At 44.3% G+C, this 144,179-nt stretch overlaps 2 protein-coding genes across 4 annotated transcripts; both read left to right on the top strand.

The window, feature by feature from the left end:
• The first annotated feature begins 29,185 nt into the window (after positions 1-29,185).
• ARGLU1 (arginine and glutamate rich 1) lies at positions 29,186-55,081 on the top strand. Of its 3 annotated transcripts, none has more exons than XM_049647202.1 (5): positions 29,186-29,794; positions 37,793-38,018; positions 40,316-40,399; positions 42,662-42,810; positions 54,263-54,439. In XM_049647202.1, the coding sequence occupies exons 1-5, from the start codon at positions 29,448-29,450 to the stop codon at positions 54,276-54,278; spliced, it is 822 nt and encodes a 273-aa protein (XP_049503159.1). In that variant the 5' UTR covers positions 29,186-29,447; the 3' UTR covers positions 54,279-54,439. The 3 variants fall into 3 exon arrangements, with proteins under 3 accessions (XP_049503159.1, XP_049503157.1, XP_049503158.1); XM_049647200.1 differs by lacking the exon at positions 54,263-54,439 and adding an exon at positions 42,930-47,235; XM_049647201.1 differs by lacking the exon at positions 42,662-42,810 and having other exon boundaries at positions 29,187-29,794; positions 54,263-55,081.
• A 6,877-nt stretch (positions 55,082-61,958) lies between these two features.
• Positions 61,959-107,854, top strand: EFNB2 (ephrin B2). The gene is made up of 6 exons (XM_049647199.1): positions 61,959-62,733; positions 84,717-85,000; positions 101,961-102,053; positions 102,805-102,918; positions 104,260-105,361; positions 105,789-107,854. Exons 1-5 carry the CDS (start codon positions 62,612-62,614, stop codon positions 104,646-104,648), a joined length of 1,002 nt encoding a protein of 333 aa, XP_049503156.1. The 5' UTR covers positions 61,959-62,611; the 3' UTR covers positions 104,649-105,361; positions 105,789-107,854.
• Positions 107,855-144,179: the final 36,325 nt, after the last annotated feature.

Below are 144,179 nucleotides of genomic sequence, written 5' to 3'. Positions count from 1 at the left end.
TAGGGATACGGTCTGAAAATAATGACTTCTCATATTCTTTCTGTGTCATAGCATGAGCTTGATTTCTTTTCGTCCTCATCCTCTGGCCAGAACTTCCAAAACGCAGACCTGTGTTGAGTTTTGTCTCCTAGATATCTCTGGTTCTACTTCGTTCTCTTCATCTCGACTCCCGGCACCTTAGGACAAGCTGGCGTTCCTTGCCTGGACACTACAGTAGCCTCTTAATTAGTCTCCTGACCTCTCATCTGGGCTCCTTCCACTCTATTCTCTCTTCCAAAAGCCAAAAGAGTTTCTCCATACACAGATCTGATCCTCTCACCGTCGCTGTAAACCCTCCAGTGGTTCTCACTGCTTTTTGGCTACAGACCCTGAACAACCTGTCCCCGCCCATGTCTCTGCTTCATCTCGCACCTGCCCCTTCACTCTGAGCATGGGCCACGCAAGCCTCCTCTTGGCTTTGCTGGAGTAACCACATACTCTTCGTTCTGAAACACTCTTATACCTTGCCACTTTGCTCCATCTATGCCTGTTACCATTTCCTGTAAAATATGAAAGAGAAGTAAAGAGAAGAAAGAGAAATATATATATATTAATATACATACTAACATATATTAAATATATATACAAATATATATTTACATATATATATATATGTAAATATATATTTGTATATATATATACACACACACACACACACACACAGGAATATTTAGTACATATAAACCCCATAAATAAAAAGACATCTATACCTGGCCATATTGTAGAAAAACTAAAGGACATCAATGACAGAGAGAAAAGAGAGGAACTGGAAGAAAACAGATTGTCCTTAATAAAAGATGCAAAAGCCTAAAGTTAGGGTTTCAATGGTTTCTCAACAGGAACCATGGAGGCCAGAGGACAACAGAATGGTACCGTCACAAAACGACCGTCGCCGTAAAATTGTAGACCAGCGAAAATACCTTTTAAGAACAAGGTTAAAGTAGAAATATTTTTTTTTAATTTTTTTTAACGTTTATTTATTTTTCAGACAGAGAGAGACACAGCATGAACGGGGGAGGGGCAGAGAGAGAGGGAAACACAGAATCGGAAGCAGGCTCCAGGCTCTGAGCCATCAGCCCAGAGCCCGACGTGGGGCTCGAACCCGCGGACCGCGAGATCGTGACCTGAGCCGAAGTCGGACGCTTAACCGACTGAGCTACCCAGGCGCCCCTAAAGTAGAAATATTTTCAAGGACTGAGAAGTTGCCACTGACGGTCCACTCCTACAGAAATGCGTAAAGGCAGAAAAAAGCGATCCAGATGGAACATTTGAGAGGAAAGAAGAAATGAAGAGCAAAATGGTAGTAAATAAGCTAATAGAAGAACTGGTACTGTGAGACGACAGTCACAGTGCAGTGGGGAAGAGATGCAGTCTTCTGAGTCCTTGCACTTTCTAGCTGTACAATCAAGTTACTGATTAATTGTAGACCTTGACCATTTCAGCACCTAACGGAAATTCTAAAAGCCCAATCTTTGCATTGCAACTGGACCATTCGCCTCCTTTGTATTTGAGAAATCTCAGCTTAATTGTAAAAGGCACAATTTTGAAACACTAAGAGAAATATGGAAGGTATTTATGACCCTGAGGTAAGCAACGATTTTTTTTTTCTTAAACAAGACACGAGGGGCGTCTGGGTGTCTCAGTCGGTTGAGTGTCTGACTTCAGCTCAGGTCATGATCTCACAGTTCATGGGTTGGAGCCCCACGTAGGGCTGTGTGCTGACAGCTCAGAGCCTGGAGCCTGCTTCGGATTCTGCGTCTCCCTCTCTCTATGCTCCTCCCTCGCTCATGCTCTGTCTCTCTCTCTCCCTCTCAAATATTAACAAATGTAAAAAAAAAACAAAAAACAAAAAACATTTTTAAACAAGACACAAAAAGCATTTATCATAAAATATAAGATCGATAAATCGGACTATATTTAAATCAATGACAACTTGCTCATAAAAAGATGCCACAAAGAATGTAAAAATATAAGACATAAAGTGGCTCAGGGTATATACAATATATATAATATTATGGATACTATTGGATAAAAAGAACTCGCATTATTCAATAAGAAAAGACAAACAACCAAGAAGATGCAAACAGGGAATTTTACAAAAGAACAAACTTAGATGGTCAATAAACATTTGAAAAGATGATTAACCTTGGGGCACGTGCGGTTAAGCATCTGACTCTGGATTTGGGTTCAAGTCATGATCTCAGGGGTGTGAGATCAAGTGCCCACACCTCGGGCTCGGGCTTGTTGCTGAGTGTGGAGCCTGCTTGGGGTTCCTTCCCTTTCTGTCTCTGCCCCTCCTCTGAGCACACTCATTCTCTCTCTCTCTCTCTCTCTCTCTCTCTCTCTCAATAAATAAACATTTTTTAGAAAGACGATTAACCTTGTTAGCAATATGGGAAATACACATTAGAACCATAGTGAATCAGCATTTCATATCGAACAGCTGGAAAATTAAGAAGCCTGCTGCTGCTAAGGTTGCCAAGAGTATAGAGCAGTGCAAATACTCACAGAATGCTTTGGGCAACATACTTTGTGTAACGACCTTCAAGAAAAATTGGCCATATCCAGTTAGCCTGAGAATGTACAAACTTACTACCCACCACTTAAATCTCTAGATAATCTCTTGTAGTAAGTTGCCTGCAACACTATTCACAGCAGCGTGTTTCGTGTTGACAAAAGAGAGAAAGACTGGAAACAACATCAGTGTCCTTCAAGTGTACAAAAGATAAATAGTCTGGATATATCCATGTAATGTCATACTCTACTTTGAACATAATTCAGCTACCCACATCAACACAATAGAAATTCAATAATGTTGAGCAAAAACAAAACCAAACCAAAAGAAAAGGTCCCAAAACAAAAAACAAACCAGTTTAGGATGCATACAATGATATGTCCCATATAACAGACAAACTAGAAAATATATAACGTAGTTTAGGGAGACATACAAAGCTGGGAAAACCATAAAGAAAGAGATGATTAGCCCAAGGCTCAAAAAAGTGGTTATTTCCATGGGGGCAAGGATGTGCGACTCAGGAATTTCTAAGGGGGTTTCTAAGGTGCGGGTGATGTTGTAGTCTAGACATCAATCTCTAAACGCATATTTATATAACTAGCACATACATTTATATATAAACAAATACAGTTGTGTTTTATGCACTCTTACATGCCTGTTATATTTTACATTATAGCTCACATTTTATTTCTTTATTTTTTTACATTATACCTCACATTTTAAAAAGCGATGGAGAAGACTACAGTAACACATGTAGACATGTTTCAGGAAGCTTTGCCTGGAAACAGCAGAGAAATGGTATTGTAGCTACAAGAGTGTTTTTTTAGTATTTTTTTATAGAACGTTTTAAAATTTTTATTTAAATCCAAGTTAGTTAACATATAGCATAATAATGATTTCAGGAGTAGAACCCAGGGATTCACCACTTTCATATAACACCCAGTGCTCATCCCAACAAGTGCCCTCCTTAATGCCCATCACCCATCTGATCCACCCACCCACCTGCTGTCCAGCAGCCCTCAGTTTGTTCTCTGTATTTAAGAGTGTCTTATGGTTTGCCTCCTTCTCTGTTTTTACCATATTTTTCCTTCCCTTCCCCTATGGTCATCCGTTTTGTTTCTTCAGTTCCACAAATGAGTGAAATCGTATGATATTCCTCTTTCTCTGGCTGACTTATTTCACTTAGCATAATACCCTCCACTTCATCCACATTGTTGCAAATGGCAAGATTTCATTCTTTTTCATCATCGAGTAGTATCCATATCTTCTTTATCCATTCGTCAGTCAATGGACATTTGGGCTCTTTCCCTAATTTGGCTATTGTTGATAGGGCTGCTATAAACATTGGGGTGCCCGTGCCCCTTAGAATCGGCATTTTTATATCTTTTGGATGAATACCCAGCAGTGCAACTCCTGGGTCGTAGGGCAGCTCTATTTTTAATTTTTTGATGACAAATCTCTCCCACCTGCTTACTAGCCTAAAAGGTCCTTTTAAAGGTGGGAAACAAAACAGCCTGTTTGGGTGCCCTTGGGAATGAGGCCATAAAGTAGAAGAAATAGATGATGCAAAGCAGGGGGAGAGACTAACTTCAGAAGCAGCCCCCTGCAGCAGGCAGGAGCAGGCAGATAGTGCAGACGGAAAGGAAGCAGCTTGCCCTTGAGGAAGAGCAGCGATGTCTCACTCCTACAACAGGCTGTAGGGCCAGACGGGTGTGGGACTCGGGAGAAGGAGAGATGAGGGTTTGCCCGTCTGGTTGCTTGGAAGTCAAGGTTGACAGCTAAAAGAGAGGGACGTGGAGAGGAAGAGATCTAAGAATTTCGAGGGGCACCTGGGTGGCACAGTTGGTTGAGCTCTTGATTTCGGCACAGGTCAGGATCTCGCAGTCTGCAGGATGGAGCCCATCAGGCTCTGCACTGGCAGTGCTTGGGGTTCTCCCTCTCTTTCTCTCTCTGCCCCTTCTGTGCTTGTGCTCTGTCTCTCTCTCTCTCTCAAAATAAATAAACACACACGCACAAATTTTGTAATGAATTTCAAGAAGAGTTGAAAAAGTGGGAACCATTTCGGAGAGTATAGTGGAACCATGAGTACAGAGTCGCCCAGATGGGGCTTGTGGTCATGAATTTTCACTGAAACCCTCTCATCTGGTATACAATTTTCCCAGATGACACATATTGTCAGGTGAAGGGGCAGAATTGCTGGAGAGCTGGTCAACCAGGGTCAGAGGGAGTATCAAACTGCCCCCGAAAACCTGCATCCACGTGTCCTCTGAGCACCTCAAGCTCAGGCTGGCCCGGAAGGAGGCTCTTCATTTTTAATGTTTCCCAAAGTCTGCTCATGCATTTTTCTACTCTTGCTTCTTGAGATCCCATTTGCCAGAGCCCCAGGCTTCCCACTGCCCTGCAGGTCATTCTGTGACACTTTCTACACCTAGCATTCTGTCACTCACCAAGGTTTGAGGGTTTCATTTACTTAACATCTGATAGGAAGTTACTGAACATTCACAAAAAAACCAAAACCAAACAAAACAAAAAGTGTTCACTCTCACTAGTCACCAAATATACACAAATCAGTGTAAAAGGAAAAACACAGTTTTTGGCAACCAGTGTGAAAGCATGAAAAAGATAATGTCCAATGTGGTCAGGAGTCAAATGAAACAAACACTTTCATGTGCAGCTGGTGTAAAGACAAAAGCTTTGCGGGGTGACCTGGCAAGGGCGTGGGAAGTCTTTAAAAATGCTTTACCCCTCAACTCGGTAACTCCTAGAAATCGTCACCAAGAAAATGCACAGGGAAATATACAAATTATTTAACGACATTAGCATCACTACGTTTCATTAAATAGGAAAAAAATTATAAATAGCATACATGTCTACACAGTTTAAATAAGGAATCTGTTATACAAATTATGGTCCATTTGTAATTTCTCTGCAGACATTAAGAATTATCATAGAGGGGCACCTGGGTGGCTCAGTCGATTGAGAGTCCAACTTTGGCTCAGGTCATGATCTCACGGTTTGTGAGTTCGAGCCCTGCATCCGGCTCTGTGCTGACAGCTCGGAGCCTGGAGCCTGCTTCGGATTCTGTCTCCCTCTCTCTCTGCCCCTCCCCTGCTCACAGCCCGTCTCTCTCTGTCTCTCAAAAATGAATAAAAATGTTTAAAAATCTTTAAAAAAAAAAGAATTATCATATAGGTATGTACTTCCTGACGTAACAATATCCACATATATTTTAGAATAAAGGAAGGAAACTTGCAAAACAATTTTGTTCTATTTTAGTTAAAAATATATTTATGTATTGTTGAGGTCTATCCCGATGGAGCTTTTCCTCGTAGAGGAAACACCTCGTAGAGTATTTGTGTGGTTTCCTTTACTCACAGGACTGTGTGTTGGATCCAAGCGAAGAACTGCAGGACACCGATCTGCTAAAAAAAACTATGTGAAACACCTAACAGTCACATTGTGTAAATCTCAGGTACTGGCATACCCCAACAATCTGTGCAGTTCTAGGGCATGATCGCTCAGGGGTGAGTATGATCTGAACTCATTCACGTTAAGAGGGTGTCTGAAGTTGAGAACCAGGCACATCCATCTACTCTGACCCTACACGTGGTCCTAAAGTTAAGAAAGTGTAGTCCCGAAGACTACAGGTGGGGAATTTCCGAAGTATGCCCGTATTCAAGTGGAGATCAAAAGAATTGTGGACTGATAGTGACAACTGTGGGCTGAACAAAAATTCTTTTGTAAAGGGCTATTTCGAAGATTTTGATTCTGACTTGGGAGGAACTAAGGTGATTGGCAGCGGAAGGAATCAGATGTAAAATTCATTGACTTTAAATGTATTGACTTTAAATCAAAAACACATATATTTATGTATTACCTAAAAAGATACTTCAGTACTCTCTGCGCAACTTTTAGGTACATCTAAAATTATGTTAAAATAAAACCACTGCAGGGGCGCCTGGGTGGCTCAGTCGGTTGAGCGTCCGACTTCGGCTCAGGTCATGATCTCACAGTTTGTGGGTTCGAGCCCCGCATCGGGCTCTGTGCTGACCGCTTGCTCAGAGCCTGGAGCCTGCTTCAGAGTCTATGTGTCCTCTCTCTGCCCCTCCCCCGCTCACGCTTTGTCTCGATCAATACACGCATATGCAGGGCTACACTCTGAGTCCACGAAAGCAAACTGCAATCTATGATCTGGGTCAGCCTCTGCCGGCTAAAAACTACGGCCGCCCCCCTGTTCTACAGTCATGCTGTTATAGAATGAGGTAAAGTACATATGCCTCACCTTTCAACATGGAAGTGAGAGAAAATAAAACAAAACTTTTATGGTAGGACGCTAGTGCTAGTTGAACAGAAAACAATTGAGAGTAAAACAACAATCCGAGACCACCCACTCTAAATGCCAGGGCAGTTCGGGCCACAGGGGCAGAGGACAAAGGACTGATAAGGTCAAGGTGGATGGGCGTCGCAGAGACGGCAGGAGTGAGCCTGACTTCCACGGCAGGGAAGTTAGAGGAAGAAAGAGCGGAAACGTGGATCTTGTGTTTATTTGTTTATTTTTTTTAATATGAAATTTATTGTCAAATTGGTTTCCATACAACACCCAGTGCTCATCCCAAAAGGTACCCTCCTCAAAATTTAGAAGAGAAGAAAGAATGCCCTTGGAGAAGAGCTGTGAGGGGTTAAGGGTGGCAACGTTTAGATGCTACATCCCCCGCCCCCAACACGCACACAACACACACTACGCACGCCATAAGCAACACACACACCATACATATCACACACTCACCCCACACAGTACACACACCACATACACACCACACACAACATGCACAATACACGCACAACACACACTACACACAACACTCACACCATACATACACACACTCACCCCACACAATATACACAACACACATACACTACACACAACATACACACCACACACTTACACACAATCTACACAACACATACAACATACATATACCACACACCACACACACAGTATATACAACACTCACCCCACGCACAATATACACATACCACATACACAACGCACAAGCCATCCACACCACATGCCCCACACGCAATACACACGACACACTCACCCCACACACCACACACATCACGTACAACACACACACAACATACCCCCCCACAATACACAACAAACACCAAACATAACACACACACAAGTACACGCAATAGACACAACACACGCAACATACAACATGCACAACACATACACTCACATAAACCACACACCACACCACACACACAACACACACACACGCAACACCAATCATATGCATAAAGTAATTCCTTGATCCAAAGTAAGTTATCTTGTGGACAAAATTACATTGGTTTGTAATGTAACCTAATTTATTTGTATTTCTGTCATAAGCTATGTGTCTGCATCTGTCATGTTTCCACGTCCCCACCTCCTGCTGGGCTGTGTCTCCTGGAGAGTCTGCGGCAACAGAAGAAACCAGAAGGGTGACTGTTCCTAGGGTCAACTATTCCTCCTCTCTCAGCCCGGACCAGTCTCGGCCACACCTGCTGCTTCCACTGGCTGGCTGCTTCTTGACGTCCCCTGCTAGAAATTCTAAGACTCCAGATTCTGTCCCTTCTCCTAATTCAACTAGTTACCATTTCGCTTCCATTTTCCCACTTGTAAAAATGCTCCCAATTGATCCCTCACCTGACACAGTCCCTCCTCCTTTCCTTTTTGTTTCCGTGTTTATTGTTTATGCCTTTGCACTAAAGTGACTTTTCTGCCGTTCTGTTGGACTTTGGGAAAGCGGGGATTGTTAATTACCTATGCCAACTCCTGCGCACCCAAACGCAAGTCTCTAAAATAAGTTCTAATTGTGGAAATGACAAAGGGGTCCAGGTAACAGTAATAAGAACCTTATTCCCTCTCATCTGAGATAAAGTTTTGTTTTTATTCCAATGTCTAAGTTTTTCACAATAGATGCACACAAAAACATGGACGGGCACATCTCCCCCCCACCCCCACCCCAATGCCCTGCAGAGCTTCTGAGACCAACCAAGGAGAATCACATCTCAAATAAAATGATCTCAGATTCTTGGCAGTAGGAGTGCCCAGCATGATATATAGCCTGTTTAGGCAAAAATAATAATAACTTTCCACACAGATATAAATTGACTCTAAGCACGCATGACTTTGCATTTTAATCCCGCCACTACCAGGTGGAACCAACTTTTATTAAATAAACTTAAGCAATGGAAAGGAGAGTCAAGTTATTTAAAACTGAGCTGAGTCCCTACTCATCCGAACGAATAAGAAAACCATAGACTTAAATTTCTGATAGCATCCGGTTTTGCACCAGCCTTCAGACACCATGCAGGTGTTATCTTTAAAGCAGTATTTCCTGCAGGTGAATCTTTAAAGTAGTATTTTCTGCCATATGTCAGGCTCTCAAAGGGTGAGGCGAATGACTGTCAGCATTCCAAAGCTGCTGGGGCCACCACTCTTACTGAGACACCTCATGCCTTCCTTCCCCCTGTCCCCCACTCCCTCTGCGAACGCACACCCCACTCAGCGACACAGAAAGTGGAGGTGAGCCCACAGCACTGGTTTGGGGGTGGGGAGGGCAGAAACGTCAATTTTTTTTTTTTTTAAAGATGATGGACTTGAACAAGGACTCTGGGCTCCTCCAACTCTAGCCCCAGAATGGAACTCTGCGAGGCATATACATTGTCATTGGGTGAATAAATAGACAAGTAAAGGGAAAAGAGCTCAGTCACAAGCCTGTGTATATACTCTGAAATAGTGCGTAGCATTGAAAAAAATGGGTTAAATCTAGATGCACTGACAGGCAAAGACTCTAAGACATATGGTTAAGTTAAAAAGTTAAACAAAATAATATATTTAATACATACGAGAAAAAGCCTAGAGACTATGCATCAAGTATAATAGATGTTACCTCTGGGAGACAGAATGACCAAGGGGACCGTGTTTCATCAATACTTCCTGAATATTTCCAACAAGAGCTCATTCATGTATAACTTGTGTAGATAAAAAATAAAGCAAATGTTGGGGCGCCTGGATAGTTCAGTCGGTTAAGCGTCTGACTCTCCATTTCAGTTCAGTCATGATCCTGGGGTTCATTTGAGCCCCGTGTTAAGCTCTGTGCTGACAGTGTGGAGCCTGCTTGGGATTGTCTCTCCCTCTCTGCCCTTCTCTCTCTCTCTCTCTCCCACTCAAAATAAATAAACCTTAAAATAAATTAAAGCAAATGTTTCCAATTGCCAACTGATGTTTTTATGTTTTATGTACTTGTGGTAAGTTTTCATATTTTTATTCATCTTTTCAATTTCCTGCTTGCTCTTCATATTTTTTTACTTTACCTTTTTAATATTAATTTTTAGTAATTCCCATTTGTTCTTGATAACGTATTTTTACTGTAACAAGTAACATGTCTAATTTTTACCTTTTGATCTCACGTAATAAACACATCCTTATTAACAAAAGTTGAACTTACTATTTTCAATCTGCATACTTTTTAATTAACTGTTAGATTTTTCCATGTAAGTATTTTACCTCTGTATCAGTATTCATAAGGACTTGATTCTATTCTTTTGCGTGGGTATATTAAAATCCTACAACCCCCTATTTTTAGATATGTATGTTATATTCCAATTTTAAAAATAACAATTTTAAGACGTATAAATTTGGGTTTGATTAGTTCACGTTTTTAAAAGAGCTGTAGTAGTGCCAGCTACTATCCAGAAAAATTGCGCTAATTTAAATTTGTAGTATACAGGAATTCATTTCCCCCTGCCAATACAAGGAATCATTTTAGTATTTAAAAAAAAATCTTTGCTATACAATAAGAGAGAAATAGAATCACGTTGTTTTAAGTATCATTCTTTAACTATAAGTAAAAAATGTTAATGTTTGTCTTTAATTCTGTAGTGCAGTACCTGTTCATGGGTATTCATTTTACCTACTGGGTATTCATCTTTCTTATTGATTTATAAGCTCTCTTTATATACTAAGGTTATTAGGTCTTTGCAACATATATTGAAATATTTTTTACCAGCCCATTATACACATTGTCTCTAAACTTTTTTTTGTCATAAGTGTGAGAAGAGACATGATTCATTTTCAGAAATACTAAATAAAAGCTGTGCTGTCCAGTTAACAGTAGGTTTACAACCTACTGGAAATATGTACAAAGCCCCCCCCCCCCACACACACACATACACAATGGAGTCCCAAACCTTTAGACACTTCACTTCCTTGTTCTTCTTCCCCTCTCCATTTGGTGGGCTTATTTTCTCAGGCTTTGCAATGAGCATGTGCCATAGAATAAAGGGAGGAGGGAATGAAAGTCTCTGCATCACCTCGAGGAATGTACACTCCTTCAGTCAGACTACTTTTTGCCTTCCATGGGCATAGGCGACATCTGGGCCAGGCTGTAACCTCTGTAGCACTCAGCCAATGAGGAACCAGGGGAGGGACTTGCACGCTAGGAGATAAATTGTCTGCTGTTACTGCCCCCAGAGTGCCTGTTCGTCAGACACCTGCTCTTCCAAGAACATTAATGAAGGCACTCCACTGTGTTCGGAGTCTCCTTGTCCCTCCCTTGATTGGGTCAGTGGGCTTATTTCTCACACTAAGAAGCTTTAAGCTCGTGGAGTGCCTGGGTGGCTCGGTTGGTTAAGCTTCCGACTTCAGCTCAGGTCATGATCTCTTGGTTCGTGGGTTGGAGCCCCATGTTGGGCTCTGTGCCCATAGCTCAGAGCCTGGAGTCTGCTTCGGGTTTGGTGTCTCCCTCTCTCTGCCCCTCCCCCCCCTCAAAAATAGGTGAACACTAAAATAAATTTAAAAAAAAAAGATGAAGCTTTAAGTTCTTACTTATTAAAATTAACATGTTCCCATATTGGTTTTTGCTTAGGGTCATGACTAAACAATCACCTAAAATACACATGTAATAAAATATAAATTCTTAAAGCACGAGCATAGTTTTGATTTTTACCTTTAAATATTTAAAATATAAATTAAAAAAGAGGAAAATGTATACCAGGATGCATAAAACATAAAAACATGAATTTTAAACATAAATTTAAAACTTTAATTCTCCTAGAATCATACATAATTTATATGCACACAGGTAAGACATGAGATTTATTTATTCCTCATATGGTTAGTTAATTATCCTGGTATTAATAAATAGCAATGCTCTATCTACTGTTTTGTACTGCTACTTTCATTATATACTAATTTTTTACATAAACAAGTTCACATCTGAGTATTCATTCACTCATTCTTTCCCGTATTCATTCAACTAATCTTTATTGAGCAAATACTATATTCTAGGCTCTGTTTTAGGCACAAGTGATACATCGCTGCATGAAATGGATGAGATCCCTGCCTTTTCTGGCTTCTGTTCAAGTAATAGGCACAGGCCATGAACAAATTGTGATAAGTAAGAAGAAGAGGAACAATGCCAAATAATGCAGTAGAGCAACCGCGTGGAGAAGACAGGACAGCTTTCTCAGCAAAAGTGGTCAGAGCAGGCCTGTGTGAAGAATGATAATTGAGCAGACACCTGAAAGATGCAAAAGGAACATGAATAATGCAAGGGGTGCCCACAGGTAGTACAGAAAAGAACCTGTGAAAGTCTGGGGGTAGAACACAGCAAACGCAAAGGCACTGGGGCAGGAATAGGCTTGGTATTTGGGTGGGGGGAGCAGAAAGGCCAAAGCAGCTGGACAGAAATAAGTGAGCAGAAGTTCAGAGATTTAGATGGCGGTCTGTGCAGGCCACGGAATGAAGATTTGTAGCTAGGGAGGGTGGTCGGATTTCCATTGCTTGTGGAGCAGTGTGTGGAGGACTGAAACAGGCCAGTGAGGAGTCATCCAAGAGAGAGGGAGGCGGCCGTTCCCAGGAGGATCGGAAGGGATCAGACTCAAGGCGTGTAGCCACGTTCAAGCTTACAGGACTTGGTGATTCACCGGCCACAAGAGAAGAGAGATGGTAACTGAGGTGGTAAAAACTGGTGATGCGCAAAGTTCCAGGTAGGAACAGCCAGAGCCTTGTTTTAAATATGTTTGTTTTAAATAAGAAATTCTTTTTACCTGTCAAGTGGTGGCATTAAGTGGGCGTAGGACCTCCCTCAGGAGGAAAGTTCCAGCTGGAAATACAAGTTTGGGAGGGTCATTAGCATTCATGCGGTCTGCAGGGCCTCCAGGGGAGAAAGTGTAAATGAGAAGTTAGCTCAGAGGGTGGGGAAGGGAAGGGAAAGGCAGAGGACAGGCCAGTGCCGGAGGCCCGGGTGCAGTGCCCTGAAGCCCAGAAGGGAGAGTGTTTTAGGAAGGAGGGGAGGTCAGCTCTTTCAAAGCTGCTGCAGAAGGGTTCGAGTCAGTGACAGCATGGAGGAGGTGTTGCTGTGGAGGAGTTCTCAGTTGAAGAGAATAGGGGTGAAGACACCAGAAATAGTAAAAACAGGCATCTGCAGAAGTGCCTGGAGAAGTACATCCCTAGAGTCAGGAGCTTTGTTTGTCTTGAATGGGGGCTAATTCATCATGTTTGTACACTGATGAACTAACCCGGGAGAAAGAAGAAATTAACCAAGTGGATGACAGGGGATGAGGCAGGAATGAGAGAATGGGATCTGGGCCCATCTGGGGCTGAGCTCTGTGCAGGGCAAGGACACGTCTTCCTTTTCTATTCTACCCCATTCACCTGTGGCTCTCACGTTGGCCTAAACCCACTTAGTTCTAGAATTCGATGGAACATTTGAATGTCTGGTAGAGCAGGGGACATCTTGCTAATGTTATTTTTAGTCCTTATTTTATTAAAAAAAATTTTTTTGCTGTTTATTTATTTTGAGTGAGAGAGAGAAAGCATGAGTTTCCCAGCACGTTGCCCAGGGGAGGGGCAGGGAGAGAGGAAGAGAATCCCAAGCAGACTCCACACAGCGCAGAGCCCAACGTAGGGCTCAAACTCATGAGCCGTGAGATCATGACCTGAGCTGAACCAAGAGTCAGACACTTAACTGACTGAGCCACCCAGGTGCCCCTTTAGTCCTTATTTTAAAAACTAACACATACAGGGGCGCCTGGGTGGCTCAGTCGGTTGAGCATCCAACTTCAGCTCATGCATGTCACGTTCTCACAGTTCGTGAGGTCGAACCCCGTGTGGGGCTCTGTGCTGACAGCTTGGAGCCTGGAGCCTGCTTACAATTCTCTGTCTCCCTCTCTCTCTGCCCTTCCCCTGATTGCACTCTGTTACTGTCACTCTCAAAAATAACATTTTGAAAATTTTTAAAAAACACTTTAAAGACAAACACATGTATTTCCAGCTGACCTCAGTTTCATTTTTATTTGTATCAAGTTCATTTCATCTGAAGTGATCATACATTCATATGGTTCAAACTACAAACGTTACAAGAGGCATACCGATGACAAAAAGTCTCCCTTTTGCCAAAGGCCCACAATGTCACCATCTCTCGAATGTTATTTCAGAAATATGTTATATACATACACAAACACATTTACATTTCTTCTTTCCTTTTTCCCTTTTTTATACAATCAGTGACATAGAGCTCCGCCTGTTGGCTTTTTTTTTTTTTCACTGAAAATATATCAGAGATTATTTAATACCAGTAACTAAGAAACATTCTCATTCTTAAACAAAGGGAAAAGTCTCTATGAAGAAAGACCCCATAAGAGAAACACAAGACTGTAAGTAATGGCAAGACTAAACAAAAACACAAATAAATGAATCATACAGAAATGAAGATCACTTGAAAGGCAAACAAGGGACAAGAGATAATAAAAACATAGAGAAACAGAGATAGGAAGGAGAAAAGTGAACAAAGAATGGAAATTAAAAGTTTAGAAGGATCAGAGAGAAGATAAGAGATGAAAAACTACAACAGAAAACAACATCTGAGCGGCTAGAATCTCCCTATTCATAATGACAATAATAACAGCAACCGTAAAATGAGACATATATTTCAATACATAATAAAAAAAAATTTTCCAACGTAAAAGAATGCACAATTCCAAATGAGAAAAGCATCCACTACGTCTGAGAAATTGATGAGAATCTTCAAGGAACATACACATCCTAGTGAGGTGACTCGGCCTTAAGGATGAAGTCAGATTCCTTGGGCGGCGGGTTGGTAAAACGATCAGTGTGGCTTTTGATTTCTTTCCAGCAATGGTCAACCCCAGAAAACAATGTGGAAGTAACTCTGAGATTAAAAATAGAGGAACAACAAAAACAGCCCAGGACACAAGGATTTTATCTCCAACCAAGCTGTCTTTCAAAGACATAAGCGACAGGCATTTTTGAAGTACACAGACTCAGAGACCATGAGTCCCACGAGACGTTCTGAGGAACTCTCAGAGGATGAACTTCAGTCCACCCAAAGCACTGCCACAAGGCTGGCTCTGTAGGCAGCCACGGTGATAAAGGGTGAGGACAGGAATGTGCATGCCTTGCACACGGATGGGGAGGTCACAGGACCACAGGCCAGGCGGGATCAGAAGTGGAAGGAGAGGGAATCCCAGGACGATCACTGGGAGTCTGCATAAGCAGACCATACTGCTCAAATCTAAATACTGAAAAATACATAATGATTGCCACAATCAGATTATAGAAAAAAAAGGGGGAGGGGGAAGATTCTAATGTCATCTATGCCGCCTAAAAAATGAAGGAGTAAAAGTATAGGTAACGTTATATTTATAAAAGTAGCCAATAAAATGGGACTATATACCTTAAATACAAAGACTCTATATACAAAAAGCAAAGAAAACAAATCACATAGTGAAAGACTTTTAAAAAATACACTAGAAACTGGAGTACAACATCAAGTAAAGGGACAGAGATAATACCAAACGTATCTGTTAATCATTAAATGAAAATAGGATTAAATCACTTATTAAAAGAGAAAGATCTTCATATTTTATCACAAAGCAAAATCCAACTCTATGCTGTGCACAAAAGGCACACCCCATAAAAGTGATTCAGTTCAGGTAAAGAGATAAGCAAAGTACAACGAAGCAAATCCAGAAAAAACAACAACAACAACAAAAAAAAAACACAAAAAAACCCCTGAGCTCTTGATATGTAACACAGAGTAGAATCCTGCCCCCAAACCATTAGAAATAACATGAAGGACATTAAATACCCAGCAGCAATATTCACAGGGAGAGATTTTAATTCACCTGTAAGCAGATAACAGATTCAGGAGACAACAATAGCCATCAATAAACAAAAGACACAGTAGTGTCAATAAACTGGGAGGAAGTATTTTCAGTCAGTCTGGGATGAAGGAAGGACCGAGTTTTCTGATATGAAAGAGTTCCTAGAAATTGAGGGAAGAAACAAAAACTTGATTTACACACACACACACACACACACACACACACACACACACACACAGGATATAGACTGCTCACAGACTGCTCATCATATGCGAACAACCCTTACACATACGAAAGAATGCTCACCCTCACCCATGAGAACAAGAACTATGAAAATTATACCGAGATGTACATTTTCCCACCAAACAGCAAACAGATTCCCGACTTTTGCCATATGCCATGCGGGAAAGGGATTGTCTTGCAGAGCTGGTGGGATGATCCCAATGTCCCAGGCGGAGGAGGCCACTTTGGCAAATCCAAACGGATTTCTGTGCTGTCCCTAAAGTATAATCAGGAGGCCCCCACAGTTCAGGGCTGTGGCAAGAACTACCTTGGCGTGCAAGAAAAACAGGAAGGCTATGTCGTTAGTGTTAGGAGATTTAGGAAATAAAAATACAGGTCATCCTGTTAAATCTGAATTTCAGATAAACAACGTATTTTTTTAGCATAGTAAAACCCTGGTTTGCAAGCCTAATTCATTCCAGAAGCATGCTTGTAATACAAAGCATTTGTATATCAAAGCAGATTTCCCTATAAGAAATAATGGAACACTCAGATGATTCATTCCACAACCCAAAAATATTCATGTAAAAATGATTACAATACTAGGGCTGGTGGCTTAGTCCATTAAGTGTCCGACTTCGGCTCAGGTCATGATCTCACAGTTCCTGAGTTCGAGGCCCACTTCAGGCTCTGTGCTGACAGCTTGGAGCCTGGAGCCTGCTACAGATTCTGTGTCTCCCTCTCTCTGTGCCCCTCTCCCACTCGCTCTCTCTCTGTCTCAAAAATAAATAAACATTAAAAATTTTTTTTAAAATGATTACAATACTGTAATATACAATAATAAAGAGAATACAAAATATAAAGAAAAATAAACAAATTAAGCGGCACTTCCCTTTCAAAACCCTTACGGCTGGTGCGAGGGAGACAAGAGAGAGGAGGGTTATTGTGTAGAGAGGCTTTCACTATCACTAATGGAATCACTGCTGTCGATTGGCCCATGGAATCTTTTTCTGCATGGGGGCCATTGTATATGCTACGGTACGGTATTCACAAACCATTGTCATGTACTGTATTTAATATAAGTGGCAATAAGGCAGCAGAGGAAAGGGCAGCCTGACCTAGAACAGAGCAAAGCATTCCTAAGCTCATTCTTGCACGGAAAAGCAAAGGACTGTCCCTAGGTGCTCTGAAGTGACCAAAAATACACCAGTGCCAGGTGTGGACACCTTCGAACATCCTGAAAAATCACTGATTTCTGCCAAACGCTGTGGCCTGAGACCAAGCATGAGAGACGATCACCCACAATCCCAGAGAGAGAGAGAGAGAGAGAGAGAGAGAGAGAGAGAGAGAAGAACCACGGGCTGAGTTGTGATCATGTGACTTTCGACGTCACGTATGACTCCTATTGCAAGACATCCCTCGTTTATCAAGTTAAAATGTATTAGAAATGTTTGCTCGTCTTGTGGAACCCTCGCAGAACAAGTTACTCGCGATCCCAGGTCTTACTGTATTTGTGACATCCTCCCAGCTTGTCCGGTTGGAGGTCTGTCTGTGCCAATATGCTTCATGTAGCACTTCGGTGAGCCAGGCCTCCCCCCCAGCCCTGACCGCTTTCTAGTTTGATAACCACACCAACTCTGCTTCACGGGCTCACAGCCTTAGATCTCTGGCAGAAAGAGGCCTCCACGGTGAGGGGTGGGCCTGAGCAGACCCCTCAAAGGGAGTCTAAGGAGATTCCGTGGCTACGGTTGCTGCATGAAGAGCAAAGGAGGCCAAGAAGCGGCCTCCAGCACTCGCAGTACCCGGCAGCTTTGTCTGCTAGTAATCACAATAGGAAAGAAGTGGGTAGAAGGACTGAGATCAGATCAGACGTGTTTTCTGCCTCTTTCTGCCCTGGACAGCTCTAGGCGGCAGAACAACAGCCTCCTCCCAGAGGAACGTCTGAGGAATTCAAACCACGACCTCTAAGGTTTCGATGGTGAAGCTGTAGGAAGAAGCAGAAAATCGCAGCTCTGCGAAGGGGTGGTGGCCTCTGGGGCGCTTCCTTGCGGAGTTGAGGAGGGAGGAACGCGAGTGCCAGGCAGGCGCGGTGTCTTGGCACCGCTCAGGCAGAAACTGTGCTTAACGTCCTCAGCTAAAATGCAGGGCCAATTTCATTGCACGTTGTGTGAAACGTGGGTTACTCGTAAAGGGTATTGCGACAATTTGTATGAGATACCTGCCCACTCCTCAGACCCTGGTCAAGAGGGGGAGAATCGTCTCCTCACCTTACATCTGGGCTGCCCTGGGTGACTTGTAACCAACAGCATGTGGCATTTGGTGTGCAGCACAGCTCATGAAGGCAGGAGAGAAAAGGCTGGCTGGTTTCGCCCTTCATTCTTGGGTCGTTCCCATTGGGGCACCGAGCTGGCATGAGGCCGCCATGTTGTGAGGAAGCCTGGGCCACACGAAGAGGCCACATGTAGGTGATACAGCCGACAGCTTCCAGGCAGCCACCAGCACCCACATTTTTTTTCCTACTACTAACAATTTTTAGAGGGGAGTGAAGAAGGAAAACTCATTCCCGGTCTCCTTGATCTTCGCTAGAGGCCAGATAAAGCCAAAATGCTGTACTTGTTTTGGGAAGATCATGAAATAAAACCTGGCGTTGAATTTTAACTTCCTGCAGCTCAGACTCTTTGGGGGAACAAATAGAAACAAACCCGAAGATTTGTCTTTTTTAACTGTCACAACGTCGTCAGATGATAAACACTTGATCCAGTTCTCAAGTAAATATCTAGGCAATTAACTACACGTGGACAAGACTTTTCCTGTGGAGAAGATTTTGTCGGGCTTGGAAAATACAGCTTTGCTTCAAAAAGTATTTGAGGAGAAAAGCAAACCAGGGGCTTCTCTGCTCTAACATACAATATAGCTGATTTACTTTCATGATGTAAACGCCATTATTTTTTTTCGGATTCTCTCAAGCAAAATGAACAGCAAAGTAGGACAAGGGCTGGGGAAGGTCTAAAGTGTTCTCAGCATGGGGTGCCTGGGTGGCTCAGTCAGGTGAGCATCCGACTTCAGCTCGGGACCGCGATCTTGATCTCGCGGTCTGTGAGTTCGAGCCCCGCATCGGGCTCTGTGCTGACAGCTCAGAGCCTGGAGCCTGTTTCAGATTCTGTGTCTCCCTCTCTCTCTGACCATCCCCCATTCATGTTCTGTCTCTCTCTGTCTCAAAAATAAGTAAACTTTAGAAAAAAAATTTTTTAAGTGTTCTCAGCAACCACCAAACCTTCCCGACGACCATCCATTCAGAAACATGGAACACCGAGGTGTTGTATTGTTTCTACTAGTTTCTAGGATTACTCCAGCAAATGACCTCAAGCTTGGAAGCTTAACCAATGGAGCCACCAAGGTGCCCTGAACAATATTTTCTTCAATTAAAAAAAATTTTTTTGAGATATTCAATGTGCCCTAAGAGTTAACATTTTACTACCAGCCTATTGCTAGTTAACCAGTTTCTTTTGGGGTAGTTTAAAAATGGCCTACTCTTGTCCCTTCTCTCTTGTTTCCATCTAAAGTTGTGAAATTAAATGTAAACTCAGCTGTTTTACTGAAGGGCCTTTATAGTGTCGGGGGCGGGGGGCGGTTAGCATTTATTGGCAGATTATTATGCCCCAAGGACCGTGCTAAGTGCCCCTCACACTTCACTGTGCTTCTGAGTCATCTAGAGATTTGGTTTAAATGCAAACTCCAGCTCAAGTGGTCTGGGCTGGGGCTTGACTTTAGCATTTTTCATGAGGTGATGCCCAGGCTGCTTGTATGGGGCCACACTTGTCCCAGTTAATGTCCACTTACAGATAAGTACTCTGAGACTGAGGGGTGACAGAGCTCTTGTACACCTTTGCAGCCAGTCAGTATTTGAATCCAAGTTCTTCAGACGACAAAAGAGGTAGCAAAGGGATGTCTCACGGTTAATTATCTTGCCATCCCCACAACCACAGCCCTCTGTTTAGATCCCTGTTTAGGACACTGCTGTGAGGTGAACTGTGTTTCCCAAAGACGTGCTCAAGTCCTGACCCCTGGTACCCATGAATGTGACCTTATTTGGAAATAGGGTCCTGGGGCACCTGCGTGGCTCAGTTGGTTAAGCGTCCGGGTCTTGGTTTTGGCTCGTGTCATGATGTCATCATAGTTCGTGAGTTCGAGCCCCACATGGGTACCTGGGTGGCTCCATTGGTTAAGTTTCCAACTCTTAATCTCAGCCCAGGTCATGATTTCATGGGTTCGTGAACCCTGTGTCACGCTCTGTGCTAACAGTGTGTAGCCTGCTTGAGATTCTCTCTCCCTCTCTCTCTGTCCCTCCCCCACTCACACTCATTTTCTCTCTCTCTGAAAAATAAACATAAAAAATATATTGTTCACATTAAATGGGAGAAAGAAATCCAGAGAGGGGAGAGAGTGCAGATACATTTCTAAGATTGTGTTATCTGAAAGAAACAGTGAATTTGGAGAATACTGGTATGCAATTCTTGTGAGAATTTAAAAAATTATTTAAATGTGTAAACAAACAAAAAAAAAACAAAAGCTTGGAAGTCATGTCTCTCTCCCTCAGAACAATGACTTTTCTTACATTTACCAGAGAAACGAGGTCACGGGATAAACCACTACCCTGAAAACTAGAGGGACAGGTGAAGACAGAGACCGCAAAACAGCTGACCTGAACCAGAAGCCGCTGAAGCCAGAACAGGCAGGGACATGCCCGTGCCTCAGAAACTGCTGGAAGCTGAGGATGGATTAACCTGAAAGTTAAGAGCTCCTGAAGGCCCAGCGTAAGTAAGGATCCCCCACATTTTCACAGAGTTCTACCTTCGGGACCTCCAGTAGGTTCTTACGGTGAAGATAGGAGAAAAATCCCTTCCTGTCTGGCTGGGGGTGGGGGGTGGGGAGAGCAGCCATTTTGAAATACGTCACAACAAACACCTACGCAGCAAGAGAAAAAACTTCCCTAGAGCCTTCCAGGGGAAAGGAATGTTAGCCAACTCCAGCCCCCTCTAGCCTTCCTGCCTTACCTCAGGGTTAGGAAAATAAGCTGAGAAACTCTTACGAAGGTCATGGCCCAGGGGTAGGACTCACTAAAACACTAAGGACCTAATTACAGGATTATACAATGATTCCCCTCCCACTCCCTTACCACCAAATCAATAGGCTCCTTGTATAATAAGGGGGTTACAGCTAAAAGAACTGCAAGACTTTACCCAGGAAGGAGCTCTTAGGGAAACCCAAAGAAAATGGAGAGACAAAAACCAGGACACTCAAGTAAACTGAAGTCTCTGATACCCAAGCACAGTAAACACAGCCTGACTCTCAGCCACAAAAAAATAACCTTCACACCAAAGGCCGATCTACTCAACTCCTATCACCCAATACAACACATCTAACTTTACTTATTTTTATTATTTTTTTAAATATTTACTTATTTTTGAGAGAGAGAAAGAGCACAAGCTAGGAAGAAGCAGAGAGAGAGGGAGACACAGAATCTGAAGCAGGCTCCAGACTCTGAACTGTCAGCACAGGGCCTGATACAGAGCTCGAACTCACAAACTGCAAGATCATGACCTGAGCCAAAGTTGGACACTTAACCAACTGAGGCACCTAGGTGCCCCATATCTACATTTTAACAAAATATTACAAGGCCTGCCAAAAGGCAAGAAAAGCCCAAAATCTGAAGAGACAAGGCAAGTATCAGAACCAGAATCAGATATGGCAGAGATGTTGGAATTATCATATTGAGAATTTAAAATAATCACAATAAAGATGCTAAACATTCTGATAAAAAAAAAGTAGATAACATTCAAGAACAGATGAGTAATGGAAGCAGAGAGATGGAACTTGAAAACCTCAAAGGTAACCTGAAAAATCAAAACAAGTGCAACAAATGAAAAATGCTTTTTAAAAAATATTTTCTTTTATTTTTTGAGAGAGAGACACAAAGCACAAGCAAGAGAGGGACAGAGAGAGACAGAGACAGGCTCCAGGCTCCGAGCTGTCAGCACAGAGCCCGACACAGGGCTTAAACCCACAAGCTGTGATATCATGACCTGAGTGGAAGTCAGATGCTTAACCAACTGAGCCACCCAGGTACCCTAAAAATGTTTCTAATAGGCTCAGAAGTAGACTAGGTACAGGTGAAGAAGAATCAGTGAGCTTGAAGATCTGTCAATAGAAACTTCCCAGTGAAATGAAAGAGAAAAAAGAATGAAAAAAAAATTGAACAGAATATTTAATAACTGTGGGACAATTACAACAGATGTAACGTAAGTTAATGGGAATTCCAGAAGGAGAAGCATGAGAGGGAAAGCAGAAAAAATATTTGAAATAACATTGACTTAGAATTTTCCAATATTACTGAAAGAAATTAAACCATGGATTCTAGAAGCTCAAAAAAATACCAAGTCTGATAAATACCAAAAAATCTACACCTAGGCACATTGTACTCACACTGCAGAAAACCAAAGACTAAGACAAAAATTTGAAAGAAGAGAGGGGAAAAAAAAAAGATACCTTACATACAGGACAAGTATTACATCAGATTTCTCATCAGTAACCATGTAAGCAAGAGAGTGGAAAGAAATATTCAGAATTTTGAAAGGAAAAAAACAAAACAAAACAAAAACACCAACCCAGAATTTTGTACCCAGCAAAGTTATCCTTCCAAGTTACATAAAGGAAAAATAAAGACTTTCTCAGATAAAACCTGAGGGCAGTTGTCACTGGTAGACCCCACACTGAAAGAAATGGGAAAAGTTCTTCCAAAGAGAAGGATAAAAAGGATAAAGGGATCAGAAACTCAGATCTATGTAAAGAAAGAGTCAGAGAAGGAATAAATGAAGACTCTGAGGTTGTCCTCGGAAGCTCTTCCTGCCAACAGTGTTGAATTTGAACTGAACCCCATGCTCCTGGAAAACAGCAAAGAATAAGAGATACCCCACCCGTACTTTGACTTCTGGAAGATGACACTGCAAAGAACCCCTCCTCCATGTATGACTTAGGTAAGACTCACAGGAACTCCCTTTTGATTACCCAGGACGACTCCAGACACAGACCCTCCAAATTCCCATTCTTTGCCTCATAAATGAGCTGAATTATTTTGTCCCCACTGATCAACGGGAACAAAATGCTTGTTTATCAAACTTTGGTTGAGCTTCTCTCCTGCCCCCAGGTGCTTGAACATCGGCCCACCCTCAGCCTGAGCCCGTTGACAACCCCTCCTGAGAACCAGGCTGACCTCAGAGGAAAACATTCCCTGATGTACTATCCTATCATGCTCCCCCTTTCATTCACTCCCCCACACCTGGATCTTTCTCACCTTGTTTACCCCTCTTTATCAAAGACAACCCCTGTTTGCCTAATTCTGGAGACACTTGCAGATGTTATGGTCATGACAGTGTCCCCATTTCCATAGTCTCCATCCCCCTATTGCAACAGCTTCATCCCCCTCATGCTACACCCTACCCCTTGTAATAATCGTTTTGAATAAAGTCTCTCTTAAGTCCAGACTTGTTTCTAATTCGACATGAAATTTGGCTTCTGCTTTGCACTGGCTCCACATCAGAGCCTGCCAAGCTCACTCTCCCATCCCTAAGAGATCAGCTCTAGTCCCGTCCAGTCTGAGCAAGTTTCTGGAAGAGGCTCCCTTTGCTCTTCTGTGCTTACAACACCAAGAGCTTTGGCTGTCTTGCTCTTCACGCATTTGAACCAAAAGACACAGATCTCTGCATCTGTTGCTGTGCTCTATCTGTATGTACTCTAACAGTCTGAAGGGTTTTTTTTCTTTCTTTCTTTCTGAGTAAAAAATTCCTTACCTGTTTCTTAGGCAAACATTGGACTTTCTTTTTTTCACAGAAGCACGCTTAAAATTTTACAATTAACCTTGCCTAGCATAGGGCATCCTGGCAATTCTTTGAGGTGGAGAATGAGAGTAACATTTGCTAGGGAAAAAAACAGGCTGTATGTTTTGTAGAGAACTGAACATATTTAATTAAATCAAAAAATAGTTTTTGGAAGTGAGTGTTGCTGATTTTATTATCAGGGCTGTGATGAAATCGGCTTGCTCTACATTCAAATTATGGAATATCCTGTAATTTTGGATGTCTCAAGCAGTTTTAAAAGAGGCCATGTTTTCAGGTTGCCAGGAAAACCAGACAATGCATATCCCATGTTTATTTAGTCATTCAGATTATGTTTTGTTAAATGCCTCCCATACGACAGGTAGTATGGCCACAACGAGAAAACAGCAGCAGACAAATCAGACATGGTTCCCTCCTGAGAAGCTCACTAAATCACTTTTTATATTACAAATCTGACAAGTTCTGTCAAGGAGGACTAACCCGCCAAGGGGTAAGGAGTTGAGTGGGGCAGGGAGGGATGAGTATGGCTGGGGTGTCAGACAGCTCCAGGCAAAGAAAACCACTCTGTTGTTAAGTGAGCGATGGAGAGATTCGCACCTGGTGCCCAAGGGCTCCACCTATACGGTGAGCATAGGTATGAATCTATGAGCAACTAGTACAGTATTTGGCGTGAACTAAACACTCGATATTTAGGGCGGGAATAAATGATCGTCATCAGCACATTACAGGATACACCTCAAATTTTAAAAGCTGTCCAAAGAAATTGAGGATTACTCATTTAAGAATTAGGGAACCTGGGTAGTTTAGTCGGTTAAGCGTCTGACTTCGGCTCAGGTGTTATCTCACTGTTTGTGGGTTCGAGCCCTGCGTTGGGCTCTATGCTGACAGCTCAGAGCCAGAAGTCTGCTTCGGATTCTATGTCTCCCTCCCTCTCTATCCCTTCCCTCCTTTCTCTCTCTCTCCCTCTTCTCTCTCTCTCTCTCAAAAATAAACATTAAACAGGGGCGCCTGGGTGGTGCAGTCGGTCACGCGTCCGACTTCAGCCAGGTCACGATCTCGCGGTCGGTGAGTTCGGGCCCCGCGTCAGGCTCTGGGCTGATGGCTCGGAGCCTGGAGCCTGTTTCCGATTCTGTGTCTCCCTCTCTCTCTGTCCCTCCCCCATTCATGCTCTGTCTCTCTCTGTCCCAAAAATAAATAAAAAAGCGTTGAAAAAAAAAATTAAAAAAAAAAATAAACATTAAACAAAATAAGAATAAAAGAATTAGGAGGAGAGATATATTCAGGCATCTCCTTGGTATTTTTTGTTTAAACTAGGAGATTGTGCTTCAGAATGATCTGTTTTTGAAGGATCTGTTATTTACATTTGGCTATTTTAATTATTCCAAGATGAACTGAGGAAACATTTTGGGAGAAGGGAATGGAGAAGGTGGGCATCTGGAAATTTAAACAGAATGTGAAAGCAAAACACATAAAACCAAAATCACACTCAAAGTAAAAACCACTCAAATCTTCGTCATTCAACATGTATTTGGTGTACATTTATTGCGGTTAGCATGCTAACCCGTGGGTGTCACTGAACACAAAATGGCAAACGGCCCTAGAATTTGGATTCCAGTGCAGGAGAGAATCAGTAAATAAGTAAGTATATAAGAAAACAAAGTAAGTTCTGGGAGCTTGAAATACTGCGACTTTGATAATTATACTATAAAGTGAGGGGTGAAATATATGTGTCCCTCATTTCTTTTCTGCATCCTCAGAGAAAATCCCTAGTGATTTGGGGCAGGGAGGGCGGTCTTGGATGCACTTTTGTTTCTAGGGGTTTTTTTTTTTTTGCTCCCCCAGGGGCAGCAAAAAGACATGGCTTGAGTGGGATATATATCATCTTCCTTTAACAGTTCCAGAAGTTACCTTTAAGCCAACCCCAGAATACATGTCATCTAAACAAAATAGATAATGTGCTTTGCAAGCAACCAGCCTAAATTCCCAGATTACTCCTCCAATTCCAGACCCTTCTATGTAATTTGTAGCTATCATTCACACAGAGAAATATAAGCACACAACTGTGTTTGGGAAAAAAAAAAATGAGATGGCAACCTGCACATTCTTCTACAACTTTCCTTTTTACCCACCAGCCGTAAGTATACCGAGAACACAATATGCAAGTCAGTCCACATAAATCTGTGTTGTGCTACGTTTGTGGATGTACTACAGACTTTTCAACCTTTAATATTTGATTGTTGTCAATTGTCTGACATCCAAACAATGCCCCAGTGAGTATTCTTATACATCATCATACCATATATACTGTGCTGTTGTATCTGTGAGACAAATTCTCGGAAGTGAGATTGCCAGCTTACGGGATGTAAAAACTTAAAATGCTGATAGGCAAGGCCAAATCAACCCTTTGCCGTAACACTTTATTAGTAATTTTTTAAATAATTGTTAATCTAAAAGGAAAATACACACACAAATGATTATTATTTAAATATGCATTTCCTAGTTTATTAGTGAGGTTTAGATTCTTTTTTCCGTTTTTTTTTTTTTTCAATCAGTTGTATTTCCTTTGTGAATTGCAGATGTATATTCTTTGCTCATTTTTCTATTGGGTTGTCTTTCTCTTATTGATGATTAGAAACCCCCTTTTTTTTAGAAACTCTTTCTATAGTAGAGATATTAATGCCTTGCATGCTAAATATTGCAAATATTTTCCCCCAAAGTTTTGTCTTTTATTTACATAGACAAATATATTAACCTGCTCGTTTGTACCAGTGCTTCTCAAACTGTGGTTGGTGGAACACCTACAAGAGAATCACATGGAGTTCTAGTTAAAAATGGGGGTACTGGGGCCCAAGCACTGTACGAGAATTTCTGGCATGACACAGGATTTTGTGTGTCTTATCAAATCTCCAAGTGGTATAACCACTGGCTCGGGGTCTCTTATTTTTATGTCTTACATGATTATAAAAAAAGCATATGCTTTTGAATATAGATTTCAATCCATCTTAAATTTACTTTTGTTCCTGTTATGATGCCACAAATTTTTTAATTAACTGTCTCTATTTTTTTTAATGTTCATTTATTTATTTTTTGAGAGAGAGAGAGCATGCACAGAAGCAGAGTAGGGGTAGAAAGAGAGAGACACAGAATCCAAAGCGAGCTCCAGGCTCTGAGCTGTCAGCACAAAACCTGAGGCGGGCCTTGAACTCACAAACTGTGAGATCGTGACCTAAGCCAAAGTCAGATGTTCAACTGACTGAGCCACCCAGGTGCCCCAACTGTATATTATTTTTAAGTGTCTCTACTTTCATCATAGGAACAGCATTTAATAAACCATTCTTTTTCCACTAAAACATCGTCTTTATCATTTACTGTAGAGTTTCTCACATTCCTGTAGTTTTTGAAAGAAACATCTTACATTTTTTTCTAAAATATTATGTATTTATAAAGAATTCACAACATGTAGAAAAACACTTAGGAGAAGTTTTTAAAAATCCAACCTGTAGTACGTTGACTAGTGTCCCCCAAAATTCATGTCCACCCCAGACACAGGGTCTTACTTGGAAATAGGGTCTTTGTAGTTATAATTAAGATGAGGTCATACTGGATTAGGATGGGTCCAAACTCAATCATTGGTGCCCTTATAGAAGACAGACACACAGTCAATACCATGTGAAGACAGCAACAATGATCGGAAGCCAAGGCATGCCACGTTTTGCCAGTAACCACTGGAAGTTGAGAAGCACAGAACAGATTCTCCTCCAGAGATCTCAAAAGAACCAAGCTTGCCAAATACCTTGATTTTGGACTTTTGGACCCCAGCACTGTTAAGTGAATAAGTTTCTTTTGTTTCATGCCATGAGTTTGTGGTGCTCTACAAAACCAATGTATCAATGAATCAGAAATAACTATCTTTGGGGCACCTGGGTGGCTCACTCCGTTGGGCGACCAACTTCACCTCAGGCCATGATCTCGAGGTTTGTGAGTTCAAGCCCCGCCTCAGGCTCTGTACTGACAGATCAGGCCATGATCTCACGGTTTGTGAGTTCGAGCCCTGCCTCAGGCTCTGTGCTGACAGAGTCTGGAGCCTGCTTCCGATTCTTGTGCCCCTCCCCCACTTGTGCTCTGTCTCTCTATCAAAAATAAATAAATGTAAAAAAAAAAATTTTAAAAAAGAAATAACTATCTTTAGCATTAGATGGGCATCATCTCAGGCGTGTGTGTACAGACTAGATTGACAGGAATATCTACATTATAACAGGGGTAATTCTATACAATCTAGATTATTAAGTGTTTTTACTCGAATGTATCTCAAGAAAAATAATACATCTTCCCTTCTATTCTGATTATTTTCCTATTGCTGTGCCAATACCTTGGCGTTCCGTTTATTTTAATCTTTTATAGGGCAAATGCTTACTACTCTTTTTTTAAAGGGCTTCCTGATAACTCACAACTAGGTGATCTTCCGTATAAAATTTGAAATTATTTAGTTAGTTCTAACACATTCCCAAGAGTACTTGGGACTCTGACGGGAATTGCGCTAATTTTGTAATTTAACTTGGAAAGAATTGGCATGCTTTTGAGACTGACCTGTCATCCAAAGATATGGCATATGTTGTTCATTTACTCAGGTCTTGTTTCTGCCTTTCAGCAAAGGTTGAGGGATTTCAGCAGGAGGATCTTGTAACTTCTTAATGTTTATTCTTAAGTACTTTTTGTTGTTGTTGCCACCGTGGGTCTTACCCGTGATGTGCAAGGGCTTCGCACCACACACACACACACACACACACACACACACACACACACCTGCTCTGCCACCTGCTAGCTGTGCCGTCTGGGCAGCTAAGGTCTTTACCTGATGGACATCAGCGTCCCCACCCCCAAAATGAGAATGGACCACCAGTTCACAAAACGCATATCAAGCACTGGCTTCCACGCATCAAAGCCCACGTCATCTCCCGTAAGCCTCACAACCACTTGGTGAAGTGTGGTACATTCACTGTACAAACGAGGAAGCTAAGCTCAGAGAAGCAAGGCATTTGCTCAGAGTCACTCTGATACAATCTAGGGCTGCCTGACAAAACCAGCTCCTAGAAAATAATGCAATCAGTGGTTTCTGCTGAGGCACGACTTCATGCTCACCAAAACGCGACAGGTTCATTCTTATGGCATTGGCCTCTTACCGGAAAGCAGAAGGGCACTAAAGCGAGCTGGGGGACGACGGCTCCCGAGAGCGTCGGGCCGGCGCGGGGCAGGCGGAAGGAGCCGAGTGAGCTCGGAAGCGCTCGCTACGCCTTCGGCAACAATCGTCAGGGGGCGGGGCTCGCGCAGCGGCGCGTTCCGCGCGGGGCATTGTGGGAAGGGCGGCCGGTGCAGCCGCGGCTGCCATCTTAGCAACTCCTGGCGTTGCGGCCTGGTCGTCGGAGGCGGCCTTCGTGGCGGCCGTTCACCTCAGAGAGCGGTATAAAGTCAGCTGGCCGACGGCCTTCCTTCCTCCGGCCTCGATAGGACGGCCAGCCCGCGTCCAGAGGCGGAAGCGAGGGCAGTGGGAGGCGTGCGGGGCCCCAGGCCAGCGGTTAGTCACAGCGTCGCCCGGAAGGATGGGCCGGTCTCGGAGCCGGAGCTCGTCCCGCTCCAAACACACCAAGAGCAGCAAACACAACAAGAAGCGGAGCCGGTCGCGGTCGCGGTCCCGGGACAAGGAGCGCGTGCGGAAGCGCTCCAAGTCCCGGGAGAGTAAACGGAACCGGCGGCGGGAGTCGCGGTCCCGCTCGCGCTCCACCAACACGGCCGTGTCCCGGCGCGAGCGGGACCGGGAGCGCGCCTCGTCCCCGCCCGACCGCATCGACATCTTCGGGCGCACGGTGAGCAAGCGCAGCAGCCTGGACGAGAAGCAGAAGCGAGAGGAGGAGGAGAAGAAAGCGGAGTTCGAGCGGCAGCGAAAAATGTGAGCGGCCACGGGGGGAGGGGCGGGGAGCCTGGCGGGTGGGGGCCGGCGGGGCTGGGTGGGCCGAGTGGGGGCGTGAGGGGAGCGGGGGGGGGCGGGGGTCGAGGGGTCGCAGGAACCCGCCCGAGAGGCTGCAGCCCGCGCGAGTGGAGAGCCTGGGGCCGGACGGACCCACGAGTTGGCTGGGCTGGGAAATACCGGGGCTTGCGCAGGAAGGGCTTGGAGCAGAGAAAGCGATTTTGGCGCGAGAGCGGAGCGGAGTGCCGGAAGTAGGGGGTGGAGTTCAGAGTGGGGTAGAGGCGCTGCCTCGGCCAGTGAGGGCGTGGGATAAGGGAGCCCGTAGAAGGGATGGAGAGCGTTTGGGGCCCACTGGTGGGGAGGGGGGAGTGGAGCCGGAAAGAATTAACCCTTGGGATGCAAATTGCAGCTGGCCAGGGCATTCTAGTACCGGGGCTTCGATTTGGCAGGGCTTCTCGGGAAATGAGACCCTGTTGGTGGTCCCAACAGTACAGCCAAAGATGCATTTTATGTTAGTGAGTTCCTTTTGTTAAAGATGTCGCGGTTGCTTTTCTTTTTTTTTCGAACCCCTTCGGGTTTTGATTGTTTGTTATTTTTTTGAGCTGCAAAAATAAAGTGCACAAACCTTGAGCCTGCAGTACGATGAATTTTGACACTTGAATTCACCTGCATAACTATCATCCCTATCAAAGTTGCTCCGTCCTTATACTTCTCATTTATATGGCTTTATATTCCTCTGTAGCAAAAGTAGGTACAATCCTGCGTTTTGTTTTCCCTTGTGGTAGAGGACACTTGAATATTTGCTTTTATTTTTGCATTGCTCACGTATGGAACTTAATGTAGGGAAAATCAGGATCACAGTGAGGTCCCCAACTTGAAATACTGTTGGGGTAAAAGTATCTCTGAGAGTCACCTCTCATGTATCTTTAGATCCAAGAGTAGGTACAAATAATTCCAAATTGATCATCTTTTGTTTTTAAAATGTAGGGTTTGGGTTTCGTTTTGGTTTAAGACCATAGTACCCTGATGCTCTGGGTATTCATTTCTCAAAGCCAGTTGGAAAGGTAGTGTTAGATGTGAACTGTCTGTGTTTAACCGGCCATCTTCCTCAGCCCGTCGGTGTTTAGAAAGTGCACACGAGGTAGGAGAATTACCTGAATTTTCTGAGACAGATATATGTACTGATTGTTTAAGGGCTTGAAATTTTTCTGCAGTTGGTTTTGCGTTATGTAGATTTTTCCAGCAGAGTGTGTTTCTAAGGAGCAAAGTTTTTAAGATTTATGGGACTGGGGCACTGACTAATATTACAGAGGAAGCAGTACCTGGAGAGCTATTTGCTGTGTCTTTATTTTTCCTTTATGTAGAGCTGTCGGTGATACATATATTAACATCAGATACATACAAGTAATTGTTTTGCAACAAACCTTGATTATATAGAATCCGGGTTTTTCTGGTATAGAACAAGATCCTTAACTGTAAAAATGAACTCTCAAATAAATGTCAACAGATGAACATTTTAAAAATTAAGTCATGTCTCAGATAATTTTCCCACGTGAAAACAGGTGTCCAAAGAGAAGTTATTTGCCATTCTCTAAAAAGCTATGACTTGTAGGAAAAATAAAAGGGAACTTGGTATGCAGAGAATAATTAGAGGTGGTTAGCAAGCTGCACATGAATAGCAGGGACAGAAACCAGGGATTAAAAGAGAAAATAGGAGAGCTATATAGTTCCAAGTTGGCAGAAGCAGCAGATAACCATTAGCATTTATGAAGGGAAGAGGGGCAAAGCGAGCAGCCACCTGTACACTGAATTCTGTGTGCCGTGCAGTAGGTACTCCTCAGTACGGTGTAATGTCTTAGATAGAACACAAAGGAAACCATGGAAAGACCTAGGTTTTAGAGCCTTGGAAATGGGCCTAAGTAGTTGTGTGTCTACAGGTCTCATTCAGCTAATACGGTTCGAGCAATTAATAGTGCCAGGCACTGTGCTAGGTGCTGCTGAGATACAGATAATTGACCCCTCTCCAAGAAGCTTAAAGACTGCTAAGTGGGTACGTAATAATAGTGTGGTAAATTCAGTGATAGTGATGTGACTGTAAGAAGGAAGCATCTCAGATGGGTAAACCCCTTCGTCCTCCTAAGGAATGGGTGGTAGATAGAAATGAGATTGTCCGGCAAGGCATAGGAAGGTACATGTGGACCAAAACAGAGTCCCTTCAGCCCTTGCCAGAGTAAAAGGAGGGAGGGGGGCTGAATGCCCTACAAGTGAGGTAAAACACGGGAAGTTCTATAAGTACTAACATCATGGAGTCTTTTCAGTCAGGGGAGGTAAACAGAGGCTGAGAATCTTATAAAGGAGTCATGTTAAGGAGCTTGGATTTCATCCTAGAAACAGGAAACGTTTTGAGGAGGTAAATGGGATGAGCTCTTTTTTTTCTGTCTCTCCCCGCCCCCCCAAAACAGCACTGAATGCTGTGTAGGATAGATAACTAGTTACAGTAAGACCACACAGGAGTAGTGAGGGGGCGGTTGCTGGAATGGGAAAGGACAGATTTAGGAAACAGTGCAAATAAAACTGGATTGGAACATAAGGGAAATAAAGCATTAATATTGGTTCTCATGTTTATATTGTGGCTATTGCACGTTGGGCACCAAATGTTTAAGGAACTATTTGTGTGGCAGACGGTGATTAAAACGGCAGAAACCTGATAGATAGCAGACAGGAACGGTCAAGGGGAGTTTCAACTGGCACTTCCACTGTAGGCACTTTAACACTTGGGTATAGTGAGTTTATGCGAGTTTGATATGGGAGACTGAAGCCTTGAGGAGGAAACCTTGAGAGTAGATAGAACGACCCAGGTAGCGTGTGAAGGCAAAAAAGCAGTTGGCTTACGGGACTGAGAGGACCTTAGGCAATGTTTGTTGGAAGAAACCAGTGCTTGCTGGAAGCAGAGAAGACAACAGAGAGCGTAGTGTCCCTGTACCTGGAAAAGGGTCCATGGGAGGGGAGAGACTGCAAAATTTGAATACTCTGTTGGGCTTAACTAATTTTGTGGTAATAATGGAAACCAGATTGCTTTGCTGTTTACAATTGTGAAGCCTTGAATAAATCACGTACCTGTAAGCTTGATTTCTTATTTGTGAAATGAAGATACTGGTCTTCGTTATGAAGATTAGAAATCACACATTTATGAGGCGCCTGGGTGGCTCAGTCGTTAAGCGTCCGACTTCGGCTCAGGTCATGATCTCGCAGTTCATGGGTTTGAGCCCTGCATCCAGCTCTGTGCTGACAGCTCCGGGCCCGAAGCCTGCTTCAGAGTCTGTGTCTCCCTGTCTCTCTGCCTCTCCCCCGCTCACACTCTCTCTTTCTCCGTCTCTCTCTCTCTCTCTCTCTCTCTCAAAAATGAAACATTAAAAAAAAAAATGGCACATTTAAAGTATCTAGACACTTGGCATATGATGGGCCTCCGTACATAATGTAATATAATTTACGAAATGCAGCCAGATTGAGCCTGGTGAGTTTATGAAGTGCTCTTACGAGTTATATTAATATAGTAGAAGGTAGACCTTAGCATTAATTTTTTTTTCTCATTTCTGAATAGCTAGTTCACATGTTTCAAAATTGAATTCAGAAGTTCTACCTCTTCCCTGTGTCCCAGCCATTTAGTGTGGTTCTCTCTCCTTATTTTCATATGTATTCTTTTGAAATGGCTTTGTGCATGTTGTATTCACTGTGCATGTTGAAAAAATAGGCAGTTGTAAAATAACTTGCAGCAAATCCGGAAAATGTTAATGCTATAATAATTTACTGTAGCCTGTTATAATCTAGGTTTCAATATGCTTAGTGTTCAATTGCATGACAGGTTGAGAGCCTTCTGAATTAAAGTATCTAAGCTGAACTGGGATCTATATGAGTGATCCTTAGAGTACTTGATGAGCTCATTGTGAGAGTAGAGAACAGCTTTTATGAGCAAATTCAGTATGTGGAACTGTATTTCGGGGACACTTACGGCTTTAAGACAAAGGATAAGGGCATAAGATCTAGCTGATGTTGATAAGAAATTTATAAAATTTTTAAATGATTTGGGTAAATATTATTGCATGCCTTTGCCTTTGTAGGGTACTATAGGGCTTAGATCATGAGCTTTGGAGTCTACCTAGGTTAGGAGTCCTCTCTTAGCAAAATGCAGTGACCTGGAGCCCAGCTAGTAAAGTATTCCTATGCCTTGGGAATCATCAGAGGTGTAACTGATGACATGGTGTATAAAGCTGTTGGCACAGTATTTGGTGCCTATTCAGTACTGAATTAATGCTGTTTGCTGTGATGTTATGAAGCACTTAGAAGGAAACTCCTAGGGTTGAGTTCATACACGTTAAAATATTTCTGTATAATATTTTAAATAATATTGCCATTTGCCATGTTCAGAGTCATACTCTGGTTTAACAGTGCTGTATTGCTGGGCCCTTACTGTTTTAATAGTTACCATTTTAAAGTTGGTGGTGACTGGAGTTTTTAAAATACCTGAAAGCATGGAGGCATGGAGAAAATGGGGACCTAGTGTTATACATACTACCATCGAAATCTTGAAGATTGTGATTCAGCCCTTTCAACATTGGCACAAATTCTTGGCAAGGGAATACATTGAGCAGAGGAGCCTGAGGAAGAGATTAGAGTCAGTCACTAAAGAACATCAGGAAAGTGACAACTCCTATGGCAAAAGTTTTAAGAAGTAGGGCACCTGGGTAGCTCAGTCAGTTAAGCATCTGACTCTTGATTTCGGCCCAGGTCATGGTTCTTGGGTTCAGGCCCCACGATGGGCTTTGTTCTGGCAGCGCAGAGTTTGCTTGGGATTTGGGATTCTCTCTCTCTTCTCTCTCTCTCTCTCTCTCTCTCTCTCTCTCTCTCTGCCCCTCCCCTGCTCACACACCCATATTCTCTCTCTCCCTCCCTCCCTCCCTCCCTCCCTCTCTCTCTCTCAAATAAATAAAAACTTAAAGTTTTAAGGAGTATATAGGCAGTGACATGAAATGTTTTTTATAAGATACTAATGAGCAAAAGTATTTGGGTTTTTTTTCCCCAAGAAAGTTTCAGTGCCCCTGGTGAAAGTTAGCCTTCTACCTCTTTATCATTGATAATGATAATAAACTTGTCAGTAAAGATGAACTGCTTAATTCAATTGTACATGTGCCCATTGTTTTTCGGAATTCAATATGGGGAGAGGGGAATTGAAGCGTCACTGAGAGTAACTTTTTCAGTGCTAAATCTGAAAAATCACTTAAAATTTTTTTTTCTGATTGTTGCTACTAAGAATAGCAGCAACAACAAAAAATTATATTGTTGATAATACTTGTAGGGAACAGTTCTGCTGTGGTGCCCTGACCTTGCCTGTCTCCACGTGGAACACAGCAGCAAGGCTTAATTACAGTCACAGTGGTGTGTCCTGTGCTTCCTCCAGGAACAAAGGGAGATAAGCAGCCTTGTGAGAAACTCCACGAGGCCTTTTCTCATCCTCTCCGTTTCATTTGAGCTTGGGACTTTCCACTTGCCCTCCCCTCTGGGCTATAAAACCGCTGAGCTGCCCTTAGAATTGACTCCTTAGCAGCAAAACAGCCCACTGCCTATGCCTGTATTGCATGTCACCTGTCCCCTCTGGTTTGGTGTCCGTGAGTGGGACCAGAAACAGCTGACACTGTGCTGATCTGGCTTTTGCTGTAAGTAATAAACTGAATTTATTTAGGCTTATTTTCTCTGTACTAAATCCAGAAATGTGACCCCATTAGCCATTGTGCTATTGCTATTACTTACAGACTGCTTGACAAAAAACCCTGAATATGTATCAGGTCTCTTCCATCTTTCCAAAATTCCTAAGTTATTTGGCGACTTTGCTAGTGATGAGCTAACCTAAAGCCTTATTCCATTCTTCTCTCTGCTTTTTACTTTGGACTGTTTTAATTGAAACTGTTTTACGTTGTCCTTAGAGTTGAATTGCACCATTTTTGACATCTTAAAAGAGAACTTCTTCTTAGGCTCCTTTACATTTACTAGCAAAAGTTTGTTTGTGGTGAATGGTGTATACTTTTAAAACTTTGCATTGTGTAAACTTTCCAACTTCTGCAAAAGTGGAAAGAATATTATGACGTTAATACACCCATCATCTAGGTTTGACAGTTATCAGGCTTATTTCAGCCTAATATTTTTCTCTTTGGATGAGGTAAAGAAACAATTTTTATATTTGAAATGTAGTTTAATTTCCACTTAAAATCCCTGCCTGGTTTCCTTGAGGTATGTCTGGCAATTCATTTTAGTGTTGGGATAGATAACTATTCTCTTTTATTGAGCTGCTATAGGTAAAAGCTTATTGAAACTACCTTAAACTGTATTTTATTGGAAGTTACTGAATAGGAAAAGGAGCATTATTTAGATTATATGCTAGGCTTTTGTATCTTTTTAAATAAAAATCAATAATCAATAATTTAGTGTTGGGAGGAAATATTTAAGAAACAGGCAACAGTCTTCAGAATGGGATGCATATGTCTGGAACCTCGAATAAATAATTGTGCTTTTTCAAGTAGTTACTATCTCCTTGTCAGAAAAGCATAAGAGGTTATAAATGCAGAAACTGAAATGAATCAGAATGTTAAAGATACATTGGTGTTAGTATGGTATCACTGTGAATAAGTAACAGGAGTTGAGAATAAAAGCACTTGAGTGGGAATTGAATTACCCCCCCACCCCCAAAATACAGTTTAGTTGAAGTGGATTGGGGTGTTTAAAGGTCACTTAGACACTATAAAGTCTTTACTAAACACGTAAATTGAATGACTGGCTCATACATATTTATGAGTCATCAAAAGATACAAAGGTTACAGGTTGTATTTAATTTTATGGGCTGTGAGAAAGTTGAAGCATTAATAATAATAAATTGGCCTCTTAGGATTTAGATATACTTCCAAAGCCTCTGAATTTATTATTAATTCAGTACAAATTATTGTCTCAGAATACAATGAGCTACATATGTACAATGAAATTTTCCAGTAGCCATGTTAAAGAAACGAGTGAAATTTTAATACATTCCCAGTCTTTCTTAAAATATTGTCATTTTAACATGTAATCAAAGATATTTGTAAGAGCTTTTATGTCTTTTCTTTATACTGTACTGATCTTCAACTCAGACTAGATACGTGACCATATTGGATGTCATTGGTATAAAATGTACATGGTGTCCACTACAGTGCCTTGATAAATGTCAGTATTTTCAGTGCAGAATTTGATTTTGAGTAAATAAGTTGGCTTATAATATCTAGATGGGATTAAAATAATTTAAACCGTATCATGCGTCATTAAACTTTTTATTAGAATTGTCAATATATTTTCATCTACCCTCCCACATCTTGAAGAGCTTTTAATTAAGAGTTAACCAAAGAAAGAAGGTACGCTGAAAGGTATTAGGTTCAGAACCTGAATTAAGTTGGTCTGTATTTTCAGAAAAAGCTTCATTGCCTTCACAGTCTGAATCTCTTTGAGTCTGCATTTCTTCTGATTTTGCTAGTGGGGGGGCAGGGGATGAACTTAGTCTGAATTGCTTGCTACATAGTATTTTCTGCTGACTTCTCTTGAAGCTCAACCCTTAGACTGAGTGCATTGGCAAATGAGTAAATGCATGCACTTTGTCCTTTCGTTATAAAGTTGGTAACAAAAAGTAGACTTCTTGTTTCAGATTTCTTAACAGTTCTTAAAACTAATGAATTAAGCTCTTTGTTGAGTCATTTTGGATTTAGAAAGTGAAAGCTAACCAAAACATGATTTCATATTTGTTGGAGTTTCTGTATCCCTGAACATCTTGGTATTTCCTTGAGTGTTGCACCCAGATGAATTATAAAATCATAGAATCGGGCTGAATGTTTTACAGACGTATAACTAGTTTTAATTCTTACGTTTACTTCTGACATCTAAGTCACTTTTTTCTACTTTGTGTGCTAGTCGGCAGCAGGAAATAGAAGAAAAACTCATCGAGGAAGAAACAGCACGAAGAGTGGAAGAATTAGTGGCCAAAAGGGTAGAGGAAGAATTGGAGAAAAGGAAGGATGAAATTGAGCGAGAAGTTCTCCGAAGGGTGGAGGAAGCCAAGCGCATCATGGAAAAGCAGTTGCTCGAAGAACTCGAGCGACAGAGACAAGCTGAGCTTGCAGCACAAAAAGCCAGAGAGGTAACGCTCGGTCGTTTGGAAAGTAGAGACAGTCCATGGCAAAACTTTCAGTGTTGGGTGTGCCTCCTGCTCAGTTCAGAAAGAGATGGAATACAGACTAATTCCTTTCTCATCTAAACTTAACATTGCTGCGAAAGTTAATTTTTTAGCCTGTTCAGAAGTGCTGACTGACATCTAAAAGTTACTTTTCATAAAACGTATTCAAGGATACTTTTTGATTTAACGGAACTGGCTTACATATTTGAGAAGTGTTTGAAACTTTTGCCATGGCTGCAGGACTTACATTCTTTTTTGGGAGGGTGGCGGGAGACAGGGAGTGGTAAAGGGAAAAGGTTAAAAATCCACCTGTGGTTACGTATTCTTCTTTTCTGTTTATCATTCTTACTGCCTAGACTGTGAGAGGCTTTTTGCCTTCAGTCAGATTACAAAGAGCAGGGCCTAACATTGAGTGACAGCACCTGCTTTTGATAAATAGGTTTTCTTGCTCTTCTTTTTTTCCTTCTTTTATTCCTCACCCCCTCCCCCAAATCCTGCTTCAACACAATGGACTAATTCTGGCATTCTGATCATAAGGCCCTCCCTCCATTTTCCTAATGTGTTTCAAAGAATCTTTTTAGGAAAAATGTCCAGAGTATTCATCCACTTTTTTTAGTATCTACTAACAACTCCTTTTTTTCTCTAGAGAGTTATGAAGGAACAGGTTGTCCTTGTCTGGAGTCAAGCTAAACACATGATTTGTTTTATCAGCAGCTGGAGCAGAAGTTGAAAATGTCTTTCTGTGAGACAGTAATTTGCTACTGAAGCTTTATGGCTTATTTGCACTGATTACTCCAGGTTCCTAAAACTTGTCGAAAGTCACTGAAACACTCAAGGCAAATTACTTTACAGTGCTGAGTGTCCCTTGACATAGTTTGTGTAATGAATACGAATTCCATTGGTGCGTGCCATAGAAAATCCTGTGGTTCTATTTTCTCGAACTTAAATATTCGACTCAAAATATATGTCTCCTATCATTGTTAATCTTGGCATTAGTATGGGCAAGTTGGCATCATACTAAATCTCTCTTGTTTTCCAGTAAGCTTAGCTTTTCAAGTGCATTCTCCCTTGTGCTGTCTTTAGATACACGTGTCTATATTTGGTAGCTATCACAGACTGTGCAATTGAATGTATGAAATTTTACTTATATCAGTGCTTTTAATAATGGAGATAATTTTGGAGTAATGGTGCTGTCTTGTAGCGAGTTATTAATCATAGGAAGATTTTTTTCTCTTCATTTGCTTTTTGTTTCGTATTAACAATTTTTTTTTACACGGACACAACCCTCTGACAGTCTTTCCAAATATTAAAATCATTTGAATATGTATGCTGTGATCTGAACACTGCCCAAACCATCAAGCAATCTTCATATAGTTTGCATTATAAAATCTCATTAAATTCTCCAATAAAAAATAAATTACAGAATTTTATTTCCGGACCATGCACCCCCTGGATTCCTGAATTTCAGTTCAGACTGTAGATGACAAGATAAGCTGCCTTTAGAAATTGTCAACATCTGAATGTTAAGTCCATTTTCCCCATGGAAGAAGCCCTTAGTTCCATGAAGTATGGATTACCATTTGTATTTTTCACTAACAGTAAATGTATTTTTCTTATTAATTGTTTGCCTTAGGAATGATGAATTACATTTTTTGTTCCTTCTTACCATAAACATCTGCATTCCTCAGCTCAGCCTTCCTTGTATGTTGTTTCTTTATAAATGGTTGAGCTGCTGATGCAGGTATTGCCAAGCTAACAGTACAAATCATTTTAAAGAGGAAGCTGGCGCGTATGGCAGCCGAGGAGCACACTCTGCAGGACACTGGACAAGACAGTAAATATTCAACTTTTAATGCTGATTAAAGGAGTATAGGTAAAGAATACGTAGGTATACATAATTGGTGAGACAAATATTCACTTTATTTATATTTTATATATTATTTTTTTAATTTGGTAAATACTATCCAGTTTTGTAGTTGTCCTTGTTGATTTGTGTGATATTAAAGTATTAGTAATAATTGCCAGGAAACTATCATTAGGGAGGGTTTAGTCGGTTGCTGTTTGGACTGGGAGGGATGATTTAAATTTAGTGCTAGAAACAAATTTTAGTGGCTGCACAGTTTATCATTTGTCAGACAGAAGGTAGCTATAAAGCTGCCCTCTAAGTCAGCTCAAAAAAGTTCAGAGGAAGATTAGTAAATATTTATCAGTAAAAATAAACATTTTGTTTTTCTAACATCTTAACATGTCCTCCCCTTTAGGAGGAAGAACGTGCAAAACGTGAGGAGCTAGAGCGAATACTGGAAGAGAATAACCGAAAAATTGCAGAAGCACAAGCCAAACTGGTATGTATGAAAAGCATTTTTTATTTGCTTTGCTGCTTCAGATTTTGTGGGATGATTTTGTGCTTTATCATGGACACATTTTTTAGTTCTCAGGGCCGTTTGCAGGGATTTGAGGCAAGAGCAGGAATGGTTCATGAGATTTTAGCTAGTGTCTTCCAGAGGAATCCATCTGGGGGCAATCCAGAGATTCTAGTAACTCTGGAGAACATTCTGAAATTTGCATTTAAAACAGGGCTCCTGGGAGAATTGTACTATCCCCAGTCCCAGAGTTTTTCTCTCTTCACCTCATTTACATTTTTCTGCCTGGATAGTAAAAACAAAAGCTTGGAAGTATTTAAACTCAAACGCAGCATTTCACTTCACACGAGTGACCTTGTTCCCACCCAGTTACTGGGTATAGTATGTAGGGAGTCTGTATTTGATAGTGTGCCAGACTCATAATTTCCTATTCCAAGTTTATAATCCAGCAAGGAATACAGAGACTTAAGTAATTATGACATACGGATCTAAACGGGGGTGAGGAACAATTGGAAATATTAGTGAAGAAGCCAGTGTAAGAACATTGAGGTCATCTTTTGAAAATAGAAAAATACTAATCTGTGATTGTTTCTGTTTTTCCTTCCAATTCTTTTTTTTCTTTTAGTACAAAAATCCAGAGGTTTTTGTTTGTTATGTTTCTTTATTGTTAGCACAGACTGGCACTTAAAGTAGAATAAAGAAGTAGGATAAAGTTTTGGGTGGCCTAGGGATTTCCATTAAAAATGTATATTCTGAAGCAGTCTCAGTATGAGGAAGAAAACAGAATGAAATGACTGGATACAAAAAAATCCAGGAAACAAAAGGAAGAGACAGGCATTAAAGGAAAAACTTTCTTTGCCTCATGAAAGTGGCATATAGGAATTCTACTTTGAAGTAAGAATCTAAATCAGGTGGAAGGGAAGTTAACTTAGGATGAACGGAGAATGAGTGCTAGTTCGTGCCCAGGAATGGAGACATGACCCAGGAGGGACTCCTGGTTCTAGACATCTTAGAAAAGGTTTGTTTACTTAGAAATGTGTTGAGAAGACATTTGCTGCGAAGTCATACTGTCACATGAAGGATAAAAGCAAGTTGTAAGCTCTCGTTAAGTGGTTTAGAAAAAAAAAAAATTTGTGACTGTTTATAAAGGCACAAAAAGATCTGAGTTGGTCTAAGTAATTCATTGACAGTGGATCCCAATGAGAGTAGGGGTGAAGGAGGATCATAAATAATGTGTCCCGTAATTGATAAGAGTGTAAAAAGTTAAAACTACGGTCCAGTTGGTTCTAAGGCATAATCTTTTAAGAGGTGGTATGCCCCAGATAAAAGCCAGTACTGGAAATATCAGTAACTTAATGCAACTTAAGTAAGTAACTAAGCAACTTAATGAGGATGACACCAGGATTCTTCATGCACGTGGCCATCCTGGTTATTGTAAAGGTCATAGTGAAAGGGAGGGACTTAATCCTGCCTTTCCCAATGAAAAGGCCTTAAAATCTGTTAAGGTAGAGCAAGCACTATGAAAGTGAAATGGATGAGGAGTCATTCTGAGGTCTGTCCCTACCTGCTCATTAATGAGTACGTGATCGTGCTTTTTTAGTGATGCTAAGAAGAAAATCTCAGTTCAGGTAGGAAGATGGAAAGTATGAACCTTCATTTGAGTCTTGAACGTTGAGCTTTTCTGAAAGGTAAATACAGTGTGGTTTGTAGGGCCTGGATGTTTCCAGAAGGGTGGAACAGTATAGCTGGTATTGAAAATGTTGTACCGGCATCACGAAGTGGGGGGAATCCCTCTTAGACCGTGGTAAGAGATTGGATAGCATGGTGACTTCAGTTTTGGGTGGCCTGGAATGCCGGATTATGACTCCTAGAACAGTTCCTCCGCTTATGCCCTGCCAGGATCCCTTCTGATCCCAAGGTAGCTGTCTGGTGCCTAGGGAAACTTGGCGCTTTATATTTCTTTTGGCAGTTTTCTTTGTTTACCCACACACAAACCATAAAAACATAACTTTCGGTGTGTCCTTACTGGGAAAAGATCAGCAAGCTTATTCTAGAGCAGTGCTTCTCAAGTGGTGGTAATTGGCCAGTTTTTGTTTTTGTCTTTTAATCCTAATTTGTCTCAGACTATGTTTGCAAAATACAATTAAGATGAATTACTAGAAAAATGACATCAAGTGGCTGTAAAAGCTTCTAAAACACTCCTGGTTTCTACATATCTTGTTATGGATCCATTATGGTTTGCAGACTATTGCTGATTCATGGATCATACCTAGACCAGCACTGTTCTGGAACATTGGGATTTGGCAGAATAGACTGTGCATTGCATGTTATCAGTACAACTTTCGTGAAAAGATATCTTGGAGAAAAAAAGAGTTTGCATTTGAGACTGTTTGGTAAGAATTTGCACATAACTCATTTGTTTCCTGTGCATGATAATGTTGGAAGCTCGAGAAATAATTGTCAGTGTTGGAGAAAATTTTTATTTGTTTCTGTTGAGCATCATCTATTGCAGGGAAACTAGCACATCCTTTGTGTAGGAAAAGACAGAATGTTACTGCATAAAGATGCCAGGAGTGTACGGAGACTTTCGTTTTTGTCCATTCCTCATCCTCTCAGTTTTCAGCAAGTTCTTTCATCTTTTCACACATTTATTGGGAGATACTACTGGAATATATTCTTTTTAAAAGAATAGATACTTAGGGAAATATGCCCATGTTGTAGATAGCACGGGACTTTTCCTGAGTGTGTCAGTAGTGCTGGTTTATCTTGTTGAAGCAACAGTTCTGTTTGTTTTTATGACCTAATAAATATGCTAGAAATGTGGACCGGTTCATTGTATAGCAAGAAGAATGGGATGCATTCTTAGCTACTAGAAGGCAAGGGGAGAAGAGGGAGCAGCCAATCCATAATCCATATTGTTAGGTGTAAAAAGCAATTGATAAGATGTTAAGTTCTCTTAAAGTATTTAATGTACTTATTGTGGAGACAAGGACAATTCCAAGAAAAGTTAATAATACGAAAATACTAAGTAGTGGAACAGGTGATGTGTGATAATTGACATCATTGCCCAGGTCTCTAGGGAGACCTGGGAACCTTCCTGGAAGAGATCGTGTGAGCTGGGCCTCTGTGGATAGTTAGAAATTGCACTTACGATGGGGACAGGAGTGTGAGGAAATGAAGCAGGGAAAAGGCCTCTTGGGGCCTTAGAATAAAGGCAAGAGTGTGTAGGTGCTCTTGGGATAGTGGGATGGGCCGGAGCAGTGAACCAGCTTTTTGTGTAGTCAAGAAGGTGGTGAGGTAAGTGATGGTAGATGAGGTTCGAAAGCAGATTAAAGGAGGGTGGGGAGAGAAGGTTCCCCAAAGGGTATTTCTTAAACATTGTAATCTTGAGAGAATAATACAAGGATTTCTTAGAAGTCGGTAAAGAAGACCAACTCCCTAATAGAAAAAGAAAAGAGACTTAAAAGAGGATTCACTCACACAAGTGGAATGGAAAAGTGCCTTCATAAATTCTTGACAATGTAGCAAAACAAAGGACTCCCCTCCCCCCCCTTTCTTTTCCTCTAATGCTAAATACCAGTAGAAAAAGACTTTTTTTTTCCCTCATTAGCACCAACTGTTGGCAAGGATAAGGTATAAAGGGACCTTTTTATGTCGTGATTTGGGGAGTTTAAATGGCTGTGACCATTTTAGAAAATAACAGTGAATCAGTAAATATCAGGAGCCTTTAATTAATTCTGTGTCTAAGAATTTTATCTTGAGAAAAGTGAATCAGATACAAATAAACTAATAAAAAAAGCTTTTCCCTTTATTATTTAGAATGGTGAAAATTTCACAGGTTTTTAGATCACTTATACAGTTGGTTTTTCTTTAGTCAAAGTATTTGTTAATCCAGGGGAAGTAGCTAAATGCAGAACTTACGTGTACATTATGATCCTGCTAATTTGAAAAGTATATTTGCACGGTTTAGTAGATGGGAAAAAAATGCTAAGAATCGTTATCTGTAATTGGTACACTTACATGTAACTTTATACTTTTTTCTAGTTTCTATATTTTCTACAACTAACATACATCACTTTCATGATCACATAAAAATAATTAGTAGAGAAAGTAAATTTAAACCACACTTTGACTAACTTTTAAGTAGGTCCTTATGACAAAAGTTCAAAGATTGATCACAGTAATGACTGTAATAAGGAATGTATTAGCTTAGCCCCATGGGCTCTCTCATGTAGAATTCATGTTAGGTACTCTAGACCAGGAGTAGTTTTTGCTCAAATCCGTTCCAAATTGTTTGTCAAGATATTTGATTTTATCTGTCCAAAAGGAGGCAAAAGCATATTAACCAACAGACATGCTTGATGAATAAAATCAAGGAAGAATTGACACGTGTCTTGGCTTGCCTGGACTTGGCTTTTTGGCAGATTGGTATCTAGTTCTGCCTGACTATTGGCAGTGCACCACTGTCTTCAGATATTTGAAAGGGTATTGTTAGTACAATGGAGATTTTTTATTTTTTTTTAAAATGTTAAAAATAGTACTAAAAAAATTTTTTTTTACTCCTCTTCACAAAAGTTTTTTGTGATGTGCCTGGGAAAAGCCCAGATACTGTTCTGAAATGTGTATGAATCCTACTTATTTAGAAAGGGAAATATACTAAGAAAAGTGATAGATGTTGCTGTGGAATTCAGTGTCCCTGCAGGAGGCTAGAGCAGTAGGAAAAACATGACCCTCAGACTGTCCGTGGGTGGATGAAAGTGGTAGTCAAATGTAATCTGGTTAATTTGTGAGTAAATACTGAAACTATAATAAGAGTCGGACAGTTTCTAATAAAATTATAAACATGCTGATAAAAAGGAAAAATTGATTTTAACTGGGAAACATTGTTTGGAATTTTTAAAATATATGCAAATCATAAGTTTGAGATCTACAGTGTATTTCCTCTCTTTAATATTAAAAACAGTTTCTTTGTGGTGCTTAGGTGGCTCGGTTGAGTGTCTGACTCTTGATTTCGGCTCTGGTCATGATCCCAGGGTGGTGGGATTGAGCCCTGCATCTGGCTGCATGCTGACCATGAGCCTGCTTGGAATTCTCTCTTTGCCCCTTCCCTTTGCACGCGCACTTATTCGATCTCTTTCTCTCTCTCTCAAATTAACAAAGAAAAAAATAGTTTTTCCTTACCCACTTGCCAAATAAGGAGATTTACCATGTTCATCATGCTTAACACTTTGTAACTCTCTCTTTTGAGAAATGAAAAAATTGTACCATGTTTGGAAGTTGATTATATGTGAAATGTGTTCCACATACTTAAACCAGAGCTCACTTTGCAATTAAGAGATATCTCTGGAAAATACCTCCCTGCGCTCCACCCCCTCCCCCCCTCCCCCCACATACACAAAGCTATTTGTGTATTCTGTGTCCTGATCTCCTGTTACTTTAGTAACACTAGTTACCTTGTGTGATCCCAAAAAAAGAGTCTTTGTGGATATGATTAAGTTAAAAATCTTGGGGAGTTTATCCACTATGCCCTAAAAGCCATTCCACATAACCATTGTAAGAGGAAGGCAGAGGGGGCTTTTACCACAGTACACACAGGAGAAGCTGAAGACAGAGTAGAGAGAGCTTTGAAGATTCTGGCCTTGGAGATTGGAGTGATGTGGTCAGGAGACAGGGAATCCTGGCAGCCACCAGGAGCTGGAAGAAGCAAGGAATAGACTCTCAATCTAGAGCCTCCTAACGGAGCGGGCCTTGCTGACACTTTGATTTTGGACCAGTGATACTGATTTTGAACTTCTGGCCTCCAGAATAGTTTTATGTTGTCTGGACCTACCCAGTTGATTACCTCAAAATATGGAAGTAGTTTTGGAGTTGGACAGTTAAAGTTTGGAAGAAATCTGAGGCACATGATAGAAAATGCCTGGACGGCCTTAAAAAAGACCGTTGGTAGAAACAGGGACTTTAAAGGTGCTTCTGGTTAAGGCTCAGAAGCAGAGGAAGAGGATGTTACTTTAAACTAGAGGGAAGGAGGTCCTCGCTGTATAGTGGTAGGAAACCTGGTAGTGTCCTACAATTGTGTGGAAGGTGGAACTTCTACGTGTTGAACTGGCATATTTAACTAAGGTATTTCTAAGTGAAGTGTTGAAGGTACAGTCTGGTTTCTTCCCCTGGCTGTTGATAGTAAAGTTCAAGAACAGATAGAGGAAAGAACAGATAAGTAAAATGGAATGAGCAGTTGATGTTTGGAGAAAATTTCAGCCCATCTAGATTACAAAAGATGCTATAAAGTCAGGAGGATTCCTGTTAAAAAAAACTGCAAAGAAAGCCAAGGCTGTGGCTTGACAACCATTTGCTAGGGCTGAAGAGATTATGCCTGTGACTCATAAGTTCCTTCAGGCACTTTATAGTAGCAGACACCAGGAGTAAATGAGATTATCCAGGAAAGATCTGTTGGGGAGCATCTTGTCCAATGGCCTGCCAGATTTGGGAGACCCACAGGGTTTGTGAGGATGCTGTGTCAGCAGAAACACTGCCAACTTGGACCGAAAAGGACATGGGGAGGACACCGTGATGAAGGGCTCGCAGACTCCCAGCAGACTCCACTCGTATAAGAGAAGGTGACTTGAGGCCAGCACAGAGAAATTTGAAGATTGGAGCAGTGCATAGACAAGCCCAGAAACCCTGGCAGCCTTGAAGAGGCCAGGAACAGATTCCCTCTGAGAGCCTACAGAAGGAAGGTGGCCCTGTCCACACCTTTAGTTCCAGTGACACTGACTTTGGACTCCTTTGCTCCCAGAGTAAATTTCTGTTCTCTTAAGCTATACAGTTTGTGGTAATTTGTTACAGTGGTTACAGGAAACTAATACAAATGGAAAAGGAATGGGGCATTTATAGTAAGTAGAGTAAGCACATCTAAGTTGAGAGAGCACAGGACTGAGTGATATATTCAGTTAATAGTGATGTATTTACACGTTTTAAGAGAGACAGGGACGGCATGGCGCCAAATGTAAATGTCAATTAAATATTTTAATTTGTAACGAAGTGATGGGGAGTTAATGGAAGAATGTTTAGTCAGGGAGAGGCTTGTTTTCAACTGATAAGGTAAAAAGCTCATTTAAGAGTGTGTTAGTGTATTTTGGGCAACAGTATTTGGAAAATGTTCTGGATATTACTGAATTGGCCTTATATAGTGTGAGTGAAGGACAGAAAGTCAACCAGAAACCCACTGAAAGCCTGTCAGAAGATGGGGCTGGAATTGGTAAGGTGGTAGGAGAAACTGTAAAGAGAGAGTAAACCTGGTTGAGCGATAAAAGTGCCCGGAGGAAGGAAGAGGAGAGAGAAGAGGAGAAAATGTGGTGTGGGAACCGGAGAAGATCTCATGCTGACAGCCAGGTATCAGCAGGCACTTGAGAAAACCTCCACAAAAGGGAATGAGTGACCAAGGCAGACAGAAGCATTGACTTGAAAGAGAACTTAGGGTATAGAAGATTAAAAGAACCACATCTGGATGAATTCACGTTAGGACACAAATACTAAAATCCTGAAGGTATGAGATTGGTGTTTGGGCAGTATTCTTAGAGTGGTCTCTGCTGAGCCCTGGAGGACACTGATTTTTGTGTCGAGTATCCCGTACCAGTCTCGGCTATCAGTTCCCTCTTGAAGCAGTTGTGTCCACTTTTAAGTAATACGGGATCTTGGGAGATGTTCTGTAATGTTGACGTTCCAAAAATATATTTAAGATTATAAAGGTGTAGCAACTGAGGAATTGCAAAGGATTACATTACCTAATGTAAACATTAGGTAGCAGAATAACCAAATTGCCATTGGGGGGGGGGATTACTTTAATTTTTTTTTTTTAACGTTTATTTATTTTTGAGACAGAGAGAGCGTGAACAGGGGAGGGGCAGAGAGAGAGGGAGACACAGAATCTGAAACAGGCTCCAGACTCTGAGCTGTCAGCACAGAGCCTGACGCGGGGCTCGAACTCACAGACCGTGAGATCATGACCTGAGCCGAAGTCGGACGCTTAACCGACTGAGCCACCCAGGCGCCCCGGGGATTACTTTTTTAAAAAATCCTGGTATGTTATTTTTTTTAACCTTGTATGTTAATAATTTCGGAAAACTTTACTGATCCGTAATTTGTTAAGGGTCAGAATTAATTACTTCAAATTTCTTTTTAATGTTTTTTTTATTCATTGTTTATCTAGAGTGGGATAAACATTACACTTGTTACGGGGGGAAGATGAGTCAAAGAATTAAAGTTACAAATGGCAGAGTTTAACAGGATGTGTGTCTGGGAAGTTTAAAATGCAGAAATCCACATTTCTGAGTGGTGGCATGATTTCCTAATTGTAATATTTTTTCATTCTTGCCTGTCATTCCCATAATCACTGCTGATAACAAGTAATTCTTTGTAATTTTAAGATTTCGTAAAATTTCATACGTATTTTTAGTAGATTTCAGCATCCTTATTTGCTGAAAACTGCTGCTAGGGATCACCCCAATGTACAGTTAGAGACCGTGTAGGTGGGGGATGCTTAGAAAGGTGCAATTGTAATAAGGACACTGGGACCTCTGGGTAGAAGAGGGGGGAACAAAAGGTACTGGAAGGGGTAAATAGACTCTTCTAGAATGGTATACTTTGCTTTTATGTATTTTATCTCACCCGTCACTCTTCCCAGTGAGGTACAGGGTTGAAAGCCACCTTTGTGAGGGTCCTGGACTTAATGACTAAGAAGGCCCACCCTCTTTTCATGGCTCTAGTATGGTGGATGTTGGCTTTCTCTTGGGCCTCCGTGACGTCCATGTGTAATCCTTGTAGGAGAGCTCGGTATTGTTTTTCTGTATGAATACACGTGTACATCCCCCTGCCCCCCTGGAATAGTTCTTTCTTTTGCATGCATTTGAAACAACAGAAGGGTGAAGGAGTAGTGGATATTCCAGGGGCATTGGGAAGGAAATGGCATATCAGATTGCAGAGGGGGCTAGGGTTTAGAATACCTAGCAAATAAGGTGTAGGGTCAAACCTCACAGATGGATGGGGTAGGAAACCAGTTTTTCATCATTTGAGAACCACTATATTAAAATTGATGGTTTTCGGTTTTGCTCGACTAGTTATTTTGGTTTTGGTTTTTTTGGTTTTTTTTGGTTTTTGTTTTGTTTTGCTCTGGTGTAATTGAATAACATTTATGCTTAGTTTAAAGCTGTAGTGGAACAAAGTATAAACATTTGAATGTAAAGACAGGATATTCACCTGCTCACTTCATTTTTAAAAGTCATTTCATTATCAGGTACTTCCAGTAGGCACTATATGCTCAGCACTAAGGGAGAACCAGAGAGACTGCAGCCCCTCTTCTGCACACATGCACTTCCGTCTCCTGTATTTGTAAACCTGGATGACATTGAAACTTTCTTTACCCAGTCTAATTTCATTGGTGCCTGGGTGGTGGCACAGTCTTGGATTTTGGTTCAGGTCATGATCTCGTGGCTCATGAGTTCGAGCCCCGGGTAGGGCTCTGTGCTCACGGCTCGGAGCCTGGAGCCTGCTTCGTATTCTGTGTCTCCCTCTCTCTCTGCCCCTCCCCGACTTGTGCTCTGTCTCTCTTTCTCTCAAGAATAAATTAACATTAAAAAATAAAGTCAATTTCAGTGCAGAATCAGTATTTCCTGTTAATGAAGGAAACTAGTTTAAAAATCTTGTTCATTTTAATTTAGGTATGTGATCACATCATTCAGATTTATTTTTTAGAAAAATAAATGGTTCTGTCTCTTTTTTTCCCCATCCACCTACTTTTCATTCCCATCTCCAAAATATATATTCAATTATGGTTTTTGTCTATTTTTCCAGAGTTTAAAATGCATATTTTGGCAGATACAAACACATGTATTTTTATTCTCCCCTTTTTGCAGAGAAATAGCATACTATACATAACTATTTGGGACTTTGCTGTTCTTACTTAACAGTATAACTTGGGGGGTTTTCCATTTCAGTATGTAGGGATTCCTATTTTTGTGTTTTTTTTTGTTAACCACACAGTATTTTTTTTTTTGAGAGTGCGCATGTGCTCTCGTGAGTGGGGGAGGGACAGAGGGAGAGAGAATCTTAAGCAGGCTCCCACCCCAGCTTGGAGCCTGGGCTTGATCTCATGACTGAGATCATGACCTGAGACAAAATCAGGAATTTGACACTTAGCTGACTGAGCCACCCAGGTGCCCCTGCACAGTGTCTGTTACATAGGTTTTGCATAATTTAATAGTCCCATATTTGGGAATTTTGGATTTCTCCAGTCTTGAGCAAGCTATGTTGCATTAAAAAACCTTGTTCAATTTTGCATGTTTGCAAGTGTTATTTATAGGATATTCCAGAAAATTAATTTTCTGGGTAAAAGTATTATGAAGATAAAATTTTGGTAAGTAGTGCCATAGTACTCTTCATAAGCTAGTATTTCGTATTTCACTTTTGAATTTGTCAATATGATACAGTGAAAAATAGTGTGTAATTTTAATTAGATTTCTCTTAAGGGTGAAGCTGTGATGTTCAAACTCTTCACTCTTTAAGGATCTAATAATCTGCTTCGTTGAGGGCTGAGTTAGAACCATAGGCAGCAGTGAATCTGGGTGTTTATATTGGTAAGGGTTTCCCAAGCACATGGACACAAAGTAAGATTCTTTACTATTCTTTGATTGAATTGTACTTGCCAGGCTCTTACCCCAAATGTGTGATGATTTGTTAAAATTGGGCAAAGTAATTGGCATATGAATTTATTACTGAGGATGAACAGAAGTAGGTAATTCTTTTCTCTTGTAATCATCAGTGAAAGTCTAAGCACGAAAGTGGAGATTTGAGATGGATGTACAGGTGGGACTTCAGTAGGAGGAGAGAATGGCAGGAGTGTAGGAGAAGCGGAGGCAAGATAGAAAGCAAGCATAATTTGAGATACTAGCAGACACACAGTTGGAGCCAGATTATAGAACGTCTTAAATAGTGTGCTAATTGGGGAAGTTAGGCCATATTCCACACCTGGTGGAGATCACTTGGGAGCATGAGAGAACAGAAAGATGTTCCCAAAACTGGTAGTGTTCTGTAGGGTGGATGGTGGATGAAGGGCAAAGACTGGGAATGAGGAAACCATTTCAGGTCTCTAAGAAGATGTGGGGCCCTGTGCTGGTGTGGTGGCAGTGGAAATGGAGGACAGGCTCTAGATGAGAGAACGTAATGGAAAAGAATATAAGGGGAGGATTAACAAACTGGTTGGCTATTTGCTTGTGTCGGGGAAGACAGGATAAAGCTACAGAACATGGGTTGCAATAGAGAAGGTAGTAGAGAGGGCTGATTTATTTTAGGGTTAGTTTTGAGGATTCTAAATCTTGGACATGTTGAAGAGCTCTCTCTCTCTGTCCTGTAGTGTGCTGTAGCTTAAGAAACGGAGCTTAGGGAAAAGGTCTGAGAGAGAGATCTATTTCACCTCTCCATTGGAGTTTCCATCTTGCCTACTGACCCAATTCCCACTTTTTAATTTATTTTTTATTTTTTTAATGTTTATTTTAGAGAGAGAGTGCAAACGGGGGAGGGGCAGAGAGGGAGGGAGGCACAGAATCTGAAGCAGGCTCCAGGCTCCGAGCTGTCAGCACAGAGCCCAACGCGGGGCTTGAACCCACAAACTGTGAGATCGTGACTTGAGCTGAAGTCAGACGCTTAACTGACTGAGCCACCCAGGTGCCCCCAAATTCCCACCTTTTAATTCTGATCTTCCTCCCATTTGCCCTTCACTTGATTTCAGTGGATTTGTCCCACCATCTGTCTTCTGCCTTTTAGTCTACACCCATACCATCTTAAAGTAAAACAAACCTCTTTGTGTTACTTATGTATTTAAATGTCAGGGTTTTTTTTTTTTTAAACATTCTATGCTGCATACCAGAGTGCCATCATCTTTCCGGTGTTCTGCTGAAAAGCCTGTAATTCAGTCACATTGAATGTTGCTATTTCAGAATAAAAAAAAACCTATCAGTGGAGACAAACAGAACTGATCAGGGTGGAGAGCCTTAAATATTTTGTTTTTAAAAAAAAAAAAATGTTCAGTTGGAGAGAGAGGGACAGAGCGTGCACGTGCGTGGAGCAGAGAGGGAGAGAATCCCAAGCAGGCCCCATATTGTCTTGACCTGAGCCAAAATCAAGAGTCAAACACTTAACTGAGCCACAGACACCCGGAGCCTTAATGTATGTTTTGAACCACTGTATTTTGTATGAAAGAATATGTGGGAAGAGAAAAAAAATTTTAAAGACTTCAAGTGAACAGAAGAATGAATAAGGAAGTCATTGAGAATTGGAGTTTCTGACCATCTAGAAAATAATTGTAGTAGAAAAATAATGGAGATGGAAGTAGTGACTTTAAGACTTGATTTTGGAAATAGGAAAGCATTCACAGGATGCAGTGAGTGTTTTAGGATGAAGATCAAATAGGAAAGAAGGGACCACAGTGATCACTGAGATTCAAAAACTCAAAGGGTTAGAGCAGGTTTTCTCAACCTTGGCCACATTAACATTTGGGAGTGGATAATTGTTGTGGGGGGCTGACCTGTGCGTGGTAGGATGTTTACCAGCATGCCTGTCCTCTGCCCACTAAATGCCAGGAGCCACTCTCCCGTTCGTGACCACCAGAGTCACCAGCACACATGGCCTAATGTCCCTTGTGCTGGAGGGGTAGACTCGCACCTGGGGGGTTGGGGGAGTAAGGAAGCAGACCTGAAGGAGAGAGACCATGAGGAGGGAGAATTGGAATGGCTGGAATTTTTTGGTAAAGAGGGGAAACATAGACAACACAGGAAGCGAGTTGGTTACTTAAGACTGAAGGAGTTGAAGTCACCACAAAAGTTAATTATTCCAGTGTCCATTTGAAAACGAAAAGCATGTTATAATCAGCGGGTGAAAAGGGTATTTAATTTTTTTCACTCCAGAGAAAGGGGTCTTTAGTATTTCTTGATTGCATATTGACAATATAATGTAGCCCCAGCAGAGGTTTTTTTTTTTTCCCTGTAACTTTTTTTTTTTTTTTTTTTTTTGAGTTTATTTATTTCTTTTGAGAGAGAGAATTCCAAGCAGGCTCCGCACTGTCAGCACAGAGCCTAACTCGACACCTAAACTCAAACTGCAAGATGATGACCTGAGCTGAAACCAAGAGTGGGACGCTTAACCAACTGAGTCACCCAGGCACCCCTCCTATAACTTGTTTTTTAAGTTTATTTATTTATTTTTTTTGAGAGAGAGCAAGCATGCAAACAGGGGACAGGCGGGAGTGGGGGAATCCCAAGCAGGCTCTGAGCTTTCAGCCAAGAACTCAACTACCATGAGATTATGACCTGAGCTGAAATCAAGAGACAGATGCCTAACTGACTAAGCCACCCAGGTGTCCCTCGTGTAACTTTTTTATATGTCTTTCTAATTACAAATCTAGTTCTAGTAATTGGTAGAGAACTAAACCGTTTGAAGAAATCGGTGCCTTTGTTCATAATTGACGATCTGTTAATCTGATTCACTGAAGATGTGGATAAAAATAGGTACTAGGACAAAATCTATACTGGTTTCAAGATACGATTTTTAGAAATTTCCATTTTCAAAATGTGCAGGTGCTTTTCTACAATTTTTAAATATATTTTTCATAAAAAGAAAGAATAGGCAGAATTAATAAGTTCTTTTCTAATTCCGCTATAATTTTTCCTTTATCAATTTTTGTGTGAGTTTTATTAAGCATACTGTAGTATGTATGTTCCTGTGTCACCTGATTTCCCAGTATTACTAATGGAAGACCTGAAATTCTTGGAAGTTTTAATGTTTACTTTTAACTTTCAGGCTGAGGAACAGTTGAGAATTGTTGAAGAACAAAGAAAGATTCATGAGGAAAGGATGAAACTAGAACAAGAGCGACAACGTCAACAAAAAGAAGAACAAAAAATTATCCTGGGCAAAGGGAAGTCCAGGCCCAAACTGTCCTTCTCACTAAAAACACAGGATTAAATTGCAAACTCTGAACTTTTTACAAAGAAAAATGGAAAAACTTTGTATGGTAGCTTCATGTTGAAGTGGTTTTTGTTTTGTTTTGTTTTTGTTTTTTGTTTTTTTTTTAATTTGGAAAATCTGGAAAAGTTAGCTTGTTCTAATAGGGGCTCTGCTCTGCATTCCTTTTCCCCCCTTAACTTCCATTAAGTCAAATCCTTATCAGATCATTGCTGTCTTCTAAAGAGGGATCTATTTTTCATCTGTTTGGATTCTGTAGTATGGTCTGAAGGAGAGCAGATCACTTGGTAAACTGGATGGTCTGATAAGGTTTTTACTGACCCATTGACTTCAGAGTTCTACTCTGTCTATTACGTCATAATGCTGGTTTTGCTGACTTTTTGTTTTTTTATATATTTATAAAAAAAGAAAAAGTTGGTAATTGCATTGGAAGCTCCCAGGGTGTTACTGGACCTGTGTGGTGTATTGTTAAACCAGTGTCCTTGATGCTCCTGATACAGGTAAGGAAACAGTTGGTCAGCTCTGGCACAAACTATATATACAGTTCAGTATTGTCTCTGTTCAGTTTGTTTTTATTTCATTGACAAAATCAAACCAGCATTCCCCATTGTGTAAATAAATGATTTTGCTGAATAAAGTAAAGTCTTAAATTCATATGTTGAAGCAATTTTTTTTAAAGTTCTGTTAAGTCTTAAAGAGGGTGGTTTACTTTTTGATGGTCAACAATTTAGGAATCGAACCATGCTATATTTCCTCATACTTTTAAAATAGGATTTATATGTACATTAAATATCCTCACATATTAGTATTTAATGGCTATTTTTACAAATACCTAACTTATGCTGCTACGGCAATTAAGACGTCAGTATTACCTTTAAGAAAGAGTAAGCACCCAGAAAAAGATTTAAATTCTCAATCCTGTGCCTCTGTTTTAGGATATAAAATACTACGATCACAAATTATACTTAATGAAGGCAAGAAAAATGCTTCTAAAAATGTATAGAACCTTAGATTATTTTCAAAGTGGGCCATCAGAAAGAACTTAGCTTTGTACCTTGACTAAAGGCTAAGGTAGTCAAATCCTCTTTGATGTAGGGTGCCTGCACGTTTATTTTTGGGACAAACACACTTAAACTTCTTACAAGTTTTTGTTTTTGCATGTGATACCTTACGGATGACTCTTAATACACTAGAATCTGCCTCAGTTATCTACGTATGTTTAAGTCTACTGGTATTAAAACATTTATTCAAGACAAGGATATGGATCTAAAAATGCTACCTGAGCTGCATAAACATGTCTTCAAAGTAGAAAACATGTTCTCCAATATTTTTGAGACCGTTTGATCAGTCTTTCAAAGTGAAAACAGAAGTTAATGAGATGCCTAAATGGTAGATTATTTTGTGTGTGCATGCTAAGAAAAATGCTATTGCTTTAGTTTGAGCTCTTCAGTGAGTCTGTTGTGGTAAGGAACAATATTATCAGTTTAAATATCTTTAAAGATAGAATTTTAAGTAGGCATGAACTGTAGTGAGAACTGACTTATGATACCTATTACTCTAAAACATTCACTTTATTTACCTAAAGAATATAGGTTGCTTTATGAATCCTTTTTTAACCTTTAAATATAGGTTAGCTCTATTTCATGATTTTTTTTTAAATGTAACTTTTTTTTTTTTTCTTTTTTTTTTGGTGCAGATCCATTGTTCTTAGGTTGTATATTCAAGTTTTGGGAAATGTTTATTTAAAAATTGTTTCGCTCTACAAGTGTTATAAACATTGTATCTAAGAGAGTAGCCTGGACTTACATTTTTAAATTAGCTTATGCGTGCCTTTTAATTTTTTGAAAATCTCTTACTGCCACATATGGTGTGAAATCACAGTAAGTTGCTTAGTGACACCCCGCCGTATCTGCCGGCTGCGGGAGATTCGCATCAGATATTGAAATTGTTCCTGTGCCAGGCTACAGGAAAGAGGATGTGATTGTTAATAAAATACACCCAATCTTTTCTGTGCTGCAACAATGTGTACTAATTTGTTTTCTTCATTTGTTTCCACTGCCTTTGTGTACGTATTATAAAAGTTCAAATTTTCTCCCAATTAGCAGTTCAGATGTTCCCTAATTTATTAAACACGCCTTTATTCATAATTTGTTTTTTAGGTTATTATTAATGCATTATAGCAGTAACTAATGACTGTTTATTTTCATTACAGTATTTAAAATATGTAGTTATTGCAATTTTTATTGTGGAGTTTGCAGAATTATCAATTGTATAAACGAAACCTTTAAATTAGCTTGGTGTGAGGACTCTTTAATGCTTGCAAAGAGGGGAAAGGGGTTTTTAGTTAAAGATTGACGGTTCCAGCTTCCCTTACAAAGTCGTAGCGAAGTCGGCTCAAGGTAACGACCCAGCCATGTAGTCGTGCCTCATAGATGCCCACAGCTATTTTGTATGGCCACCAGGATTTTAAACTTTTTCAGTAATGTTGCACCTCTTGTTTTCCAAAGTAAAATAAGCATAGGCTCCTGGCTTGCTGAACTCTTACGTATCATTTCTGGTCCCTCATTTTATATTACGCACCTCCACTTGCCCCTTAACTAAAATTTCTCCAAAGCTGTTATTATTAACTAGAGTTTCTCATTTCAGTTACCTTAATTTTCTGTTCCTTTACACCCGGAACCGTCCATCTGTTTTGGATTACTGGCCATGAGAATTTCTGAAGACAGGATATCTTAATTTTTGAGACTTGCCACTTGCTCCAGGAAGGAGTCTTATGAACACTCAAATACCAGAATGTTATTAATTAGTGAAAGGACTACTAAAGGGAGAAGGGCCTCAATCTAGAATCTCGAATGGGTGTTGAAGCCCAAAGAATAGGGCCTACATTTTCATTTGTTGAATTGCCATTTTCCTGCCTACTTGTCTTTATCATACTTGTTATTTCTGTTTTGTGTTTACTCCGTGTTATTTTAGCATTCAGTTTTGCATGATCATAGAGCTGCTTCTGGTGCAGTAATCCAGAAGATCTGTACTTCCTTGCTCTTGGCCTGCACAATACATTTTGAAGCAGATTGGTCACTGGTTTTCAGAGGACTAGATCCCACGGTCTTGATCTATATATTGTATATAACTGATAGGCCGAAGAGTGTTCTTTTCCAGAGCCTCCAGTGGTTGGACCAGAGGATGTCGAACAGTTGTATTTTTCACATATATTTTCTTCAGATGTATTAATGTGAAACCAGTAAGTTAAGGAGTAAAATTTTCAGTGGTCAGCAGTTTTCACTGTCACTCAGGAATTCCTAAGGGGTGCGACTGTGGGTGTGTGTAAGAGGGTCTGTACAACAATTGATTACTAAGCCTGGTCCTTGAGCGTTAGAATAAAATAGGTTTGTGGTTTTATACACATTTGGATAATGGTTGTTTCCTTCCTCATTTTCCAGGCTTCTGGAACTGCACTATGGGTTGAAAAGCAAGTAGCAAGGAATTAACAAAGGAATATATAATGCAGCCTCTTCTAAGTGCTGTTGAATATCTTACTGTAAAGTGGGTTAGGGAGGGAGCAAAAATGATCTTATGGAGCCACAGTAGATGTTAATCTCCTTATGATTGCTTCTGTGTTTAGAGCAGAATTTAACTTGTTGTAATATACAGTACATCTGTATCAGTCCATGAAGTGGGAATCCTCTTTGGAGAGGTTAAAGTATTAGTGTTTGTGAGTGGTAAAACCAAAACAGCACAGCTGCTACCTATCTGTCTCCACCAAACTCCTAAACCAACTTGGAAGGTTGACAGGAGTTTGGCTGGTTTTCTAAACCTGTTGGTTTGCAAATAAGGAAATGAGATTTCATGCCAAGTGCCCAAGTTAGTTGGAGCCATAATGGTACTCTTTCCACATAAGCTGCTTTTGCATTAATAATATGAAACCAGTGATAGATTATAAACTAGAAATTGAAATGACTACTGTAGTCGAGAAAGAAGTATTTTAGTTCCATAAGGAATATATTGTTCTAGTCTATAAGGTCAGTTGTCACTAAACTTGGGAAAAATGTTCTTTGGGCCCAAGAGCCCAGTGTAATAATTAATACTTTTGCCTACCAAACTCATAAGTAGATGCTAATTTAAGATGCTTCGATGCGTGTAAACTGAATTTTAGAAGCAGAAAGATGACACAGGAGTGTATGGCAAAGTTTACTAAGAAAAGACTTTTATTTTACTCTTGTTTTGAAAGGTCTTCCCTTTGAGTAATTTGAGCTGTATCATTTGCAGAAGAGTCCTAAAAATTTCAGTGACCTTTATGAAATAAACCGCATGCAATGCCAAGAAACAGTAGTAGAGGCTCACAGCTACACGGGAAGTTCATGGCTTGGACGATGTTTAATCAACATGTATATCAAATTTCAGTAATTTCTCTGTAATGTTACATTTAGATAAGGCTTTTGTTCTTTGTTTTTATAGAAGTTATGTTAAAGATGTCTTTTGAAGTACATCTGAGAATTGATGGATTACTATACAAGGAATATATAAGAAACATCCATAAGGTCTAAAGACCAAAGCATGTTTAGGAATTCAAGGGGTTAGGAACATGACTTTACCAAGGTGCATTTACTTGAGCAAACTTGATTGCCAACTTAATCTTCTAAACTGAAATTTACACTTGCTACCTCGTTATATATTCAAATTTATATTTCTATTGACTTTTATAATTGACTATCTGAAATGCCCCAAGTTTTAACCTGACTTTTAGAAATTTCTTTAACTTTGGAAGTAGTTGAAGTTACTTCCTCAGCTGAAATAAAACTTCCTTTTTTTTTTTTTTTTTTTTTTTGGTGGGGTTAAATATGTGCTGGTAAAATTACGGATTTTCAGGAATAACTGTTTCTTCCTACAATTTTAATCATAAAGTGAAATCCAAATACAAACATGTATCAAATTGATGTGATTAGGTTCTTTTTGGTTTGGCATCCATTAAAGTTTGAACTTGTAACATGCTGATGTAACAGTTTCTGCCTGGCATATATGTACAGATACGGACACAAATGGCTTGAGATGATGCTTTTAATTACAGTTGCTCCTTGGACAACTTGGGTTTGAAATCGTGGTTCCATTTACAGGGATTTTTTTCAATAAATACAGTGGTCTCAATGTGTTTTCCTTAGATTTGTCTTAACATTAGCTTGCTATAAGAATACAGAATATACATATAACAACAAAATACGTGGTGACTGATTTCATGTTATTGGTAAGGGTTCTGTAACAAGACTATTGGTAGTTAAGTTTTTGGGAAGTCCAAAGTTACACAAGGATTTTTGATGGGGGGGGGGGGGGCAGGGGCTCCCGACCCTCTCCTCCTTCACAGGTTAATGGAACTGAAATTATGGTAAACAGCAGAGGAACATTTTCACCTTGAAATTGTTACTGTTGATGTTTTTCACCTAGTCTCTACAGATAATCCGTGTTTACTGAAAATAAATCGATAAATATTCACACCCTAGTTACACAGTGGTAATCTTTGTGTAGGATTTTATTTTTTTGATCAAATACACACTTTGTTTAAAAACAAGTTTTACATTACATTTTACCCAAGGTAAAATGCTTTGGACGTGTGAATATCTGATTTACTAAAAATGGAAGCCAGGGTTATTTTCAGACCATGCAAATTTCCTTTATTTCCTCTAGTTTACTTGGAGAGAGGATGTGGGAGCGAAGAGGTCACCATTTAAATTTCACAAAATAACTTTGCTAAATATGAAACGGATGGTACTGTTTCGGTTTTAGTTCTTTTAGAAAATCACTAGCTTTACATTAAATTTCAAACGAATTCCTTAAATGTTTTAGGACATTTGTTAAAACCACTCCTTTTTTAACCCTTGTGATAAAGTTATGAATAATACTATCTGCCCCTTCCTGGTTTTTTAGTCTTCAAGGGAATCAGTCCGTGACTTCAAATCGGTGTGCAGTATTTGAGCATTAAAAAAAAAAAAAAAAAAAAATCCTCAAATTGGAGGCTTATTTTAAAACTAGCAATTAGAGAAAATAAAATAGTTTTCGTCTCAAAGATTTACCCGGAATAATATGAATGAATGTATTCGGTACCTCGCGTGCCATAGTGTTTTCGATCTTAACAAACTAGTCTTAACAAAACTTACACATTCCCAGTAGAAACGTACATCAACTTTTGTTTAGTATTGCCAAAAAGGAATACTTACTAAAGCGTAAACATTCTCAAACGTGGTTAGAAGGAAGAGTGAAGGAAATACTGGTAAATATCCAAACAAGATGTTTTATCATGTGTATTTTTTAATGTAGTGTAGATAATTTAGCTAAAGAAACAGATCTTGCAGGAATACCGTCTGGTTCGTTGCGTCTGAAACATTAAAGAAATCCTGGAGTACACAAAAATTTTTAAAGCATGTTGGGGGCATACGGCGTATCTTCCTCTTATTCAAACTGAATTGTACGTGGGTACTATGCCTTCTTTCTGCCGAGTCCTCCCTGCTGTCCGTCATCTCAGGAGCTGCCGGCGCGGACTCGGTGCGCGGTTGGGTCCCGGCGGTCTGGTTCCGGGTGGGCGGGCCGTCGCGCTCTCGCCCGCAGGGAAGTCAGGCCGGTCGCTAGTGGGCGCTGTGGGTCCGTGGAAGCCGTCGGCGCGGTGGCGCGCGTCCAAGGCGTTCTTTGGGAAAGCACTTGCCGAGAACCAAAGTGAAGAATTCCTGCCACCTCTCCATTTGGGCGTTATTTGTCACCGTCACCCTAAATTCTCGGTCACCTTGGGGAGGCGTGAGTGTGTCCCAGAGACTAGTTAAGGAGAAGGTCCCGCGGCCGGGCCAGCGACACTTGCAGGGAACGCCCGGAGCGAGGTGCGGAGGGTGCGGGGCCAGGACCCATTGTCGGCCGCCCCGCTGGCGCCACGTCCCCAGGAGTCGTTTGCATCCCTGGCCCCCGTTGACTTTGGTCGGGCCTGAGCTGACGTTAGGTACCGAAGTCAGGTGTGAAACACAACGCTCGGACGGCTGCTGGGGGCAGCGAAGGGATGCGCGTACAGGGTGTGAGCCGGTCCCGCAGAGGGCACACTCCGTGTAAAACACGGAGACCCGCGGGAAAAGCCTTCCATTCCGCAGGGAAAGTTTCGCCCTCGACGTTGTCTCTCTGTTGAAGTTAGAATGCTTGCCCGGCAAATGAAGGCGCGTGCTGGGCGCGGGGACAGGTGGCCCCGTGCTGTCCCCTCTCCCCTCTCTACCGTCCCGAACAGCGTCCCCACCCCGCCGCTTGAGGGGCGCCGGTGCAAGCGTCAGGGCCGGGTCTTTGGCGGGCCCGGCTGCGCTCCTCTTGCGCCACCGCCCGGAGCCGGAGGCGGGGCTCACCTGTCAGCCGGCGCCCCGCCTCGCGGCGCCCAATGTCGGGCGGGGGTGGATGATGGACGGGTCGGCCGCCCAACCGGCGCGCGGCTGCCGGGCCGCAGGCCAATGGGTTGCGCGGCGTGGGGCGGGGCCCCGCGTTTATAGTGCTCTGACAGCGCGCCGGCCGCGCTGACTCTCCTCGGCGGGGACGGCGGCGCCGGCGGGAGCTAGGAGCCGCGCGCACAGCGGTCCCGGCGCCCTCCCCGCACACAAAGGCCCGCGCGCGTCCGGCGCCCGCGGCGGGGACCGAGGCCCTCCTGCTTGCTCCGCGGGCCGGGAGCCGCGAAGACCGAGGAGGCTCCCGCGCGCCCGCAGGCGCCTCTCGCCGCTCCGCGCTCCGGGACATGGAACCGCGCCGACGCGGCGCCCGCGCGCTCGGGCCGCTGCCCACCCCCCTGGATCTATAGTGCGAGGCGGCCCGCTCGGAGCGCAGCGTCCGCCGCCAGCGCGAGTCGTCTCTCCGCCTTTGTGTCCCGGCCGCGCGCCCTCCCTGCCGCCCCGCGCCCGGCACCCTGGAGCCACACGGGAGCCTGCCGTCCGAGCTGCGTCCGGCGCGGCGCCCCGGAGCCCCGAGCCCGCCGCGCCGCCGCGCCCCGCGCGTGCGCTCCCGCCCCGCGCCCTGAGGGCCCCGAGCGGAGCGCCCCCCGACCTCGGCGACGCCTGGAGCTGCTCGGCGCGCCCCGGAGCTGCCTGCCGTCTCCCCCTTGTGTGCCCCGAGGATTGGGGCTCCGGCCTGCGCCCATTCCCTCCGTCGTCCGGAGTGCGCGGAGCTGGGAGCGGCTTGGCCATGGCCGCGAGGAGGGACTCCGTGTGGAAGTACTGCTGGGGAGTTTTGATGGTTTTATGCAGAACTGCCATTTCCAGGTCGATAGTTTTAGAGCCCATCTATTGGAATTCCTCGAACTCCAAGTAAGTGGCGTCCGCGATTCCCCCCCCCTCGGTCCCCGCCTGGGGGTTCGCCGCGTTGCGCCGTTCCGGGCGGGAGGAAGGGCTGAGCCGCGGAGCCTCGGAGCCTGTGTCTGGAACCCCGGTTCCCCGCACCCCAAGTTCCCTGGCCCCCACCCTCGCCACATTTTACTTGGTGGAACTCTTCATTCGGCTTTCCAGCCGGAGCTCTGGTTCTAAGGGGCGCCCTCCCCGCCTTCCTTCCCCCATGAGCTCCCGGGGTGGGGGGGTGCTAAAAAGCCCTCGGCGGCTAGGCTGTCACGTCCGGGAAAGTATCCGATGGCGGTACCTGACCCTCACTTCTTTTCGAGGACGGAGAACATGGCCACAAACCGTGCTGGCCGGCGCGCAGGCGCTGGCGGGCTGCGGGGAGAGGAGGGGATGCTGCGCTCTCCAGGAGCGCCGGAGCGCGGTCAGATCCCCGCAGGCGGGCGGCGGCGATGAGCCCGGGCCAGAGGAGCGCGCCCCCGGGGACGGAGCCTGCGGTCCCCCGCCGCCCTCTGCGCCCCGGAACCCGCGCGCCTCGGCCCCCCGCCGCCTGCCCGAGGGTGCGCGGGGAGCTCGCCAGCTCTACCGGAGAAATAGGGCGGCAAGCCCTCTCCTCCCCGCCGGGGAGACGGGCCTTAGGCTTCTCCCGGAGAGCTCTCTGCACGTCGGCTTCTCCCTCCGTTGCTAAACCAGTGGCCCCGAACTCTGCGCGGTCCTGTTAGTTGACTTGATTTTAAGGGCGCTTTTGCAAAAGCTTAAGGCCCTGCCCAGTCGACACGGCCCCTGAAGCCTTGGCGCTTGGGAAGCCTGTGTAGAAATGGGGTCCTTGGATCCGACTTGGTTTTATCAAGCAGTGTAGCTAGGAGAAAGCTAGGCCTCGTGAAGATTAACTTTCAGTGGGAGCTACCAGCATACGACACATTTAGAATTTAGAAAAGGCGATTCTTCCCTAAATATACCCGGCGGTGACTCCTAATTAGTTACCTGTACATTCAGTTCTGCCTATTAACTCCTCCTTGGGATACATTTCGAATCAGATCCAGAAATGTCTTACAGAATCATGGGATTTTAGCCTTGGGAAACTTGGGGAAAGTGTGGAAACATTGGCCGGTTCCTGGAGTAAGCCTTTGAGATCAGAAGGAAAACCAATGGCCTAATTGAAGACAGGCAAGTTGGCCATGGGTTTAGGAGTAAAGAGAAGAGGGATTGATTTACAAACCACATTTTAATTAAAGAATTGCATCCACTCTTTTAAAAGTGATAAATTTCAAATCTGCCAACATGTTTACCAAGAGTTCCCCATTACAAAGGCAAGAAACGTCACAGCGATAAATCGGATTAAACACATTCTTGCATGATGCTAGATGGCACTTTGCAACACTGCTCCCCGTTAAAAGTTACTCCGTGCGGTCCCCTCCCATCCGCCTGGTCTTGTAGGGACTGCTGTTTTCCCTTAACATAAGATTTGTACTTGTTGAGAAAGTAGTCGCGGTGACATCTTAGCGCAGATCCGGAGTGGTGAGGCAGCGGGTGGTGCGGGGAGGCGCCGGGCTCAGCCCCGCGTGCAGCAGCCGGCGTCCGGGCCAGGCGGTCCGGGAGCCTGGGCTGGGCGAGCAGGGAAGAGGCCAGCCAGTGTTCGCTTTGCGCCTACAGAGGTCACTCTTCCACGCGCAATGCTGCCGGCGCCAGCCCTCACCTCTTCCCCCGGGCTGTCTGCTCGCCTCCACTTTGCACTTTCACTGACGGATTGTTTGGGGAGGCTGCTTCCCCTCCACCGCTCCCCTCCACCAGGATTTAATATTTACATTTAAATCTCGTCGGAAGAAACTCCCATTAAGCCGTCCATTGCTCAGCTCAGTATCTATGTGTCTCCGTGTTTACTCCTTGGTGTGTATCCCGGAGGAAGATTAGAAATAACCTTCTTGGAAAAAAATGTAGAACCATGATTATTCCCACCACGGACATCAATATCTTCTTTTCCTGCTGTATTTGGGGTGGGGGCAGGCGACTGGTATTTTACTCACCGTCCAGATGATGAGGATTACTGTTTTTCTGTGCTTTGGCCACAGATGTGGAGACCTGCTGGAGGCCTGCATTTTGGAGAAGCCTGCCTCCCTGCCCTGATGAGGTTTCTGTTGGCTATGACGGCTCCGGTCCTTAAGAGTAGAATTTCTTTTAAAATTGTCATGATAATGCCTTGCCTGGAGGACTGGATAATTTGTCCCTGGAAAAGGTCTACTTAAGAAAGTATGCAACTGTGAATGCTAGCTCGAGAGGTCAGAAAGATTTCTTCCTGGAGGAATGATATGAAAGAGCCTTTTCTCAGTTGGAGAATGAATAAAAACCCCTCGTGCCAAGGGGTTGCTTTATTTGGGGAAGTTGCGTATTTATTTCCAGGGAAAAGTTTCAGTCAGTAGATGCAATGTGGCAGGAAGGTAATCAAATGCATGGAAGTTTCACATCAGTTCGTATGAACTGTGGAACAATTCATTTGTAATGAAGCAGCCATCAGTAATTAGATTTGTTTCATTCGGAGGTCAGCTTTTTTAGCAGGTGGTCGACATAGGGAGCGTGAGCAGCTGTTTGGATGCAGGGTCCAGAAAATCCTTTGTAAGTTCACTCTCTCCATAACTCCTTGAATCACACTGTCTGCTGCTCCCATCCCCGAGAGTTTATACAGCAATCAAAAGAAGTTCTGTATGCTGAAACATTAGCGGCGGCCCTGCGAGGTGGGTCACCCACATCTCATGCACAGGCGCTGGTCGGCTTGCCTCAGTTTTTGCCCATCAGGTTGTTTCAGCCTCTCCGCCACCCCCACCCCCCACCCCAACTCGGCAGAGAATAGCAAAGCCTAGCTTTCATTCCCAATTAACATTTCAGCAGAACAGCTTTAAGGAGCGTGATGTTTTTGCCAGAATCAAATAGTTGCCTCTTCTAAAAGGATGCCCACGTCAGAGGCAAGGCTGTATTGGTGTGGTATTCTACAATGAATTGCACTGACTTTGTTGAAGATTTCAGCCGAGCGTTAATTTCTTTTGGCTAGGGGGACTGTTCCCTGTGCACCATATACTGGTTAGTTAGCAAAGCATTTTTCTTTTCCCATGTCATTTTTCCCTGCAGAATGCTGAATTCCTGGTATTGATTGACTTGATACAAAAGAATGGCTGGATAATATCCAGATAACCTATGATACGTGGGCCCCACCACAGTCAGGCTCTGAATAAATACGGACCTGTCAGAGATTGATAAAATAAACTACAAAGGATAGTGCTGTTTAAACAGTCCATTCAATACCATATATAAGCCAGCCTGCCTTCCATTGTGTCTGAAATTCTTATTTTTGTAGATAAACAAATGCACATTCAACACGGATTGAATAGCCCCTTGAACTATGCTCCACAGTTTGCGTTTGGGTTAATCTTGTCGGTTTTAATATAGAGAGAGAAAAAAGCACAAAACACCAGGGGTGAAATTGTTAGTGCTTTACCATCCACATTCCTCACGTTTTGTCAGGATGATAAACTATAGGTAATGGACTGTCGTTGTTCCACAGGACAACTGAGCCAGGGCGAGCACAAAGACGGAGCTAAAGCGATATCTCACCACATGCCTGGTCGCCTCCTTTTCAGGCGAGAAGAGAATTTATTTGGGAATCGTGTGTCTAGGGACTGCACTTTTTAACCTCGCCAATTACAGCTTCAAGCCTCAGAAACGGGAGCTGGAGGTTAAGATGATTTGTTAAGCACTCAGTTCTAAATCTTTCACAAAGCGTAGCTGTTGACACTTGTCCTATGGATGTAAAGAAATGCAAATGACTGCAAATTTCCCGAACGTTTCTGAGTCCTGGGCAGAAGGAGGACAGGTGGATTAGCCACCATGCCAGCTGAAAACTATAGATGGGCATGGTTTCTCCATGTGGAGTTGGCTGAAGAGTCATCGGTGCATTTCGATTACTTATTGTAAAACCTCTTGTCTGTAAATTTTCTGAGAGAAATCCTTTGCTTGGTGGATCAGTACAGTAATTATCCTCAGAGGGACACTGCAGCAGCGGGTGCAAGTCAATCCCTGCCACCTTGCCTTCCCCTGAAACGCTTTGGGTGGCTGGCAGGAGGCTGAGGGTGACATCTACCTTAGTGTGATGTTTCCCAGAGCGTCTGCCTAATGGGGACGATCTGAGATCCCAGCGTGACTGCAGCCATGCGTCATAGGAATGGGAGTGGCAGGGAAAGGAAATACAGACTGTGGACCCTCGGCAAAAAAGGATATTTTTGTTGTTGTTGTTGTTGTTGTAGGAAGGATATTTCTTTACCGTCTTATGAGAACTTTATTCTTAAACTGTTCCTTCACAAAGTAGACAAAAAGCAGGGCTCTTGTAAGAAAAATAGTGATGAAAATGGCACTTCTGTCTGTCTAATCTCTGCTTTCGTTGGCTGCTGACATAAAGGGCCTGTTTTTCAGGTCACTTATCATACATCTACATAGATTTGCTTATGAGCTCAGCCTTTGTGCAGTGGAGGAGAGCCTTAAATAGGAGTGTTCAACTGTTTAAAATATTTTGATTAAAATATGCAGAACCCATAGAGCTATAAGCTTCTAGGCAGGAATTAGCTCTTTCAGGGAAGAGCTCCCCCCTCCCCAACCTTTTTTTTTTTTTTTTTTTTTTTTTTTTAGGGATGGGATTAGAATGGGGCTGGGAGAGGGATAGAAGAAAAGCGAAGAGAAGGATGGCGAAGGGGACAGTGTTCCGAACAGCTTGGAAAAACTCCTGTGGCTTCATTGTCTCTGTAAAGCCAGAGAATACAAAGACATAAGGAACTCAGTCCTTCTCCCATGATGGAAAATGTAAACCGTTGACACGGCCCCCTGTTTAACTTGTTTAATTCTTGTTTTAAATTCAGTGCTATGCTAGCCGTGTGAACTCTGAAGATTTCTTCAGTAATCCATTTTGTAGTTCCGAATCAAAAACAAAGTGAAAGGGTCTGACACAATTTGCTTTTATTTTTAGGCAAATCAACCCTGGTCATAGTTAATAAGGGGATTACAACCCAGACTAGGTCTTTACAGATGTAATGTAAATCAAGGGCAGAGTATAAAGAAACTGATCCCTTTTGATTGAAGTATGGTAAAAAGGCATAGAGAAACCAGCGGCAGTAATCTGATTGTATGGCAATAAAACCACCATTTTCTGTCTTTCAGATAAAAATAATGTGGTAAATCCATGCAGTTCATAAGATGTAAAGGCAGATAAAGGGTGAAGCCATGGCAACATATAGATTAGCTTGATGTTGGAAATGACACGTCCCTGAAAAGGGTGTCGAAGCGCAGGCCCTTGCTCCAGGCTGTTGGCTATTATGTGAGAACCACACAGACTTGGAAACTCGGATTAGAAAGTATGAAAGCCCTACTTGTGGCCCGGGATGGTTCAAGCAGCAAAGAAAAGCTGCTCAGTTCTTGCTCATTGATGGTGGATAATATGGCCAAGGTAGATTTCATTGGCCGCCCTTTTTCCTAGCGGTTGAGATATGGGGCTGATTAAAACTTCGGATCAGCGCCGCGGTGAAAGCCTGCAAGATTTTCCCTTTTAACTCCTGGCCTGACAGCGGCGGCCATTCTGTAGGATTAACTGCCCTTGGCGGTCCTTGCCTACATCTGTTTGGGCTTGAGGCAGGGCCATGCTGGGAAGGCTCAGAAACCAGAGGGGAAGGTAAGGCTGGCGCTACCCGCAAAGAAAGGGAGACCTTTGGATTGTAGCCATGTTTCAGACCCGGTGCCACATCCCCCTGCATGGGAGAAGCAAAGGTAAACTTTCCATATTGTCCCTCTCCCTCAGCCAGAGAGCTCTCCTCCAAGGTTGGTCCTTCCCACCCTGGAAAAGAATATGTAATACAATAAGTACCAGGGTGGGGGGCGTTTTCATTCAAATCAGCAGTAATCCAATAGGACCAAACCAATGGGCTCTATCTAGAGGATGTTTTACTCATGGATGTGAGTTTTCACCTTAGAGTTGAATGGGATGGTTGCCCTTCACCTAAGGATAGGATTGTAAAGTGTTAGCGCTGCTCCGCTTGAAAGTTAAAAACAAATGCAAAAAGAACCGCTGTGCTGTAGGGTCTTACTGCCTTCTGTCTTGAGCAATCTTGGGAGTAAACTGGACTTTTGTTTTTGCCTTCCACACTTTCCATTTTAGTCCTTAAACAAAACACAAAACCATGATTGGGTTACAAGCGGAGTGACATCCGCCAGTCGGGTCGGGCCAGAGAGGAAATATTTGCTTTATTGCCTCCTGTTTGGCGTTTTAGAAGAGTCTCAGCATTTCTTTAGGAGAGTCTGAACCCTTAAGACGTTGACAATCCCCAAAGCTACAAACACCCCCAGTGCCTTTCTTGATGGAGTGGATGAAGAGGGTTCCATGCTGTTCCCTTTAACAGCAACATGGGGTCCTTCTAGACTAACTCCTCCTGTGAGCGTCTGAGATCTGCATCAAATCTTAAATACTCTATTCCAGACCCATTGGGTTGATTTGGTTCCTAATGCTCAGCCGACCCGACCCTCTGCTTGGCGCTGGGATTTGTCGCCTGTTTGTTCTGGTCATTACTATGTAGCTTTCATAGGTCACAAACAATTTAAAAATTATTGCACCTGCACTCACCCAGGTCCAGTGCCTGCGGACTTTACCTTCCTTTCCAGTCTAATTCAGTAATCTATATCAAAAGATCCTTTGCACTTGTCTAGATTCACCAAAGAGAAGGGACACCCCCTAATTTACAAGCTGGTCACATCCAAGCACCTTGCATTCTACGTTTGACAATGATTGCTAATGGCCCATTCAGCTAAAGTATTTGCTTGTTAACAGGGAACAGAGCATGATAAATGTCCAGCAAGCTTGCGGCCTCCTTCAGCTTTTCATATGCAGACTGGTGCATATTTATGGCAGGCAAATGACAAAAGGAGAAGCTGAATTGCCCTGGCCTCGGGCTTTCTGCTAGGAACGGGGGTTAAAGTGATTACATGGAACCGGGGAGCCCTGCCTCTGTCCGCTGACCGACATGTGGTGCGTTCAGGCCGCTCCTTCTACCTGCATGAGCGTATTTCAGCAATCCTAGAGATAAGGATGGTTGGATCTGGTGTGCCGGTGAAAAAAAGGAGGTGATCAGTTATGACACGTTTTCCACGCACGCTGAGTGCCAGGTGAACCTCTTCCTGCTGCTCCTGCAGAGAATTGGCAGGGCCTCTTTATTTTCCTTTTTCCTGTATAAACTCAAACGTGTAATTCTAGTTCAAAGCATTTTGTGGCTGGTGAGTGCGTGCCTGCTGAATTAAAAAAGGAAAAAAAAAAAACTGGTAGGAGAACACTCCATTAAGGAAAAACAAGCCCTTAGTAATTCTCTACCCAGAATATGAAGGGGGAAATGGCTGCAGTGAAGTATTAATAGTTTACTATGTTCTTTCTCTAAAAGCACGGATAGGTAAAGGTTCCAAGAGCTCAGTGGCGGGCAGACATTCAGGACGCTCGGAATGAACCACGGGTGACGTGCTTTGCTTTGAAAGCTCTGGTTTCTCCAGTGCTATTGAGGCTTCGTGCTTTCTGTGTGAAACCATGCAATGGTCCAGTTTATTTTCCCAGTGTAAGCTCATTTACGTCCAGTTTTAATTCCAGTCCTTGTAGAGGTCTTCCAGTACTTGCTGAGAGTGTACGGATTCCTCCCATGTCACCCCAGAATAATGAGTGCCACTCTTCATTGTTGACACCAGTAGAGGCAACATGTTTGTATTGGAGGAAAGTGATGGCGGATGGGCCTTTGGCTTGGGTGGTACTTATGGGGTGTGTGCTTGTAATACAATGCCCGTGTGTGTGTGTGTGTGTGTGTGTGTGTGTGTGTGTGTCAGGTGCAACACCCTGCTGTCTGCCCACTCTATTACTCCCCAGCCACACTCCCTTCAGGACGCCTCACCTCTGGCGTATCAGAGTTTCCAGCTCCTCTGCAGTCTGTATGGTTCCACGGGTGACCTGAGGCACAGCGTGGTTCCACCACCTGATGAAATGCCTCTGAATCATGGTCCTTTGCTCTTTCCACTAGTTGAGCTGGCTCACAGTGGCCTGAAACATTTGCCTTGAGTCACAACTGTCTTACGAATGAGTGGGCCCAGGCCGGTCGTGTTCAGGGCCAGCTCAGAATGTAACTTCCCTGCCAAAGAAGTTAGAAAATGCCAGTTTTTATCTAACTACCAGAACTAAATTGGGGGTACATCTTAGATAAAAACAAGCTCTTGTTAGCCCTGAATTCCCCTTGTCTATAGGAAGGATCTTCCTTCCTATAGATGGATCTTCGTTATAATGGACTGTCTAATAGAGCTTACAGATTCCCCTAGATGAGTGCCCTCTTTATGACAGATCAGACATAATTTCTTTAAATCTTCTCTCCATAATCCCACAGCACTTTAGTTAAATAACTAGGGTATAGAAAACCTTATACACTGTGCTGTCATGATTCATACTGCAAGCCTTAATCCCCGTTAGGGCCCTCTCTATCCCTAAGAGGTGGGGACAAGAGCTGTTTCATTTTGGCAGTCCCCCCCCCACCTACTACTAGCTAGCGGTGACATCCAATAAGAATTAGTCCGATGGCCAGACACAACCCAGATGTGTGTTTATGGCTGCTCGTGTTGTGTTGAAATGGCACCTATTACTAGAGATCTACCCTCCAGAGCAGCGGCCCTAGAACTTGAGGGCACACAGTCACCTGGAGGGCTTGTTAAAACAGGGTTTTGCTGGACCCCACCCCCGGGAGTTCTACCTTCCCAAGGTCTGGGCAGGGCTTGAAATTTACATTTCTTACCAGCTCTCAGCTGATGCTGGCTGATGCCACTGAGACCACACCTTGAGAACCACTGCCCTCAATCACCTTTTTTTTTTTTTTTTTTTTTTTTTTTTTTTTTTTTTTTTTTTTTTTTGGAAACAGCTCAACATTAGCTCATCATTTTCTAAGGTTGTTTTGGAATCTTCGAAGAAACCTGTGGTCCTTGCCTTGCTGGAGGCCATAGGGATCATCTTGGTCATCCCCAGTGGATAAAGCATTGATGTGGTCAACAGGCATTTGTTAACTCTGAGGCCCCGTTACTGATGAGAGAAAGGACTGTCTCTACCCTCAAGAGACTTAAATTCTGAGGCAAGGAGAGGGAAGCCGTGGTGGAGGTGTCATCCCAGGAGGTCTCTGAAATACGCAGGAAGCAAGTCAGAGCAGTAACACCACAGCTCAGAGTGTGTGTGTGTCCGTGAAGGGTACATCCATGAGCATCCACAGCACTTCATACATGTGAGCGTAGCTCAAAGACGGACCCTACAAATGAGGCAAATGGGGGGATGCCAACAGTGATTTCAGCTACCTTTCCTAATAGGACAATTAGCAGTGCCTCCTGGTTCAAGACGCATGTGATGGTAACGGAAAGGTCGGGCGATTTGATTTAGCAAAGACAACCAGGCAAGTGCTGTTTTCACCGAGTTAAGAGCTAAGAGTACATGCTTCGGAATCTGGCTGTTTGGGGCCGGTCCCAGTGCAGCTGTTTTTTTACTGTGTAACTAGGGGAGTAACCTCCGTGTCCCGTCTCTAAAATGGAGGCGGTAATCTAATAGTGCGGAATAAAAAGAGTAATAAAATTGTGGTCAGGATTAAAAGAGCTTAGCTCTGTGCTTGGCACAATGAAGCCATAAATGTCAACTATTGTTAATAAAAACTAATTGAATATCTGTGTGCCTGGCTATGGTTTACTTTGCCTACCATATACAAATGCAGAATACGTAAAAATGACATGTGAATAAAGATTACAAAATGCCATGTTCACCTTTCAAGGTTTGTTGTGTTGTATTGGGTTCACCTGCCAGACTTCTACTCACTCTTTAAGACTTTTTTGTTATATGAAGCACGTTATTTCCTCTCTACCATAAAGTAGGCGCTCTCTCCTCTCTTCCCCGACCCGACCCCTGATGCTTTGTTGTAACATTTATAACACTGAAGAAATCAGTTTCTCCACCATGGACTGAGCAGAGCCTGGGCTGAATCCGCTTTGTGGATCCTAGTACAGGATGGAGTAAGAGATCGTGTTGTTGAACACATACGTGAATGCAACCTGTAGGGATGGGAAGAAGAGTAGCATTTTTTGCATTAATGTTACATGTTACTTCTTTAGAAACCTACTCACCTGGTGGACACAGTTGTTGTTAACCACAGTGGTACAGAGCTCCTTCCATGTGCCAGATGCTACTCCAACATCTGACAAATACTGACTCATTAAACCTTCACAGTAGCTGTCTGAGGGAGGTGCTTTGGTGACTCCTGTGATATCGGTGGGGAAACCAAGGCACATTAATTAACTCACCCAAAGTCATATGGCTAATAAGTGGTACTGTCTGCGTTTGAACCTGATTCCTCTGGTTCCGGGACCCTTTCTCTTAATTCTCTGCCTCTCCCTCTCTCTCTCTCTCTCTCATGTGATGGCACAGAGTAATTAGAAATCGTGTAACTAAATTAAGCCTACGTTTACCAAAAACAGTGCATGCATGGTGGGTTTAAAAAAAAAAAAAGTTTGAGGTATAATCCTTTCCATGTCGATCTTGATTTATAACCTTTCCCGTGATGGCTATTACAATTCTAAATGGATCCTTTGAATCTTTGATAACAAAGTCCTACCCAATGGAAACTAGACCGTTATGAAAGTATGTAATATTAATGCATTTATCGAGTACTATTCCTTTGACTATTAACATTTCCTTTTAAAAATTTTAAATATTTGATCATTTCTTTGCTGGGAGAAGAGGTCGGCTTCCCGAGGAGGGCTGCATTTGGTAAGGTGCCGCGGGTGTGTGTCAGGCTAAGGAGATAGGATGACATCTTTTTTAGAGTCTAGTCACAATTAAATGCCATTTTATTTTGGATTTTGGGACCCGGGCCAGCTTCCAGCTTGTCAGAGCTGAGAAGACTCAAATCAAGTCCAGGCCTATTTCTACAGCAAACTGGGATTCTGGCTTCTTGCCTGTGGATCCATTCAGTATATCCCATCTGGCTTTTGATGTTCTGCAAGTTCGGAGCAGTTTGTTTTAGGAAGCCAGGCAGCCTGGGCCTCTCCTGCCTCCAGAAGGAGGCTCCTCAACTTCCCCAGGACCTGACCTCAGCGTCTGCTCACCTGCGGACCCCGCAGCCGGCTACAGGTCTCAGCCAGGCCAGAGTTCAGGGCCCAGGGCGTCCTCCTCGTTTGTCCATGTCCCGTGTCCTTCGGTTTAACTCCGTCACGCGGCCTGCTTGAATAGCTTAAGAGTATTGAATTCCTGTACACTTTTGTGTTTTGGTGAAGCCGCATCCGAGCTGCTTGTGGCGACAGAGCAGGAAATGTATTGCACACAGTTAGAGCAGGGCGCCGTGGACATTTTCATAAAATACCGTTCGGGGGGATCTGCGTGCAAGTCTCCAGCCAGTCAGGTTTGACTCCTGTGTGATGTCAGCAGGACCCACCTGCCGTGGGACCTGCTTTCCTCCTTCCCTCCCCCCTTCCCCACTCTGGGCTGTGTCCGGCCCAGTGCCCCCAGCACACCTGTCCCTGACCCTCCTCCGGAGCCCGGGAAGAAGGAAGGGCACAGGAGGCAGGCGTTTAGGTGGTTGGTTGTAAAGCGATGGCACACAGCCTTGTAAACTGTGTTGGCAGGCTTCCATCAGGAGAGAAGCGAGTTTTGTCTCTTCTTAAACCTTACTTATCCAACTGTTCATTCTGAGTAGCCCACTCTGTGCAAGGCCGTGGGGTGGAGGGCCGGGCATTCCTCAGTAAACACAACAAGCTCACTCTCGGGGTCACACCCCAGCCTGAAGAGCAGGAATTGGACCCTCTTGGTGTGCCTCTTTCTTTTAGTGCCGTTTCCCCACCAAACGGGAGAGGTTTTTCATTCACCCTTGAAACATGGGTGAATTGCTTTTCTAAAAAGGCAAGATTCTTTGGGATTAAAAAAAAAAAAAAAAAAAAAAAAAAACTGTGATGATGGGGAAGAAAGAGATGGAAGGAAGAGACGCCCACACTCTAGACTGTGATGTTGCTGTGCGCAGAGATCTTAATCCCATTCCTTCCAGTTTTTAAAATGCCAAACCACTCCCTTCTGTGATTTACATGTGCCTTTCATGTCTGTGATGTTCCCACTCAAGTAGATGAGCAAGGGGATGCACACACTTCTCTCTAAAACAACAGAGAACCATCTGGAAATGCCCCTTGAATTTCTTTCTGTATGGATGTGAAAGCCACTTTTCTTTCTGGTGCCTCACCTATAAATAGCAGGAGTCCCACCTTCCTTTATAGACTCTTGCTAATAGCACGTTTGGAACAAGACCTTACAGGTGCAAACAGATCCCAGTTGGGAAAGACGCTCGCAGCGTCTCTTGCCTCTGAGGGTTCTGAAATACCTGTTTCGCCAATGGGACCAGCGTGGATGAGCCAGCAGGACAGAGTTGGCCTGGGTGACTCACTTCCCTCTTGCTTTCCCACTGCGCCTCCCAGCCACCCCAGTTTTGCCTTCTCGAGCTACAGACTTCATGGGGTGGCTTTTCTGAAAGTTTTGAGAGAAGGGGGGAGCTTAGATCAGTTCCATAAATAAAAACCTCTATTGTTTTGTTGCTATTGTTGTAAGTGGCCAATCTTTGTTTTTAATTCCATTGCAGAGATCAGCTCCTCTCTGTGAACCTGGGAAAAGAAAACAGTGACACGCTCAGTGTCTGACTTACAGAGACAAAGCTATCTTTTTCTCTTTTTTTATAGAGTTTTTTATTTTAATTCCAGTATAGTTAACATGGTGTTACGTTAGTGTCAGGTGTATAACAGAGTGATTCAACAGTTGTCTGTAGTACTCGCTGCTCATCATAAGTGTGCGAAGATAACTTTTTCAACCCCAGCTTGCTGTAGACTGGCCTCTGACTTGGAAGTTTTTATTACAGTGGGACAGATAAAACTTAAATAAATAACTTGCGCTATTTTCCTGAATGGAAACCTAAACCATGAGAATATTTGAACATTCTAAAATAAAATTATTTTAGCCACCAATGTCTGAGCATTATGTCACAAATAAAAAAACAAGATTAACATCAAAAGGAGTCCGTTTTCATTCAATTGTGCAGCATTGCAGGCTGTGAAACTTAATATTATTTTGACTCGTACAGTAATTGTAGGACGACAGGGAAGTGGATTAAGTTGAAATAAAAGTACTCAGCAGCACCAGTTGAGGTCATTGGCCAGAGTGAGGCCTCTGGCTTTGCATATTAGGATTTTAGAAAGAAAACTTCTCCTTTAGACTCTAGTTGAATGCTTTTTCTCCAGCGTGTACAGAGACAAAGAGGCACACTCCTCACCTTGAAAAGTTGGTAAACTGGTTTGCTCATCCACTGGCTCACAGCGCATTGCGATTTCTCTGCTTCTCATCTTTCTTTTTCTGGAAAAGATTGTGCTTGTCATTGGTGTGAAGCTTGAAAGGCACCCCTCCCCTCACCCTCCACCCCCAACTCAGCTCTTAGATTTATAACACTTTAATGGTCCCAGATTGTACAGCCTGCTTTTATTCCCCTTTTCTTTTCCTTGAATAAATCAGGTTCATGTTGCAGATGATATTTGTGTGAGAAAAGTGTGAAAGAAGGGGCACCTGTGAAAACAAGCCATTGTCCCAGCACCCATACACTTTCGAATTAAAGCAGAAAATGTCAATTAAGACCTCCAATGACTGCCTTATTTCTTGGAGGTTTAGAGCCACTGACACGATCGTGGTGCACTCGCCCTTTAACCTGCTACTCCAAGCCGTGGTATCTGGTGACCTAATTCTGGATAAAGCTGACACCCCACAGCTACACCCCACTCTCTCTGGTTTCGGAGAAAGTTTGTGCAGAATCTTGTTCTGATGTGAAAGTGCTAAAGGGGGCAGTAAAGGGCTATCCACAAAAAGGAAACTTTTTCCAAGTATCTCTCCGGGTCCATGTTGCCTCTGTCTGCCATGGGCCCTGCTTTTATCTATTCCCTTTGTAAGAAACACTTGTGTGCGGGGCACTCAGAGAGCTGGTCTTATTAAACCGTGGCAGCAATCTAGCGTTAAACAAAGTGATACAACAGGAGTATATTCTGCTCGCTGATGAAATCCACATACGAACTGAAGTCCTGCTTCTGCAGGATTTCTATTTTCTGGTGCAGAGTGTTTCTGAACGGGATCTTCTCGGGCTGCTGTGTCCATGCTCTAATAGCCCATGTGGACGTGGGAGGCCCCCAGGGCACAGTGACGTTCCGGGTCACGCGTGGGCCTGGGCTAACCCAGAGCCGTTTGTCAGGGGTGACCAGAAAGCCCCACCAGGGGCCAGCCAAGCTACAGAGGGCTCCTTCTCATTCAGATTTCAAAAGGGACTAATTTACAAACAGACCCGCTCCTTTTCTCTGCAGCCTTTGACGTTTAATTAAAAATAGGAGCATCTTCTGGGAAAAGGGCACGTTTTCCAAAATGTAGTAAATGCAAAGCGTACTTAATCAAGAACTCCGGCGTGCAAATAAACCCATTCTGCGATCGGATGTGATTTTTGGTGCCAGCTCCTGGGCTAAACCTGCTTCTGAAGCTGGAACTCAGATTCCCTCAAATGTTAGCCAACTGACAGAGTTCTGCAGTGCAATGATTCAGCATAAACCATACCCATCCCGTATTTTTCATTCATGTGAATACACTGGTTGTGCACTAATTACTAAGCTTTTGTGGACTCAGGAACTGACTTCTTAAATAGACACTTCCCCCCATAATAACTTTATTTAGTTACTTTCTAAGGAAGTGCACCAAAAAGGTTAAAACGTCTGCAGGCTTTAAATATTTTAAGTGCTTATTTTTAAAACCAGCATTTGGAAAGACTGATCGGGAACAGGCTACAGTTTGTTCTCTGTACACTGAATGTGATGTCCCAGGTCTGATCACAAAAGCACTTAATGTTTACTGCATAAAATTGTGAAAACTGCAGAAAGCTGAAAGTCACCCTAAATCTACCACCCGGTAGCTCAAAGCAGTCTCAGGTAAAGGCCCTCAGTTGGATCATCGGTGTATGTTTTCTGTGTCGTCAGCAGAGTAAGCAGAATGGCGTAAGGCACGTTGTGTAAGCGTGCATGTTTGCAGCTGAAATTGGCCGCGACCATATACTCTGATGTAATTTTGAAACGAAAGGAAAGATCAGTCCTCCGTGAAAAAAAGTAACCTCTGTTCATTTATGAATCTTATTTCGCTCAGTCGCGTGCTCCTTAGGTAGCAAGCACATCATGGGTGGGTCCCCAGTCTCCCCAGTTTGCCCATTGGCAGGATTTGACAGGGTTCCTGTTCTCAGGTGGATGATACCTGCCCTACTTATGCAGAAAGATTAGATGTTTAAATAGATTCTTAGGTACATAGTAGCAAATACAAATGGCTCTGGACCCGGACTGAGACTTTTTTACATTAGAAGCGCTGTCATCGTGTCTGGCTGGAGGGGGTTTGCCCGACCCAGTTATTTGGACACAGAAACTGGTCAGTCCTGTTTACATCTTATTCTGATCTCTGTTATTCAGTGTCAGCGTGGTACTTTTGCATTCGGCTCCCATGTACTGAGTAGCCCTTGTTTATACGGCAGTTTGGCATAGTCTTCAGTCGACCTTCCCAGGATTGCTTCCCCCAGGAGAACCAGGCCTTCTGATTTTCATGTAGATTCTCACAGACTGTAGCAGCATCAAGGGGCCATCCCACAATTTGGCCGTTCTTCTAGGTTCATTTTGGGTGAGCAACTCCAAAGAAAAGTGTAGGAAGTCATTGAATGTTTGTCCTGAGGTGTGGGTGTCATGGTCAGGGACAAATACGGGACCAGATAGGGGAGGAAATGGGGCATTTGTCGTGGGGTTAGGGGTGCAGTTGTGGTTCCCCGACACAGCTATCCCTAAGTATCTCCGCTCCTGGCTTCCCATGGATCCTCGCGTTCCATCTGGCCAGGGTTTGAAGTTGATGGGGCGCCCCCTGCCTCCATCCGATTATTTCCCAGGCACCTCTGAGTCCTGGTAACATAACAGGAGTCAACAGAAGAATCCATACTTGAGGTCACACGTGTGATGTTCTGGTCTGTCAGAGAAAATTGCATGTTGTGACCCTTGAACTCTGAAATAGCTGGTTTATACTTCAAATGTATTATGCTTGGGGTTTTTGTTTGTTGTTTTGTTTGTTGTTCTGGTTTTTTAAGCATGGATACCTAGTGTGGGATTAATACATTTTTTTTCTTACATTTTATTTATTTTTGAGAGAGAGAGAGGGAGGCACAGAATTTGAAGCAGGCTTCAGGCTCTGAGCTGTTAGCACAGAGCCTGACATAGGGCTTGAACTCACAAACCGTGAGATCATGACCTGAACTGAAGTCAGACGCTTAACTGACTGAGCCACCCAGGTGCCCCCAGTGTGGATTATTAATACATTAAGGAATATCATGTCACATGAGAGCTGTATTATAAATAGTTTCTACAATAATGAATATGAACTTGAAATGTCTAATTTAGATTATTAGAGATCTAATTTAGATTACTAAATATTAATGTCTAATTTCAGTTATTAGATTGATTCAAAGTATTCCCTATGGGAAATACTAGAGTCTGGTTTGCTGAATAACTTTAAAAAAAAAAAAAAACTTGGATTACATTTGATAGGTAATCAGAAGATAAAAAACATTCTGCTATCAGACCTTTTCATTTCATGCAGCTTAACTTTGGAAACCCTATGTAGGGTTTCTGTTTTATTCCGTTATTGTCTCTATATTTGATTCAAAGCCATCACGTCTATTGTCTTGCTTGGAAATGACTCACTGGGGAAAACCATGGAAGCTGCCTGTTTATGCCCAGCCTTCCCCTCTTAGAGCCTTCTGGGGAACCCTCCACTGACACGCCCAGCCTGCGCCACTCCAGGAAGCAGCCCTGAGCCCCAGGTCTCCTGATGGACAGGAGATGTGACTTCTCCTTCCCAACAAGAAGAGTAGCCTGGCTCAGAGAGAGAGCCGTCTCTGTCCTATCTAGGACACGAAGCCCTGTAGGTCTTTGTTTTCTGTTTGGGATTAGAAATCGGCAGACTTTATTAAGTGACACCTATACCTACTTTTGTTTGCATATAGTTTAATAAAAACCGCCTCCCCTGCGTGGTATGGCTTGTACCTCTGGGGCTTTTCCTCTGTGCTCCTTTTGGTTAGAAGGTAAAGGTTATTTCATCACACAAAAAGAAATCTGTATCTGATCCCCACCGTGGAGAGCCAGGTTAGTGATTTGAAATTAGCCCATTGCCACCCCATCATTCTGTGGGTTTTTTTGAACACTTCCTAAGTCAAAATAGGAGAAATGTATTACTAAATATTATGAAATATTCAGGGCATTGTTTATGCTGTGTAGTCTGACTTATTAAGGTCTCTCAGCAATCTTGAGGTAGTAAAATCCAAATATAAATGACCCAGCTTCAAAAGCAGAACTCTACGGTTACCGACTTGATGTTAACACATGGGACGCATTGTTTTCCACTCAAAAGTGGTATTAAGAAATTCACCCCATTTTGTTTTCATTTACATTTTGGATTCTCATGAATTGTCAGGAGACCGTCCGTGGCATTCTAATCAAAACACAAATTTCATAGAGTTGGTCGGTTTCTTCCCCACCTGTTTGCTCACAGCCTCCTGGGCCAGGTAGGGTTACCAGATGGCCGCCTTTGTGAGCCGTGGTCTCAGCTGACCACATCTGGAACAGGCTTCAGGCACATGCCTGGCATGGAGTTAGGCCCCACGTGGCACTTGCAAGCCTGTGTGTCCCGTTGACTCTCTCTTCATTTTGCTTAGCCTCGTGGCTTATCTATGCAAACCTCAATTTAGAAAAACTTGCGGCTCGCAAAACCAGATTTATGCTGTAATGTGATGCAGCGAGAACTGAAAAGTGTGCAAAGGAAGGGGGCTTTTCCTGTCGTGTCGCGTGTTTGGCACAGCAAGTCTTCATCTGTTTGGCATGTCATGTACGTGTGCAGTGACTAAATGAAGATAATGTGATGTAAAGGGCTTTGATCGGTGCGTAGCCGAGAATAAGTTCTCCAAAGCAGCGGTGTTTTTGTTGTTAGTGACTCTGGAGGGGCTAAGTGCCCTGCATTTTAGATGGGAAGGGATTGTACAAGACTGCCATGCTGACAGATCCTCCCAGAAAGAATGGATCACAAGCTCAGTCTGCACTGCTCCGTGCTCTCCAGAAAGACTGCCAGGCCTGGAGTGAGGTCTTGGAAATCCCATCCCTGCTCTCATCTCAGTCCATCCCTGTCCCAACACCCAGGGGTCCTGTCTACAGAATTCTTCCATGCCTGTGATCCACAAATAGACAATGGCACGTAATTGGACTTGAACTTCTTTGTGCATTTTCTTAGCTTCCACTAGTTCTTACGTATTTTGTCGATGAATACATAATTTATTGAGCATTTACCATATGTGGCCCTCGGGCATTCAGTATTCAGACACACGGGACCTGCCTGCCCTCAGGGAGCTAGACTGTGCCCTGCTGGTGAGGAGAGCCTTACACTTTTGTCGCTCGGCGCATCTGGCACAAAATAGGTTGCTTTAGTTGTTACACTCACTTGACTCTCTTTTTGCTCTCGTGTTGCCTTAGAAACTGAGGGTTCCTGGGAAGCAAAGGAGCTTCTGAGGTTTGACGGTGCGCAGTGGGTAATGTAGGCAAGAAATGTATGATTCAGGCTCTCAGTTTCCACTGAGAAACCATAGTCTCATCAGTTGGATGACTGGTGTGCTAACCAGTTTATATGTATGCGTGTATTTATATACATTATATATTTTTATGTTACATACACTATATTATATATAAATCATGTTATATAAACCAGTTTACGTGCAAATATATATTATGTGTGTGTGTATATATATACATATATATATATATACACACATATATATATACATATATATGTATATATATATATATAATAAGTATACCTTTAAAACACTGAAGTGCTGGGCCTTTAAAGGATTCTTTTTTTTTTTTTTTCTTTAAGGGATTTTTCTATTTTCCTTTTTTTTTTTTTTGTTTAAGGGATTCTTGAAAGGGAAAAGGATCAAATCGTCGCCTTACTTTTTGCCACAGTATGTTCTGAAAAGCAAACAGACACTTTGCAAAGTGTTTGCAGTAGGGTGCTTCATCGGGATTTAGTTTTTATGAGCATATCAGATAGGCTTATTGAAATTCGAGATTTCTGCCCTTCTCTTTCATTTTGCCAGGCCATCCCATGGCTTAACCCTCCCCGTACGTCACTCCCTCATCACTGACAGTTTCCAGTTTCTAGGTGATTTGTGCCTTCTGACAATACAGTCTAAAACATGCTGGTCCTCACAGCCAGACCGGCCTGTGTGTCGTAGGTTCGTGGCCTCGGCCCGTCAGCCACAGCCCAAGCTGGAACTCGTGTTTGGGGAGTGTGAAGAGACCATCATAAGCAGTTACTTACATGGTGGGGAGGAAATCTGCAGTGATTCTTTAGTGAAGCCAGGAAAAAAAAAAAAAAAAAAGCCCTCTCATGAAGGATACACAATCTAGGGAGCATTTTGAATGAAGAGAGAGCTTAGTGACATACGGGGTGTGATGCGGGCAAGTTCTGATAAGTGGCCATGATCCGAGGCTGGGGGGGAGGGGGCAGAGCCAACACATTTCCTTGAGGTAATTGACTGGATGCACAAGAAGGTGGGTCCATCTGGCCGAGAAGGATCCTGGTCTCTAAAGCCCGGGTGAGTCCCTGGGGAGATGGTCCCAGGTCACAGCTGATGGTGAAGACCAGTGCTTTGAGAGGAGGCAGACCCAGGCCTGCAGGCTGCAGGCCTTAGCTGTGGTTTAGGAATACTTCTAACACAGCTAACATGTGCTGCTCTCTCTCTCTGCCAGCTCCCCGAGGAGCAGACCTAGGACAGAAAAAGTTTGGAGTGCGGTGGGCACCCCCAGGCAGAAATTGGCCCCTGGTTCTTGGACGCAGAGAATATTTCCTAAGAAGGTCAAGGAATAAAAGAGGAGGAAAAGGATGTGTCAGGAAGGCGAGCACATTTCGTTCGTACCGACTGCCAGGCATCCTGCCCCCACTGCGTGACCACAAAAACACATGAGAATCGCTGTGAGGGGCAGGAGTAAATTCTGGTTCAGCCCTTCAGTCCGCCCCCCAGAACCCAGAGTTGTGTTTTACCCACAAGAAAGACAGAATTGCCGAGAAGAGAGCACACTGGCACTTAGGAGGCGGGGGCAATAGCCTGGGACTTGAATTTTCAAAGCATCTTCCCAGAAAACCGTACAAATGGCCAAAAAAAGTCACAGAGAGGCTCTTGACTAGTGGTGACCCTCATTTGTCAGAAGTTGTAGAAATTCTTCAAGGTGCACACATGGTTGTTTGAAGTTTGTCATTGTTCTAAAAAATACTCATTTTGAGAAAGATTTTGTTAGATTCTCTTTCTTTCTCTCTTTCTATGAATGCCATGTCCTTGCTAAAGGAATCTGGGGGAAAGAAAGGGAGGAGGAACCACACACACTCTCTTCGGGATTGTAAATAACACATTCCCGAGGAAGGTGATAAACTGTGTGCAGCGTGCGTTTTTCCTGCCATAAAGAGTATTGGTTTTTAATATAAATCTGTACCACAATTTCTTTATGTTCTTTGATGCTTCATAACAACCTCATGTGCTTTTCAGAAAAATTAATACCATTCATTAGCATAAATCCTAACCTGTATCCTCACTGTGTATTTGAAATTGGGGTGCCTCATCATCCAGGTATGCATGCGCTCGCTCTCTCTCTCTTTCTGTGAATTATGACCCATTCATTGTCATGGCTGGTGGGCTTCCCTGGTTAAATAAAGGGTTGGATTGGAAGGATTCAGACATGATGCTTTGTTCTTGGGCTTGAGTATTTTAATGAGCCTACAGGCTTGGCTGCTTGGAGGGAGGAACGAGATGGGGTTTCTAAGTGTGTTGTTAGTGTTAGCACTTGTAGGTGGATGTTCGTTAGAAAGCTCTTGTGTCCGCTTCTCAGAGAAACTCCCCATTAAGAAAGATCTTTCAGCAGCATGGCAAGCAAGAGGGAGAAAAGAGGAGAGAAGCTGCAAGCTTTCAGCTGTAAGCACCAGGGGGATATTGTCTCAGTCATCTTAGTTCTGAAGATTTGCTTCTAAGAATTAATTGGAGCAAATACATCTCAAGGCAGAAAAAAAGGTCTGTGAAGCAGGGACCGTAGTGGCTGTCCTTGTAATTTGGGGACTCTTCATCTTGCAGCTGAATCAATACTCGAGGGAATTACTTCTGGTTATCTTTTATGGGTTTGTAAGACAGTTCTTTTGTTCGGTGTAATAAAAACCCCATTGTTTGATCAGTGGCTCACTAATTACGATAAGTAATTTGAAACATTCTTGATGAAACTTGTCTGTTAATTAACATCAACAGCAAATGGAAACTAACAGGACAACAGAGTGTGAGTGCACCCACTGTTCCCTGGAATCCCTGCCATCTTTCTGTGGCATGCCCAATAAACTAAAGCTGCCGATGGTTTAAAAAATAACAAACAGGTGTGAAGGTGTGACTCACCACCGAGGAAAAGTTATTGTGAAGTTATACAAAGGAGTCCTGAAATATTACAAGTGAGGATGTGGTAAAAAGAAGTGTCAGGAGGTTGACTGATCCTACTCGGGAGTAAGGAGAGTGGTTTCTTTTTGACTGTTTTTCTTTAAAGCTTGGTTCCTAAATACATTCACCCCGTGATGATCTGCACTAAGATACTTTGGATGAATACAAACGTGGATTTATAAAAGTATGCTTTGGAATTACTGGCCTTGCGTGGCTGTATTGTAATTATTGTGAATACTGTTCATGTTTATCAACTCAGTGGCTTTTTTTTTTTCTTTTTAATGCTTTTAGATTTCTACCTGGACAAGGACTGGTACTATACCCACAGATAGGAGACAAATTGGATATTATTTGCCCCAAAGTGGACTCTAAAACTGTTGGCCAGTATGAATATTATAAAGTTTATATGGTTGATAAAGAGCAAGCAGATCGATGTACTATTAAGAAGGAAAATACCCCTCTTCTCAACTGTGCCAGACCAGACCAAGATGTAAAATTCACCATCAAGTTTCAAGAGTTCAGCCCTAACCTCTGGGGTCTAGAATTTCAGAAGAACAGAGATTATTACATTATATGTAAGTATAATTGTATTCATTTATTTTACAGAATATAGGATAAGCTAAATAGGTTTGTATCAATTTTTTTAAGTGTTATTATGGCAAATAATTTGGTGAGAATCTTTGCTGAAAATTGTCCATTTTTAAAGAAACCTTAATTGAATGAGGGACTCTATACTCATAGTACTCGATAATATAAATACCCAAAGAGGAAAAAACCTCCTAGCCTTTTTAGAGTATTGAAATAAATGGATATATATGAATATTCTCAGCATCTCTACTGACAAAAACATTTTTAAGGACCATTGGTGAGATCTGATAGGTAAATCTTGTGCAATGACTTTTCTCTTCATCCACCCATCCATCCATCCATCCATCCATCCATCCATCCAACCATCCATCCATCCATTCATCTGTTCATTCATGCATTTAGTATTTACTCTGCACCAGAAACTGCATAGCACTAGGGATTCAACAATAAACAGGGTGGGATGATGGTACCCTTTCCGCATGGGACTCCCAGATTCGAAGGAAGGGTGTTTTAGGCAAACCACAATTAGAAGAATAAGACAAAAACTTGGGTTTCTTCAATGAATTAGTTTTGTTTTGGTTTGGTTTTTTCTATCTACATAGTAAAATGACACATTGTTTCAGGAAACATACTGTGTATCCTTTGGGTCGCATCTGAACTAGCATTCCCTTCATGAAGCTGTGAAGGCCTAGGAGGCACACATCCAAACACATGCCCCCTAGGGGCAGATTGCATGTTGGCACAAAGGCAGGATTGTTCCTGGCCCAGGATTTTGTCAAGAGTGCAATCTGGGTGACTGAGGTTAGCTGGTTACATAACTCAAACAATGAAATATGTTTTTCTTAATTTCTTTGGTTTAAAGCTCTGCTCAGAGCTGGGTCCCACGTCTGCTCGCTTGTTACCACGGCTTCAGTCTGTCAGGGAATGCAGAACTGCTCTCCGCTGGGCACGCCCACCGTCTTCTCTCGATCTCATTGAAACTGGCTTTCTCAACCTGCCGGCCACTCTTTAGTGTGCAAAATCAGTAACTCCCTGACTTACTTGGTACTCAAGAGTACACTAGTTTTTACCACGTTAGTTATTAAAATGAAGATGGTCATAGCCGTCTAATTATCCTGTCCTTTGTGCAAACCTGAAACACTAGAGACTAAAAACCTATCTTTAAGCCAATGTGACACCCAGAGAGTAGCTTAGCAAGAGTAAGTACCATGAAGAAAGGAAAGGGGGTAAATTATAGATTTCAAAGAATGATTACCATAAAATGAAAATAAAAGCATTCCAATGGAAGATACAAGCAGGTGGGGTGGTAAATGATACAAAACAATAGAGAAATCTTTGAAAATATAAAAGTTATTAGGTAACATAAATGGAGCTATTGGAAGTCTAGCAGTTTACGTATTTATTTATTTATTTATTTTAAAGACTTTTTCACGGGTCACCTGGGTGGCTCAGTTGGTTAGGCGTCCAACTTCAGCTCAGGTCATGATCTCACAGTTCATGAGTTCAAGTCCTGCATCGGGCTCTGTGCTGACAGCATGGAGCCTGCTTGAGATTTTCTCTCTCTCTCTCTCTGCCCCTCCCCACTTGCACTCTCTCTCTCTCTCTCTCTCTCTCTCAAACTAATACATAAATAAGCTTTCAAAAATTAAAAAAAAAAAAATACTTTTAAAGACTGTTTACCAAGGACCCTAATGTTTTAGTGCAGGGAACCGAAACTGACCTCAGATGAATTCACACAGAAGGCTGGTGCCCAGAGGAGGTGGGAGAGGGCAGGTGCAATGCCTGAGAGGGGGCACCATCGAGTGCCCACTGCTCCTGTGTTGTTACTAGAACTATGTGTGCGGCCCAAGTCCATGAGCTGGCTCTTCCATGGAGATAAGCCAACAGACCCAGATTTTGCCCCCTTATTTTCAATGATGACTTCATAAAGATGGCTCTGTACATTCTGCATCCCCCCCTGAGCACAGGTGGGATTTCAGCACACATGGTGGGATTTAGCCTTCAGTCTGAGGTCTGAGGCGGGAACACAAACACTGTGTGCTTGGTATTGGCATCAGCACATGACAGGTGTGTATTTAGAAGCAGTCTAGGGGCTCCTGGGGGCTCAGGTCATGATCTCACAGTTTGTGAGTTGAAGCCCTGCGTTGGGCTCTGTGCTGACCGTTCAGAGCCTGGAGCTTGCTTCGGATTCTGTGTCTCCCTCTGTCTCTGACCCTTCCCTGCTCATGTTTGCTTACTCTCTCTCTCTCTCTCTCTCTCTCTCTCTCTCAAACAAACATTAGAAGCACAGTTTAATTTAAAATTATACTATTAATCTATGCAACCATGGTATCTCTTACTGTTTTTCTTTTGATAAAAATTCATCATTAACTTCAGTAACAGGTAGCCGAGCTACGCTGGCCTCCAGGACTCGCCTCAGAGTTAAGTTTCGCTGTATAAAACCACGTGGTAGCCTGGGATAAAAGAATCTTTCTTAAAATAGAGTGAAGGGTTTCCAGTGGGAACCGGTGAGAGGCTGTTTGAGCACTGGCACTGGGTGGTTGTTGGGGGTCCTGGGGAAAGGGCCCGGGGCTGAGAGGCCAACCTGGGGGGCTGTCCCTCACTAGGCAGCTGAGGGACTCCTGTCGAGTCGCACACACAGAAAGGCACTGCAGAGACTTGGGAAAAGCCAGAAGCTCATTTCTTATCCCACCCCCACAGCAGAGGTCATGGATAGACAGCTTTCCCAGGAAAGAAGGTGAGAGACGAGAGGCACACATTTTAAAATAGTTTAAAAAGTTCGTGCTGACTTTCCATGGCTTCTTCAAGAATTTCAGGATTTTTAGAAGTCACTGATTTCCACCTCCAACGATCACTCACACACACCCAGGAGTCCCACTCGACTTAAAATAGCACCAGTCAAGATAGCAGGCTGGAAAGTACTCAGCTTTACAAATGTATTTTTGACACTTCAGGTCATCGGTTCACTTTGAGACAGTGAATAATGTTGGCGTGGAGGATGCTGTCATGTGGACAGTGTGTTCAGCTCCAAATCTTAGCGTCTCAGAACCTTCATAAGTAAGAGTAGTAGTGTTAACACCATCACCGTTGTGTGTGGTTCCTTTTCAGGGGAAGGAAAAAGGAAAGGGATAGTTGGGAGTCGAGTTACCGCAGAGGGGACGAGTCCATATTGCCCGTGGGGTCCTGAGGTGTTGGCTAATTCCCTAGGTAAACTGATTCCAGGAGCACTGGACCAGCAGCCCAGAGACCTGGGTTCCAGTCCTGCCTGCCGCCTGTGCTTAAGGAGAAAGTCCCTTTATTTCTTTGAATTTTGATTTGCTTTCTAGAATGTTCCTTTATTGTTGTTGTTATGGCCCATGATGGAGGGCTGCAGTTCCAAACCATCTTAGGGCTGGAAACACACATCCAGGGTAGGGTCTCTTGTCCACGTGTCTTTCCTCCAACGGAAATGGACGGGATCTGCTATGAATTCTTTAAAGACACTTAATTTGATTTACAGTGTTACCGGATATAGAATGTAGTCACCACCCTTTGGAGTTTTAGAAGTAAATATTAATTCTTAATTGGATGTGTATTTTTAAACCTACCAAGTATCCACTAAATTCCCTTAGGAAGTGACAAAATGATACGCTTCCTCATTAGTTCTTCTCATAGATGATTATTTGCTTTGACATGTGGCAAAATGATATATGTGGGTTTTCTAAATGTTTAGAATTGACTTTTTCAAGTGACCTATTTCAGTAATTAGCCTTGGGCCTAATTTGCATCAAAAAATCTCCTAATCTTAAATGACTCAAAAGGGGGGTGTTATTGCCACTTGGTCTGAAAAAGCCCCCTATTCTTTATCACATTCATATTTTTTTTTTTGATGTTTTATTCAATTTGAGAGAGAGAGAGAGAGAGAGACCACAAATGGGGGAGGGGAGAAAGGGAGACACAGAATCCGAAGCAGGCTCCAGGCTCGAAACCGTCAGCACAGATCCTGACATAGGGCTCAAACTCAAAAACTGAGAGATCATGGCCTGAGCTGAAGTTGGACCCCCGTCACCGACCAAACCCCCCAGGCACCCCAATTACATTCCGAGTCTCAATTGCCTTAAAAGCATAGTACGCATTATTTTGTGTAACCTATAGTTACTTTTATTTTGCCTTTAAAATTTTTTAAAGTTTGTGAAATAACCATCTGTTCTCAAGTGTGCATTTTTAAGGGAAGCTCTATCTTGTTGGTAAACAGTCCAATTAATGCAGAAGGAAAACCTCCCTAACTGTATTCTGAGCCTTCATCCATATTTGTGTTCTAGACTTTTCTTGTAGATACTCTCTGTGCTTGGCTTCCAATTTCTTTTTAGAGACGACAACCCAGAGCCGAATGAGTCAGCAGTTTTCTGGCCCTAGGCCACATCCGACTTCACGAAGGTTCCACAGGTTGGTTATCCAGGCTCAGCACAGGACCTTGCAAAATACCTACAAAGAGGTTCTCACCCCACCTCCAAAATTATGTGAGTCAGACATGAATGACGAGTGAGTGCCGCTGTGTTAATACTTTTTAAGTGAACAGTGGCCGCAGCAGAGCCGTGTGACAAAGACCACGTGTGCGAGCCCCCCCACCCCCACCCCTGCCCCAGTTTAGCCTTATGTAACTTTCACGATGTTTTACTTCACATCCGTAGCCAAGATTTGGACTTGTGGAATAGTCTGAAAGTCGTCATTTCCAACGATGGTTTGATCAAAGGTTGTTCTTTAACGTCCACCCTGCCGCACTCACAGCGGTCCTTCCCAAAGCTGCCTCTCCCTTTCTTTGCCTTGGGAAGGTCTTCCTTAGGGAGCAGTAGACAAGTCTGAAGGAGTCACCATTTCCTAGGCCATTGGTTTAGTTCTCTAAAGCAATTTTTTTTTTTTTTAATCAGAGCATATAAAATTGGAAGGCTCCACAGTCAGCTTTGCTTGCTATTTTTTAGGCATAGACTTCACTTCTGAGCAAAATTGCAAAATAAATCAAAATGCTTACATACAAATATAACAGAATACTATCCTTAAAGAAATCAAAGCAGGGGAACAGCAGATTCCATTTCCTGCATTTACTACATTTGTATTTATATTCATTATATTTGTCTTCCTTTTGGGTTTGTTTTCCCTTTGGGTTTTCGACATACTTCTTTATTTCGGGGAATAGTAGGTCTCGCAGCTGACACTAAAATATACTGGGTGTGTCGTAACCTTTCGCCAGCACAAAAGTTGTGGGAACTTTCGAATATCCTTGTACATGTAGATTTCTTTTCAGCTCTGTGAGAATGTGTGGTCTGTGTAAAATGATTATGGGTTTTCTTTCATGAATTATTTTATATGATAAACGTAGCAAAAGCTATGCTTCCATCAAGTTTAGTGACATGATCGTATCAGCCTGTCACTCAAGCCCCTGACTTTGGGGTGAGGATTTATCTTTATACCTTGTATATAATTGCCAAATTCCAGCATTTAAACACGTTTATTTCTAACCTACAACTGTCATCTTTGTTTTTTGTTTTTGTTTTTTTTAATTTTTTTTAAATGTTTATTTATTATTGAGAGAGAGACACAGAGCATGAGCAGGGGACGGGCAGAGAGAGGGGGAGACACAGAATCCGAAGTAGGCTCCACGCTCTGAGCCGTCAGCACAGAGCCCGATGCGGGGCTCGAACCCACAAACTGTGAGATCATGACCTGAGCCGAAGTTGGACGGCCAACCGACTGAGCCACCCAGGCACCCCTACAACTGTCATCTTTGTAATAGACTATCCATCAGACCCTTGGGTGTCTGGAGGATTATCTACACATGCCACATAGAGCGACAGATCAGCTTGGTGGGTGTGCGTCTGGAGTCAGACAGATGTGGGTTCTTGAATGCCCTTCAGCGGGTAACTTAACCAGCCTCTGCCCCAATCTCTTCATCTGTGCACTGGGGATGCTGACTGTATCTGCCTGCGCAGGGTCACAGGAATTGAAATGCATGATCTATATAAAGTGCTCATTTCCAAGGTTGTCTCCCAGTAAGTACAACCCATGGGGTCCCCTTGGAGCAGAGTGTGTGAGGCAGGAGCCCAAGGGCGAAGCCAGGCTTTCCTGCAAGCTAGCGGGCGGGGAAGATGTGCTAGCAAAGTATAAGTTATTTGCAAACCATCCATAAAATGAAACTCCAGAGAGTTTACAAGTTTCAGGAATGCTGCGTAACTTAATTATAAGATCTCTTCTCTTCGTCTTGTTGGAGTGTCATAAAAGTTCTTTTGTCTCTGGGCTTCCTTTCTTTAGAAACATGCGTTTCTGTATCTTTCTGTTGGTGGAATTGCCTGAGCTTGTTAGCAGATCCTCTGTAAGACCCAGAAGAAACAGAGCGGGAAGACTGTTCTGTCCATGAAATCGTTTCTCTACTTGCATTTCCCCAACCTTGCCAGGGCTTTGTCTCAGTTCCCTGCCACACAAAGGAAACGCTGTGTTTTTATTGGTAATTTCGGCAACATTCTAACGTGTTATAAATATCCTCCTAGAGAGAAGGGTGTCAGGGCTGCCTTGTCACTGAGACAGGCTGGGAAAGGTATTTCATTAGCCTGATAATTAGAAGTGTTGTTTCTGTTATTTTTTAACATAATGTGAAATCGTCTTCTGACTGTACCGAAGGCTCTTCCAGAATGTATCAGTAAGACTCCTTATTGGATTTCAGACGAACAAAGCTCACATTCTTTGCACTTGAGGAATAAAATCTCAGCTTCTGCTTAACTGGACATTGTGCTGAGAAACTTTGGGCTCATGGGCCTGATGGAGTCATGGCCGTTGGGATAATTATCCCGATGGATCCCCCAGGGTGCAGAAGGACAGGGCTAGCATGGAATGGGACTCCATTCACATCCAATGGTGTCACCTGGGCAGGCGTGACAGGTTATCTCATTTAAGCTAGACGGAGAGAGTCCTGTGAACACTATTCCTTACCCCCAAAAACCACTAAGGAAAGGAAAAGACAACCGAGTCTTAAAGCAATGGGAAGGCGTTGAAGGGGGTGGGGGTTGGGGGGGTGGTAGACGCTGAGAAACCTCATGTGCAAAATAAGCAGAACAAGAGCAGATGAGAAGATTCCATGTGAAAAGTGGAATTCTTTAGGAATCGCTCAGAATAAAACTGCCTTTACAGTTTCATAAAATGCATGTTAATATCTAACACCTGTATTTATAGCTTTTTGAAAGTTCACTTAGCCTTATAAATAACTGAGTAATACTGGAGACCTAATATAAGCATGAGAGAGAACGAGTTTCTTAGTAGCCTTTAAATATTCACCTTGAAGATCAAAATTTAAAGCAAACTAAAGCACTTTTAAAAATAGCCAAGAGGCATAGACAGGCATTAAAAAAAAAAAAAATCACTTTGAGAAAACCTGTGCAGTTCTTATGAGTCGTGCAATTGTTCCCCGAATTCTGAGATCCCTGGCCAGGTGTTTGGTCGCATAAAGGAAAGCGTTGTGGCTTCACATACTCTGTCACTTTGCAGTCTCAGAAACAACGCGGCAGAGAAATGTTTATCGCCATGAGAAAACCAGAGGTTGGAAAGTATGAGTACTTCCTCAACGGTGTGGGCAGTTCCCAAGGCCATGAAATGCCAGAGTCCAAACTCAGACCAGGGCTGGGGGGCCTTAGACCAGCGTCATTGGTCCGTGACGGTGCTCCTGGGTCTCTCGCCTAGTGAGAGGAAAGGTCTTACACGTATGCGTGCCATCACACACACTGTAAAGAGCTATGCCTGTGTGCACGCCACATACACAGGGACAGTAGAGAGAGGGCATGTGTGCACACGGCACATAGCGGTACCAAGAAGCTCACACGATCCAGATACCGAACGATCTCTGTGCTGGTTGAAACGTGTAGAGCCTGTGCCTTGTGGTCTGTGGTGTGACTAGAACTAACTTCCATCATAGGCCCCAGAGTTGAACAAAGACCATCCCATGAGCAGTAGGAAAGGAAAAAGGGCCAATGAGAAAAGGCGGCTGCAATAACAGAGTGTCAATTCTTCCACATGGCCTCTTTGTTTGTAGATCTTTTAATCAACTCCATTCCTTTTCTTTAAGAAGTTTATTTCTTTTGAGAGCACAAGTGCATGCACGTTGAGTACGGTAGGGTCAGAGAGGGGGAGAGAGAGAGCCCCGAGCAGGTTCTGTGCTGTCAGCACAGAGCCCGACACGGGGCTCGATCCCACAGACCGTGAGACCATGACCTGAGCCAAAATCAAGAGGGGGACGCTTAACCAACTGAGCCACCCAGGCGCCCCGTCAGTTCCGTTTGTTAATCAAATCAGACTGTGCCGCTGTGCCCCTCAATGGAAAGTTGCTAAATAGTAAAATTACAAAATTTTTTAATTTCTCAAATATACAAATAGAGGCAATGAGACTTTAAATTTCCTTAGCCAAGTACAAATGCTGCAGTGTGGATGGATGGACGGATGGACGGAGGGTGGGTGGATGGGTGGGTGTGCAGCACCTCTGGAAGAAACATAATCGATTACATTACGGAGGGAGCCAGGCTGTGTGTTACTAACAACAGCTCTGCTTTGAAAACAGCTTTTTGCATCAGTGAAGTAGCCTAGTCTCATTGTTCCTGATGTTGAACCAAGAGACGAAGGTATTCTTTTATTGAAGCAAACATGTGGAAAATTGCTCTGGATTCCCAGAGTATAGAACGTGTCCCCTGAATGGAATAAGGTTCAGGTGTAGGGCAGATTCAGACAGGGCACTTTATTGGGGTTACCAGCGGTCTCTAGATGGTCAAAGCAAATAACGTCACGTCCATCTCAACGCGTGTGCCATGGAGAGGGGCACATTCTCTCATCCGCAGGGCTATATTCTAAACTGTCAGCAAACATTAATTCAGTCACTAGTGAAGTCTTACCACCCAGAGATGAACTCTGCCTCAGATGGATGTTTTCCACTTCAGTGCTGCAGACTCCCAATTACTGGGCCATTAATATCATTGCATCCGATTAGTGACAGTAGAATGAGCAAGAAGTTGGGGGGAGGTGCGCCCTCCCCACCATGAACTCTGTACTCCGACCCTTTGCGATCTAGACATTTCCATATCTCCACACAGATACCTTAATGATTAAGACTGTCAAAAACCCAGGAGTGGGCAGCGGATTGTGGGCTAGAAATAATTCACTCAAACACATGTGTCTCCACGGTTCAGAATGTTTGGATGAGATGATATCACAGTGTCTTGACCGGGAGTTTACAAATCCGAGTGCTTAAGTAAGGCAATGTAGGCAACCGGGAATAATGTTTTATCTTTTGAACTCTTATATCATTCTTGCCATTTTTTTTTAACTTGAGTTTTGGTCAGTCTATTGAAATGGGTATCTGGCCACTTTTTTTTTTTTTTTAAGTTTATTTTATGTATTTTGAAAGAGAGAGAGAGAGTGAGTAGGGGAGGGGCAAAGAGAGGAAGAGAGAATCCCAAGCAGCTCCACACTTTCAGCATAGAGTCTGATGTGGGGCTCAAACTATCAAACCGTGAGGTCATGACCTGAGCCGAAATCAAGAGTCAGACCCTCAACCAACTGAGCCACCCAGGTGCCCCCTGGCCACCTATTTTTAAAACAATTCCTAGGGTGCTTGGGTGCCTCAGTCATTTGAGCATCCGACTCTTGATTTCGCGTAGGTCATGATCTCACAGTTTGTGAGTTCCAAGCCATGTGTCAGGCTCTGTGCTGACAGTGCAGAGCCTTCTTGGGATTCTCTCTCTCTCTCTCTTTCTCTCTCTCTCAGTGCCCTTCCCCCCTCAAATAAATCAATAAACTTTTAAAAAATAAATAAGACATAATTCCTTTTAGTGGGTTTTGGCCCATATTCAGGTTGACTCTCGTGTATAAAGGTAATTTTACTGTTGACTGACACATCCTTAGAATGTTAACTTTGTCTCAATTGTTGTGACAATAAGATAAATCCCCTTAAAGCATACCTAGATGAAAACTTGTTTTCTGAGGTCTTACTGAAACTTTTTTTTTTACCTAATGAAAGATTCCGTACATAAATCATCCTAGCTTTTAGCCATAAAATCCTAGACTTAGAAAGGGGTGTTTTCTCTCCACAGAATTCTCCATTAAAAATCAAGGCACTAAGGTGTTGGAGGCAGTATTTTTAAGGGGAAACAGAGTAAACAACCCCATAATCAGTCTCATGTGGTTAGTGGGCCTTTAGTAAAAATACGGACACTTAATTTATTGCTAGGACTGTTTGATCTTTGTCAGAAAAACGTCAGTACACTGCTGGAACCCGGAGGGTATTCCTTTCACTAACATATACCCCTTATGTATGCACTCGCACACACATGCACGCACACACACGCACACTCACACATGGTCGCTGCTTCTCCTTTTCAGTCTGGTCATATGTAATCAGTGACTCTTCGGGACTGTGTTCTCAAAGATAACTAACTGCTCTTAGCATCTTTCATGATTGCCACTAACTTGATCTTTGTATACAGTTCTTGATGGTTAAAAGATTTTCTGAGTAAGCTGTGATAGGATTTCTTATGTTCTAGATAAGATGACTCTATGCTGTTAACGATTCTCTCAATAGGTTGACCTCCCTCAGTGTCCAAGTCTCATGCGGTATATGAGATACGAGATATAATAAATACACTGGCACCTTCATACTCAGTTTGCGTAGTAACCTCTTACCTCCCCTCTTCCCCCCAAATTAATATAAAGTGGCAATATCGGTCATTAAATCTTCTAGTAAACGCACAAAGTTTACTAAACTGTTTCAAGGTTGTTAACACATTTTTAAAACCGCCTCTTTTTCCTGAGCTGTCAATAGAATATCCTATCATTGTTCGTGATGAACATTTGAAACTAAGGAAATAAAATTATACTGTTTTATTCAAGAGCACCCATTTAAATTTGATACTTGGTATCTTCACTCCTATTTTAATGCTAGAATACAAGAGGGAGGGTCTAAGTTGTGACTCCCTTTTTAAATTCATTTTTCCAAATCGTTCTGTCTAGCAGAGAAACTAATTAATTGTGTTGGGTAGAAGTCACTGGGGCTAAGCCAGTTATTAATTCTTAATGCATGATTTACTGCCTTAAAATTTCAAAACACAACCACAGTGATGTGGTTTTAATTCAAGTGATTCTTCTTATCATATTGGAACAATGTTTCCTTGGGGGAGAAACACACACATCCTACCTCACTAGTAGCTTATACAGTGTTTGAACTGTGAACTGTTCCCCACACACTAAAAATCAGCTAATCAAATGCCCGTGAGAGCTGTCACATCAAGTAGAGATTAAAAAAAAAAAAAAGCAACCTTTTTTGTGGATGTATATTTCACTTTGAAAATGTCTTCCTCTGTATTTTTTTTTCTTCACATTGAGGCAATTTTAAGAAGCATTTATTTATATAGCAAAGATAAGGCAAATTTGGTATTATGGGATGAAATGCCATTTGCCTTGAAATCATGCTGAATTTTCCTGAACGTTCTGGCAAGGAGAAGTAACGAAGCCCTTGGAAACTGATGATGACACATTCCTCATTTCTTACACTATAAATCCACAAAGAGAAACACGTGAAAAGAAGCTAGAAAAAGGGACGTTTTGGGGCGCCTGGGTGGCGCAGTCGGTTAAGCGTCCGACTTCAGCCAGGTCACAATCTCGCGGTCCGTGAGTTCGAGCCCCGCGTCAGGCTCTGGGCTGATGGCTCGGAGCCTGGAGCCTGTTTCCGATTCTGTGTCTCCCTCTCTCTCTGCCCCTCCCCCGTTCATGCTCTGTCTCTCTCTGTCCCAAAAATAAATAAAAAATGTTGAAAAAAAAATTTAAAAAAAAAAAAAAAGAAAGAAAAAAAAAGAAAAAGGGACGTTTTCTCCTTCCTTTTGGCATATTATACAGTTGTTTCTGTTTCAGAAGTTTTTATTAATTACAGAAAAAGGCATTTATTTTTGGCACTCACTGAACTCTATTATGTCCATGTTTAGAATCTTTCTCCTCAGTATCTGAAAGGACCCTTGTGATATCCAAGGCATCGAACTACCTTGAGATCTAGAAATTAAATCGCTGTTTTGATGCTAGACATTTTGACTTTGAATTGCTGTCAGGGTGTTAAGGACAATGCTCTAAGTTTCCCGGGTTTATATGTTCACAGTCATCAATTACATTTTTATCGGGTTCCTTAGTTTTCAACCGACACATCTCACTCCAGCTTTTTTAGCCTTTAGACGTTCCAAGAATTGCGAGCCCTGGTAGAAGACAGTAAGCTTGTTTGTGTGTCATGTTTATTTGAAGTTCATGGCTTTCTCTGTTTCCTACTTGATTCTGCTGCTTTGGGTTCCTCAGATTGTCAGGTGATAGGCTTCTGGTTCTTCTGAGTCTGTGTTGAGCTTAAGGAGAAAGACCCACGTGCAGGAAGACCGGCCCTAAGAAATCAGAATTACCAGGGCCAGCGTATCGTGACATGCATGGAAAAGAGTCGTGCAAAGAGGATGATATTGATAGAGAATTGTCACAAAGTGCTATTTGTTTCATCATCAAGTAAGAGCAAATATGTGCAGCTTTATATACATTATAGTTTCTATTCTTATTAGGAAACTGATCTCTGTGGCTTTCCTGATCCTCTGTGCTTATTATCTGTCTCTCCTTTGGTAGACTGCTTTGATAAAGTGGATAAAAAGGTTTGCTTTTGAGTGTCCGTCCATTCCCTGCCCCATCCCAGGAAGCTACATTTGAGAATAGTTTGAAATCACCTGCATAGTACGAGTGTGTTTTTCCATCCTTTCCAGAATAGCCAAGAATTCCTTCCTAGTGATGTTACATTATCCTGCAGACTTTTTTTGTGCTGCCCTCCTTCCTGACCTCCTTGTGAATGAGACCCATATAACGGTACCAACCCAGCAGTGACTCCTCCATCTGATTAGCACAGGGTTACCGAAGTGATAGACTGAAAACCGCCCAAAGCCAGTGCCACAGAGTGGAGCCTCCCGGGGCGTGGGGCAGTGGCCATCAGATGAAGACATGTTAAAATGCACTCTTACTTCCTCTCTGTGGGCACAGTCTAGAAAACACGGCCAGAAAGATTCTTGCCCCTTTAGTCTGTTTTATTCACCGGTTCTCTTTTTTCTCCCTGGATAACCAGTGTACCATTGCCAGGGAGTAGGAGCTGCAGATATAGGTCCGTGTGCAAATTCATGGGAAGCCACAGATGTGGGGCAGTGCAGTTTTCAGATGTGAAGAACTTTTAGGCAGTGAGAACTCGGGGTACTTTTTTGCTGAGTAATGATCTCCACCCACTGGAAATCAGGCCCCAGGGGAACAATCTGGTAATTTCAGTATACTTACTACATGCAATTAGATCCCTGAAGCAGAAGCCTTTAAAAGCAGGCTATAAAATGCCCATGTATCTTTATTAAGCCCATTTTCTAACTGGATGAAGAAACTTTGCTTAGTAATTTTTAATTTTATAAAGTCTATATTTTCTCTAGACCAAGAAAAAAAAAATGGGCACTAAAAGCTTAGGTATAACAGGGTTATTTTTTCTGTCTCCAAATGATTAAATGCAATTTCATCTATTTAGGAATACTATAATTGTGGCAGCATTAGATAATGTTGGTAGATACAAAGAAAAGCGAAGGATAATGAGGTAGCAATTTATTTTTACCCTCTCTCTAAGTTCAGATCAACAATAAATTCAAATCAACAATAAAAAATATTGCTAAATTGTCTCCTGAAATGGAATTAGATTTTCTCCCCAAGCATTAGCACTTTCTTGTCTTTCAGAGTGAGCCACTACTATGCCTTCAGAGGATTAATCTTGTGGCTCTATTTCAGAGCTGACTGCCATAAGGAGGTGCTATCAGGACAGGACACTTGTCAGTGTCCTTGCTCAAGGCAAGGGACAGGAGGACCTCTAGAATGAGAGCGATGCTCCCTACACTTCCTGCTGAGGAGGTCATAGGGAAGAGTGAGGGTAATTTTCATTACAGAATCAAATATAAAGTAAGTTCAAGTCACTCTAAATTATTCTATGCTTGCTAGAAAGTTAACCTTCTGAAGCTTCAGTTGGTTGCTGACATCTTCCAACCAGGCTTTCTGGGACCGCTCGGGTCATGGCTACCATACGGCAGGGCAAAACTCCTTCACAGCAAACATCCAGCTGTATTTTATAGTTCATTCCCTTTTTAAACAACCAGGTATCTGGGATTCTGTGTTAACGTTAGTAATGAATTTTCCAATATCTTCCAGTCACCTTTGCACCTTGCAAGTTGACTTAAAGGGGAACAAAGCAAGCGTCTGGAATGCACATCACAGTGTTCTGCCTCTTGGCCCATCCTCCCCCTTCACCCCCACCGCCCCCCCCTCCCCCCAAAACCAGAACGGCCTCTGAACTCCAAGAACCAGGCAAAGGCACAAACAAGCTCCCATTTCCCTCTGTGCAGCTCAGGGCTTGAAGGCTCTTCCTCCCTCAAGGAATTAAAAAAAAGTTTCAACTGTTAAAAATGGAGAGCAGATTCATTCTCCGGCTACACAGTTTTCCTCCTACTGTCTTATAGTCTGTGGATGCTAAATTACAGATTGCAGTTTAATTCGAATTCTTGGAGCTCTCTACATTTGGGGGTCACTTGGACAGCATTCAGGGCACACCCACAAGCACTCTGCATGGAAGCATTGGTATTCAGAAAGGGCAGTGACCTACAGATTAAAATCAAAAGAAAAAATCACCGAAATGAGGTGCAGCCCTCCTGCTTCCAAATGGACTTGGTAGAAGCAGTCAGAAGCTTTTATCTTTGAGGACACAGGTTTGAATTCTGTTCCACGGTGACTCTTCTCTACCACGTCTTGTCTTCCCCATTCTGGTATTCATTGTTTTTTCTCCTTCAGATCTGAATCTTTGACCTTATGAACTCCAGGTTCAAACAAACAAAGCTCTACCCTCCCCCCGCCCGCCTTTTCTGTGCACCACCCTTCAGATCGTATTTTTAACATATTTGTGAAGCCGTTAGTCAGAAAGAGGTCATTTCGCTGTGCATTGGGGTGCACTTTTGCATGAAAGTGCATTTACGTGCCTACAGCATAGAAAACATTGAGATTCCATTTGAATTAAGTAAACTTCTGAAGCCATTGGCTAGACCTCAGCTTTCCAGGGTTTTCTCCATGAAAACATATCTAATTTTTGAGAAAGATTAAATAGAGATGATAGCATTGTTCTGCACCTGACCTCAAACAGTGCCTGCATGTAGACAGCCACACTGTTTCATGGCTTTGGGAGGAAAGGACACTTTGAAATTTAGGCAACTGTCTGGAGGAGGGAAAAGAGAAAGCGGGTAGAGAATTGGGAAGGAAAAAAACGATTTTTTTTTATTAGATTCACAGAGACATATAAAGTTTTTAGGTATTTGTTTTAACTTCTCTGCCAAACATTTTCTCAACAATCTACAAGAGGAGACTGTCTACTTTTTACCCCCAGAATGATTATGGCCATTTTGCCCATTTTCCCAGGAGAAACTCGGCACCAGTGTCAGCGGAGGAGTGAGGTCTGATCGTAAGACTGTAAACTTTAAGGAAACACTCAGATAAGCACAGGGATATTTATACACACAAGAAGCAGCCATTGTTTTTCAAAGCAGTGAAAGTAAAAGTTGTAACTCAAGAGCGTTCTCTGTAGCCCACGTATTTCTATGTGTGCATGTAGACCTTGCTGGCCGGTCCACCATTTGGAAAACAAACAACCCATTGAAAGAGTGCCTTTGGATGTATTTTTACCAGAAATTCTGTCCCTGTTTCCGTGCCTTGAAAAGTACAGTGTTAGTAGACCAGCCTTTGATAATCAAAGTAGAGAATGATTTACCGCACAGAAATGTATATGAAACACTTCTGTTCCTTGCCCCTTGAACTTTGGAAGAATGGAAACGTCTAGCACCCTCCACCTTCTTTTTCTTCTGGAACTTGACCTGCAATTTAAGTCCTCTTCCTTAGCAAAGTACCTGGCAGTCTTTTTACAACTTTAGTCACAACGCTATTCAGAGAACTCACCGTCCTAAGGAGACGCAACAGCAACGTGTTTACACACAGTGGAGCATAGGCTGTTTGTTTAAAAGTACTGACAGTGGTCAAGTGTCCTGTCCTTCCTCCTCCCTCTTGAAATGGGAAGGGAATCGAGCCGGTAAACAGGAGGCAAGTGGGTACTGGACAATCTCCCCTCATACCCCAGGGTTGCCCCAGGGCCCTGACAGAGCAGAGGGCGCGCGTGGTCCCCTCTGTCGGTCAAGCTGTGCTCCAGCAGGTAGCTTGGTTGAAGAGTCTGTCTGAGGTCGGTCTTGGTAATGATAACACACTTATTATTTCCAGTCCAGTGCAAAATGATGGAGAGAAAACTTCAGAAGTGGAAGACCTGAATCCTAACATACTTCTTCATCTCACATAAGGCAGGGAAAGAAAAGGAGGGGGTGTGGGAGTCTCCTCTTTTAGTGTTTACCGAACTTGGATGCTTGGCAAACAGGGAGCATCGAGCTAATTGTTCTCGAAGCAGGAAATCTGTAGTAGAGGAAGCAGGTGTTGTGCGATGATTACCACATTTTAAAGTTACTGTATTAACTACTTTGCTCTTTTGAGGCCGACCCTGAAATAGTAAGCTTTTTGGAAGGTCCTGTCCCTTTTATGTATGGACTGACCCTAAATCAGTTGATTCTGAAGGAAGGAGAAAGCGCTTAAGTAAACTTGAAACCAGATAGCATACGTGCAGCGGTGTTGACAGGATCCATTTTTCTTTATTTTCTTTATTTTTTATTTTTTGGCTTTCAGCATTCCATACTTTCCGAAAACTTGTGACTAAGAGTGAATTCTTATTTTTCAAATTGTTTTCAGACATTTCATGTTCATGTAAACTTGGCTTATTGATTTCCTGATTTTTCTTTATTTTTTTGTTTTGTCCATTTTATTTTTAATCAGCTACATCAAATGGGTCTTTGGAGGGCCTGGATAACCAGGAGGGAGGGGTGTGCCAGACAAGAGCCATGAAGATCCTCATGAAAGTTGGACAAGGTAAAGACCACCTGCTCCATGAAGCCACCATAATCTGGTTGAGTCCCCAACGAGTGTGGCACCAATGCCGTGAACGCCCACCTTCACGCACTCGTAGCCTAGTTTCGAAAGCACATCTTTCTCTGCACCTTGAGCCACTGACAGATTTCCTCAAGTCGGTGTAACAAACTTCTTTTATTGGAGTTTCTTCTCACAGTTAAGGTCAGCCAGGTACAACTTCCATTGCCATATGTGTGTGTACGTGTATCTCTATACACACTTTTTTTTTTTTTTTTTCTTATTAAAAGCAAAACACCTCTTTGGTTCAAAAAAATTACGCTACCCGGAGTGAAAACTTAGGTTTCTGCCATTTGGCCCATTTCTGCATCTCGAGTACAGAAGACTAGTTCACTGAGCCTTTTCCCACATAGATAACCTATTGTGCAGAAAGATTTATTCTTCTAATTAGAAATTGGTATAGTAGTCAGTCAACTTGCTCATTTAAATTGAAATGTCATCTGCAATGCTCTGCGTGCCAAATGCGAGAATCCCTATAGTTTCCACAGATGGCCTCACGATCTGAACCTCTGACATAAGTAGTACCACCGTTCCGTTTTAAAAGGAGAACTCTATTCTTGTATGTCACAGCACTTTGCATAAAGAATCTCACGTTCATTGCTGTCTGTGCCTCTTGAGATTGACACGCGGCAGTTCTTAGAGCTAGATCTCATTACGTGTCTGGGCTGTAAGTAATCATTTGTTCCTCGTATAGATGCGAGTTCTGCTGGGTCAACCAGGCATAATGATCCGACACGACGCCCAGAACTAGAAGCCGGTACAAATGGAAGAAGTTCAACGACAAGTCCCTTTGTCAAACCAAATCCAGGTATGGCAGCGTGAGTGTGTGTGGATGCGTCCGTGGGTCCCGTGAGCAAGAGGCAGAACAGAGTCCAAGCCCTTGGATACTAGTGGGATTAACTTGTAGTTCCCCAAGTCAGTAACCTTTGCTCGCAGGTACTTGTTATTAATGGCTCGATAAGAACAGAATTGCTCCTTCCCACAGAAGTTTCCCATTCAGAAGAATAGAATTTATCAGATGCAAGTGCCAATTATGAGCACTACTCACTCAGACCAAAGTTATTTTTATTGGAGACACTTAATCGTGCCTGTTGCAACAGTAGCGTAGAACCGATATTCACATGTATGTAATTAATGTTCTAATCCCTCGCCTAATTATGTCTGATCCACAAAGAGCCTGATTGATCCTTCTCTACATTTTAGGTGGTGGCATCTTAAAATATCGCATAATGCCGTGTTCTTCGAGTGGTTACCGTTGACATTTTTGTTTCACATTTTCAGCGTAAAATAAAATACCAGTCGGATCACTGGCTGAAGTTTAGAATACAGGATAAAGTTGGCCGCCATTGAATTTCATTTTCGTACCGGTCCTTGAGCAGATAGCTATGTATTTGTTTCCACGCTAATGACATTTCTGTACGGTAGCTGCTCCCCAACGTCAGCAGTCTCGTGTGAGGGACCAGCGTGCCTGTTGGTGGCATGTGCAGTCAGCATCTGCAGGCCACTTCCCCCACTTTACAAGCATCGTGGAGGGAAGCTGTTGTTTCTAATTTTCAATGGCAAGATGTGTCAAATTCTTGTGACACACCGATAAATGGATAATCTAATGATGCCAGGCAAGTTTTTAGTGCTTCCCATTTGGGTTGGCAGCGTGTTCAGCGTGAGTGTTTCTGCTGCCTTCCCAATATATTTTAGGTGTAAATCAAATAATACAAGCGAGTTACGAGCGGCATGTGTTCCCAGGGCCCCAGGGTCCCCTCAGCGCGCAGCAGGCAGGGCTTGTCTATCGAAAGCAGGCAGCGGGAGATGCTCGGGAAGGCCGGTGCCCAGAAGGGCAAGGGGGGCAGCGCACGGCAGTCAGCCCTGGCCCCAGAGGTGGCCGCTTCCTTTGTGTCCACCTGCTGTGGCTGGCGGTGGTTTAGGACTTGGGGCGGAAGCGTGGGAGCCTGTCCCCTCCTGTCCCCAAGGGTGGACGGATGGGGACACCTGTGGTTGAGAGCGGCCGGCGAGCCCGGGTCCCGTCCACGTCCCCTTTTGGGGCGATCGCCGCGTCCTGCCTGGTGCGCGCGGCTGGGAACCGAGGCTGGGGGGCTGCCATCCGAGCAGGGACAGCAGTAACTGGACTGCTCCTTTCCGTCCCCGGCCGCAGGTTCCAGCACAGACGGCAGCAGTGCCGGGCATTCGGGGAACAACATCCTCGGTTCCGAAGTGGCCTTATTCGCAGGGATTGCTTCAGGATGCATCATCTTCATCGTCATCATCATCACGCTGGTGGTGCTCCTGCTCAAGTACCGGAGGAGACACAGGAAGCACTCGCCGCAGCACACGGCCACGCTGTCACTCAGCACGCTGGCCACCCCCAAGCGCAGCGGCAACAACAGCGGCTCGGAGCCCAGTGACATTATCATCCCGCTGAGGACTGCGGACAGTGTGTTCTGCCCCCACTACGAGAAGGTCAGCGGGGACTACGGGCACCCGGTGTACATAGTCCAGGAGATGCCTCCCCAGAGCCCGGCGAACATTTACTACAAGGTCTGAGACGCGGCAGTGCCTTCGCTTTCCCAGAGGAAGCCCACTGTCCCGCCACCGCCCTGAGGAGGGTTTGATGACCCCCCCGTGTCTCGAATGGACTGGAGCACGGCGGGGGAGAGGGAGCACTCCTTCTCGGAAGAGCCCTGTTGAGTTGGACAGCTTACCTAGTCTGTAGCGCCCGGACCGCGGTGAAGACAGACGCCCACCGCCGGCCAGGAGACTGGCGTGGAAGGTGCCCGATGGGACCGCAGCGCCCGCCTCCCCCCTCCACCTCCAAGCCATGCGCCGCGGTCACCCGGGCCTGCAGGAAGCCGAGGGCGACAGAGCGGCAGCGGGCGTGGGGGGGACTGGGCGAGCCGTGAGCATCCCGGGCAGGTGTCCCCCGGGGCCGCGGGGCCTGGAAACGCCGCCTTCTGCCTTGGGCGTCCCTCCCGAGGAGCGTCCGGACTTGTCACACAGACCTCTGGCTGGGGGAGGCTTTCAGAGGTCCCGCGCCCAGTCCTCACCGTTGCACACACCCCTGCCGACCTCCGGGGCCCCGCAGTGCGAGCCCCTCACTCCACACCCCGCATCACTGCTGGCACACTCACCTTGGGAGTCTCCTGCCCCCACGCCACGGCAGCTGGAGCCGATGGGTCCTACACTTCTAGAAATTGTGTCTGCTACTAAGGAGCCTTCAGCTGCGGAAGACCAGAAAGACCAGGAGCTCACGGAAGGGGGTGGGCCAGGATGGGGGGTGGGGGTGGGGAGGGCTGTCTGCAAATGCAGTTCAATGCTGCTGCTGGTGTGTCGGGAGCAGAAAGTCGAGGGGGAACCCCAATTAGGTAGCACAGCACTTTGGTTGGCTGAGGTTTTAAGAGGCAAGTAGGAGACACCACGCACGCGGTGGGGTGGGGCGCCTTGGAAGGGATCCGCCGATCAAATGGCAACACGCAGGAGGAGCAGAGTCTCTCTCCACTGGGTAGGACAAAGGGGCATTGTCGTAGAGGGGCGGGCCGGGAGGGCCGCCGATGACAGATCTGGGCAGGACTGTTGTTGTACTGGCAATAAGGCGCATGGCCTCGGAGCTGTAGGAGAGTCGGTCGGCTTTGGATGATGTCTGAAGCAGACTCAGCTGCTATACTGATCACATTTTATGAAACACAGGGAAAGCATTTAGGAGAACAGCAGAGAGCCGGATCTGACCTAGAAGTTTACAAGCCAAAGGTCAAACAGGCTGTGATTCCATCATCATCCATGTTATTGAGGCATTCTCCTATGTGAAAGGTAGGTCAGATTCCCCACCCCACCCCCCCAGTGCCCTCCCCCCGCACCCCCACTTGAGCCTCACGACACTTTGGTTTATGGCGGTGCTGTCCTGTCCGGCTGCAAGGGCGGACGCGGAGGTACTGAGTGAGGCCACAGCCCGCACGCTGTGTCCAGGTGACGCATACTGCGAACTTCTTTGAGTCCTTAAAACGGAAATAAATCATGATGTCGAGGGGGGGAGGAAGATGGCACATATTTATAACAGGTATATAGAACACAAGGGATAGAAACTGACAGATTTGTACTAATATATATTTTAAGATTGCACACAAATCACACCAGAAAGACGTGAAATTCACTTGTGGCAATTACGTGGTCCCAACGCTCAGTGCTTAAAAAAAGAAAAATTGGACAGCTCCATCTGGGAAAAACAACATCACTCCAAAAATAACAATAACGGGAGTAAATACAAAAATAACCCAGTCCTCTGAAGGCATCTCACGTAACCGTAGACTAGGAAATACAAGCCCTGCATACCAGGAAATGGATGTTACCGCATCGTATGTTTAACAGTGGCAAGATGTTCCGGCATTTCATTTCTGTGTTGTGTATTCCCTTGCCTTATGGCTGAAGTGTTCGCTAAAATCCACCGGGTCCCCTCAGAGGGGGCTTAGGGCTGAAAGTTTAGCTCCGGCCCCCTTCCCCCACCCCCTCCCCGCCCCCTCCCTTTTGGGAAACAAAACGAGTAAACAGGAAACCTACTTTTTATGTGCTATGCAAAATAGACATCTTTAACATAGTCCCGTTACTATGGTAACACTTTGCTTTCTGAATTGGGAGAAAAAAAAAAATGTAGCAACAGCATTTTAAGGTTCTCAGACCTCCAGTGAATGCCTGCAAAAATGAGTTGTCACAGAAATTATTCCTTCTCTATTTCCTGAACCTGAAAATGATGTTGGTCCAAAGTGCGTGTGTGTGTGTGTGAGTGGGTGAGTGGTATACATGTGTACATATATGTATAATATATATCTACAATATATATTATATATATCTATATCATAGTTCTGTGGAGGGTTGCCATGGTGACCAGCCACAGTACATATGTAATTCTTTCCATCACCCCACCCTCTCCTTTACGTGCATTCGTACAAGATTTTCTTGTAAGCCATCAAAAATTACCTTTAGGATGGGGGAGAGGGGCAAGAAGGGGAAACATGGGAAATAGTCTGATTTTAATGAAATCAAATGTGTGTCTCATCAGTTGGCTACCTTTTGGTTATATATGCTAAACTGTGAAAAATCAGATGAATTTGATGAAGAGTTACCTGCAACCAATGGAAAAGTGTTCTGTGCGTCTGTTTTGTGTCTGGTGCAGAATATGACAATCTACCAACTCTCCCTTTATTTGAAGTTGGTGCCGCTTTGGAAAGTTACTGTAAATGCCTTGCTTGTATTCTCATCCCTAGTCACCTGACTTTGGAATTTGCACCATAACGTTTAACTGAAGATGCTGTAAATAGGGTTCAGATTTTACTGTATATGGATTCGGGGTGTTACAGTAGCCTTATTCACCTTTTTAATAAAAATACACATGAAAACAAGACAGAAATGGCTTTTCTTACCCAGATTGTGTACATAGAGCAATGTTGGTTTTTTATAAAGTCTAAGCAAGATGTTTTGTATAAAATCTGAATTTTGCAATGTATTTAGCTACAGCTTGTTAAACGGCAGTGTCTTTCCCCCCTTTGCACTGTAATGAGGAAAAGAAAAACGGTATAAAAGGTTGCCAAATTGCTGCATATTTGTGCCGTAATTATGTACCATGGATATTTATTTAAGATTTCGTTGTCCAATTTGTAAGTAACACAGTATTATGCTTGAGTTATAAATATTTTTGTTCTTTCTTCATTTTATTTTAATGGCCTGTCCTAGGTTTCCAGCCTCCTTCCACATTGCAGTCAGCCCCCAGAAACGGAATCCGTGAGGTCCCATTCCACGTCTGTTTCAAACTGAATTTGTTCTTAAAAAAATAAAATATTTTTTTCCTATGGAAAAAGCGCCTTCAAAGTATTTTCCTTTCCTTCCTTTTTCTTTTCTTTTTTCTTTCTTTTTTTCGCTTATTTTAATTTGCTTTCTGCTCTGTTTCTCTATAATTAACAGTTATCCAGAGCCTTCTGCCCGTGGGCACCTGTGTGCCCATTTTTTCCCAATCAGGACACTCGCATAACATGAATGCGAACCTTGCAGAGGGCCACGAGGGAGCCCATTGGTTTCCCCATAAAACTCGAGCTCATATTTCACAAATCATCTGATCATAAAGTTTTGTAAAGTCCTGAAACAGAAAACCTCCCTAGTCTCCCTGGATCCCCCAGTCTTGAGTAGTGACCCAAGTAAGTGACCAGAGGAAAGGGAGGCAGGCAAATGGACTTTAGTTATCTCAACGCCTAATTCCAAATCTAGTTTCCACTCGAGCAAAGCAGTTTGCTGTCGAAGCCTTCATTTTTCCTCACAGCAGGATCCCGGAAGGAAGGAAGGAGTCCAATGTTCACCAGCGCTAACGTCGTACAAAGAAATCATGCTTTGTGACACCAGATTGAAGCAAGCCAGAGGCCAGTGGTGACTTTAACCGCGTTTTCAATGCTGGCCTTCCTTCGGAAGATGGCGGGGGGTTGGGGATGTCTTCCCCTGCGCTGGTGGGCTTGGGGTCTTAAGACTGATCTGCAGACTCCCCACCCTCCGGGGAGACCTTCCTCACCCAGAGGTGTGGAGGGCAGAGCAGCAGTCAGGGCAGAAGCAGCTACCCGTGACCAGAAAGTGCTCAGATTTCTGGCTGCGTTACCTCGGGCCCCTCCTTACCTTAGGAGGGGGGGTGCGTCCGGATGGGGAAGGCCCCAGCACAGAGGAGCCCGATGCTCCAGACTGTCTAGCCACAGATCACAGCCCCAGCCAAGTGAAGAATTCCAGTGTTTGAAAAGCCCCACCCTCCCCCCAAGAACGCCTCACGAAAGGCTGGTTTTAGAGGCAGCGATCTCAGCAGCATCTTCCTAGCGTACCTGTGCTAAAGAAATGTTTGTGGTATAAATGCTTTCCTTCCCCCTCCTCCCCGCCCCGGGCTTCTCCAGGAGCCCACGATTTCAGGTGGCGCTGGAATAATAGTTCCATCCACTCCGTCATTTTCCTCCGCGGCGCCTACCTGCCCCTTCACGGCAAACCCAAGTTCCAGGGCACAACTTACAGCCAAGTGACTAAGCAGAAAGTTCCACCCTACATACCAGTATCACTAATGAGCGGTCTGGGTAAAATGAAAGAACAACAGCCAAGTAAGTACTGCGTTTGCAACTTACATCGTGGCCTTTGCGGGATTACAGTTTAAATTACCAAACACCCCACCTCATTGTTTCCACCCTCTTTTCGAAACCGTGTGTCCCAAATTGGGCAAGCCAAACTCCACTAAGAAGTGAAATGCACCCACTTGTATTCTTTCTAACTGGCGGGAAGGACACTTACAGAAACTTCTCCCGGAGGTTGTCACAATCAGGTGCTCTTAGTTCTGTCTGAAAGGTAAGCAGGCTGCTGTAAAGTCCCTGCGCTCTCCACACCCGCCACTTTTCCATCCCACTCTTCAATTGTCAGGTTCCTTTTTGGCACAGCAGTTGCCCCTTCGAACACTGTGATAAAGGTGCCTGGTGGAAATCAGAAAAAAATCAAACTATCAGTCGCCAGGTAACTGCTGTGCACCTTGCTGTCAGTCTCTGATCCTAACCCAGAGAAGAATCAGTGAAAGTTAAAAAACAGCCCAGAGAAGTAAAAGTCACTTCTCTAAAGTGTGTAATAAAAGGATGATCACCCTACTCTTTCCTTGGGTAGCAAATGTGTCTTCAGATGGCTCAAAAGGAAACATAATTGCTGCTGTTGTGCAAAGGACATTAACCTGTGTATTCCGCTGGTTTTGGTTTCCAGTTGGTTTCAGATAATGTTTGTGGTATTTATGCTCTAGATGTACTTGAAGGCGATTTTTTTTTATGTTTGAGAGAGAGACGGAGCGTGAGTGGAGGAGGGGCAGAGAAAGAGGGAGACACAGAATCTGAAGCAGCCTCCAGGCTCTGAGCTGTCAGCACAGAGCCCAACGCGGGGCTCGAACCCACAGACCGCGAGGTCATGACCTGAACCGAATTTGGATGCTTAACCGATTGAGCCACCTAGGCGCCCCTTGAAGGCAAATTTTCAGCATTGTAATGGCAGAGTCTTGCCTATCCTACTGATTTTTCTAGGTAGAGAAGTATTCATCAGTGATGGGGAGGATATTGAAATACTGTATTTATTTGTAATAAAACATAGCAATACCAGGAGGAGGAATCAAGTTTTGAGTGATTAAACCGCACCCCAGAAGCGAAGGATGCGTGCTTCATTATGCTGTGATACATTAACAAAATCTCTTCAAAACAATTTTTGACATTAATTACATTTTAAAAAACAGCCAACACCCTCATGAGAAGAATGCCCATCTATAGACGTACACAGTATGAGGGAAATAATAATACCAACACAGTTTATGAGCAATCATCATAGATGGTCGATACATGCATTAAATGCGGGAAAGGGGAGACCTCGCTTGCGGCTGTGTTTCTGCCACTGATGCTTCCTTGGTCTTCCAGAGCGTCCCAACACGTTCTGTGCACAGCCGCCTCACCTGCAAAGGGAGAGGGTGGGACTCCCACGCACTGAAGTTCACTTGTAACTTTTGCACGATTTGCAGTAAAGCCGCCCGCCTTTCAGCTGAACAAAAGTGCCTTGATGTAAACTGCTCCTTCTCCCGGCATCCCTGGGGCAAAGCTCTGAAGAACTACGGGGGTTCACAGTCGCACACCGCCCACTTGGGGCTGCCCTTGACCATCCTCCCACCCCCTCCAACAGGATCCCACACGGGGCTCAGGGCCCTGCTGTCCCCTGCCCCTTCCTGGCGAGGAAGGAAAATTCAAATAGAGACACTAACTGGCAGTGGATGCACGCTGGTAAACACTGGGCACTATGCTCCTGGGTTTGCAGCCTTTTATTCATGATTGTTAACTAGATCTCTTTTTCTTCATTTACACACGTTTTCAGGTCACTGCAAGCAGGCCCCCCCCAGCTTCTATTTAAATACTTCGTGGGAGGGGCGCCTGGGCGGCTCAGTCGGTTGAGCGTCCACTCTTGATTTCCGCTCCGGTCGTGATCTCACGCTTCACGGGATGGAGACCCACATCGGGCTCTGCGCTGAGTGTGGAGCCTGCTTGGGATCCTCTCTCTCTCTGCCCCTCCCCCGTTCACGCGCATGTGCGCACACTCTCTCAAAATAAATAAACTTTCAAGTACATATGTGCATACTTCGTGGGGACCCACCTCGGGCCAAGCAGCAGTGTTGGTGGCAGTCTCTTCCACCAGCTTTGCTCCATTTCCTTGTAGACTTCAGACTCACTCGCTTGCTATTTGATTCTTTCCATGCTGGTATCTGGAACACATCCCTGTTAGGTATACCTCCTCTATTGTTTATACGTCTGCCTCTGTTATCTAAGGCAAAGAATTGTATGACTGAAGAAACATCTTTTAGTTGATAATAGAGCCATTCTTTCCCAAGCACCATTGGTACTTCATACATGACAAGAGTTTTCTATGTGTGTGTTTTGTTTTCAGAGCCATGGGGACTCTATCTTAAAAAGTCCAAGGACAGTAGAGGGGGATAAATGTCATCAAAGACAATCGCTTGAAATCAACTGAAATCTTTTTAAAAAAAAATTTTTTTTAACGTTTATTTTGGAGACAGGGAGAGACAGAGCATGAACAGGGGAGGGTCAGAGAGAGGGAGACACAGAATATGAAGCAGGCTCCAGGCTCTGAGCTGTCAGCACAGAGCCCGACGCGGGGCTAGAACTCACAGAGTGCAAGATCATGACCCGAGCTGAAGTCGGATGCTTAACCGACTGAGCCACCCAGGCGCCCCAAAATCAACTGAAATCTTAAGCAAAACCCAACAAGACTGCCCTTCAGGTATATCATTTATTTGTATACAAGGGCGTCAATAATGCAGCCTGAAAGGGAGACCCAAGAGAGTGGTGGAAATTAACGTCTGGCTCTAAGATCCACCAAGGGGAGAAAACTAAAATGAAACAAAAGCCAACAAAACGCTACAGAAGGAGCTGGTCGTGGCTTCCCACGCCCTCCACTTGGGTAAGTATCTGGTCTCCCGGTTCTTCCCCATCTGGTGAGTCTGTGTGTTACTCAAGCCGCTAAGGAAGATGCGACAGGTTTCCGTAAACGTAACTCCCGATTTCTGTGTCTTCCGTGTGTAGTTTTAATGCAGTTTGGATTGCGTTATACCCTTTGGCTGAAGTGCCATGGGACCCCAAAGCCGTGTCCGCTGGGACGCCTCTGTCTGGAACTCCTGGCTCCCTGCGGGAACCCAGGCACAGCCTTTCCTCCACCGAGGCCGACCCTCGGGATGTGGGTTCCTCTGGATGCCGTTGGGGACTGCCCATGCTTCAGCTCAATTATACGTGCCTGGTTTGGGAGTGCAGCTTATAAAACACAACAGGTCAAGAAACAGTATCCCTGGAGCGCATCAGCAACGAACACCCACAGGTTGGGAGAGAATGATGACGGAGGGACAGAAAGAGCACCGGGGGCCACCAGCCTCAGTGGGACCAACCTTTCATCAGACTGGCCCAAGACACTACCCGGGAGCCCACGTGGGCAAGCAGACTCACGCTCATCTACTCTAGAAGCTTCTGTCCAGTGAACAGACACGCACACACAATTTGTTTGCTTATCCCACACGCATCTACATAGCACTTCACGTAAGGAGGGGCAACATGAAAGAGAAAATCCCTCCCAATGGGGAGCTCAGAGCCCAGTCGGCAACCCAAATCTTCCGCGAATAACAATTAGGAATCTCACACGCCATCTGAAGGGAAGGAGTGACAGTTACAACCCCTGGAGGTTGTATTCCTGGAGCATCTTCTTAAAAAAAAAAAAAAAAAAAAAAGTATTAGTCTGTTAGTAGACTTATTTTCATCACCTGCGGGTTAAATTTCTTTATGTTCCCGCGGGTTAAATTTCTTTCCTTTTAAATCTTTCATTACATCTATGCCAACTGGCTGGTTAGGATGCTAAATTTAGTATAACTGTTCCTCCAAACATCTCAGGAGTTTGCCTTAAGTGCCTGCCTCTGGCCTTAAAGGGCAAATCAAAACATTTCCAATTGGTTTCCAGCCCACACTGCAATGTGTACGTGTGTTTGAAGGACTGCTTCTTGGCTATAATTGGTAGTTTTCCTCTAGCTCGTTCTGAGGAAAGAATCGCAGGGAGCTTTATATCTGCTAACGGTAGTTAGCACGGAGCGCGGAAGCAGCAGGGGGGAAAAATGAAGTCTGAGCATCTGGGATGTTTGCCAGAGTGACCTAGAAGGTACATGGAACATACGCGGTTCAGACGCGCAGACGCGGGGCTGCTCCTGCAGGAACCCGGGTCTCTGCCTTTCAAGGGTCCCCCTTGCGAAGGGAAGAGGACAGATAAGCTCCCGCCGTCTCCCTTCAATATTTCCGAGAAAAATAAGGACGGTGCTAGTCTCGCCTTCACCGCACCCAAGGCATTCCTCCACACTGTGGCCTAAGGGTCAGGAAAAGACTAGAACACGCCATTCGCCGAGAGTGTGTGTGTCCGAGGTTTGCCGTGTATGTCGCAGACAGACACGGGTCTGTTAAAGGCATCTCCTGGACGTGGCCGAGGCACCCTTCCCCGTTTCCAAAGAAGCTATGACCTACCTGGTCCCATCTCGATGGGCCCTTTCTCTCCAGCGCCCTGACCCCCCCTGTGGGGACTGGGGTCTGGTTGCAGACAGTTGCCAGAGCGTGGGAAACGGATCGGAGGCTGTGTATAATGCAGGGAGCAGGACTCATAAACCTCTGTGTGTGGTGACCATTAACGACACAGGGAGAGGCGGCCGTCCACCGAAATGGCAGCGTACCTCACCTCCTGAAGAATGACCTGTAGGGACATACTTTCTCCCTGAGTCACCACCACCTCACAGGCTCGCAAGAGAATGGATTAAAGTCAGATGGCTTTGCATCCCCCTGTGCATTGTTTTTAAGAGCCTCACTTATGCTAACTTGGAGAACAGAGTTTGGAAAAGTGTTTCAAATGTGGCAGCGGAATTTTTTAAGCCAGCCAGGCAGGTACCGTGATTACGACAGTCATTAAGCAGTTTAAAGAGTCTGGTTATGCTTAATAAGGTCGCCCGGCTTTTTATAGGCCCGAACAGAAATCCTTTTCAAGAACCTGTTCTCTGACAGACCATTGTCACCGCTGTTCTCTGTCATGTGTCTTGACTTCAGATTTTTGATGTCTGATTTCTGACATTTTAATGTGAGTACCTCTGGACTTCATCTACATCAGCCCTAAGGTAGGAAGACGGGAGATCTGTGAAGCTCCCTGTTCTTAGGCGGGATGTTTTTTATCGCTTTCCTTCATTTTATTTTCCTTCGTTTTTTACTTGGGAAAAGCTACACGGAAAAGTTGACAGACCGGAACAGCCAACTCCCGTTTATCTACCATGGAGTTTCGACGGTCAGTGTTTTGCACATGCGGGCATGCTCTGTGGACACATAGACTCATGCACACACTCCCTGACACACGCGGTTCTTTAGCTGAGGCATTTGAAGGGAGTCACAGACCCCATGACACCTCCTTCCCTCATCTTAGCATCTGAGATAAAGGAATCCGCCTCAAGGAACCATAATGCCGTTATCGATCTTGGGGCAATTAACAAGAATTTCATCATATAATCAGCTAGTCTGTTACCTGTATCTTTTTTAGCTTTTTTTTATTTTGGATGAAAATGGTACTGTATTTGCATCTGGTAAAAAGTATATGTCCTAGAAAAAAATAATAAAGTAAAAATTGAAAAAGGTTATTTCCTTTCCCAGCCCCTTCTCCACTCCTCAAAGTGACCGTCATAAACAGAATCTTGTCTATCTGTTCAGAAAACCATTGTTTGCATGTACTTGCATATAAATGCATGTTTTTAAAAAATTATCTCTATAGAGATTACACTATACACATTAGTCTCCATCATGTCTTTAAAATAAATAATACATCTTTGGGGCGCCTGGGTGGCTCAGTCGGTTAAGCGTCCGACTTCATCTCAGGTCGTGATCCCGCGGTCCGTGGGTTCAAGTCGGGCTCTGTGCTGACAGCTCAGAGCCTGGAGCCTGCTTTGGATTCTGTGATTCCTTCTCTCTCTTTCCCTTCCCGCTCACTCTCTTTCTCTCTCTTTCTCTTTCTCTCAAAAATAAAAAGCATTAAAAAAATTTTTTTAATAAAAATAAATAATACATCTTGGAAATCTTTCCTCATTGGCACATTCGAATTTACTTTAAAAAAAAAAACATATAATATACCACAGTTCATTTAAATCATCACCCGCTAGCCAAGTTTGGTTTTTAGGCTCCTACACGCAATACATCTTGAGTATTTACAGTGGAGCTCATCAGATAATTTACGCGCTCTCCTATTTTCCCCAGCCTCACTTGTGGTTAAATTCCAGAGGACAGAGCTCAAACACGGTGGGAGCTCGGTCAGCCTGGGTCCAGAATGACTGAGGGGAGCAGAGGCCCCCACTGATCTGTGCTACTTTCTGGGCTCTAGCGAGAGAACGGAAATTCACACGTTATGACAGGAGATTTGCAGGCTCATCTGTTGCCCCAGCACGTGCCTACGACCCTACTTTATATGTGCTTAACATCTTACGGTATTTTCCCCAGAAAGGAACATTTTTAGTGATGGAGCTGCTGTATAAAAGAGATTGCACATCTGGAGTTTTGATAGGTACACCTGGACTACCTTCCAATTTTCTCTCTCCCCCTTTTTAAATTTTTTTCTGGTTTAAATATATAACCGCTCCACTCCACGGCCTCTCTTCTCCAGTTTGTTTGCGTTTTTTACTCTGTGATGTCCTTTAAAACCTACAAGAGGCAAATGCGATGAAAAAGGTTAGTACCACCTCTTCCAGTTGAGTGTCCGACTTCGGCTCAGGTCATGATCTCGCGGTTCATGAGTTCGAGCCCCACGTCGGGCTCTGTGCTGATAGTGTAGAGTCTGGAGACTGCTTCAGATTCTTAGTCTTCCTCCCTCTCTGCCCCTCCCCTGCTCTCTCTCAAGAATAAATAAATATTTAAAAAAAAAATTTTTTAAGAAAATACCATCTCTTTAAGTAACAATTGTTAAGCCACTATATTGCTTTGGTGCCAGGCTTTGGGAATTAAAAATGTCAGAAAGAGAGATAGAGATAGAGAGAGGGGGAGGGGAGGAGAGATGGTGTATATATATATACATCAGTGCTCATTAGTGTATTCGAAACTAATTCGGGGCCCAGGGTGTGCGTGCATTCAGACTCATGGTCTTGAGCTGAGATCACGATGCAGACTTACATTTTGCTTCCAATAGAGAACAGACCGTGGTATAAGCTACTTGCTAGCAGTTATCTTGCAAACTGTACTGAGTATCCAGGATCTAATATCACTTTCTTTTTTTTTTGTTTTGTTTTTTATTTATTTTTGGGACAGAGAGAGACAGAGCATGAACGGGGGAGGGGCAGAGAGAGAGGGAGACACAGAGTCGGAAACAGGCTCCAGGCTCGGAGCCATCAGCCCAGAGCCTGACGCGGGGCTCGAACTCACGGACCGCGAGATCGTGACCTGGCTGAAGTCGGACGCTTAACCGACTGCGCCACCCAGGAGCCCCTAATATCACTTTCAACTAGTAAGATTTGGGCAGTAATTCCCTCGTGAATTTGGTGTGCTCTGTGACCTGTCTTTGTTTTTACTATGTGCACGTGGAAACAGCCAGAGGTGGCGTTAATCGTTCTATGGAAAAATTGCCAGGGATGGGCTTTGGGTACTGAGGGACCGACTCCCTTGAATGACTCCTCATTTTGCCTAAAATGTGCTGGAAGCTTGGAAGGAGAAACGGAAAAGCAGCAAAGATAAAAAGCTTCTATTGGTGTAGCAACCACAGCCTGGGACTTTAATCTTAGTTTTCCAAAGGAACATATTCTTTTTAGGAAAATAAATGTTGTTTTCTTAAGAAAAACAAAATTGGGGGGAAGGTAAAGAAGTGTTCTAAGAATTACGACTGCCTACTAAAGCCGTTCCATAAATGTTGATTCTCCATTTTAATGTTTATTTATTTATTGAGAGAGAGAGAGAGAGAGAGAGAGAGAGAGAATCCCAAGCAGACTACACACTGTCAGCACAGAGCTCGATACGGGGCTCAAACTCATGAACTGTGAGATCACCATGTGACTGAACTCAAGAGTCGGATGCTTAACCAACTGAGCCACCCAAGCACCTGATTCTCCATTTTAAAATAACACTTCTTGTACCCAAAGCCAGAGGTCCAGATCTCATGAGGACTGGACAGTGACCCAAGAATCCCTTTTTCCCAGCACGCACGCAAGATTGCTGACAAGTACATGGCTGATAAGAGCTTGACGTCTTCTGTCTTACGGGCTCAGTCTCTTCAGTTAAAGGAGGTAAACGCTCAAACATAATTCCATGTATCAGATAACAGGGAGCAACGGGTATGAGGAAACATGCCTCTAGTACATTGTTTTTCTGGGACAAGTATTTAGAACGCTGAGAGCCGGGACTAGAACTTGGGGCTGGGACTCCCTACGTCAGGCAGCATGTATGGTTTCCCACCTGGTCTTGGATGGGGCTCAGAAAATCTCCATTTATGGATGGACACCCGCTCTCTCAGCCTCCACGATGCCCATCTGACCCTCACTTGTCCGCACATATTACGGAGGGTTAAGAAATAGAGATTCAGCCAACAGATCAGGGGCGTTGCACAGAGGGGCTGGCGAATGTCTGAGCCCTTAAGAAAAGGGTGCAGCTGTTTTTTGAGTGGGTTTTGGGCACCTCTGCTTCTTCCTCCCTCCCAGCCCTCCAGGCCACGTGTCCCGGGTCCCCCCGAGCTTACATTCTCCTGGCTGGTCCCCTACATCCCATCCCACTGGCATGAACTGCACCCGCTGCAGGCTTCCTGGTTAGTAGACCCCAAATTTCAACGGTCTCATCTGACGAACAGGTTCTAGAGGTTAGAGGGCTTTGCTCAGGAAACATCTGGTTTATTTAACTCGTGCCTCCTGAAGACACTGCCCATTTTTCTTGTTTTCCCCAATAAAATGTCAGCTTATAGCAAGTCAATGCAAAACTATTTTTTTTGGCAATAAAAACTTCTCTGTAACATTCAACCTATGCCTTCCCTGTCCAGATGTAGAACAGGCTTTGGCTGTCGTTTTCTGGAGCAGTAAGGACAAACATGATTGGCTTCTCTTTTCTTCCTTCTTCTTTTTCATGCCGTGAATACTTTCATTTTTTTCGCCTCACGGGCACTGAGAAACTGGACGAGGCTTTTAATTATTTCAGCAAAAGGACACAATCGACAGCTAACGGTTGACGACCATGAAGAGAGAAGATGGAGTCCACTTGTTTCCTGTTAGGCTCTTTCCCTTTCTTGTTGGCCAATTGCCACATGCAGGGAAATAGCTCACGGGGCTTGTGTTCCGTGGATCTGAGCCACAAAAGGTTTCCCCCGAGCATTATCAAAACACGTTAGGAAAGATCCCATTGCAAGAAGAGCAGGCTTGGCCGGCCCCAGCTATCCCCACCCTGAGTTGGGAATCTAATGGGACACACCTCCCTGCCATGTTGCTCAGCACATCTGTCCTGCTCCCTGTGCAAAATCTACAAGCGGTGGCCCTCGTGTTCCATCCAAAGCGCGCAGGGTTTGATGTGTAAAGGGGGTCCTTCAAAAACGCAGTGCTATCACGTCACAGCTTTCACGAGAGATAGCGGACACTGTGCATTTGCGTTGGCGACGGGTGGTGGTGGGAATCCACTCCTGATGCTTACTCACTACAGGTTCTTGAGAAAGCCAATTAACCTCCTAGAACCTCTGCTTCTTCATCAATGAAAAGAGGTCTATTAACACCCACCTTGAAGAGCTGTTGTGAAGCTTCGTGGAAATAGCCTGCGTAAATAGTCCTGAAAGATAATAGGCGCTCAATAATGATCTTTGAACGGTGCTTTTGTACTTTAAGTAGCTGATCTGAAGTCTTGGCTTTGTGATACATTTCACTATGGCCACGCTTGATCCTGGGGTACTGATTAAAAAAAATTTTTTTTTAATGTTTATTTACTTTTGAGAGAGAGAGAGGGGTGCAGAGAGAGAGAGACACACACAGAATCCAAAGCAGGCTCCAGGCTCTGAGCTGTCAGCACAGAGCCCGACATGGGGCTCGAACCCACAAACCGTGAGATCATGACCTGAGCCGAAGTCAGACGCTTAACCGACTGAGCCACCCAGGCACCCTTCTGGGTTGCTGATTTTTTAAAAATCTTTACCCCCTACCAGACTCGTGAAGCGTTAATATTAACGTTACATTATACATACAGTATCGTTAGATGTCTCTTAGACACAGGGAAACCCATTAGAAAGTTTTTCCAGAGTAAAGAAAGAACAAACTTTCTTTGCCCGTCACGGTTATGCCTGTTATTTAAGCCAACATCTGCTTCATATTAAGGTGCTACTGAATCGGATCCAAAAGTAAGATCTCGTTCTTCTTGGTTTGTACACTAAGTCAAAATATAATAATATAAAGGTGTGCATCGAATGTTATCATTGCTGAGGTTCCCGCTCATATGCTAGTATTCTACATTTGGAGCTGCAGCCAGAGAAGAGAGTGAGGGGTGAGGGGAGGTGTTCACGAACAGCCACTGAGTCCCAGAATGAGTGGGCTGGTGACGGCTTCCGGACGCAACCCCAGGAGTGTGATTCTCGCACATTGGTAGATAGATGACCTGACCGTCCCCGCGGTATACTTCCTGAGGGCACAAATTCCCCTCTAACTAAATGCTATCAGCTGAATTGTGTTCCCACCCAAATTCGGATGTTGAGTCCTAACCCCCAGGACCACAGAATGTGACCATACTTGGAGTCAGGGTCCTCACAGAGGTGACCGGTTTCAAGTGGAGCCATTAGCACGGGCCCACATCCAACACGACTGGTCCTTATACGAAGAGGGAATCTGGACACAGACGTGCACGCAGGGAAGACAACGTGAAGACGTGGAGAAAAGAGAGCCGTCTGCAGGTCAGGGACAGAGGCCGGGAACAAACCCTTCCCTCTCAGTCCTCAGAAAGGAGCCAACTCTCACCAACACCTTCACCTCAGTCTTCTAGCCTCCGGAACGGTGAGAAAATACATATCTGTTGTTTAGCTGCCCCGTCTCTGGTATTTTGTTACGTCAGCACTCGCCAACTAACACACCAAATATCTCCTGCCATTAGTTATTGGTCTGAAAGACATTCCTAGACTGCTCGTCACCTGCTTCCTATAACATCCCAAGCGGTGAACTTCAGCCAGTATGAGGGAGGGAGACGCTTCAGCAGGAAACCAGGCACGGTGTTGGCCAGGGGCTGGCAGCCGTGTTCCGTGAAGGGCCGGACAGGTAACATGACGGCTTTGTTGGCCATGAGCTCTCTGCTCTCTTCACGATGTACCATGAAGGTGGCTGTGGGCCACAAGTAATGAACGGGAGAGGCTCCCTCCCAGTAAACTTTACAGAAGCAGGCATGACTGGGGTCTGCAGACTCCTGGAGGAGAGCACATCATTCAGCTTAGCCCGTTCCGGCCTCTCCATGCCTCTGACTGGTGTGCAACTCTGTAAGGTGTAGACGACTGACGCCATTGCAAGCTCGTCTGAGGACGTGGAAATAAATTCTGTCTGGTAGAGGTAGGGGCTCAGTGCAATTTCCTCCTAGGCTGCGGAAGAGGCTGGCTTTGCCGGAGTCGGCACGTGCGTTATGTTCCTGATGTAAAACTGTGTCTGTCCTTTGTATGATCTTGTGCATCCTACCAGTTCCCTTATTAGTGAGAAGTACACTCTTTTTTTTTTTTTTTTTTTAAGTGTATTTATTTATTTACTGAGAGAGACTGAGAATCCCAAGCAGGCTCCGTGTTGTCAGCGCAGAGCCCGACTCGGGGCTCAAATTCACGAACCGTGAGATCATGACCTGAGCCGAAATCAAGAGTTGGACGCTTAACCGACTGAGCCACCCCGGTGCCCCTTGAGTACAATCTTTAATGCGTGTCCCTTTTCATCCGATTTCATATAATCAGAGTCATGATTCAACCTATTTTGAGAAAATGGTGCTTTCAGTCTGGGGGAGGGGATTACATTATCCAGGCAGATTAAGACACTGATGATGTTGTCCTACAGAAACACGGAGAAGCCCAAGCGTATGAGGCAGGGAGTAATACAGTTCTGATGGAGCAGGCCGTTCCTTTGTCTTGGGTTGTTGGGTGCCGGGCGGGAACGGGCAGCCAAAGTGACGCAGAGCTTAGCACAAGCGGCTGGAACTCAACAGACCTCCACCATCACGACAGATGAAACCTTCACTGTTGGTCAACCTTGGGCGTGTCCCATGAGCTCTGCAGTCCTGAGTTTCCCCACCAGAAAATGGGCATGATGGTAGTACCCACAGGAGGTGTGAGAGGAATCAAACGAAATGCCAATGAAAGATTTGCATCTTTCTTTTTTTTTAATTTTTTTTTTTAAATTTATTTTTGAGAGAGAGACAGGGTGAGTGGGAGAGGGGCAGAGAGAGAGAGAGAGAGAGAGAGAGAGAGACAGAAGCTGAAGCAGGCTCCAGGCTCTGAGCTGTCAGCACAGAGCCCGACGCGGGGCTTGAACTCACAAGCGTGAGATCATGACCTGAGCTGAAGTCGGTCGCTCAACCGACTGAGCCACCCTGGCACCCCGAGATTTGCAGCTTTCTAAGAGCATGATTAACCCACACGTTAGCTAAGTAAATGCAGGCAGTCATTATTACAGAGACAAGAATGAAGACACACAGAGTTTGCGGGCGTATGTGATAAAGCGAGGAAAGGCTTTGCCCTCCCCCGGAATGTGTCTGGGTAACAGCATCTCGTGTCTAAAGAGGGCTGTCGAGCAGAAAAGTGATGCCATGGCCAGAGGTCCAACACTTTCACATCTCCCAACCTGATAAGAGCCGGGAATTTCCTTGCAGATTTTCTGCCAATGATTCATACTTGCGAATTTTATGCTAACTTGGAAACAAAAACGCCCCGTCATGAAGCCATTGTCGCCAAGTGTTGGGTATGGGGACAGGCCATCTTCTGCACACCCAGCACAGCCGGGGAAACTGCTGAGTCCAGAATGAGCCTGAGGGTCAGATTGCCACATCAGGCTGAAACAATAGAGCTCATGAGGCCAGAAGTTTTGTCTTCTTGAGGGTCAGTCTGTATTTCTCAGCTCGGATCTCCACATCAAGTCCCAAAGCACGCTGGGTAAGACCTACACACTTTGCATGCATCTCTTGGAAGCAATTCTTAATTTTATTTTTTAAACGATTCTGTTCAAATTGGGTTTCCAAAAAAGGTCTGCACACACCAAAAGCAAATTCAGCAAGCAGGCAACGATCTGCAACTGTGCCGACGACTAAGCCAGGAGCAGGAGGGATACAGGAGCAGGAGGGATACAGGATACAGGTGGTTCGGCCAATCACCAAGAGCCTTTCAAACTTCTTGGTGGGCTTGCTTGGGTGCCCAAGGCAGGGTGTAGAGTGGGGACCCTGTTAGGGCTGTTGCTCGGTGAGTGACTCCTACCGAGGCTCGCACACAGCCGCTGTCTCACGGCCAGGAGAGTCAAGGTTACTCTGGGTGGAACGCCCGTGCAGATCTGCTCGGGAAGAACCATCGAGGGAGGAGGGCCAGGCGGCCATGTTGCCATAGCTGCCCTGTGATTATCCTCCTAAGTGGATCACACGGTGTGTGCGGCTCCATGTCTTGGGGTCTGTGTTTGACTCATGCCATGAAGATAATACGTCCTTTGTTCTCACCACGAAAGGTAGCTGTCACCGTGCTTCAAAGGCAAGGGGACAGGACACCTTAGCTCAGACCTGGATGAGGACGTTGTTGAGAGTTTTCAGGGTCCAGGTAAGGCAGCAAGAGCTCAAACCCTGGAGACGCCATTGGTCAAGTTCTCTTGAATGTAACCTGGTTTTGTGCCACACTGTGACCTAGCGCACCCTCCCCCGCCGCCCCCCCACCATGCGACTGATACAAGAGTTTCCTGAAACAACATTTACCACCATGGTATGCAATGTCTTCTGGTATTTTGGATACTTCAAAAAAAAAAGAAACAAACTAACTCATTACATTTATTTCACAGTTTTCCCCCAACTTCCTAGGGGTCAAAGCCCACAATCTGAAAGTCACTGAAAGAGGAGGTTTATGATTCCCCAAAGGAGTTCAAGGTCATATGGGCATCAAGTTAAGGTCTCGAAGCAGTTAACAATGCGAGAATGTTCTTGGATCCATGTGGTGATACTTCTTTAAATCTCGCCTCGCGATGAGTATAGCTTTCTAACGGTCTTGGCCTCAGTTTCCCTATCTGTAAAAGCGAGGAAACTAATAGTGAAAATCTCATAGAGTCGTTGTGATGGTTCGAAGGGCTAATAAAGCGCATAAAACAATACTGTCTGTGGCAAGACCGTTAGCTTGTATGTACGTAAAGATACAGTTTTTATTTATTTTAATTGGGGTATGACTGACACGTAACATGTAACCAGTTTCGGGTATCTAACGTCATGATTCCAGATTTGCACATATTGCAAAACAGTTTTTTTCAAGTTTATTTATTTTTCAGAGAGAAAGAGAGAGAGAGAGAGAGAACAAGTGGGGGAGGGGCAGAGAGAGAGGGAGACACAGAATCCGAAGCAGGCTCCAGGCCCCCAGCTGTCAGCCCGGAGCCCGACCGGGGGCTCGAACCCACGAACCGTAAGATCATGACCTGAGCCCAAGTTGGACACTTCCTTAACTGACTGAGCCACCCAGGCGCCCCCATACCAGTTTTTTCAACAAGAATTTACTTTCTTAAAAACCGTACCCGAGACTAAAAGTCTCAGCCATTTTAGGGCAGCCATTAAAAATTGCAATTATAATGCATAAGAGAAAATTAGCAGCCCCCACAGGGTTTGTCTTCATAATCTTTACCGGTTACTTACAACTGACCCCATTTCCGACTAATCTATTATTAGCACAACAAGCCAATGAAGAGAACACCGACAAGGCTTTGTTTATTTTGTAGAAACCGCAAGATCCCCGTCTGTTACGAAGACCTCCCCCACAGACTCAGTCAATGCTGTTCTCTCGAAGACAGCTAGAAGCTCAGTTTCAGGGTGGCTCTTTGTCGCTCTCGCGTGGGGTAGGATGTAGGCCTGTGTCCAGACTCCACCCCCCAGGATGCACTCCAGACGGTGCTTCCATGGGTGGCCGGGACAGGGGAGAAGGAGAGGGGGCATCAGGTGGGACGCAGAGGCCCCAGCGACAGTCCGTTTAGACACAGAACTAAACACACAAGCACGGTCACGGCTGCCGATGGAATGTGGCAGCACAAAAAGGTCGGGAGCAGAACGGGGCTGGACCTGGGCGCTGGCCTGCCCGAGGCTTGCGTCTGTGAGGAGCTGAGGAGTCCCTGGGAAAGGATCTCCGGAAAACCAGAAAGACACAGTGCTCCCCAATTTGATTCAGGCTATGTGCCAAGGTGCCAGGGAGGGGTGATTCAGGCCAGAGCGCTCTGCCTCCAGGGAGTCCCCTGGCCTAGCGTTCACATGCCCCCATCAGAGTCCTGCCTGGACAAGGAACGAAAATCAAAGCAATGTACAAATTAGAAGAGCGATTTTACCGAAATCTCTGTTGCCTGGTAAGAGCACAAGGCCTCACTCCAATTCAGGTCCCACGTGAGGCTCTCTCAGCTTTGGCACCTGCTGTGATGGCCACCGGGACCAGCGGTAGAACCTTCCGTGCTGGGGGCCAATAGCACCAGCGGGCCCACCCCAGACGGCAGCCACAGCGGCCCTACCCTGGGGAAGACAGTCACAAGGCGGGGACCTCGCTGGACGCTGGGTCACTCAGCAGCAGCGGGAACCTGTTTTACAATTGGCTGAAGCAAGGGAAGGGAATGGTGACTATCTCCTGGTCGTCCAGAGGAATTTGTTAAATGCACAACACACCATCCTGGAGAACTTCTACACTCACTCAGGGGGTTTAAAGAAGCTCGAGAGGGAGGTAGTCATGCTAGAGAAATACGGAGTCGTGAGCAGAGCGGGGAACCTGTTTGCCCTAGATTAGCGATCCCAGAAACATGAGTTATCTTTCTCATCGTCCACGGCTGGAGTTCGACACCTGGGCCCATGGGTGGTTTTATGGATATTATCTGGGGATCCTTGAGCCTAAAAAGAAAACAAAATCAAACAAAAACTATATCTTTATTTTCACTAACGTCTAATTGAAACTTACATTTCCTGAAATAAGTCAAAGAAAGGCAAATACCACCTGATCTCTGTTACATGGGAAATAAAGCAAGAACAAAACAAGTTCATAGATACAAAGGGTAGATTGGTGGGTTGCCAGAGGCCGTGGGTGGGGGTGGGAGAAATGGGTAAAAGGGGTCAAGTAAAAAAAAAAAAAAAGAAACTTAGCATTTCCTTCCATTGTGAATAGAAGCATTCTCATTATCACATGCAAATTTCGGTTGCCAGATGCCTTTATTCTAGCGCCCCTCTCTGTCAGATTGGGTGAGCTTGGTCAGACAGGTGCATTCTAGAGAGATGGCTTCATGAAGGAGCAGGTAACAGGAGTTCTGGTGGCCAGGAGTCAGGCTCCAGGAGAGGAGTCAAAGCAGGAAGGAAAGTCGAGAATAAGAAATGGGGACAAAGGCCAGGGAGTCCAGTGGTGTCTGGGAACCGGAAGTCAGAATGAGAAGTGCACCAGGAGTCTGGGCTTTGTAAAAGGATGTGGGTGCCCCTACCTGGTCAGTTCCCACGGCCTTGGGCGCAGTGACTCAGGCCGGGCGGGGCGCCTTCCCAGGTGACACCCGACTGATTGCCAGCCGCAAAGCCATGCCTCATGTCTGTGACAGGCACTCACCTTCATGAGGGGGAAGCTAGGTTCCCCGTGTTCAAGAAGATTGCTTCATAGCCCAGGAGGCATGAGTTCTGGGCCCAGGACAGGCAGTGAAGGAGGGATTCCTAAACAATTTTTGAGCCGAGCACTCCGTCAGCAATTGGTGAAGCCTGAGGAGCCTGACCCACAACAGTATTTTAAAACCCATGACATAAAATACACAGAGGACAAAAATATCGAATCACCACGACGTACACCTGAAAATAACAGGATGATGTAAAATTATAGAATAAGTTAATATCTTACGATTAAAAATAAAATAAAATACGCAGGACACCAAAAAAAAAAAAAAAACAACCAATTATACTGAAACTGAGTTATCAAGGGAAACCAAGTATCGTGAAATACGGTCATCTGAATACTGGACACACATTCTTCTAGAGAGACGATGGGTTTGCCTGCTTTTCCCAAGGTAGTATGATGCTTTCGGGGGGAGGTTTCACTGATGCCGCTAATGCACGTAGCAGAGGCCAACAGTCCAGTCCCCGAGTCAGAAACTACGAGGAGGAAAGTCACGGGGTGGCAATATGACAACGTGGCCCAGACGTGTCGTTTGGTGACGCGTAGGGGCTTTGCCGTCAGACTGGCTGCGGGGATCCCGGCTCGACCACCGCTCCCTGTGACCAGAGGTGAGCCCCTCCCCGCCCACCAGCCTCAGTTTCTGCTCTTGTCGTAGCAGACCCCTGCGAGACTTCGGCGGAGAGCTCAAGGCCACGCCTCGAGGCACCGGGCACAGGACTGAGCACATGCTACAGGCCCATCCGGTCTTACTGCTCTGTCTGTATGCAGGTAACTGAGCTGACATGAGCAAGACTGGAAGGAAGGGGGTTGTCACGCGCTCCTGAACTCCTCTGTGGTCGCCCTATGGAAATGCACTGAACAACCGTGTCAGAGTATTCGTAACGAGGACATCGGCATGCATCAGGGGCCTTTAGGACACAGAGAGTTTCCGGAAGGACACCCAGTAAATGTCAGAGACCCAAGGGGGCCGGCGTGGCCCCGGATCCTGGGAGCGCACAGAAACACTTGGGCACGGAGTGCAACAACGCAGGGCACAGCGGAAACCGCGTGGCTATGGGCATCCCTGGAAATTGGAGAAATTTTATTTTTCAATGAAAAGGTTTGCTCTGGGGACGGGGGCAAAAAGGAGGCTTGTGAAGATAATGCGTTAACCATTTCTTGTTAAATTCACGTTAATATATTCAAAGCAAGAGTGTTTTCATTGGACTTTCCTCAAAACAATTCATAAAATGTTTAGAAGTTGGGCACAAACAGTGGGGAATGAACTGGAAGGGGCGGGGTGGGGGGGCGCCTGCCCTGCTCAGCTCTTGCTTTCTGATATTCATGGGGCTGAGCCATCTGAGAACAGCAACAGCGTTAAGATAGGGTGAGATGCGGCAGGATCCTTATTGTTTATTTGTCTGTGTTCATTGCTGTAATCAAGAACAAAGTTGGGGGGCTGAGCCTACCCGGCTTTAGGGCTCCCTATGAGCCACAGTAATCGAGGCTCGGATGTCAGGGAAAGAGTAGACAAAACGGCCAGTGGGACAGAATACACAGCCCATACAGTACAGCCGACTGCACGCTGACAGAGCAAAGACAATATGGTGGAGAAATGACAGGCTTTCCCCAAAGAACACGAGAACAACTGGACACTCACATGCACGACAACGAATCTAGACACAGACCTTACGCCTTTTTTAAAAAAAAATGACTTGGAATGGGTCACAGACATCAATGTAAAATGCAGAAGTATGAACTGCTAAGAGATAACAGGAGGAAACCTGGATGACCTTGGGTTTGTCCGGGGTGTTTTAGATACAGAACCAAGGGTGCAATTCATAACAGAAAGAACTGACAAGGGGGATGACACTAAAATGGAAAAGTTCTGCTATGTGAAGGACAGTGTCAGGAGCGTGAACAGGCAGGGCACAGACTGGGAGCAAACCTTTGCAAAAGACACATCTCCTAATGGACTGTTATCCGGGCTGTAGAAGTCCCTCCACCTTGCCCTCAAATTTGCTCTGAAACTAAAACTACTTTTTAAAAAAATATTTATTTATTGATTGATTGATTGATTGATTTTGAGAGAGAGAGAGACAGAGAGGGAAGACAGAGACACCGTCAGTAGGGGAGGGGCGGAGAGAGAGGAAGAGTTTCCCAAGCAGGTTCCTCGCTGTCGCCACACAGCCCGATGCGGGGCTCGAACCTACAAACCACGAGATCATGACCTGAGCCGAAATCAAGAGTCACACGCTTAACAGACTGAGCCACTCAGGTGCCCCAAAACTACTTAAAAAAAAAAAATAAATAAAGTTTCTAAAGCACAAAACAAAATAGAACTTCTGTTTTGTCCTGCAACATTCTCCTTGAAATTTCCTTATTTCTGCCCGTGGTTTTAAAATTCTTATAATCATCCAGGCTCAAAACTGTAATAAAAAAACCAGCACCGGGAAGCAAACACGCGTCCGAAATGTGGGACCTTCTACAGGCAAAGTGATGGGATTTCCACACGAGTCAAGAATTTGAAGAAAGCAGGCACACAAACGAAAAACCCCATGATGACGAGTCCTAACAGCCAAATGTAATGCAGTGACCTTGTTTGGGTCTTGATTTGAACCACTCCACTGTAAAAGGACATTTTGGGGACAGTTGGGGAAACTGGTTTATGGACAAGGGAGGCAGTCGATGACGCAAGAGGCTGTTGTTTATTTTGTGGGGTGTCGTAATGGCATTGTTGTCCCATAAGGCATCGGCGTGCCTGTCAGACTCAAAAGTACGGCAATGTGCTTTTCTGGATTTCGTATAAAATACATGAGCACAGAAAAAAAAAAAAGTACAGACAAAGCAAATATGACAAAATCTTGATAATTAGTAAATTCTGTGATGACTCTAGGGGCTCCTTGCACTATTCTACCTTTGCATATGTACGAAATGTCATATAATAAGTGAAAACATTCTTCCTTGATTTTTCCCTTTATTCAGATATTTCCTATGTTCTAGCAAGTCTGACGTCCTAAAAACTTGGCAACCTGTTCCTGCCTTTCCCCGTTCAGCCGGGTGCCCCGGTTCTGTCTCCCCGGCTCGTCTGGGCTCCTCTGCCCCCCACCTATCCCGCACCCCCACCTGACCGCCCAGTAAACCCCAGCGAGGCTCGTGCCACTGTCCTCTTCCAAAGAATAAAAACAAACCTCAAAGCCAATCAATCAAACAGAGACTTATTTTCTGCATGTTGGGGGTTTCTGAAGGAAAACATGAAATCCGTGTTTGTATGTAGAACCTGGAGGGAAAATCTGGCCTTTACTCAAATACGCGGAGCGCTCGCCGGTCTTAAACTTAAGCGCTACTACTCTTGAACTTTCTGCTTTCCACCTTTGAATTCTTCAGTTCTTTTAAAATTTTCTTTAATGTTTATTTACTTAAGCACGGAACCTGATGCGGGGCTCGAACTCACAAACTGCAAGATCATGACCTGAGCTGAAGTGGGACACTCAATCCACTGAGCCACCCAGGTGCCCCTTAAATTCTTCAGTCTGTTGGCAAAATGAAGACCTGAATACTCATGCATGGCTTTGATCCGTGCAAGGCCCACCCCGTGCCCAGCGTCTTCTTCACGCTCATGGCGGCCCATCACGGGACGGATCCCTCTACCTTCCCCAGGGCTCTGTCTCTGCAGGCAGCCTGTAGAAGGTATCACCTTGAGAGCTGAATGCTGGGCTTCAAAAGCCCCGTTTGCCCCAAGTCAGAAACATGAGTTTCTCCGTATATTATTCTAGGACCGGCTTCCGCCCTGACATGGGATCAGTAATTATTATCAAAGTGATCCCTCCTCAGTAAAATCTCGTGTTGTGGCTATGCCCTAACCGTGGCAGCTGCCAAGGGCTGGACCGTGGCTGGCAGGTGGATTTCAGTGAAGGGCTCCGTGCTTTGCAGAGATAAAGCCCTGTGCCCAGACTGGATTTCCAGAAGCACCTGTGAATTCTGCCCACACACCTGCAGGGAATAGGTGTTTCCTCTATGGGATGAGAGGATTACTTGTATCCGCCATCGTGGGCTTGATAAGAAGTGACAAAAGTCCTTTCCCGGTTTCCCAGAGAAAGGGGAGCTTGAACTGCATATTATTGTGTCTCCAAAGCAACATGTAAAAAAGAAGATTGAGGAGAATCATGTCAGCAGCTGTCGGGGCAATTTTTAAAAAATAATTCATCAATGGTTTTTAAGTCTCAAATATATTTTGTCCTGGATCCCAAACTATCAAGGAGGCAACGTGATTATTTCAGAAACAGACATACAGGGCAAGTGCAGGGAGCCACCTTTAAGATCAAGATCGGGGCACGGAATGGTGACTTTGCAACTTTTAGAGCCAAGTTGGATGTGAACTTGCCATCCTATATTCTTGCACATTCCGCCTGTCCCCTGAGGCGGGAGTTTGAGGGACCGCGGGCCTTGTCAGAGCCCCCACTCTGCCTGCTTCCCTGTCCCTGATCTGATTCGTTTATGTTAACTTAGCTGCTGTCCCTTTTCACAGATCTGGCTGTGTCACCCTTTCTGAGGTGGCTGACGGGTGGCCCCCCCATACCCCCCTCTGCTAGAGCAGAGTACCAATGAAAAGCTGCATCATCACCCGGGACTCCCAGGGGCCTCCCCACACGGCCGATGCTTCTGCTGATGTTACCAGCCAAGGCTGCGGGCCCAGATGGAAAAATTGGGGCCCGGCAAAGGAAGCCCCATGTTCATGCTGGCAAGTTGGCCTGTGCCCGAGGCCACTAAGACTCTGGCATTTTCTCTCGTGATCCAGTTCTGACAGGTTCCTGGGTGGAGGAAAACGCTTTGACTGTAACCTGTATCTTCCTGCTGAATCGTCGACCCAGGTGGCTGGCCTGTCTTCTCGGATAATTTAGAGAAAGTTAAAAGAAGATGTTCTCCGTATCTCACTCGTTGGCTCCCAACGCTTGTTTGGCTTCTAAAAGAACAGATTGAAAGGCCCCAAAAGGGAAAGGTTTAAGGTAGCCCCCACACCCGCAGAGGGGAGATGTCAGCCCAGCAAAGGGCGGGTCAGAGGGGTCACCGGCGATAATGGAATTTCAAAACCATTGTGAGGGAACTGTCAGGCCGGAACATGCTGAGAGGGGATGAGCTTGGGCTCCCAGCAATCTGATGTCCAGGAGTCATGAAATGATGAGTCTATTTCACACAATGGACCTGTCAAGAAAAAGAGTGTCACTTTAGAGGAAAGCTTGGAAGCTCTCCTGGCCTTCAAAGTATCAATTTTCAGGTGCTAAGTGGTAATTAAAGTTAGCAAGTTATAGTAGCATTCAGTGAAATTAGATCATGCCAAAGCCCACAGAAGGGGTCAGGATTAGCGTTCATTCCCATGGATGGAACATTCCAGCCTCGCTGATAGTCACCACGCCGGACGACAGTTTCAGGCTGTAAAGGGGAAGGCATCTTTTTATTTCCTCCAAACGCTCCGTTCTTGTAGGGCTGAAATGGCCCTTAGAGCGAAGGGTCTGCTTTATTTATCTTTAATATTCAGAGAAGAGGTTCATGGTTGTAAAAAACTATTTCTTCCTGAAGTCTTTCAGTTTTTCTTGTGCAGGAAAACTCATTTCTCCAAATGGACAAATACGCTTCTTTTGTTTGCTAGTTAAGGCACATGACCCGCATTAATTCGTAGCTATATTTTGTTGTTGTTTGTTTGTCTTTGCCACTGTTTCCACGAAGTTCACAACTGTTAAAAGTGCCATCGGGATACATGCGGGTCAGCCTTAGCGTCATGGCACAATCATTCCCTACCCTCTTCGTTAGTTCACTTTCACACTATTTTTTTCTGGTTTTGATTGTTTTACCGTATTTGCGCGTTTCTTCTGAATATTTATTCCAGAACATGACTGCAAATAGACAAGAATACTAAATAAGTAAGTTAATTAAGGAGGAATAAAGTCATACACATTAAACTTGGGCGGCAAAGTGGGTTCGGCCTCCTGCCTGAGGCCTTGTTGATGGGAGACTGGGTCCCGGGGGGGCCGGCCCGGGATGGGTGTTGACTGGAAGGTTGTTTATTTTATCAAAGAGTCGGAGGAAAGAAATGAAAGCCAGAGGCTGGAGGAGAGCTGAGGTCACAGATGAGAGAAGGGGAATCATGCATCAAATTGGAATGACAAGGGAAGGCATAAACAGAGCTTAGGCCAAGAGAGCGGTAGCAGAGGGGGTCGCAGAGATGGAACGAGGAGCCAGGTGCGGGCTGAGTGACATTTGACAGTTTGGGAACTAAATCTGCCAGTGGTAGGCATCCAGTGGGGTATTTCTTTTATGTAGCCTGGGACCAGATAACATCTGTACTGTAGCCTTCTGCTGGCGGGTCAGAAAGGGCCCCCGGCACTGACTAAAGGATCAATGGGGAGGGCTGTGACCGCCTGTGCAACGTCCCGTCTGTGAGTCCCGATGCTGGTGGATGGGACCACGCACACACCATTTGCTGCGGTCACTGGCTCCCCCCAGCCTGCTAGGCCCCCCCCCCCCCCACCGCCGCCGGCAATGCGATGCTCAGAGTTCCCAGAAACAGGAATTTTCATAGGAGTGCTCTCAGTTATTATTCCACGTTGCCTCATATGTATGAAACTGTGCGGGCCAAAGACAAAAAAGCAAACAAAAACAATGAAAACGTGTCTATGGGGTGCCCATGGCCCCCAGGCCACCTGTTTGCGTCTTGAAATTCCAGAGCTGTGTTTCAGAGCCTGTGAGAAAGAACTCAACTCCGGTGCTGGTCCCTGCCACCTGCTGTCCGCCTTGCCCGAGGACAACGGCCACCTGGGGAATCCTCCCCATCTGTACCTGTCCTCTGCTTTTTATCAGGATGCTTTTCTGTGTGTTTATATCCACTCCACCCATGTATATTTTGAGGTCCAGGAAAAGGGGCACCGTGGTTTACTTTTCTTTGAGTAAACTAACTGGAGTAGGAGCTTAATCGATACCTATTATTTAGCGGATACCCCTTTGAATTTCCAAAGAGTACAGAGCCCCCCAAAATACTGATGCATTTTGTTGGGAAGACGGATGGATCCAATCATTTTAGAGAGCAAACTGGTAATTGCTGTTAAAGTTTCAGAGACAATATTCTACTCTGCGGAGTATACACATTCAGGCTTACGTTCAGAAGGAGACGCGAACAAAGGTACTCACCACAGCCCTGGGGATGGATGAAAAAACCTTTAATGTATTCACATAAGGGAATGAAAAGGAATGGACAACAGTTCAAACGACGGAACCAGAGTTGGTACTTTCGTGTAACGCGGTTGAAACGGGTGCAGAACAATTGAAATAAGACGGTTGTGTGTCACTGCGACGAGATATCAAACCCATACTATTGAACCCAAATCAGCAAGGTGTGGGATCACATAGCCCAGTACAATATTATATATGTACGCTGAGGAAAGCAACACCATCCAAGTCGTACACGTACGTGTGCGTGCGCGTGTGTAACACGGGCGGGAAGTGCACACATCAAATTCCCGAACCGATCATCTCTGCGGAGGCTGTGAATCCGACTGGGGATGCACAAGGGAAGGGAGAGGTCACATTATCGAAACGTTCGGTTAGTTCCTTAAAAAATATCAAAAGCAGCGAGTGTTGGCTCTTGTGGATTCTGAGTAGTGGCTCTATCCGCATGTGTTTCGTTCTTTTTGGTAACTTCCTGGAGTTTTTATTTTTTTAACGTACAAGACAGCTTATTATAGTTGCAGAAGCTCCACATGTTTTTGTAATAGTGTCTTTCCTCTGTGTGGCCGTTTCCACCTGAAGTTGTTTTCAAAGCAGGCAGCTATGGTTTTCTCCCCGGATTTCGACTTTTCACCTTGGCGTCATCAGGGGACTCACTCCTACGCGCTATCTGTAATGTGTCACCTGCCTTTTTTCCATTGCCTGACACTTTAGGACCTCACCCCACAGTCAGGGCTGGCAAGTGGGGTACCCTCAGGGTCACCCGCCCTTCATCACCCAACTGCGTTGTGTTTACCCCCAAATCCACAGCTACCTTCCAGAGATGGAAGTGACAGACATCAAGGGCTGTCGGATGCATTCACCCACGGCTCAAGTGAAGAAATGATTTCATCCCTTTCATACACATCACTCCTCCCAACGTGTAAACGAAGCCACTCCCCAACCTTCCCACCAGGCACGTGGTGCAGGAAGGTTCTGGGATCCACGCCAAGAAAGCGTCCCCGTGCTTGGACACATGTAGCTTCCTCAGCGGGCTTGTACAGGCAGCGGAGGGGATGCACGTTGGTGAGAACCAAGGCATAAGTGCTACCGGCCAGTTTAACAAAAATCATTTCTTTCCCCCGTGTGGAGGCTAGTGAACAGCACCCCGTCTGATAAATCTCTGAGTTTGTCTTTCAACTCTCCAGCTGTTCTTAGTTTGGCAATACGAAATGAGTGCGTCACTCGATGATCCACTGTCCTTTGCCTAATAGATGAGTCTTAGCAACACTCTACCCATTACAGTTGGCCGCTAACACTTTTGGCTTTGACATTGCTCCAGAAACGGCTGCCGGTCACTAGTAACTCAAGACTCACGGCCAGAAATAAAAAAGGACCATAATAAAGATGCTTCCTTCACACATTGGCTAGCTTTGGGGGACGAAAAGAGTGAGAAATGTGAGCTGTTGGCTTATTCGAAATCACTTTCCCCTACGGGTACCTTTCCCATTACGGAGCAAAACTGAACCTCCCCGTGAGACTTCGAACCACCTAGAAATAGCCAGGGCTGTGTTCTCACCATTCTGGACTAGCCATTGGCCACGCTGGCACCACATGTCCTGTTCAGGCACGTGACTTGAGCTGAGACGTCTTTCTCCAGACCTTCAGATTTCCATACAAACTGCTGGAAACGTCTTCATCTAATCGCCCCACCGGTGCTGCAAATTCAAGAGGGCCCAGACTCACTTCAGCCTTCCGCCCCAACCCGGAAGAGAGGCGAAGCGAAGGAACAAAGCTGGCTCTGTTTTGTGCTCCCCAGCTCCTGGAGGGGCATCACTCATTGCCATCACTCTTCTTTCCCTTACGCCTGAACTCAAGCAGGCACGTAATCATTTAAGCTCTGTAAAACAGGTTTGTATCCCCCTGCCCCTTCGGGCCATCGAGGCCCAACTCAGCTGGCCCTCCCCCAGCCTGCCGCCCCCATAGTCCATACTAACCCGGTCACCACAGCGATTCAATCAAAACTCCAATCTGTCCACAGCGAGCGTACCTCCCGGGGTCCCCACTGTCCAGGGGCTGAGGTGTGTGATCAGTTACGTGTCATGAAAATCCCTCTGGGTTTCTATTGTTTCTAGATCCCACTTCGTTCAGAGTCTGGGCACGGATGCCAGTATTTTTTCCCTTCCCATAACTGAGTCCTTCTTTGTTTCCCTCCAGACGAACTCCTCCCTCTCTGTCCTCCGGGTTGCTAAGTCAATGGTTGGTGCCATTTCCCAACTTGGACTAACCTCTCAGTGCCATTTAACAAGGTGGTGCACCACCTTCTTCTCTAAACCATTTCTACCTTTGGTTTCATGAAATCCTACTCTCCTGGTTTTCCTTCTGCTTTAGTCTTCGTTTCGTTTAATCTGCTGGTTCATGATTCTTGCCTTGAACATCGAATGTGGGGGATGTAATCATATAAGCTTTTCTCTTTTCATACTCCCTGCCTCTCGAGGGTCTCATGCTCTTCCCTGGCTTTAGAAGAAGTTGGGTATCTTCACCGAGGCTCTGTCTGTGACCTAGCTCCTCATTGGCACATCCACCTCTCCTACTGACCTCACTACTTGAGGGACAGCCTTATATGTCAAAGTACCTGGTTATTTAAAATTTTTTTCTAACGTTTATTTATTATTGGGAGACAGAGAGACACAAAGCATGAGCAGGGGAGGGGTAGAGAGAGGGGGAGACACAGAATCTGAAGCAGGCTCTAGGCTCTGAGCGGTCAGCACAGAGCCCGACACGGGGCTCGAACTCACAAACTCAGGATCATGACCTAAGCTGAAGTCGGTCGCTTAACCAACTGAGCCATCCAGGCGCCCCAAGGTACCTGGTTATTTGATCGAACACTTACATAGATGTGTCTGTAAAGGATTTTGGGGTTGTGGTGAACACCTACAAATCAGGTGACTTTAAGTGAAACCAATTCCCTTCAATACTGTGGGTGGGCCTCATCCAATCAGTAGAAGGGCTTGAGAGCAAAAACTGAAGATTCCCACAGAGGAAAGGATTCTGTTCCAGACAGTACCACAGAAATCCTGCCTGGATTGTCAGCCCACTAACCTGCCCTATGGATTTAATTCCTTAAAATAAATGTACCTCTCTATGTATCTATCCATCCGTTCAGGTATCCATTTCCCTCCTTCTGCTCTGTTCTCTGGAGAATCCTGACTGACAAATGGCTGCCTCAAACTCAGCCTAGCTCAGACGCTCACAGCCTGGCCCACTGCCCGCTCCGTGTCACCTGTGCCATTGTCCCGCCCCCATCAGGGGCTGGTCCTCTATTCCCCACCTCTGCCCTGTGTCCCGGTTTGCCTGGGACACTCACTTAGGTGTGCTAATCTTTCCCTCTCAAAATTATTGTTGTTTGGATGATAAATTACACACTCCACCCCACTAGTAAGTTCTGTGATTTGCCCCTAAATCAAGTCCCCAATCCGTCTACCTCTCCGCACCTTCCCCCTACTATTCTAGCCCGTGGAATTACCATCTCCTGCCAGCCTCCTGAGAGAGACCCCTAATCGCTCGCTCCTCCTCTGTCTTGCTCCCTGACAATCCGACCCACTCAGCAGCTTCCCAGAATGACCTCTGCAGATGCAGAGAGGATAAGTTTACCCCATCCTTAAAGTCTGCCACCTGTCTCCCATTATACTGAGAAAAACAAAATCCAAAATTCCCCGCAAGCCCTTCCCTGATCTGCCTCTGACCACCTGCCGAACCTCGGTGCCTTCGGCTCTCCCCTCAGTCACCAAGCTCCAGCCGCACCACGTTCCTTGATCTGGCCACGCTCAGTCCCAGGCCAGGGCTGCATCCTTGCTTTGACTGCTGCCTAGAACTCTCTTCCTCTCCGTCTTCAGTCAGTTGCTTCCTTCGTGTCTTCCGGGTCTATTTCAGGCACCTGCCCTTTCGAAGCGCTCTGTCCCAGGCTCTGTTCCCTGACCCCCGACATCTGCTTCCCGCCTCGACCGTAGGAGCTGCAGCCAACAGCTGTCTCTCCTGCCCTTCCCTGCATCTGGGGATGGCCACACGACGTGGCTGTGGTCGTGAGATGTGGGGGAACGTCTGGAGGTGTCCCCTGAGAAGCACACGTTCCCGTCGCCTCCTCCCTGCCTGGAGCTTTGGAGCCCGTTGTGTGTCAGTCCTTAAATGTGCATCAAGGGAATAAATGAGTGAATGAATTAAATTGGTGCAGGGACATTACTGTCTCGTACACTAATCGGCCTGTGCTCCCCTTGCGCAGAGGAAACAGGTAAAAACGAAACAAAATAAAACGAAAATTTAAAAACCCACTGGTGTTTATGGTCAGCACCTTCAAAAGCGGTAAGTGATTTCAACTTAGAAATAGTCATGTGCGATCTACTCCCCTGATTCCCCCGATCCCCGCCCCCCGCACCCGATTTCACCTAAGCAAGAGCTTGCTACTCCAGAGCCTTCGAGCAAACCTGGTGGGGATTCCTCACTCGGCAACTGCCAGCGGACCCCTTCTCCTGACTCTCACGGGGCTGGAGTGAGATGGGGGTGAAGGGCACTTCATTACAGGTCATTATGCGGCTCTCAATCTTGTAGACGCTCATACCTTTTTAAAGCCATGCTAAGTTTGTTTAGGATTTTCTTAAAGCAACAGAAAATGTTTTCTTCCTAGATTTCCCTGTTCATCGGGGATGAAAAGCCAGGTAATGTGGAAAGTTTCCGTGTACAGTGCACTCCAGAAAAGCTAAGACGAGGTCACTCGGGACGGGGATCCACAAGGTCTCTGTGACTGTCGGATGCAGCAGAGACGTGGGTGGGTTCGGACACATCGTCTTACTTCTCTCTGTGTTGTCAGTTTATAGAAACTATGCCATCGAACACTGTAAACGATGAACGTCTGTCTTCGTGGGAGCTACGTAAGGCATTTACCCCAAGCCTCTGGAATGAGCCTACCCAAAGCCATCTTACCTCCTCCCCTAAACTTGCTGAGGAACTTGGAGCTGGTGAGCCCAGTGAGAGAGACACTGGAGTTTTGCTCTGCTCGGAGGCGAGCAGCCAGTGAGATCTGCAAAAACGGATCTCGCTTACGGGCAGATCTGACGATGGCCTCCGACGCGTACCGTGCAGATCGCCGAGCGCGTGGCCTAGACCCTTTTCCAGCCTCCTAGTGCAAGACGGAGCATTTTACCACTAGGTTTCACATCACTGGACAAAAACACCAATTTCCCCAAATTTCAGCCTGATTGAACGTGAGATCACTTCCTCTGCAGCCGGCGGCTAACGCTAGGGAATTGGAGGCTTACGTAAGATGTGGTTGTTACCTTTGGTAAAATCAAGATGTAGAGATGTGTACGGTTTTCCCATTGTTTGCGACACACTTGTTCGGAATGAGCACTTCTGGAATAAGGAGACATTAAGCTGTTCCAAATCATCACCAGGGCGTGGCTGTTTGTTCTCATTCTGTTGGTCTGCACAGCTGCCACTGTCGTAGTGGTCATCGTGATTTTTTAGGAAGCATTTTGAGGCATGGGCACTTCCAGTAAGGTACGCCCAAGCCCTACCCCCCGGTACGTGTGGATGGATGGCCTTATTTGGAAATAGGATCTTTGCAGGTATAAACGTGTCAAGAAGAGGTCATCGGAGTGGACCTTCATCCAGTATGACTGTTGTCCTAATAAAAAGACAAAACATCAGGTGAAGACAAGGACACACAGCGAGGGTGACACGTGACAATGGAGGCAGAGATGAGGTGGTGCAGCTGGCAGCCAAGGAGCACTGAGGATGGCCAGCAACCTCGGAAGCTGGAAGGGGCAAGGAAGGGTTCAACCCAGAGTCCAGAGGGACCGTGGCTGTGCAGACTCCTTGAGTTTTGGCTTTGGCCTTCAGAACAGCCAGGCACTAAATCTCTGGTTATTTTTTGTTTTGTTTTTGTTTTTAATGTTTTTTTTTTTTTTTAATGTTTATTTATTTTTGAGACAGAGAGAAACAGAGCATGAACAGGGGAGGGTCAGAGAGAGAGGGAGACACAGAATCTGAAACAGGCTCCGGGCTCCGAGCTGTCGGCACAGAGCCCGATGCGGGGCTCGAACCCACGGACCGCGAGATCACGACCTGGGCTGAAGTCGGACGCTCAACCGACTGAGCCACCCAAGCGCCCCTAAATCTCTGTTGTTTTAAGCCACCCCGTTTGTGGCACTGCAGCCCTAAGACACTGACTGACACAGCATGGTTGTGACCTGGAGTAGCAGCAGAAAGGCAGCGCCTGTGGCCTTGAACATTGGGAAGGAAGAGGTTTGTGGAACATGCTACTCATGCTGCTTGTTTCATACTCTTGCCCAAGATTAGTTCAGCATGAGAGATTAACTGAGAAGTGCAGGACTGGATGTGAACCAAGTTCACACGATAAGAGACCAGTTCATTTGTTCATTTATTTGTTCGTTCATTCGACACACGCTCTCAGTGAGTGCCCAGCACGTGACAGGTGCGTGGTACATCCTTCTTTCTCTTTGCTTGACTCCCCTTTGGAAATGCAAGCTGACCCTGGATAGGATCAGCCGGGAGGAAGTGAGAGAAGAAAGCAGCTTCCCAAGAAGCTTGCGTATCGAGTGCAAAGGGGGTGAATCTTCCACGGCAAACATAAGCCCACCAAGAAGGGGAGTTCGGTCAACAGGAACACAGGGCTCAGAAAATTCAGTATTTCGAGATATTTGACGTCAGAAAGAAAAGTTTTTTGAAATGTTCAGTAGGGAAAAAGACGTGAGGAAAAACATTATCAGCTGTTCTTGGTTAGACGGTTATTTGTACTTGTGTCCTTAATAAAAAAGAAATATAGATTTAGAGGTCGGATATGTAGAGATTTTAACTTACATACACTTGTAATTGCTCAATTTTTGACCAGACTTTAGTTTGTGGTTTCGGGTTCCCAGCAAAATTGAGCCGAGGTAGAGATTCCCCGTAAACGTCCTGCACTCCCACACACCTAGCCTAGGCCCCTCATTCCAAACATCCCCAACAAAGGGTGCATTTGTTACAACCGAGGAAAACACATCGAGGTGTCCTCATCATCCAGACTTCACCTGAGGGTCACTCTTGGTGATGTGCATTCTAGGGGTTTGGACAGATGTGCAATGGCAGGTACCTGATAACTGTGGAATCATACACAACATTTTCATTTTCCTACACATCTTCTATGCTCTGTCTGGTCATCCCTTCTTCTCCCCTAACCCCTGAAATCACCCTATCTGTTTACTGTCTCCACAGTTGTGCCTTTTCCAGTATTGTGTATGTTACTAGTCTGAACAAGGCAAGGAAGCAAGGCCATACCCAACGCAAAGTGAAACTTTTATAACAGTTGGTATTATATTAAACAAAATGTATTTAAGCTCTGCTCACAATAAATTTTTATAATGCAGGATAATGATTGCACACTACCACATGAGAAATAAATTGAGGCTAAATTTTTAAAATGTGTGTGTGTGTGTGTGTGTGTGTGCATGTCTGTACTCGTATATATGGCTCATAAGGATTTGTTTCCTTTTCTAATTATTTTAAACAAACTTGTTTAGGAAAAAAAATATCTGGGGTAAAGGAATGTTAAGCTTTTCTAAAGCATCCCAACAACTAGTTTCAAGTTTTTGCTACTTTAATTTAAGACATTTGTGCATGTGGTTAATTTAGGCCCATTATGTAAATATTACTTAATCTTATTGTTTTTTTGGCTTTCTGCTCGATATTTATTTTCAGATACCACCACAGATGTTGATTGCTTCCATAACTACTTTCTAAAAATTGAATGTAAAACTTGAGTAGTAGAAAAACGTGTAGAAGGAAATACAGATTTACAACAGAAATACCACTGACTTTAGTAAAGTCCAAAAATACGGATTCTTGTTCGAGATTCCTTCACGTGATTATCTTCCTAATAAGATTTCCTTACATGGGTGAACATCACTTGCAAATAACCCTTTTGAATTTCCCTCTTTTCTTTATTGAAATCTTTGCCGTCGAGAAGATATGAGCCTAAATTCTAACACGATTATTCCCTTTCTTGGGAGAACATTTATTATATCTTAATACTTAATGAGACTCAGTCTGCTTATTAGCTATATCCTAAAAGTTATATCTGAAATGGCCTGTACGTTAGCTTGACTTCTGGACAAACTGTGTTTAAACTCAAGATCTACCTGAATGCTTATTTTTCTGCAGCATTTATGGGATACCTTTGTGCTTCTTAGTTCCTCGTGATGACATCACTGTAACATAGTAACATAATTTCCACTACGCATTTGATGGAGTCAATGAAGGCAAGGCCAATGATTTGCTGGTTCTAACACTGTTATAATCAAAATGTGTGTGTACTTGTACCTATAGCTTGTTACTATAAATCATTTGTCACAGATCCTAAAGCTCAAAAAGGATGATGTCTTTATGCTAGGGAATGCATCTTTTTTTTCAACGTTTTTTATTTACTTTTGGGACAGAGAGAGACAGAGCAAGAACGGGGGAGGGGCAGAGAGAGAGGGAGACACAGAATCGGAAACAGGCTCCAGGCTCCGAGCCATCAGCCCAGAGCCCGACGCGGGGCTCGAACTCACAGACAGCGAGATTGTGACCTGGCTGAAGTCGGACCCTTAACCGACTGCGCCACCCAGGCGCCCCGGGAATGCATTTTTATATGCACTTAAACATGATTTTTTTTTATGCGCGAGGATGCATTTTACTAAACATTGCTAAAATATTCCTTAATTGTTATATTTTTCCATCTCCTAGTAATGTGTTTAATGGAACATTATCAAATTAAAATGTTATCATAGGGTTTGGCTAAAAAAATAAGTAAAATAATAAACAGCAAAGTATTTAGTCACAAGGATATTTTCCAGCTTTTCAGCTGATAAAATAAGGAAGCCTGGAAAGTAGATTAAGAAAATAATCAAAAGTATAAAATAACAATACACATACGAGAAGAATTCCACATTCCTGGACCAGCGTGGACTCTCATTTTAACAACCATCCAGCCTGAAAGACAAAGTGTCAAGCTGATGAAGGATGAATAGTTGCCCCGTCACTGCAGAACTCACTTCTGCCGTCTATCGCCACAAACCATCACACCTTGAAAAACAAGTCTGTCTTTCTCCAAAGTAAACCAGCACCTTCAGGGGCACCTAGCTCAGTGTGCGTCCAACGCAGATGCCCAGGTGCCCGGGGCAAGACTCTCATTATTCTTTAATTATCCCCAGTTCAGAAATTTTGGTAGACCACTGCTTCCTACGCAACTTTGAAATAATGCTAATGACCATGGAAATTATTATACACTACAAAATGCTCTTATACTCGGAAAGATTTTATAGCCTTGTATTATTTCTCCTCGCAGCCCTCTGGCGTTGGGCGAAACTTCCAGCTCTGTGGAACAGCCGAGGAGACCGAGCAGGGAGGAAATCACTCCAGTGTTCAAGGTCTATGGCCAGGGGGTCCTAAGCCAGGACCGGCTCTGCCGTCTGGGTGGGAGGGCACACTGTGGATCGGTGTGTGGTCTGCACGGAGGAGTCCCCCAAGTATCCAGGAGAGATGTTCCCCCTGCGGCTGCTGTGGGAACCCTCCCCAGCCCCCTTGAACCCACGTCTGCCCCACAGTGGGGGGGGGGAGGGGTGTCTGAATCTTCGCACCAGGTCTGGTGGCGGTGAGGGCGTTGTGTTGCCAGACAGAGAGTTAGTCACAGAAGGATGACGAAACAGCCGTGTAGAGGATCTCAGGGCTCTCAGGAGTCAGGGAGGGGCACATGCCTCTTCTTGGTTTCACAACAATTTTGGACAAGAACCTTCCTGTCCATTTCACCTTTTATGCTGCCTCTCCTCCCAAACCATCATTCTGCATAGTTTAAGTATCTCTCATACTGACATTCAGCAAGGCAGGGAGCCGGGTCTTCGCAAAGCAGAGCAACAGCGAGGGTGTTTGAAAGATGAACGATGCCTTTTTCTTGCTTTGGGGTCAGCAGAAGCTGTGGCTTCTGTGTAGTTTGGAAAGATTCTCCAGGCCAAGCCGGCCCCCCCCAGCAGGTCCTGTCATGGGTCACTCCTGGGAGAAAGCATCTTTCCCCTTCTCTGTCCTGCCTATGGCTGTGGTACAGTGCCTGTCAGACGGAGGGATGAGCGTCTCAGTGCGTGAACACTTCCCCCTGCACAGCCATAAAGGCCACGCGCAGACCCGCTGATGACCGCACCCTGACAACGCACGGAAGACCGCCGCAACGCCCCTTCTCGCCGGATGTTTAGCTAATGTCGCTGTCCCTATTTCAACTCTCTCCACAGCTCTTTATTGAGAGACTCTTAAGTAGAGCGTTTTTCTAGGTCTTGTGAGGAGTAAGGATTAAAAAGAAGGATTTGACCCTCAAAAACGTATATTTAAGTAAGGAGAGGGGACATACCTAAGAACCGGAAGAAGTGAAATTGAAAAATACCGTGTGATAGAGTATCAAGATGCGAGGGTGCCATCGCACACGTAGGTGTGATGGTGGGGTGCGTGATAGGTGGCTGGCTGGCGGATCGAGTGAATTTTTGGCTTTTCCCACCTCCGAAGCTTCTACCCTTTGCATCTTCACAGCGACTGGCCTTGGCAGTTACTTGTTTGTAGTACTTCCCACAGAGACATGACTTACAAAGAAGACAAAGAAGGCTAACGCAGGCTTTCGCTCAAGCGCGAGGCTGGAAGAAAGGCACCTTTCTCCTCCTCCAATCTCCTCCCAAACCTTTCCTGGTTTGAGACTCAACCTGCCGAGGCCTGAACGGCGGATTTGGTTCCTCTGCGTTCCTGCAAGTAATTATGAGAGGCACCCAAACCCCACGTGGGTGTCTAGAAACACCCTGAGACTCAACACATCCCAAACGACTCGGGGAGGGTCTCCAAGGACCCCTTGTCTCAGTAAATGAACTAAGGACTTGTCCATCTTTCGGACCAGAAGTCTCAGCCTGTCTGCCCGCTAACTTCCCTGCCTCCAACTCTTCC

The sequence above is a fragment of the Panthera uncia genome, assembly GCF_023721935.1.
Source record: "Panthera uncia isolate 11264 chromosome A1 unlocalized genomic scaffold, Puncia_PCG_1.0 HiC_scaffold_16, whole genome shotgun sequence".
NCBI classification, from domain to species: Eukaryota; Metazoa; Chordata; class Mammalia; order Carnivora; family Felidae; genus Panthera; species Panthera uncia.
Note: the sequence above shows the minus strand (reverse complement) of the source record. Positions and strands in the feature narration are given on the sequence as shown.

What these genes read in the sequence shown, in the direction of transcription:
- ARGLU1 (XM_049647200.1), top strand. Translation starts at nt 29,448, where the DNA reads ATGGGCCGGTCTCGGAGCCGGAGCTCGTCCCGCTCCAAACACACCAAG. An exon ending in CAGCACAAAAAGCCAGAGAG is followed by an intron (nt 38,019 to 40,315) that starts GTAACGCTCGGT and finishes CCTCCCCTTTAG; the next exon opens with GAGGAAGAACGTGCAAAACG. An exon ending in TTTGCATTTGAGACTGTTTG is followed by an intron (nt 42,811 to 42,929) that starts GTAAGAATTTGC and finishes CATCTATTGCAG; the next exon opens with GGAAACTAGCACATCCTTTG.
- EFNB2 (XM_049647199.1), top strand. Translation starts at nt 62,612, where the DNA reads ATGGCCGCGAGGAGGGACTCCGTGTGGAAGTACTGCTGGGGAGTTTTG. An exon ending in TGGAATTCCTCGAACTCCAA is followed by an intron (nt 62,734 to 84,716) that starts GTAAGTGGCGTC and finishes TAATGCTTTTAG; the next exon opens with ATTTCTACCTGGACAAGGAC. An exon ending in CCTCATGAAAGTTGGACAAG is followed by an intron (nt 102,054 to 102,804) that starts GTAAAGACCACC and finishes TTCCTCGTATAG; the next exon opens with ATGCGAGTTCTGCTGGGTCA.